The sequence below is a fragment of the Aphelocoma coerulescens genome, chromosome 1 (assembly GCF_041296385.1).
Source record: "Aphelocoma coerulescens isolate FSJ_1873_10779 chromosome 1, UR_Acoe_1.0, whole genome shotgun sequence".
In the NCBI taxonomy this organism is placed as follows: Eukaryota; Metazoa; Chordata; class Aves; order Passeriformes; family Corvidae; genus Aphelocoma; species Aphelocoma coerulescens.
This window is the reverse complement of record NC_091013.1, coordinates 34003289-34126784: the sequence shown is the minus strand read 5'-3', so window position 1 is coordinate 34126784 and position 123496 is coordinate 34003289. Positions and strand designations below refer to the sequence as shown.

Below are 123496 nucleotides of genomic sequence, written 5' to 3'. Positions count from 1 at the left end.
GTCGTCCAGTGAATTTCAACAACAACACTAAAAAGTACTTTTTTTATACTGCATCTGCTATCACTGATCAGATGCCAGAGAAGCAAAAGACAAGAATGTCACAGAGGAGTAGTCAGGGGAAATGAAGCATTGGAAAGGCCTCGTAAGTTAATTCAAGCCCCTTACCTCCAAGTCTTTGTAGCATTCCCAGCCTGCACATAGAAGCCTCCCATGGCCAGCGATTCTAGTTGACTCTGATAAAAGAAATACACAGATACCAAAGTCTGGTATACCACTTTTCTTTGAAATGCATAGATGCTGCATAAAACTCCATCAGCAGAGCAGATACCATTGATGAAACCTTGATACAATGTCCTTGAAACCAGAGCAAGCATTGGCAGTTACTGGCAAGAGACAGAAAAGCTTAATGCCTTTATTTTCCTTTCACAGTGAGCAAAATTATTGAACCATAAAGCACAAACACGCACCTGCAAACGAGAGCATTAATTATGACTGTGGAGAAACTTTCATTCTTGTGTGAAAAAAATGCAAAGCAGAATCTCAAATAAGGATGGCTAGCCATCTTTAAACCCTTGTGACTAAAAATGTTTCTGATACTCAGTAGTAGAAATAGAAGCAAAGAACACTCAGAGCTTCAAAAGGTAGTCTTTAAACACTGAATCCAATCCTTTAGCACTTGTTGGGGCAGCTATCAAAAGATGCCCTCAGGTCATAGTACAGCCCTTCCATTTTATCTCCAGGACCCTATAAAAAAAGGCCCCTGAAGTGTTTTTTTTTTTATGGAGGGACTTCAGAAATGGGGGGGGAAGATCTCCCTCATAAAAAGATCAGCACGTTCAGACCAAAAAAAAAAAAAAAAATGAACCATTTACTCTCTTAAGAGCAAAATGTGCCCGCTTCACTTCCCAGGCTCTGACAAGTTCAAAGTTTTGTGCTTAGGGAGATCTTTGATTCATCTTTCTCCTTCTAAGACAGTAGCACAGAATGGAGAGGGCTGCCAGTAGCTTTCAAAACCGATTAGTATTATAGCTCTGTACCTTAAATGCATGGAAGTAAGTACCTAACAATAAAAGAATCAAAGAATACATCTTACGCTTGTATTACTGAGGAAATAAAGTTGCCTGAAAGACCTGAAAAGTTAGCTGCCTCTCTGCTTATGTATTTGCAGTTAGGGGGAAATCTCACCACAGCAGACAGCATCCATGTAAGTAGGGGAGAGTAGGGCTGCTGCTCCCTTCAGTGCTCAGAAATTACAGCTCTGTGGTCACTCCACCTTTCCACATCCCCCAAAAGGATTAATTTTTATTTTTATTTTTGAGACACGTGAGTTTAATGGCTTAAACAGAAAAAAAAAAAAAAAAGACAAACCAAAATAAAAATACAAACCCAAGCTTTCCAAGTTTTCTTCCCTATGACAAAAGGTTCCTACAAATAAAAGTGTGGATTCCCACATGACTCTATGAACTGTGACTTCACTACCACAATACTTGTGATAAAATGAAGTTGGAAAAGCAGAGAAATACATACACTGTCATCTAGACACAGAGTCCTTTGAGCTCCCAGTACTGCAGAGGTGCTTTGCCTTAAATTTAGCCTCATCATTTGGATAGAACCTATAATAGCACATTGCTTTCAGCCTTTGCAGTTTGGGAACATCAGGCACTCATTTAAACACAGTTCAAGAGCCTTTTACCTCACCGTAATTTCCTATCTATCAATTTTACCTGTTGTTTGAAGGACAAACTTTCTACAGCTGTTTCAGCAAAAGGATACGAGTGAAATCCACATGTATTTGAAAGATCCCCTAGACCCTTGCAGCACTGGCACTTTTAAAGCCTTGAGCAACTGGAAAGAGGATGACTTGTACTTGACAGATGCTGGTCACATTGCTTAATATACGTTCTGGGAAAGTACTCTGATACTCTGGCCATGAAATTGTATATAGCTGGGGATTCTCACTAGATGCATTAAAAAAAAAAAAAAAGAAAAAGGAATGAGCAGTTGCACATTTTTCTTTATGTACTCAGAAAAAACTTCAGAGCTTTTTTAAAAGCTTCTCTCACTTCCCCCTCCTTTTCTTTTCTCTTACTCAGAAGCAGCGATGACTACATGTGCATCAGGAAGGTTCTGTGACCACAAACATTACCAGCAACAGTCTTACGGCAACTGGGCATTCTGAAGAGATGAAAACAGTAAAAAGCATTTTTCTATCCAACTGGACACCAAGATATTAATGTCTGGACTGTTAACGCTCCATGACTCCCAAGCTTTCAGTTAATTCTCCTGCACATTCTACTTCTACCACTTTTGATGTTTGCTAAGTTTTGCCATACGTAGATGGTTGTGTTGAGAGACAGAGTTCAGACTAGATAGCTTTAAAGAAAAACCTCCAGGCTGGCAAAATAGCAAATTATTATTTTTCAGAAATTGTCCTCAGCAAATTATTATAGCTCATCCTGCAAGCTCTGCAATCAGTGCCCAGGGAATGGGGTAGACTCCCAGAGCTAGCTGCCTTCCAACATACACTGCAGCAAAATGCAGTACTACAACACACAACTTCAGGAAGTGCTACAGCCAGTTGCACCATCCCACTCAAATCCACGGATGCTAGAGACAATACTTACAATCAGCACTTATCCATAGCTTTTGAAACTGTTGGACTAGAATTTACATATTTTAGATCAAGTTTAAACATGCCTTAGAAGAGCTGTTCCTGCAGACCTCCAAAAACCTACGTCACCCCTGTGGATTCAGAAGGCTTACTCAATAATTCAAAAAAGAAATGGCACAAAGGTCCCAATGAGTCAACAAGGAACTTGATAGCAAAAGACGTAGAGTTCAGGAACTAATCAGGCAGGCAACTGGACTACTCCTAGGTATTGAAAGATTCATTTCACTATGTCCTGCATTAAATTTTTAGGAAAATTAGCCTGTGAAATCAATATATTTTAGAGGATATTATGATTGCTGATTTAAATTTGTGCAGAATGCTGAATTTTGTATGAATAAAGCCTAAATACTTAAAAGCCAGCATTTAAGTAAGAAAATATTCAGCTACAGAGTTCTTACTCATGCCTAAGTCAGTAAAATTTTTTCTCCCCTTATTAGTCAGAATTACTTAAGCATATATTTTGTAATAAAAGGGTAAGGCTGCTTTATGGATTGAAAAAAATCCAAGTTTTGTAAGTGCAGCCTGGTATGTGGATTAAAGTCATGCAAAAAATGCATGTATATTAGATATGACAAAAGAAAGTGGGTGATCTTCTGGCAACTGGGGCACAGATACTTCTTCATGTTAGTATTTGAGGATGTGATTGGTAAAAATGGTGAAAATACTTAAGGGCAGCTTTGCTATGACTTAGACACTACATAAAAAAAGATTATTAGGCAACTTGAATCCAGCTGGGGTAACAAGATGGTTTTAAAACCGTATAATTGTACAATAATAGCTAAGGGTAAACCAAAAGCTTTGATACTTCAAAACTTCACAATTTTACTCAATATATTCGAAAGACAATTATACTGATACAGTACTTTATGTTCTTTCCAAGCATTTATGCTTAGTGAGAGTTACCCTAGACTATCTCTACTTGGAAGAGTCACATTTCTGACCACTTTAAAGCCGTGTTTGGAGATTTACTAAATGTTTACCTATTTTCAGGAGGTTTTTACCGGTTTTCAGATATTACATGGACCTGCTTTCTAAACTAACAATTTTACTACTATAACAACCACAATCTCTGATTGAGGAAAAATCCCTGCTGTCAAAAAATACCACCTTTTTCAGAGGATGAATGACTAGAGAGTTAATGCTTATTTTTGATGAGCTATGAGTATCTATTTCAAGATTTACCCCCGTTTAAACATGGAAATCAGTTTTTATACCTAATATAATGTAATTATGTTTTTCAATATACTGTAAGTTTAAAAAGTCTTCAGAATCCAGAGTTTAAATACTTCAAATGTTTATTATGAATCACATTCACAGTGTAATACAAATTACATTAAAAGCTACACAACAAATGTACAAAGAATACATGAAACACGTACCATTCTGTAATGCAAAGGATTCCTGACTCTTAAGCCAGAAGTGTTTTTAACACCTGTTAGCAAGAAATTGAAATCAAAAGATAATTAATTGGATTGAGAAACTCCTTCATTAGTTAGGGATTTTTTATTAGAAGTTCTTGATGTCGGTAAACAGACTGTCCATGTTAAAAAAAAAAAAAAAAGCAACACTGCTCTTCCCAGCATGTAGAAAAGTTATTCCACTGTTTCAAGCCTAGATTAATTTTCAATTAATCATCCTGTCCTCCAGCAAAAGTAGTCACAAAAGCCCATTTAGCACTTTGTTTCCAGAGCAAGTTGATGATACAAAAAATAAGCTATAAACATACACATAATCATGTGTCAGCAGGTAACTTTGGAAATATTATATGTAAAAGTTTAGAGACCAAGGTGGTCCAGTATATGCACTGCTGATATAAATCACACACGGACAGCTCTGAAGTACATTATACAATTTCAATGTACTGTCCCATACCAAAATAATACATTTACTGTACATGTCTAGATTAATTCCTGTACATGTTGACTGATGAGTTGTGCTAGTACTTTGGAGAGCAAGATAAAATTTCTAACTCTTTTCACAGCCTCACCTCACACTTATTAAAAAAAAATAATCCTGGCTGGCTAAGTGCAAGTAAGTGGTAATTTCTGCTAGCAGTTGGATTCTGGTGGTGGCTTGATTTTCTTTCACTTTATCAAATAAAAACATTTCAGATTATCTTCAGATTAAGGCAATTATCTTACCTTCAGTACACCAATGGTTTATTCAGGAGATATTCTTCCTTATTTAATCTATGCATAACTAACAAGAGGTCCTAAGGACATATTCTCTAGTTTAAACTAATGGCAAGCATTTGCCCAGTAGCAACAAAATGACAGTTCACAACCTCTCTTGGGCATTACAGAATTATGAATTTCAGAAGAACAGATTCTTTCATGTGCTAATTCAAAAAAATTAGAGATGTGTTTTTAGCCACCCACTGTGGAGCTCCAGAGCTGTGAAACTGATGAGTCAAGACTCATTTTCAGTTAAGATTTGCAAGATCTTCCCTTTTGACAGATGACCATAATGAGGAAATAGCTTTAGCACCTCAACACAGCCCCAACCCATTCAATGAATTGTAAAGGCTATGCAAACTGGCAAGCCACTGTTTTAATTACGAAATTTGGTTTTGTGTGTCTGCATGCACAATTGGTTCAAGTATTACAGAGGGCTTGTAAACCCAGACATAAGCTTTAAGTTCATGTAGAAAAATCAGTAAGGATGTAATATGCAAAAATAAATCAATCATGCATTTAATACCCATATAGACTGCCATTCTAATATGCAATATTTAGCAATAAGCATTATTACTGAACACCATTCAAATGCATCTCACAAAATGCTGGTAGCACTTCTTCAGCCTGTCTTTAGAATTAGCACAAAATAAATCGTATGGCAGTGCGTAGCACTTTCTGTACTACTTCTGAATGTAAAAGCCTTCTCCTAGGGTCTAGCAAGGAAGAAGGGGTTTTTAATGCCATCAAAGTCCTTCTCTGACTACTGGCTACTGTATGTCCCTTCTAGGAAACAACAGTGTGCCAGAGGTTTATTGCTCCACATGCAAAGAAACCTCATGTATATCCCATGTGTCAGCTAGGAATACCAGAGGCAGCTGTATTGCCAAAGAACCTCAGCAGACCTTCGAGTAGCTTCAGCAGAGCACTCACACTCAGGATTCACCTCAAAGCAGAAAAGCCTGGCAAGTGCTCACTGACCAGAATGCTGTTGTGACAACTCTCACCATAAATGCTGCTGCAAACAACTTTATTCAAAAAACGTGCTGAAGCAGAGTAAGCCAAAGTCACAAACTGCTTTTGAAAGCATTCTACAAGGACAATTCATTTCAGGCTAAGCTTTCAGAAAAAGTCAATGACTACAGCTTCCTTCCTAAACCCCCAGTGAAGACAAATTTGCATGTGGGAAAGTTTTGAAGGTCAAGTTTCACAAAAATACACTTTCTAAACAGTGTATCTGAGTTAAAGATAACAATTACTACTGCATCAAACTTGGATCAGCATTGCACTTTTAAGATAAGTATAACCATTAGATGTTGTCAAGAAACATTCAAGTGCCGATAGATGTTTAGAAATCACTGTAAAAAAGTTAGTAGAAAAGCTCAATTGTTTTTTGAAGTTAAACTTAAGTTTCAAACACAATGGACATGGAGAGCTATGCCATTTACTCCAGTTCAGATAATATGGTATTAAAACCACCAGTGGCTTTATAAAAGGGATATATGAGAAAGACAAAACTAAATGACAAAATTACTGCAATATTCAAGCCAAGTGACATCCAAGTGCTGAGACAAACCGTACGTGAGCACCTTCACGCTAAACTTCACATTCCCATCTGCATGTCAGCGAAGTTGTAGAAATTGTCTACATCTTGAGATGCTGATGCTTTGCTTTCTGATACAAAAACCTGTTTTGTTAAACAAGAAAAGTTATGCAGCAGTTAAACCAGTCTTTGCCCATTTGGAATCAGTAATGCTTATTTTTAGTTTTGCATTTCAAGAGAGACAACTCTGTTGGTTCCCACTGCATGACAGAACAAATCCTAGAATTCTCTCAGCCCTGATGCACCCACCATTTGTTATCGTCACCCCTTCCTAGCACACATGGTAGCTGCATTAACCCTTGCCTTCAGGATCAGGAGTTTAGGGCTTCATTATTCAGGGGTCACAGCTTCAGCTAGTGTCTATTTAGATGTATTTTGATTGGTAAAGTCAACTCTCTCCAGGAGAGTGGGGGAAAAATAAATACACAAAATCCTTAGACTACTACTCTCCTTTAACAGAAAGGGAGAGTTTGTAATAAAGACTTTCTTGTGCTATATTACCCTCAAAAAAACTTTGTTGCTTCTCCAGCAGATGACCATTTAAAAAAAAATAACTGTAATTACATTTGCATTTTTCAAAATGTATCAATGTATGTGAAAGTCCAAGCTCTAGGACAATCACCTTTGAAAGCTTTCAGCAGATCAACAACAATTGTTTTAGGCAATACTCAAACAGTTGAGTGTAACAGAGAGCATTGTGGCTGTTCACCAACCTCAACATGCAAGCAACAGCCTCAATCATAAAATTAAATGCTATGACTTTTTACAAGATGACTGGTTTCCAGAAACCAGGCAGCCTAGTTCCAAGTAACTCTTTTGAAAGGAACTGGAAGACTACAAGGAGCTATATGGATGCTATGTCTCAAAGACATTCTAGTTTTCTTTGAACAGCTGCCTGAAAGCAAAGGGTTTGTCACTTTCCTGTTACCAGGAGTGCTCTGAATGTTTCCAGAAACTTTCTCAAAACCATTGCCATTCAGAGAGGGGGAGCAGCAAGGAAAGAGGAGGTGTGGTGTAAGGAAGCTAAAGCGAAACAAGCTGACAGAAGAAAAAAGAGCACTGCCTTTGAAGGAAGGCATTCTGTTGTATCCAGCACAGCAAAAGTAAACACAGAAAAAGTTGAAATCCCATCATATTATCTTTGTCATGGTTTAATAGACAGGACACCACAAAGCTAAGTGACTAAATCCAAGACTTGAAGTGGAACTTTTTTGTACTATATTTATAGAACTTGATTTTGCTATTACATGAAATAACAGTTTTAAGTGGAAATCTTGTGTTCTTCAGTGGATATGGGGATTCAGAACTCTCTTTCCTAGGACAATTTTCTTGTCACTAACAAGCAATTTGGGTTTTGAAGACAAAAAAACAAAACCACAACAAAATGATATTCCAATTTTACTACCCATGAATCTAAAAAGATTGTGTACTACGTCAACACTATATCTTGACCATGAAATAGCTCAGACATTCTGTAATATTTTCGGTGAATAAAGCAATATACCAGCTTACCTTCGTCCCACTAAAAACTTCATTTATAGTGCTTCGACACTGTTCCACAGCACCATCTCCATTGAACTCCAAAGCAACCACTGGACCTGGAAAATAGTTTAATCTAAAATCAATACTACTTTTAAGGTTTGCATTGAAACAGTAGATTTCTCAATCCATAGGGAATTGTGAAGCTTGCAAGAAGTATTTTATTTTTTTGCTTGAGTAGCCCCATAACAGCAGATAAAGAATTAAAAACACTTTAATGTTAAAAAAAAAAGTACAGTGTTATCTGCAATTCCATGCTTTTTTTTTTTTTTTTTTTTGGCAGAGATTTGGGCAGGATTCCAGTTTTACTTCTTGAAAGGCAGCAATAGCACAAAAATGCTAAGGAGTGCAAGGCATCATGGAAGTGAGTCAGACTATACTGCTCAAATAGTGAGCCATTTCACAGACATCTGGAGTGGGACTGAGTCATTCAGGCATTTTTGCCTCAGTCCCAAGATAGCGAATTGCCTGATTTTTAGACTTGTTCTCACCCTCTATTTGCAGATCTGCTTTCTCTGGTTTCATTCTGAACATGGTATTTCTTCCCATATGACTGCAATATAGCCCAGAAACTAGACTATCATCTTGTAAGTGCAATGACTTTTGTCCTGTTCTTGCAATGAACATCACAAACCTCTCATGTCACCATGAATAAACCTGCATGTTGCTACCAAGCCTGGGAGTGTGTAGTGATCTTTAGCATGTAACAGATAACAAGATGTCAGTACTTCTGCAAGAAGAGACAAAACCCAACTGCAGTCATATCAATAGAAAGGCTTTAGAAATACTCTGACAGTACACCAGTTATAAACAAGAATTTTAAATGCTTATCTGCTTTATGTACATCTATACCAATTTGCTTAAATATTTATACTGAAATGCTGAACAGCTCAGTGGTTGAGCAGCATTGCTGACAAGTTCAAAATAGGCTAAAGGCATGAGCTGCTTTTGACCATTCCAGGTAGGTCTGCATGTGCCACTGCTCCTGAGCTACGCTGTTGGACCACTAGAGGGGGAGCAGAGACACAAAATACATGTGAAATAACTAATTTCTGATGCCTTCAGGAATTTTGGCTGGTTTAGGGCCTCGCTGAGGCTTCCAAAATTAATCTCAACAGGTTTTACAGTATGCCCTTGAAACACAAATTTCTCCTTCTTTTTCTTTCTTCTCCAGAACTCTCTAGTGACAGATTTCTATATCAAGAGAAGAAAGAAAACATAAACTCACCTTTTTCCAGCAGTGAAGTGAATTCTGATGCACTCTGCTGGAAAACTCTGTGAGCATCCTCTGCCTTCATTACGACTTCTTTAGTCTGTACCAGCTGAAAGCCTTTATTTGTCATCTGTTAACAGAGAAAGGATTCATGTTAAAAATGCTTCTATGGCAGAGTTCAACTTGAGTATCCAGGTTACACTGTAATAGACCCATTTTTCTCCCACACATTAAGTCACAGAGCAAAGGGACCCTTTTTGCTCTTTTCAGAGACCATTTCCTTTTTCTACACTTCTGTTTATTTTCATTCCACTCATCCAGATTTTCTCCTCCGCCCTAGTGCACCTAGAGGAATAAATGTGAATATTTTTGTTTTATATATTAGGGCCCAGCGTTATGTGTTTTTCCCCACAATCCCTCACAAGCAGAAACTAATGGGAGTTAAAGGCAGTCAGCATCTGGAAACAAGCAGTCAGTTCTCTTTAGTCTGCAATAGTTCAGTCAAGCATTAGCTCAAACACTCATCTATCCACTGCTGAAGTTTTCAGTTTTGGAACAGTAGTTAACAATGTTTGAAAACACATATACACATCCCAGCCCACCCCCTCATTTTCACTCCAAATCTAATATGAAACTAAAAGCATGTTGGAAAGGAGCAAATACATTTTTACTTCCAAAACATCCATTCATCTACAGAGCAGTTGGATTTCTACAGAAACTCACTAACTAGTCTCTTAGCATCTTCTTAACTCTAATATCTAAATAACTGCTAACAGAGGAGAACACATCTATTACCTTCTTTTCTGTAGCTATTCCTTTGCCAGAAAAAAATCCAACCCATAAGTATCATTATCTGCCTTCACTCAGTAGCTCAGTTCCACAAAAGTCCAACTGGGCAGTGGGAAGGCAAGGAGACACACTACAGCTTTCTTGCCTTGCAGATAAACACCCAAGGGAAAGAGCTCCACCAGATGTTTAGTTGATCATACAACACTGTGATCAGCAGCTTTTGCAGACACCACTGTCAGATGCTGTAGCCCATGGTTACTGGCTCTGCTCTGTGACATCCTTGGCACTTCAGGATGATGAAAGCAGCCAGCCACTCCCAGGTTTTAGCCCCAGGAAAGTACAAACTCAGCCAAGCTTGGAAGCTGCTGCCTCACAGAAAAAAAAAAAAAAAAAAAAAAAAAGAGACCAAAAAAGAAAGAAAGAAAAAACCAAGACCAACAAAAAAGCTATTTAAGTCATTGAAGACAGCTGACCAGCCGTGACAAACACTCACTGCCCCTTTCAGAAAAAAGTTCCAACACTGGATGACACATGGGATGCATTTTAACACCGTTTTTTTTTTTAGACTCTGTTAGTACTGGAAAAACTTTCAGGACAGACTTTGGTTAGCTGACACTTTCAGGGCAATAAGCTAACAAGTTAATCAGCTACATCCCTTTCACAAGCACTGTCAATCACTTACTCTGTATTTGACCAAGTTCATCAAATCAACTACACATGTTCTTCAGAGCATCATTTTCCTGTGCCATGATGGAAAACTACACCAGAACTGTTAGAGGATAGATTTGCCACCCAGCATGTCAGCTGCAGAGCAACTGACTGATCAAATGAGATTCAGTCTTTATCTTGCTTTAAGGTTTTAAACAGTGCAGTTGATCAGTATGGTCAGTAGGCAAACAGAGCCTCTATATTCCCCCTCTAGGGAGCACCAGAGGCTGTCCAGAGGAAAATTTAATTAGGAATCAAAAAACCTGAATGAAGACAAAGGTTGCTTACCTCATCAATTAACTTCCTGGCATTTGCAGTTGTGTAGTCACCAGCAAAAAACACAGCCAAACACGATTCATCGCTGCTTTTCTGTCTCTGCCCTCGAGTTATTGGTATTATGCTCTTTGTAGCATCAGTAGAAATCCTGACGGCTTTCAGCTCCTCAGAGCTGGGCAAAGGAACATAATCTTGGACTACAGCAGTTTCAGGCAAAAGGCCCCAGTTATTTTCTCCAGACCCAGGGGTAAAGTCATGGATGTTGCTCCATGTGTTATTGAAGATACTCAGACCAGCATCTTTAAATTGTAAAGCAAGCTCAGGATAATAGTACTGGAAACATCCAAATTTCATACCTGTGGAGGACTCTATAATGGGCTGGGTGGCACAGCACAAGAACACCTCCAGCTTTCTGCAGTCCCGCGTGCGGAACTGTTGGCAGGCAACCACGCACTTACAATCTTTGCAGTCACGGAAAAACACGCTGCCTTTTATCGGTCCTAAAAAGATTTGGCAATTTACACAGTCATCAACAGTGATTGTAGCAGAATGGTCAAATATGTAGATTTTACAGTTCTCGCAGTCCTGAATGACAAATTGTTGCCCTGCTACTTTTCCAGGCAGTCGACCCACAGTTTCATCTTTAAGTCCGGAAAAAGTGTAATCTTTGGGGTCAATCTGAAGGAGGAAGAAAAAAAAAAGAATGTTAAAGTCTTCAAATACAGACAATATTATAATGCTAAATGCCAATTGACTTGCACTGACTGAAGTGCCACTGAATTGTACAGGATAAACTGCCACAAGGGGCTTCAGTGAGTGATGAAACATCAGAAGCAACTCTTTTAGTTAAACTACTGGAATACACAGTACTGAGGTACAACTAAAAAGTGAAACTACACTTACAAGATGCTCCAGGGGGAAAAAACACAACAGCTCAGTTTGTCCTTTAATACAGGAAGGGGGCAAGGGGAGCCAGTTTTATCTGTGGACTCTAAACTGTTTCAACGAGGATGATGGTTCTGGGTATTAGAGTCGTAACTGTAATAAATAAATTGTCCAACATACTTACAGATTCATAAAGCTGGAGATACACAGTATTTCCTTTTCAAGTAGCTTTCTTGGTCCTATTTTACCACACCTCAACACATTGCAAGGAAACCTTGTTGCAGTCAAGCAGTATCTTCTCTATTATGTTTGCAAACTACAGAAAGCTCATTAATCTGTGCCACAGCATTATCTTGTGCTAACAATGACAAGATTTTTGTGCTAAAAAAAACATATGAGATTGTTTTAGCTATGTGAAAGAAGCAAAAAGTGGCAGTGGTGGTACAGGGGGCATGTTTGCAGATCTCCTCCACACTCCAGCATCCCTCTCACTGGCACAGAACACTTGAGAGAGGCTGTGGGACTGGGACTCTCCTTTAGGGAGCAACAACTCAGAAGCCACACAGCACCTAGGATTAATGCAATACAGGTGGAAAGCATAAATAATACAGCCCATGCTGTCCTAAAACCAGAAGAACCTGAGCTGGCTTATTTCTAGATCTAAGTTAAGTCTCAAGTCAACTGCAATTCCTGGAGCAAATTCTACTCTGCCCTCTTGTGAAAGCTCATTAAAATAGCACTCAGAAGTGTCCAAGTACCTGAAAGAGCCTACCACAAGACCACTTCACAAACTTGCTATTTGATTATCAGCCTGAGGCTCCTAAAATTTGCTGTACCATAATCAGTTTTGGTGTAGCCCAATTTCTAAGAAACTTCTCCTTCCTAGCATGTCAAACATTGACACGATATTTAGAGACCAGCAAAAGGCATAAACCAGAATGGGCTAGCACCCATTCACTAAACCAGCTTTGGTAGCTTTTGACTGGAACAGCCCAAGGAAGCTAAAAATCTCTACCAACTGATAAAATGTACTTCATTCTATGCAACATATGTGACCTTCAGGCAGGAAAGGAGCTTTGCAACCGATAATCTTCCAAATAAATTGCAAATTGAGACAATGAAGATGGCTTCCTAGAATTATCTCCTCAATCATATTTAGTACCACTAGTATATATCCAGGAAAGTTAGTTGGAAGTGTTAAAAATAAAATTGTGAGACTCAAAAGATAAGGGACACTGCATGGAGACTCAGTCACATGGCATGCTTTGGATTCAAACTCTCCAAAGTCTTTAGTCTCAAGTAATGTTATATATTTGATCCATATGCAAGTTATTTACACTCATATTCCCTCTTACTTGAGAATATAAGTATTGAAACTGCTTTTGGACATATTCTTCCCAGGCATCTCCTAGAACATTTATGTATGTGTATATTTGTATGTTGGGTGTTGTTTTTTTTAAATAACCATGGCAGACAGACTTCCCGCCTTCAAAAGAGGCACAGAGGAACAGTTACTTCTCTTAGGAATGAGAAGTTCAGTGTTTCCAGAACTTACAGCTTTTTTGAAACTTGGCACCTAAGCACATCCTACTGAATTACTCTGCTCTACAAAGCCTCTGAAGCAGCACTAGCTCATCCTACACAGCGGCCTTTGTAGGGATGTGTGAAACTTCACATTGCAATTTTATTTAGGCCTAGGTGAAAAACACTGGTTAGTCAGCAAACTCACAGCTTACAGACAGTCTCAAATGAGAGTTTTTGAGTAAGAACAGTAGTCAAGATAAAAATTCACCTTATTAGCAGATTCAGGAGCTCCTCTTTATTTCCCTGTTTTCCAGAACTAAGACTGCTGCCCTGACACAGCTTTTACTTCTCAGTTTGTTGACCATGCTATGGAGTTTGCCCATTTCCCTTAATTTTGCTTTGCAGTTATCCTTTTAAAGACCAAGAGTATTTATTGATTAACATGCAGTACAGACTGAAGGGACTGCATGAAATAGATTTAATACTCTCTCCCCACACGGGGTTACTGCCCCTGAGAGGAGGGGTAACCTAAGAGACCATAGCAGATAGAAATATTTCACTTCTCCTGGGTAAAAGAAACCTGCCAGAGAAACACGCATGAAGGCAGAACTGTGATTTGGAGGAAGCATCCAACAGCTCCTCATATGCTCCTAGGATTATAGAATAGTTTAAATTGGAAAAGACCTCTAAGACCATCAAGTGCAACCACTAACCTAACATTGCCAAGTCCACCACTAAACCATGTCCCCAACTGCCACATCTACACATCTTTTTTAAATACCTCCAGGGATGGTGACTCAATCAATTCCCTGGGATGCCTGTTCCAACTCTTTCCACGAATAAATTTTTCTTAATGTCCAATCTATGCCTCCCCTGGAGTAACTTGAGGCCTTTTCATCTTGTTCTGTCACTGGGTGCTTGGGAGAAGAGACCAACCCTGACCTCCTACAGCCTCCTTTCAGGTGGATGTAGAGAGCCTCCTTTTCTTCCAACTAAACAGCCCCAGCTCCCTCAGATGCTTCTCATCAGACCTGTGCTCCAGACCCTTCACCAGCTCCATTGCCCTTCTCTGGACACACTCCAGCACGTCGGTGTCTTTCTTGAAGTGAGGAATCCAGAACTGAATACAGGATTTGAGATGCAACCTCACCAATGCCAAGTACAGGCCATGGTCCTAGTCCTGCTGGCCACACTATTTTTGACACAAGCCAGGATGCCATCGGCCCTCTTGATTTGTGTTCACCATCTCTGAAATCTTCAGGTTAATATTAAATCACTGCAACCACCTTCCTTCCCCTGACAGTCAACATCAACTGCTTCTTAAGCTCTGTCTTGGCAACAAAGAAAAAAAAGGAGGCTAGGAAAGCCAAAAGAAACAGAAGAAAGTAACATCTGCAGCCTCATACAACCACAACCAGGGCTATGCACATTTCTCTGCCCATTTGTCTGGTGCTCCATTGGCTATAAAATCTTAAGCATGTGGCAGGTCAGCAAAACTCAATTATTTGATAACTCATATATTTGTCCTTTGTGTTTGGATAAAGTTTCAAAAAACTTCGTCCAAATCCACCCATCTCACTCAAAGAGACACTTTACTTTCCAGCCCTTAACAGATTTTTTTAAATGTCTTTTTTCCCCCCCAGGCTGATATAAGTTCAAAAGATGACTATTCATAGAGATAACTTTTAATATTTTCAGCTGAATGTAAAGAGTTCTTAGAGTAGATAAGAGTCATACATTAATAGGTATTGGCACAGCTCAGGATTTGAAACCTTCTAGCATAAGTGGCTATGCACAGGTTCAGGGATTACTCCACAGAATGACCTAAAATAACCAGATGTGACGATGAGAAAGTTAGCCCTGTTTACAGGGCTAATATTCTTCCTTCTCAAAACAGGCACAGAAGTTTAATCTTTGGTTATCAGTAATTACAATGGTGAGAAGTCTGTTACAAAGGGCTAGAGGACAAATTGTAAGGAGCAAGGATTTTAAAGAACAAAAAGAAGGAGAGAAGTGAGGGCAAATGAGTTTGTCATGGCTGCTTACAACTCTAGGACATCCTGTTACAAGTGCAAGGTGCGTTAAGCAGCTTTCCTTCCTGCAAACACTTGTCTTGCAAGAAGGTCAGAGGCTATGTGAAAGCTGCACATGACATACATCTCTTCAGCCACCATTATCCAGTTTACTGGAACCAAGACTGGGCAGCTCCCGTTTGGAAGAAGACTTAGAAGTACTAGACCTTCAGAGTTGTTAGTGGTTAACTGTGCCTAGAATCACAAAGGATCTCAACATCTTGAACTCTTTCTGGGATGAGTTCACGTCTTAGCAAGACTTTTTCACAGGGTCCATCAGGGAAGGAGTTTCAGTCAACAGTGATACACCCCCACAGATATGAGAAGTTCTTAACAGGTTACAGCTCTCCCCTAGCTACCCGTGCCTAGGCTGATGAGCAAACAGTTTGTAAAGTATTTCTAAACCACTTACACTAAGGTCTTCTCTTTTAAATATAATTCTCAAAAAATCATCCTCTATCTCTCTAACTCAGTACAGACGGCAGTTCAGAGATTAATTATATACAGCTGATGACATACAAAAGTTGGCTGCTGACCCAGTGACATTAAAAGCTGCACCTATAGGGTAGGCACACCAACTTAAGAAGCTTTAAGCGCTATTTTTGTCAGCAGGGGAATTAACATAAGGGAAATAAGAAAGAAAAGTGCATTCCCAGGCCTAGACACTTCTGCATACTCATACTTGCAGGGGTTTGGTGCCCTTAAGTAATGAGTTGCAACATCCTCTGGAGACTGCCTGTTGAAGTTTCTCACCCACTGGCAGATTTCAAGATTCTTGCACAACAAGAAAAAGTGCAAAGAGTAGCACAGGTTTCTGTTACTAGCAAACAGTTTTTCATTTTGGAGCCCTGACTTTAAAAGTGGCCAATACAACAGTATGAATGCTCATTTCCTTCCATTCTTGGTAATATTCACGCTTTTCCATAATGCCCATAACAGCATAAAATGGTAATTCATATAGCAAACCACTGCCAAATACTGCGTACAGAAAAAGTGAAAGAAGAAAGGAAGCTACTACAGGCTTTGATCTAACTGGCAATACTGCTTAATATGAACCTTCTGACTGCTTCTCAGCTGATCTCATCACATTCTGAGAAACATAGCAGTACTTCTTCTGGTGCTCTGGGAAGCATAAGGGAGATACCTTGGATTTAAGGACAAAATATTTCATTGTTTAGAGGAAAAAAAAAGTTATTTTATTAATATTCCAAAATAAAATACAAAATGGCTACCTAAACAAGTTCTAGACAGTTCAAGATACCCGAGTCAGTTCAGACCATTCACGAAGAATCCTCAAATGTAAGGTAAGTAACAAAGGACTACCTATGATTTAGGCAAAAAAGTTAAACCTCTTAGTTTTTTTAATTGTTTAACTACAGCTACACAGCACAGTAACAATGATAGCTGCATGTTTCTTATCAACTAAACCAGTTAAATTGCAAGTCAGTTGACATAAAACAAAACTTCACTTGTTCCTTCTAAAAGTAAAAAAAACATCTGGGAAGGAAAGTTCCTCTAAGCTCTAAATGCCCCTGTGATCATAATTAATCTAATCCTACTTCTTTGAGCATGAGACAACAGCAAAAAAGACGATGCAGCTATTTGTGTTTCTTCTCCTGTGGAGAAGGTCATGAGTGTATCTGCCATCACAAGACACAAACGCCCAGTTCTTGTCTGTACATACCCATACTCAGTTACTGCTGTTGGTCACACAGTGGGAAAGGAGAACAACCCAGGTGGAAAGCTAGCTGAAGAAGGCTGAGAAGGGCTGAGCACCACCAAGTTCCTCTTCTACGCTTGGTCAGAAGGAGACTCTCATGACAGCCCAAAGCCATCAAGAGACATAAGTCCTCAGGATTCAATGCAGTAATAACAGACTCTGGAATAAACTGTGCACTACTTATACTTGTGGACTCAGAATCCCAGAGCACCAAGAAACTGAATACTCATCCTTGTCCCTTCTGTTTTCAAGATAATCTGATCCTTTGGTTCTTCTACTGCACTATAAGTAATCTTCATACAGTTCTCTGAACCCAAGGCTCAGTAAGCATTAGAGACTCCAGCAGATTTACAATGCTATCTAAATTTGATTAAATTTTGCATACCTTAAAACTTCTGTCCTCACTTAAAGTCACAAAGAAATCTGAAAAGGCCACTCAAATTCATATACTTTCCTTAATTTCAATTAAACTACCAGCACCTTATAGTATTTTCTATTTAGATTTTTCTACCACGTGGTCCATTTTTGGGACTATTACACAAGAGTTACATAGTCAGTGGAATATCATCATATTACTCTTTTTCTAGGGCTACACTAGCAGACAGTATCAATAGTAACCATCTTTTGCCATCAGAACATGATTAAAATAGGCTCAATTAGCAATGATGTCCTTCAGAAGCAGAAGAAATAGTTTTTTTGGAGGAAACCCCCCGGTTCAGTCACTCCTCTACATATCCCTAATCACACAAACATGCTCACAAGTGTGCCTACATTCTTCTGCCATGTCAGAATGGCATTAGTTTAAAGGAAGACAGCTGGAGTGTCTGAGCAGCAAGACATACCCACCTGTAAGAATATACAGAGCATAGTTTACAAAAACTACAGACAATTGCCAAACCTGCTTCCAAAACTACACTATATAACCACAACTGCACCACTGAGTAGGAGAACCTAAAATCAGAAACACATCCCCAAATGGTGGAAATAAACATCAAAAGACCACTTAGCACATCTGTTGATAGAGTTGAGGTTTTCAAGGTTTAGAATACAATTCAATGCACTTGATGAACAAAAAGGAGTCTTGATGCCACAGGTTTTCCAACTGGCCTCAATATAACTTTGTGTACAAACACAAACTGTGAAATAAATAAATATATGTGTTGCATCAGAAATGAGAAAGCAACAGACAACAGGACAACATTTAAAGCTACTACATTAACACGGACATGGTATCACTTAATACAAACTGGGGTCAACAAGTTTAGTGCACCAAGTGCTCAGTACTCCTTCACCTAAGATAAGGTGACTCCAGTGCTTTCCTGATTTAATGTATTAATCTTAAACCCAAAAAGCTCAATGAAAAATAAGGCAGCAAAGAGCAAGAGAAGTGGACTTAAACATTAAATAGCCATTCTTAGGCTGTACAGTATAAAATCAAGCAGCTAATTTGATGGCTTACACAGTTCACTAGCACAGCCCATATTCACTGATTCTTCTGGTTTTTAAGAGTCTTTTATAGAAAAGGAGGAAGTTTTACATGCAATACCTGACAGCTTTTTTTTTACTCGACAGAGGTAGATTGTTGGTGCTGTAACAGCTTCATATGTTAGCTTGAGCCTACTTCCAGCGAGTTAACAACAATCATCTCCTTAGCAACAAGGCCGTCTATTCTCTGAATCAAGTCTTTCTATATCCTGACTTTCTTTCTTTTAGTTTTCAAAGTTAGCTGTGTATAAGTAGATGGGGTAAAAATTCTCATACTGTCATAGGTTAGCAAGCATAGTCCCAGAAGGGATGTCCTTGCTAAGGGGTGCTTACAGCTTCCTCTGGGACCTGTCAGAACCTATCAGTGGCCAGTTTGAATATGGACAATTCTTTAAGCCACTTAAAGTTGTGACCGCCTCTGTGATACACACTTAAGAATAGACAAACTCCCCCCCCCCAGCTCTCTCTCGTTTCCGGCGCTGGCACAGGTGGCTGCAGGCCCCGTGCGGGGGCCAGCGGGCCCAGCCCAGGCCCTGCTTGGGCCAGGCCGGGCCGGGCCACGGCTCCAGGATGACCCCCCCAGCAGGGCTGTGGGCAGCCAGAGCGGCTCGGAACCTCTTCCCCCCGCCACTGCAGCCAAGATTTCAGCAAAGCGGCACCTCTGTCCGGCAGAGGTCAGGTGACCAACAGCGATAAGCCACACTCCAGCTGCAAGGCCGAGGTGAGATTAACCCTTTTAGTGCTGTGAAGAGCTGAAAACCTGAGGGAAGAGAAAGAGGAGATGCTTAAAGCTGAAATTCTGTTGTGAAGCTATGATATATCAGAGTATCCCGTTGTAATTTCATGAAGATATGGGGGGGTGGAGTGTTCAACTCGCAAGCAAAAACACCTGCGCTGAGATAGGCAGATGCTGACACAGCTGTAATTTCTTGAGAAGTTTGGACAGGGAGAGATGGAAGTGATGAGGACTTTTGCTCCACACGGGAAAGGAGAAAACCTCTGTTCCTAGAGATGCTCCCAGAGATAGTCCTAAAGATGAAGATGAGGAAGACCCTTTGCTCCCAGGGAAGAAGAAGGGCCTCTGTTCTTAGAGATGAAATGCTCCCAGAGATGGGTGAAGAAAACTTTTGTTTCTGAACGGCTCAACCTTAAAATTGTACCCCAAAAATCTTCAAGAGTGGACCCTCAAAAGCAGTTGCGGAAAAGCTGCAAGTCGGGGGAAGGGACTCACATGCGAGCAGAGAGACTCCTCTTCCTAAATGGACTGAACAATATTTGGAAGTGGGCGGCTGTCTCGGTGTGATACTGTTTTCATAGCATGAGCAAGAAGAGACTTCTCTTTCTAAATGGACTGAACAAGGTTATTATGGAAGTGGTAAACAGACTGAGCATCTCAAGGGTTGTCTTTTTACATTGTCAGTGGGAGAAGGGAGGAAGGTGGGGGGAGGAGGAGAGTTCTGAAGGTGGTATAATTTTTTTTCCCTCTTTTAGGTCTGTTAATAAACTTCTTTATATTCCTTCAAGTTTGGTGCCTGCTTTGCGTTTCTCCTAATTCTTATCTCACAGAAGATAAACAGTAATGAGTATTTTGGACCCAAACCACTACACTAAATTGGTGTTTCTGCCCGGTTACAAACCCAACCCGCTACACATACCTGTTGCACTTAAGCTGGTGAATTTGCTCTAAAATTAAAAAATATTATTCCAAAGGTTGATCTAGTAATTTACTTTTAGACAGACTAAGTTTTGTTCTGCCACTCTAAAATATGGCTTCAGTACAGCCCCTCCCCCAGTAAGAACAGTCCATACAAGTGACAGGCTGCTATCCTCCCCTTCTCTGTCTGCTCTGTAAATATCCACTATCCAGTCAAAGCAACAAGCCCAACACAGATTGCTCATCTTTATCCTCAAGGAACCGATTCCTCCAGGCCACACGCACACTCTAACTCATCTCCATCTAAGCTTGTCTTAATCTACTTGGAAGACTTAAGGGACACCCTAGAGCACCTGGCCAAGTCTAAAAAACAAGCAAGCTAAACATTCAAATAAGTTCACACATTTTCTTTTCCATATGCGTAAAATATGGCCTAAAGGTTTGAGGATTTTGTTGAAACCGCATCAATTAAGTTTATCGTCTGCCCCAGTTTCTGCTTCCCCCACCCGAAGGCAGCTGGAGAGGAAAGGAAGGGAGGCCTAGCAGGGCTATAATGTCATGATATATTTAGGAAGTGAAACCTGAAATGAGGCTAGGAAGAAATACATTTAATCCGGCATTTAAATGCTTTCCTATTCGAGTCTTCATGACTGTCTCCAGGAGCTCTGGAAACAGCATGGGGAAGGATTTGTCTTCATCTGTCATTTTAGGGGCTGATAAGTTAGTTCTACTTCCTCTAGCCAAAAAAAAAAACAACCAAAAAAAAAAAAAAAAAAAAAAAAAAAAAAAAACCAAACAAACCAACAGCGCAAACACCCTAGCAGGAGGAATCAATACAGACAGTCAGGACACACGGCACGAGTTCTGTACTTCCGCCGCAATGCCAGGTGCGGGGACTCGCCCGGGCACCAGCAGCTCCTCAGCCTTTAATCCCGGTGTGCTCGGGTGAAGCACGCACCGGGGGCACTTCGCGCTGTATGAGGAATCCCGAAGGCAGGCAGACACCCGTGGGGACTGCCAAAGCCAAGCTGCGTGCCTACACCCCCTGTCCCACGGGAGGCAGCGCCAGCCCCTATCCGGAGCAGCCCCGCACCGGGGACCGATGCTCGCACCGCCGGCAGCCGCGGCATCCAGCGCGCCGCCCTCTCTACTTGCACAATTTGAGACTGCCTAAACACTTTTTAGTGTTTAGTGGCTAAACACTTTTTAATTGTTCAAATAACCGCACTGAACTGCGCGGACCGAGCCGTAACAGCGGGACCGGGAAGGCGTGCTCCCTGCCGGAGCACACACCCCGCCGCAAACGCCGGGCGGCAGGAGAGGGCGAGGCGGTGCCCACCGAGAGAGGCGATACTCCCCAGCCCCAGCCCGCGGCCGGCGGCAGCAGCCGGGGCGGTACCTTGGCTCGCAGGTCCCAGCTGTACTGCGGTGCCTTCTGCTCGCCGGGCGCCACGTCCTGCCCGGCTCCCGCTGGCTGCTGCTGCTGCTGCTGCTGCTGCTGCTGCTGCTGCTGCTGCTGGCCGCCCAGGGCCAGCTTCCTGCGGCGGGAGAAGAAACACCCCATGGCGCTGCTGCCGCCGCCGCCACCCGGCGGGGAGAGGCTGGGAGCAGGGAAGGGCTCGCCAGCGCCGCGCCGCCCCGCCCCGCCGGCTTCCGGTTTTCCCCCGTCTCCCGTAGCGACCGCGACATTTCCCCCCGCCTTCGCCTTCCGCGCTCCGTCCCGCTCCAACCATCGCCGCCGGCCCGCGGAGGCGCCTGGACGGGGCGGTGACTGGCAGAGGGCGGGGTGTCGCCGGAGGCAGCGCAGCCGCGGGGCGGAGAAGGCCGGGGGCAAGCGGCGAAGTGCGGTTTGTCAGTGATCGTCATCGCTCCCTCGCCCCGGCCAGGGTTCCCCCACGCCCGTCCCGCGGGAGCGGCTCGGAGGAGGTGACGGCTGCTCCTGCACCCAGCGCTCTGCCGGGGTGAAACCTGTGTCCCGCCTGGAGCCGTGTGCGGCTTCAGCTGTGGAAGTCGAAGGCAAAACGCCCGGTGCGGCGTGTAAATATAAACCGAGTAATCCTGCATCACGTCATTTTCTTATGGATACACCGGCGCGGTCCCCACGGGGCCGGTGACACCACCGTACTCTCCCCTCTGAAAGGGCTGCCCCAGGAGACCCGGCTTGTTGCAAGTGGTTCAGAGCAGCAGAAGCAGCAAGTGGCGGCATGAGAACCCCCAGCGTTCTGCTGCGTTGTGCCTCCCTTTGCAAATAGTCGGGCTTCCTCTGTTGGGCTGTGGTTTGTGAGTTTGTTGTTTGGCTTGGTTTTCTTTGGCTGTTTTTTTTTTTTCCCCAGAGGAAAAGCCCACACATTTTTTTTATCAGACTGACTAACCAGTCAAAGACATTTTCCCCAAGATTTTACAGATTTGATTCCTGCAGTAGAGGCGAAAGACTTCAAAATTGTCCCTGATGCTTTGTTCAGTTCCTTCAGAAAATATCCACCTGTTCTGTTGTGGGGTCCATCATGGGCCCCACTGTGGACATTTGCATCTCTGTGGTCCTTTTCTTAGGCTTCAGGGAAATCCTTGCTCCAGCAGCTGCAGCACCTCCATCCCCTCCTTTTTTGACCTTGCTGTTCACAATGGTATTCCCCACATTTTTCTCTTCACTCCTCTCTCACTCACTGGTACGTAGTTGTTCTGCCCTTCCTCAAATACGTTCTCCCAGAGGTAACAGTGGTGTTACCGGTGGGGCTCAGCCATTCCCCACGGTGGGGCTGTTGGACTTGTCTGGAAGTGGCTGTGTCCGGCATGGGACAGCCCTGTTTCCTCACAGAGACCACCCCTGCTCCCAGCACCTGGCCACCTACACGCAGTCCATACCCACTAACAAAACTTCAGAGACATTTTGTGTTAAAGGATGACATTCCTGCTGTAGGAGCGGAAATGTGGCCAGGAAATGTGGCAGAGCAGTGCTCTGCCAGTTGAGCAGGCGGAAAGGCTTGTCCAGCTCAGGGCCCCGACGGCAGCGGAAAGGAGGAAGTGAAACCAATTGCTCAGAAATGGTTGCTAAGGGAGAGGGGTGACTGACACGCTTTTTGGCATCAGCTGTACTGCGAAACCGTGTGCCTGCGCAGTAGTGAAGCCTACTCTGAGCTTTTGAAGCTACAGTTCAAGTCAATAGCTACCCTCAATACCACTAAGCACAATTTTACATCTCAGTAGAAAAATGCATTTGCTCTATGAACCATTTTTCTGGGTTTCTTGAGCACTGGCTTGCTGATCTTCATTGAATCCTCTGTGCACCAGCTCTATCGACAGTGTGTCCAGCTAGGACTGTTTGAGACAGTTTGCAGGTTCAGGACTCTGATACACCCTCACCTCTTCTAGCTCACCCTCTGGAAGTCTAACAATCTTCCCAGACCCCTGTGTATTTCATACAGATTAGCAAAGTTCTGCAGTCTTTTGGCAACCAGGCTCTTCTTTCTGTGCATTCATTAAAAAAAAAAAAAAATCAATAGAAGGAATAAAAAGCAACATTTGATACATTTTTGTCAAAAACTAAAATACCATTTAGTAAATCTAAAACTAACAAAACTTAAAACTACGTTATCAGAACATTGTTATCTCACACCAGTTATTGGATTATCTGCTGTAACAGAAAATTTTATAGTCTGTGTGTGTAAAGAGAATTCTTTCCCTGCTGAGATGCACTCTGGTCTATAATGGAAATATCTCATCCCTGCTGTAGTAATGCTTCACGAAGGTATTTAAATGCAAGAAAAATAAAGTTACTTTTATATTACGAATGAGAAGATGCAAGGCAAATGCAAGTTTCTGAGTTGGGATATTCCCATGTTGCCATGACCAATATACTTGTCCTGCAAAATTATCAGTCCTATAAAAATACAGGATTTTTGTATGACTACAGCTGATCAGGAGAGGCCGTAGGTTTTATTTCTCTGGCATAACACAACCTCTCAAGCTCTAGGGTGTTTTCTGACACCAAAGCCCCAGAGTACGTACTCCTGAGCAAATTAATATGACTTGTGATTCATGAGCACATAACTTATTAAGAAATTGCAAGTGCGTAGTTCAGTTCTTCATTCTCTATTCATCTGCCAGCCAGACCCAACCCTCTTGGCTTTGAGATTTGATACAATCATAGCCTGAAGTGTAGTAATACAAGATTGCAATAGTATCATAGTCACTACCAACCATGACTACACTTACCTTAATTTCAACAAACTGCTGTAATTAGTGATTTCCCTCTTGGGGATGTCATGAAATTTGTCTAATTACAGTCTAATACAAAGTTTTGTGATCTCCAGAAGTGGTAGCTAGGTAACTGGAAAGTAAAACATTTTCTTTGTAAAGGTTATATTCTAAAGTGTTTGGTGAAAGAGACTTGCTGTATTAATACCTTCTGGGCACATGCAGCTCGCAAGGAGCCTTTCAGATCTCTGCTGTCCTTCCCAGGGGGACAGTGGTGCTGTGCTCAGGCAGATGGGCAAAGCACATGCATGTCTCTTTATGGACTGCTCTTATCTCCACATTGCTTGGTAGTGCTTGCATGCCTACAGATAAGATCCTAATTTCTTTTCCTCCTTTTGATTGACACTCCTCTGCATTGCCCCAAAAACATAGTGAGGGAGTTCTCAGTAAACATCAGGATCTGGAAACCTGCCTAGATCTTGAGCAAGTATTGTGAGGAAGCAAGAGCTCAGTGTGTGCACATCTGCACTTCTATCATGGCTTAGAATCTGTTTGTCTTGGTGGTGTTGGAAACTTGACAAAATGCACAAAGCCAAACTTTCACAGCCTTCTTAATGAGACTCATTGTATTCTCTGTGTGTCTCTTAAATCTCTTGTAGTAGTACCTTTGTGACAAAATTGAAGTGTGTCTTGTTTAAAGCAGGTTTTTAATCCTGTTGGTCATAGGGAAGACATTGAAATTATCGTTTCTAAGACATGAAAATAAAGAGAACAAAATAACTTAAATACTATTACTTTCTAAAAGCTTATTTCACGTTTTTTTACCAGCAAAGATTATAAATCCTGTGTTTGAGATCCTAGCAACTTATCTAAAATTGGTATAAAGCTTTGAAAAGAATTTCTAGTTAAGATTAGATTAACCTATACTCATACAAAATTGTGAATTATGGATGAGACAAATCCTTCCATAGTATTCAATTCCTTCCATAGTATTCAACAGAAAGGAAGGGAGGGATAATTTACTGCTGGGTTCACTCTCTGAGGCTGTGTTCTGATACACGTTTAAGACAGAGCTGTCACAGAAAGCACCTGTTGCCTCCAGCAGCTTATTTAAATCCCCAACCACCTATGCAGTAGGACAGCAAAAATGTTTGCGCAGACTTGGTAAAAAACCGTGTTGGGAAACAGATGAATGTGTAAAACAACCATTTCAATGAGACATCTGTGCATTTCAGTCTCATACACTTTTTTCTCTTTTTTTTTTTTCTTTTTCAAAAGCAGATGATGAATATACAGACTAGGATTTTCACACAGAGTCATTGCATACTGTGAGATCATATTGGCCTTTTTTGGTCTCTTTAGTAGATCCTCTACTGCTGGAGATTCTTGCCAGTCTGAACACCAAGAGAAGCTGGTCTGCAACTTGAGATTGGGTAGAAAAATAATATGGCTAATTTTGTGACAAGATGTACTAGAATCTATTTTGCATTGCTAACGGTGATTTTGGACTAATGTCCTCCCCATTTTCAAGCATAATATGGCTTTTCAGCATCTCCTTGCATACAGAAATTAGCCCTGGTCACCAGTAACTATGCTGAATCACATCACTGCTGGTCAACAAGGAAATGCACTTTTTTTGGTAGCTTTTTGGGTAGCTGTCCCTAGCATAGAATCTGTGATTCACAGCTTTAGTGCTGGGGTTCTTTAAGTGAGAACAATGGATAGGTGTGCCTGTGTCCCAGGTTACTGAGAACTTACCTGATAGGACAAGGAAAAGCACAAATATCCAAACTGAGTAGTTCATGTTTGCTAAGTTGTTTGTTCAAAAATTACCTTTCACATACTTCCAACAAACATTACCTTCCCTGTAAGAGATTACATCTTGTCAACAGATCTTTTCCTATTACTGGTGTTTGGGACGAAAGTGAGCAGTGTTCTATGGAGTACATGAGACGTAGACAGACAGCACACTATTTAAAATCATTCTTTAAAGGCACTACATAGAACTACAGGTCATTTTAGAAGTGTTTTTTACTGAAGATCCAAACAGTCAATAATTTTTAAAAGGAATAAATTAAATATTGTTGGCTGAAGGAATGAAAGACTATATCCTAATATTAGCATAAAGGAGCATGATGCGTGATACAAACTCCACACTAATTCTGAGCACTGCCTCAACCCATCTCTGAGACAGAAATTCTGCAGCTGGAAAGGTCACAATTGGCTTAAGGGCTGCTAATGTAGTCAGTGCAGTTATTCAAACAGAGCTTATTTAAGTTTTCAGCTATAAAGCATATTCTTATGCAGCACTTACAGGTCGATAGATCTCACACAAGAGTCTATATCCAAGACCCTGTTTTGTGATATGAAGAGAGCTGCCATAACCAGGGTATTGCCCAACATTCAGGTTGCCAGAAAGCCTTGTGTTCCATCTGAGCCTCTAGCTGAAGTAGACAGACCCTGCAGTTTAGTGTTAAATGAAAATGCAATGTAGTGACATTACAATTTATGAAGTGTACCTCTTCATTTTTAATAGGGCAATAATTCAGATAATAAGGTGCAGTGCTGATTCAGCAAGGCATGTATGCACATGCTAAAACCTACAGGTTCCACTGGGATTTGAGGGAGTGCAAAGAGTTAGGCACATATTTAAAACTAAGATGAGTTTTAACAGCTTGTTGCATCATAGCCCAGCAGCCCTTACATTTTTCCCAAGCTTAGAGTTCTTTTTTTTTGTAGTAAAAGTGAGAGGTGCTCTAATTCCCCATGTATCCAAGTTAAAATTGACAAGATCATCTATTACCTCATCCTGCAGCCATATGGAGAGAGGAGAGATATCCAGCAGGCAGGAATTGTGCAGCAAGATTGATTTATTTAATTATTTTACAAACTCTTTTATAGACGTTTTGCTTCATAGTCTAATTGGACAAAAGATCAGCCACCCCTTGGGGGTGATTGGCTAAAATCCTAAAACATCTATTGTCAAAATATTTTTCTACTGTACTATAAACAAAGCTCGGCAAGGTCGCAGTGTTCATGGTTTATAAACTCTGCTACTATCTTCTGTGAGACAGAAAAGTATCCCCCAGACTTAGAAAGTAGCAAGAAAAATTCTTGCTAGCAGCATTTTTGTATCCATAATCATCTGCCAGAGTATGTCTCCAGTTACATCTCTTTACCCTTTATCCAGGTCTCTGGCATCTAACATTGGGGTGCTCAGTGGAGCAGTTGCAAAGGTCAGCTCATAGAAAGTTTCCCTCTGCCACAGTCCTAATGTGGAGAAGTCAAGAAAACACTTGGTAAAGTGGCTTGCTCTTATCACTTGGCATTTTAGAGCATTTTTGACTATACATTCTATTTCTTTGGGTTTGGGGGTTTTTTGGTTTTTTTTTGGTTTTTTGGGGGGTTTTTTTGGTTGTTTTTTTTGTGTTGTTGTTGTTTGTTTTGGTGGTTTTTTTGTTTTTTGGGGTTTTTTTGTTGGTTTTGTTTTGTTTTGTTTTGGTTTTGGTGGTTTTTTTTTCTTTTTTTTTTGCTTAATGTCTGACTTAATACCAATCTTCTTTCACTGTTGGTTTCAGCTGCTGCAGTGGCACAGAAAAAGGATTGCTGAGACCTGGGGTAGAGACTGTCCTCCTAATTCTGGTGCAGCAGAACATGACAAATGGGTAATTGGAGATGGCAACATGTTAATTTGCACAGTTCATCATAATTTGTCTATCTGGAGTTTCATTTTACATTGTTGCACAGTTTATTGATGCTCTTCCAATCCGAAGCTCTTAACATTAATTTTGTGGGATGGCTTTATCTGCGGTGCCAAACTGCCGTGCATTGTTCTTGTGGGTGTGAACAGTGGCTGCCTGATGCTCCCAGTGAGACTGGGAAAAAGTGAGAAAAGTGGGTTCCTCAACAAAAATGTAAGAGGCACCACTGATCTGGACCTTGGAACCCTGCCAAAATATACTGAAGGGCTGCAGCAAGGCAGTACTCTGGCTACATTAACTTTAGGGAATAACACAGGAATCTATATGCCTGAACAACCTCGCACAGGTCAAGATTTTATAAAACTTCATCAGCATATTAATGAGCCAGTGAATCAGATCTAAACTGCACATTTAAATATTCAGTGTTAACTGTAAGAAAATCCTGCTGTTAGAGTAAACAAACACAGGATTCTATTTGTTTTGTCTTTTCTTCCCTTTCTGTCTTTCAAAAGAATGTGCAATAAACATTCTAGACTGGTTTTGGAAATAGTGCTATGTCACTGTAAGACTCTGAGGAATAAATTAGTTAAACTGTTAATGATACAAAATAGCAAGGAATACTGCAGAGACAGCAGATGGAAAGAAAATACTGAAGTAATTATTACTGGGAAGAGATTAAACTCTAGAGCTTACTTGGCTGTTAGGAAGACTCACACTAAGGCTGGTTTTCAAATAATGTTGTTTGCACTGAAGGAACACAAAAAGGAGTATAGAAATTGGTAAATAAAATGCTCAGACACAGAGGTACTGGAGTTGAATGAAAGATGTGTTCTCTTGCAAAATAGACCCATTCACTAGAGAGAAGTATGAACTAGTAAAATCTGACATGTGGAAGGACCTTCTTTTCAAGTCATACGGATTCTAATATTGTAAGGTGAAATCCCAAAGGAATCCTGTGATCATAAACAGGGGTAAGTACACTCCACATAACCTCCATGTAGTTAGGCAAATTGATCCACAGTTAAAAGTCAAAAGAGGGGAAGCACAGCCAAGTCATGAGAAACTGGTGCAGAGCTGGCCACTGAGCAATGTGAAAATGGGGAATATCTTTGATTTAAGGCAAATTAAGTCTTTTCTCATTCAACCTGCTGCTGTTTTGATGATTTTCAATCCTTCTCCTTCTAGGAGCTCAGGGGTTATTCAAACTGCAGTAACCTCTCTAAACATTTCAATCCAGAGAGGCATCAGGACAAGGCCAAGTGAACAAAAGAACCAAAATTCAATAATGATAGCTGAGTTTGGGACTCACGCTTTACTCTGTTTCAGACCTATTGAGCAGGATGTAGGTACCCAGAAAAACAGTCTAATAGTTGTCTCTAGTTTTAATCATATAAGGAAAAACCTGTCTCTCCTGTACTTTTGTTAGTGGCTGAATGTCTTCAGTTCAGGCAAGTTATCAAGAAGTACCTTTTTTTTCTTTTTCAGTTCACAGTACTCACTGGAATCCATTGTTGCCAAGCAAACTAGAGTCCAGGGTAGACTTCCCTAGCCATAGTATGGTAGGTCTTTTAGTTAGAAATAGAACTCTGAGTTTGTCACTCAAAGCAATCTTTTTGTAGGCCATGGAAAAAAATGTGGGGATGGCAATTCATCTCAGATAAGCACTTTTGGATGGTAGCTAATCAGACCTATCTCAACTTTCAATTTTTCTTTCTTAGTAAAGTAAACAAAGAGTGATGAACACAGACATAGACACCAAAACTTTAGGCAAGGCTGTTTTAGGTTAATTGCAGTTCTTATGTTCAATTGTTTGTCATTGATTATTTCCAGGAGTTCCCTACAAGTTATAGGTGCTATACATAAATGAAACCTCAGTCCATGCCAGAAATGGCTTACATCTGAAAAGCAGCTAAGCCAAATCAGCTCACACACACAATAGATGGTCAAATCAATTCACACACACATTAAAGAGGTGCCTGCTATAACAACTCAGCTTCAAACAACTGATTAAATTGTATTCACTTGCTATTTATGAAGGTGACATATCTATTTAGATAAATACAGAGAGCAAATAACCCTGGATCATACCCTGAAACAAATCCATTTAAAATCTTATTCAGGCGTACAAAAAAGATATTAGAATTTAAATGCTTTTTAAAGATACGGTAAACACAATATTAGTTTTCTGGGTTAAACCGGTTTGTGGTCTATTTTTACATTGCCTATTTAAAATTATTTCCTTTTAAAATAATTTGCTTTGAAGGTCCTCTCTCTATTTTGTAGCTATTTACGTACCAAAGGACTAAAGTGTAAATAATGGAAAACAACAAGAAAATAATTAGAAGACATCAAAATAGCCTGGTGCCATGAATGCCAAAGAAACGCACTAGAGAAAACCCCAGACACCAGACTATGAGTGAAACTGCACTTAAGAGCAAGTAAAACAAAATATGTCTTCCATAACGAGCAATTGCACTTTATCAAAATGTGAGTGCATCTCTCTCAGTTGTGGCAGAGCACTGAAATACTTTCCATGGATGGGGTGTTGGGGACTGACTCATTGCACACTCAGCATGTCTCAGAGGCCACAGAATATGATGTTTGAGAAAGGAAACAATGGGAACAAGCTCCATGGCTTTAAAGAACCCAGCTTCTCTGTCTCAAGGTGTCTGACAACCTACTGTTCTGCCCAGAGGCTGCATCAGCAACTCATGTGAGAAGGCTTCTGTGACCAGTCCTGTGGGAAAGCCTGGCTTCCTAATCACACAGTTGATGAGGTGCTCAGTATTCAGTGTCTTCTGTTGCCACACTTGTTGCCAGTTCCACCTCATCTTCGTGGCAGTATTTTCTTTCTGGCATACCTGGTCTTGTCTTTCCCTGCTGCCAAAGTCAATATCCCAGGCAGTGGATCACTTCTAGCTTCTTTTTCAAGCTGTGGGGATTCCAGACCCTCTGAGAGGATGTCAACAATGATGGCTGCACTTTTTCAAGGAAATAGAACCCAGAAAAACAGGGAATCAGAACATTATCTTTGACTTTTTGAGACACTGCAGAGAAAGCATTGCCAATTTTACCTCCTGGTTCTCATCGTCATTCCTTCTTGCACTGGTCATTCCATGTGGACACAAAAATGTTGCTAGCAAGAATTTTCTTGCTATTTTCTAAGTCCATGAGAGACTTTTCTCTCACAGAAGATAGTAGCAGAGTTCTATAAACAATGAAACATCTGCAGCCTTGAAAAGTCTTGTTTATAGTACAGTAGGAAAATATTTTGACAATGGATTTAGGATTCTAGCCAATCACCCCCAAAGGGTGGCTGATCCCTTGTCCAATTAGACTATTAAGAAAAAAGTCTATAGAAGAGTTTGTAAAATAATTAAATCAATCAATCTTGCAGCACAATTCCTGCCTGCTGGATCTTCTCTCCTCTTCCCTACAGCTGCGGGACACGGTGATATACCCTAGGGCATTTTAGTAATTCCAGGTTCCTCATTTCTCTACATGAAGACCATAGCAGGTATGCTGGTTTTGGCCAGGATAGAGTTAATTTTCTTCATAGTAGCTCATGTGGGGCTGTGTTTTGGATTTGTGCAGGAAACAGTGTTGATAGCACAGGGATATTTTCCTTATTGCTCAGCAGTTATTGCAGAGTCAAGGCCTTTTCTGCTCCTCACCCCACCAGGGAGGAGGCTTGCGGTGCACAAGGAGTGTGGCGGGGTCACAGCTGGGACAGCTGAGCCCAGCTGGCCACAAGGATATGCCACACCATAGGGTTTCATGCTTGGCATATAAAGCTGGGGGGAACTAAAAAAAGAGGGGGGACTTTCAGAGTGGTGGTATTTGTCTTCCCAAGTCATTGTTACATGTGATGGAGCCCAACTTTCCTGGAGATGACTGAATACCTGTCTTCTCCATGGGAAGCAGTGAATTAGCTCCTCGTTTTGTTTTGCATGGCCTTTGCTTTCCCTATTAAACCATCTTTGTCCCAACTAAAGAGTTTTCTCACTTTCACCCTTTTGACTTTCTTCTCCATCCCACTGTGGAGGAAGTGAGCAAGTGGCTGGCTGGAGTTATACTGTGACACCCGGAAAGATTAATGACAATGTGTTATTAGTTGACAATGAAAACATTGCTGCAAAACATTCGCTCTGCTGAGTGTTTGGAATTTTTTCTGAATTAAAAACTTTTCTCAGTCTTACCCTGGCAACAGGACAAAATTGGGGCTGGCATAAATCTGGCAGTAAGGTGCGGTACAGCAGCACAGAACTGTCACATATGTGATAGTTCCTCTCTGACCTTGGCATTTCCCCAGCAGCACAAAACTGCTATGAGTGACTTTGACAGTGCCTTGGGCTTAATACCACTAGAGGTCATGCGATGTACTTATTATCTAAGCTGCTTTTGAAAAGTGCTCTAATACCCACATCTAGTAGATGTATTTGTACTGACGGGATCTGCAGACACTGCTCTGGCCTCTAGATGTCCCAGCTTTTTATGCAAGTAGTAACTACGCCACAATAAATCCCGCCATCTGTTCTACTGCCCGAACCTGGAATTTATCTCAACTAGCACACGACAGGGGAAGCATGAGGAACTGGGAATATGCAAATAATATTAACATGGAAAACCTTCTTTATAGAATGAAGTACTCTATTTATTAAAATAAGGAAGAGACAGGCAAAGACAGTGCAGTATAACATCAAATCCTTCCTTGCAATACTGTAGGTGGTATCTGTCTTACAATACCAATAGTCTGATCTGACTATATTGATGCCGATTCGAGTAACATATCTATCTTGGATATTTCCTATAATGAGGTTGCAGCCTGCAATTATATTGATTGCACCTTGAAGCAGCTGACAACTACTCTCTGTCTTTTGATTTCAGTCTTTCGTAGCTTTCTCCTCTCTGCTTTGGCCAGCAGCCTAGCAGTCAACACCCCTATCTGCATCATCCACATGAAGGCTACATGTCCAATAGGCATATTTTAGGGAGCTATCAGACTTCTCTTTCTGTCACAATGTGGCCCAGACCTACTAGCATAATTTGTCCAATAGATGCAGATCTGTTTTGAGGGGGTTCAACTGTTGAAGGCAGTGTTTTTCCCCTTAGATCTTGCCATTGGTATTAGCCAGGGTCTCCCAGAAGCTAAAACTTGCCCAGCAGTACTGCCTTCACCAGCCCAAGTCTGCTTATTCTTGGAAAAGAACAACCAACTCCCAGTACTGGCATCACCTGGTCTTGTTCTGAACTTATGCCTGACCCTCATCTTTCAACTTGGCAGCCACTTCTGCCTCCCTGACTCAGGGTTCTCCCAAATTGTGTGGAACTGGCTGCCTGTGTAGCCTTTCGAAAAATATATCTCCAAATTTCCTACATGATTTTTCAGACTCTCAAAATGAGCCGATATTAGTTAATCAGTTCTTTAGTTTCCACAGTAATAAAGATTTACAATTAAATTTCATTTTGAAACACCACTCTCAGACTTTTGCCAGTATGAAAAGCTCTGGAGATAAATGTTGTTGCTAAATTAGATATTCACAATCTCATAGTTGATAATCTAATTTCATTTTATCATATATTGATAATCTCATCAATGTCTATAAATAATCTGAAGGGAAGGTGAAAACAAGATGGAGCCAGGCAGTGCTCAGTGGCAGGACCAGAGGAAATGGACACAAACTGAAACACAGAATGTTCCCTCTGACCATCAGAACACAGTTTTTGCTCTGAAGATGACTGAACACTGGCATAGGTTGCCCAGAGAGGTTGTGGAATCTCCATCCTTGGAATTGTTTAAAGGCTGTATGGACATGGTCCTGGTCCTGGATAACTAGCTCTAAGTGTCTCTGCTTAAGTAGGGGTGTTGGGAAAGATGGATCCCTTCCAACCTCAGCCATCCTATGCTTTCTGGCCAGTTAACTGACGCTCTGTCTCTCTCTTAGTAAGTTACTTGTAATTTGTGAAGAAAACTGCTTAGATTATACAAATTGACTGTATTAGTCTACTGTTAATAATTCAGCTCTTTCAGCAGAAATAGAGCTTGTGGCAGCCAAGTTATACCTTCTTACCGCCAGTTATACCTCAAACCTCTTTCAAAACAGCAGAGCATGTTGTCCAATATGATGGGAGTAATTTATCGCTAAAACCCACTTCTCCATGGATGTTTTAAGATCTCATATTTCTAGGAAAACTTGTTTTCCTGTAGGAGAAACTAGAAGTTTCCTGTTTGATCACTTCTTTTCAGAACAAGAGCAAAAATAAGCACCTTCAGATGTAACTTCCTAAGACAGATCTAACCTTTTTCTGTCCGATGTCTAGCCATGCCCCCGGGCTGTCTAATTCAGATGAAGCGAAGATGCTTAGCATAACTTTACTTACTAAGACTCATTTTCTAGCCTATGCAATGCTTACAGGCATACATATCGAGCATAGTTAAGATTTAATGAAGCATAATTTTGACTATCTGTTTCTCTATCAAGAAGAGAACAGCAGCTTTCTTTTGCCAAAAGGTTTGGTATAATTGTGTAAATATGGAATAGAAATATTTTACAACAAATCTGACGGCACAACACTGTACCCACATTTTTCCCGATCTTTTCTCCTTTACACTTCAGAACTACAGGGAAACCTTTTGCAGACACTGTTTCTGGTAGTGACCAACTGACAGCTGTCACCAGTAGAGCATCTCTGTACATGGTTGCAGTTTCAAGTGATGTTCGCATAGCCCCTTCTGTGCATGAGGTTAAATCATAATTCACAAGCCTCAACTGAGGCTCACTTTCTCTTTTCCAGAATGTGTTTTCAGACTCTTCTGGCACAGGTTGAATTGTGGCACTTGTTGAGTTGTGGTACTCACTTGTTTTAATATTTATGGGGAATATGGTGGGAAGTGAAGAGTGATGAGAAGAATGATTTCTTAGCTTCTTCTTCGAGTGATTACAACTTTGAAAGTCATAACCATGATGTGCACCTGCAAAGGGTAATGAACTGCCTTCTTCTGAGGAATAAGAGACAACCTGCTTTGTCCCTAAAAGAATGGCACTTGCTGATATCACATACAGCTAGAAGGGGAAATAAATCTGCTTGGGTACACAGAAGATGACAGAGCACTCTTATAGAGATAAAATTTCTAGTCATATGCCTCTCAGACAATCTGAACATTTACCATGACATAAAAGCTCTGAGATGTGGCTGTACAATGCGTGATTCTTGTACCTTGCAAATAGCACAGAGCAGCTTTTACTCTAGCTAGACTTTTGTCTATTGGAAAGCCTAATTATGATTTCTGCACTTGCATTGATAGAAAATGGCAGTTCTGACATTTTCTCAGCTATATGACACCTCTGCAGAACTGGTACAAGCAGAAAAATGTGTCACAATTGTTAGCACTTCTAACCAGCTGGAGATTTGAAAAAAAAAAAAAAAAGGTTTTCAGTAAAAATATGACATGTTCTTCAGAATTCAGCTTCAGAACACTTAGTTGTGTTTAACCTCACATCCCAATAGGGTGTGTTTTATGGGGTCCTGGGGTATGTGGATATCTGACACGGACACAGGTGAGTAGCCAACAAGACAACACCACTGGTGCCAGAAGCTGGGTATAGGTTCAAAATGAGTTGCCATTTTAAAGCACAGTGATGGGAAGGTTTGGCTTAAAAGGGAAGAAAGGAGTGTGGCTGACATGGCAGCTTCTCTACAAGGCTGACCTGCCTGCTAATCAACTTGCTACTGCATTCTGGATTAATGTGCTAGAAGATATGAGCATGCAAAGGCAGTTGCATAAACATGACACACATTAAGATAAGGATTTGTTTTGATTTTCCATTTTTTTATAAGCCCAAGCAACAGTGAGACTTTTCTCCATCAGAATCAGTCCTACAACAGCATGTTAGATCAGTGAAAATCTCAAAACTGCTGCTTTCAGCAGCACAAAGGGCCAGTCTCAACAGATTTGCATAATACAGAAAAGGTCTCAATAGAACACCAGTTCTCCAGTGTGATTGACAAGGAGTGGATGATATTACCACCAACAGTTGGAGAGAGAGAGAGAGCTTGAAAATAGGACCTTGCATTTGCCTTACATGACATTATTCAACTCTTGGAACAAGAATAAATCCAAAGTGTGTATCAATTCATGTGATAACAGTGACTTTCTTGACACAGGAAGTTACAACAGTGCTGAATGGACTCTTTGATGGTGCTTCTGGCAGAATGAACATTTTAATAAGACAAGACTGGTAAACAAAGGGTAAGCTGAACCATATCTCACTCTGCGGTGTTTTGGCCAGACTCATATGATTCAATCCTGCAAGTCAATTACCAACTATGTGCAAATGTAAATATTTATTAGCATTTAATACAAAAATCCTCCTGCATCCCTCCAAGTATGGCTGAACTCTGTTGAACAGCTATATTTTGTCCTTTGACCTATTTCACTGCCATCTTATAGCTTTAGTTTGAAGCCTCTGATACCTTTGTTGTTATCCACTTGGCCTTCCATCTCCCAAAGGACGCCTTATTGTTTCTGCCTTAAGGAGGCCCTCTCAAACAGCAAGCAGATCAAAGACCTCTGCCTGGGCCCAGATCAAAATTAACAAATGGAAAGAAAGCAGGAATAGAATCAAATGACAGTTTTGTTAAGCAGGCAGGCTGACTTCTGCAACATATGTGGTGGCTGTTGGGCAGAGGTCCCACCTGTAGAGAACATGAAGTTTTAGTTCAGAACAGCTTGGGAAGGCAGGTGGAGGCCTGCCAAAAAATGTCTGGAACACAAACTGTAACTGCAGGGTTATTATGGTGTTGGAATTACCCCTTGAGATGAGATTACTGATGGCCCTAATGGACTGAAGACAGCATGGAGACCGGGAGCTACACCACTGCGAGGAACTGAGCTATGTCAACACAGCTCTCTTACAAGGATGCAGCCTGGTTTACAGAGATGTATAAAGAAGCTCAACTTGGTACCTTTTTTCCTTAGTTGATAGCATACACTCTAGATGATGCTGTTTAAATCAGTTTAAGTATTTATGCGCCATGATACCAATCCGTGAGTGTAAGAGACAGCAAGTTTTGGCCTGTCTGAACCAAATATGCTCTGCATATCAAGTTCCCTGGCAACAACTTATTACACAGAACATTGAGCTGAAGAGAAGTGAATTACATCACTATTAAACTTTGATATCTACACTGGCAGAAACAATCATGCTCCCATCACCATTTTAGGTACAGGATTTAGATATACCCACAGAGTCCAGAGAAAGAATAAGTTGAACTCACTTTTGCACACAACAGTGGTGAACATTATATTTTTAGTTTGGTAAAAGTAATTGGGGAAAGATTCCTAGGATAAGGTGATACCTGTCCAAGGCTACAGGGGCAGGACAGCAGTGAAAAAGCCTGGGAAATGGGAATGTGAGTGTTCAAGGCTTGAGCTGATGGTAGCACTGACACGCCAAACCATGGATGAATCCTTTCCTCCATAAACAACAGAGTTCAGCTGAAAAAAAAAAAAAAAAAAAGGAAAATTTGTCTATTATCCTTAAGTATTAAAATAATTGCCTGGATAATTCTCATTGTTGCCTGGAGAGCAAGAGGCATAGTATGCAGAGAACTGTTGAAGAATAAAACACAGGTTACTGGTGGAAGGCTTTGGAGAAAGTAATTTAAGACCCTGACTGCAGCTCAGCTGAGAGGTGGATAAAATTACAATATACATGGAAATTGTCTCCTTAAAAAGAGGCATCACTTAGTGACAGACTTTGCCCAGCACTATGCAGCACATAAAATCCAGACCCAGAGGAGAGTCTGTTATTCCTAGTCAGTTTTTAATTTTACAACTTTATTAGTGTTACACATACTTTGCACAGTAGTGCAAAACTCTAGTCTGCTGTGTAGGTTGTTATATCCTAAAGGTATATGTTACATTGTATGTAGATTGTATATCCTAAAGATACACAGTAAAGATTTAGTGGTATCATGCTCTCATTGTACCAGAAATGTTAATTTTGAATGTGAGATTTAACATAAGTCAGTCTTGAGGCAGTAATTTTTAATGGTTCTCATAGGTTTAATAGCTAGGTCTTCAAGGCAAATTACTGCTTTTCATCTCTAAGAGGTTTACAAATGATGGCACTATCAAAGTAAACTTTCAGCCCTGCACAATCAAATATTAAATATAATTGCACCTAATTACACTGGATTTTAAGGTTGTTAAGAAGAGTTTGCATAAATACCATATTTAAAAGGACTACATATAAATAGAAGTGTAGATTTACATAGCTGTCATCATGAAATATATATAAAAGGGAATTCCTAAACAATAGCATATGACACAAAGGCAATTTCAGATTCATTAGCAGGAGAAAAAAGTTTCTTGTAACTAGAGCACCCTAATAAACAACCACAGAAACATGGCAATGATGTTAAGAAAGAGCATATCATTAAAGGAGAGAAGACCTAGCATGTAACTAACTAAACGTGTGGCCAAAGTAGTTGTGCTTTCTTTTTATGCAAAATAATGGCTAAATACATGTTAGATGTTGAGACTGAAAGTAACAACTCTGGGAGAAATGCCCCAGGAGCAGAAATATCACCATTGCTTACACCACCACTGGAAGCTGGGGGGTATTCCTCTGGTAGCCAAAGGCAAAGCACCCTCCTGCCGAAGGTGATAAAACAAAAAACCAAAACCAACCGACCAACCAACCCCCAAAACAAAAACAAACCCAGTTTTACAGCTGTTTGTATTTCTTTAAACCCAAACAATTTCATTACTCAGTATTTCATCTTTTAAAATTGAGAGTCATTTAAGAAAAATAAAAAACTAAAGGAGAAAGTATTGATTTGCGGTTGCTTGCAAAAGTAACTTTTCTTTCCTTCCCCTAAATTGAGATGATTTTTAAAACAGTAAACATATGTTGTTTTTTGCTGAAAAGAAAATTATTTCAAGTGAAAATTGCTGACTAGCTCTCTATTCATTTCCTCCAATTGTCTTGCCTTCTAAAAGCAAATGTCCAGTAGGATGTAGCTGGATGCAACCCCTCAAGTTGGCAAGGTGGTCTCTGGGGTGATGATTTCCAACACCGCCCCGGTGTAAGAGCCGCTCGCTCACACGTTCGCCTTGCACCGCGGGGAGGGAGAGCGGCACCGGCACCGCAGCTCTGCCCGCGCCGCCGAGGCGGCACCTGGAGCTCCCGGAGCAGAACCAGCCCCGCGGGGGCGGGGGGGAAATCCCACCCACCCCTTCACCTCCGCCGGGCGGGGCTGGCCGGGCCGGGAACTGGAGAAGCAGCGACACTGCGTCCTCACGGCGGACCAGCATTCGCTGCCCGGCCGAGGCGAGCGCCGGCGGGGCTGCGCCTTTAAGGGGCCGGGGGAGGCGGCGGCGGGCGGGCTCCTGCGCGCCGGGGTCGCCCCTCCCGCCGTCCTTCTTTCCTTCCCCCGCCGTCCTTCTTTCCTTCCCCCGCCGGCCGGGCGGGCGGGCGGTGGGCAGTGCCCGCGGGCCGCCGCCGGAGTGAGACGGGGCGCTGCGATATCCCGGTTCCCGCAGCCATGGCCGAGTCCCTGCGCCGCCGGCTCCCGCTGCTCCCGCTGCTCCTGCTGGCAGCCGGGGGGCTGCGAGCGGCGGAGCGGAGCGGCGGCAGCAGCAGCGCCATGGAGGAGCTCGCCACCGAGAAGGAGGCGGAGGAGAGCCATCGGCAGGACAGCGTGAGCCTGCTCACCTTCATCCTGCTCCTCACCCTCACCATCCTCACCATCTGGCTCTTCAAGCACCGCCGCGTCCGCTTCCTCCACGAGACCGGCCTGGCCATGATCTACGGTGAGTCCCGCCGGGGCCGCGGCATCGCCCGCGCCTCAGCCCCAGGTCTCAGCCCCGGCAGGTGCCGGGAGGGGCCGGGGGCGGCGGCGGGCCCGGTGCCGGCCGCGCCCCTCCGTGCCGCCGGAGGAGCACCGAGCCTCTGCGGCTGGCGGGCGGCAGCGCCCGGGTAGGCCAAGCCCCGGGCAGGGGGAGCCCCTCGCCGCAGAGCCCGACAGTCTCCTCCGGTGCTCCTGGGTCCCCTCCCCTCGCCGGTGCTTTTCCTGGGGCTGGGGACAGAAGGACACTGAGGGGGAACACGCGGTCCGCAGCCTCCCGTGCGGCAGCGGAGCGCTGTCCTGCGGGAAGGTGCGCCCCACCGCCGCGGCCGTGCTGCCGGGGACAGCACTCCAGTGACCCTCCCCGCCGCAGAAAGGCAGCTCGCCGGCAGTACACTTCAGCAGCATGGAGTGCGGAGCCGTGCAAGTCACCGCGGCGATGACTTTGGAAAGCGCCATCGCGCTGTCCTCGCCGTGCTGTGGCCGCACAGTGCGGAAAGGAGCGTGTTTAGCCTCCGGGTTTGGTCCCTGGCTGTCGGCGCCCTGCTGTCACTGGCGGCCCGCGTTTGCGGATCCTGGCTGACCGCAGTGACACCAGACACCCTGACACTGTTCGCGGCTCATCCCGAGCCCTCCTGGTGGAACGAGGGCTGTACTGAGTTGAGTTCGCCCGCTCCAGGCCCCTCTCCTCGGTGGATATGAGTAAAGGGACAGTAAATCCTTCAGGAGAAGTTGTCTGTCTCCCCTGCGTTTGTGGGGCTGATGGTCTAGAGGAGCTGGGCTCTGCTGGAAAATGTTAATGGTGCTGGTCTGCTCTCCCTGGTGCTGTGAATGCCTGGCGCAGAGGGCGGCAGGTGAGCCTGAACTGGGGACGCAGAGCCCTCGCTCCGCGGGGAACTCCACGGTTGTATTCGCTGCGCAGTTTGCTACGCAGAGCATAGTGGGTTGCGCTGAAGAGCAGCCATCCATTTGAAAAATTATTTGTCTGCTGGTGATTGGCTACTGCCACAAGTGCCGGGGGTACTTCTTCTCCTTCGCCAGCGGAATTTGTTCCTGCTGAACCGTGTGAAACACCTGCCCGATGTTGATCGGGATAAGCATATTGAGTGTAAACATACATGAGAAATTCAGCACTCGAGGGGAGGGGGAAAGTGAAGCGTTTCCTCCGTGATGAGTACTACTGCTCTTGAGAGCTATGTGATTGCTTACAAAGCAGTGGAATTTTCCGCTGCTGATGCTTCTCTTAAACCATCCCAATTTGCTCTTAGTCACTGATCTCCTTGCTGCATTGCTGTGTACTTTACATATGCTCATTGCTGAAAACCGACAAATTAACAACTGGGCATATAAGTAAGTTATGCGTTGGCATGATAATGCTTAGCAGCTGAAGAGTGCCCAGGAGACAGTAGATTAACTGTCTGTATTGATTGGAAAAGAGACAGGGTAAGGTGGTATTGAAGATGTTTAGGTATTACCTGAGTGTTGTCACCTTTGGAAACTTCATTTATGATGTTTTATGATCATTTCAGTGGCTTATTTTATGCTGAAAATCTTGTGTATGTGGGTGTGCTAATGCATGCAATACAAGTGTCAGGGCATCAAGGGCATTTGGGTTTGTGTTTTGATGAGCTGCGTGGGAAATGAGAAATTGTTCAACTGTTCAACTTCTGCCTCTTAAACTCAAATTAGTTTGCTTTAACACACAGTTCCTGGTCTGTGAAAGGGGTGTTAGGTTCCCAATTTGATGTACAAGTGCTGAAATTTTGTCTTAGGAAAGGCACTATGCTATATCTTTTTCAGCCCCACTGGCAGCATCAGAAAAAGTATAATTGGCTCAAACTATTGCATTTTCTAGGTGTGCCCTCACTTAATAATTTTGCTTTCATAGATCATTCCTCAGTACACTTGCCTTCTAAATGAGTCCCCTTATTATATCAAAATACATGGTGTTCTGCCCCCAAACAAACTGACTCTTGCCTTGTCATGGCAAACATCCCAGGAAACATAGCGAGTTCAGTTCCTACCTAACATGATTAGTCTCCATGCTGGTAAAGCTCTGCTGAGACCTGGCTTCACTTAAGCATTTCACAGACTTTCTCTAGAGGAAAAAGAATAACACAGCAAGTGCCATAGAAACATAGTTCTGATAACTGGGTTTAAGTCTCCTCTTCCTTCCTTGTTGCTTAAAAGACAGCAGTTAAACTGATAAATGAGTTTCTATTTTGCTGATAACTTGCTATCTAAGAAATGCACTTTTAAAAAAACTATATATGTATTTAAAGTGCATATGCTTGATTGGTCTGCCTTAAACACAAAATCATAAGGTAATATGTCAGAGTTTGTAGTCCTAAAAGCACGAGTATCTATTTAGCTTATAAAGTGCTAAATACAATTAAATTCTAGTGTTGAAACTATAACAAAGGTGCTGCTCTGTGGAAGTTAAATACTAGCAAATATCAGCTGCTCCAGCAACAGTATTGCTAATATTGCTAATGCAAGTTATTATGGAGCAATTAAAAAATCCAATACAACCCAAGCAAACACCAATCCACAAAAGAGAAATTCAGGAATTGAAACTTTGCTGACACATGTATTTCAACTTGTGATAATGATTGTGATGCTTGCTTTTCTTAGCGTTGGTCTGAGTTGGAGGATGAAGTGTTCTGAGACATGTTTGTCCTGAAGAGGTTCACTGGTGACTTTGTTTTGCAGGCTTCTCAGTTCTCTGCTGAGAAGCATCACCATATGGTAGGAGCAACAGGACATGGGCCATGCACCTGGACAGTTCAGGGTGGACTTAAGGGTGGGAAGTGGTGGTGGGCCCCTGGTACTCTTCTCCTTAGGAGGCAGCTGTGTGGATATGTAGATGTTTCCCAGAAGATCCAGTGGTATCACTGCCAGTAGGCAATTACTTTGTCTCTTTTCATAAGTGATAATTCAGGCAACTGGCCACCCATGAATCAGCGTAAGTGTCAGTCCCATCAGGTACCTGCTTGTCCGTGGGGTTTTTCTGGAATGTCTGGGGGCCACATGTGCTAGTGCTGCAGAGAAAAGTAAAAGCAAACTGAACTTGGGTACAGTGAAAGAAAAACAATCTATGAAGAGGAATATATTACCTTTTGTGGAAAACAAATGAGAGAAAAGCTGTAAATCTTCAGGATAAAAACATTATATCTGTTCTGGAATACTCTGTATCAGACTAAAGTTTCTGTATCCACAGAGTAATATCTAGAAAAGGTCTATTTTTAGCTCATCTGGCTGCAGTGCTCTCTGTTAGAATTCTAGTATCTATCTACTCATGCTAGAGATGACCTAACTCATCTCCACTGCCAGCAAAATAATGTTAGTCTTGGTTTTTAATAAGCCCCTTTGACATAAGCCTCCTAATACTAGATTTAGAATCATAACTGAGCACCCAGTTTTGAGAACATTATCCTTTCTCTGGCAACCTGCTTGTTCTTCCCAAATATTATTTTAAATCACTTTGTTACAGGCTTTTAAGGTAAGTCTTGCTCAATTTTTTTGGCTGCTCAGTATGTTTTAATTGTAATACAAATCTTTTCTATGAGCTTGCTTTATGGCCTGTGACTGGGTGGAAAAACTATAAATTCTTCTTGTGAGAGAAATTTAGAAGAAATGCTATATAGCTTTTATTAACCTACATGTATTTCAAGTTTGCTCTTCAGGCAGGGGTAGTTGGATAGCTTATAAATCGCTGGTGTTTCTGAAATATCTTTGGAGTACAATCCATCTGTAGTCCTCATGACCATGAATTTGGGTTGCTTTGTTTATGTGGGTTAGGGTTTTGTTGTCGTTACTGTGGGTTTGGGGATTTTGTTAATTTGTTTTTATAAGGGCAGTGTATTTAATTAAGATAAATTAGTTCATTTTTATGTTTGTTAACTTCATCTTCATGAGAAGTTCTATCAAACCAACACCAGAATACCATCTGATCATAGCATAAGCCAGAGAAGGGAGAAATGGCAACTTGGATTTCTTTTGTGTGAGGAAGCCTTTGGTGACATACCTGGCTGTTAAAGTTGGTACTGCTCTGAAGCACCGTGTAATTGTAGGAACCACACAGAGGCTGAAGGGGAAAGATGTTCCTCTGCATGTACTGTAATTTTCATCTGAATTAGAAAGTTATCACAAACAGATGGCAGATCTGTAATACCACAGAGCTCACACGCCTGCCTACCTTCTGCTCCTGCGTGAGTGCTCTGGTTGGGTTGGTTGTAGTGTGCTGAGCTGAGGGGAGGTCACCCATATCTGGTACACAAGCTTGTAGTCAGAGTGAGATGGTTCCATGACAGGTTAGTGTTGCACTTATCTGGGCCCTGTAGGAGCTTGAGGTTTTCCTTTTTCCACTTCAAAAGATTTCTCTTGGAACCACTTCCAGTTTTTCTTTGCTATTTTGCAATAGAAATATGTCTCTCTACAGGTCCTCCAATGATTCTCCCTGAAAGAACACAAGGACTGATCTGCTCCGTAGATGCAGAGCATCTGCAGCTACTCTAGTAATTTCTGCTCTCGGCACAAATGAGAAAATGGAAAAAGAGATGGTGAGGGAGTATATAAAAGCTATCAAGTCTAACAGGATGCCCAAAATTACTTCTCAGGTACTGATAGTGTCCCCATCTTGGTTCTTCTTTACTTAGTCTTTGGGGTCTATGTTTTTGGGAAGAGGTTGATGGGAGAGATCAGGTCTGGATTTTCACCTGTCTCCTTTTTGTTTGGTAAAGTAGGCCTTTGTTTTAAAGATGGCCATAAAAAAGTTACAGGGAAAGTTTCCTTGGCTGTGTTTAGAAAAATCTGTGTGGCAACTGGTGTGTAATCTAATTTCTGGATTTCACAATACTGCACTGTAAATTTTCTGTAATGAACTGTAATTGGTCATTCAAACAGCCTGAACAGTTCAGATACTGTTCTTTTAGATATTTAATTTAAAAGTATTGTGCTGAACAGAATTGGTTATAGCTGTGTATTCCTTTGTAGTGTATCATTAATAGTACTTTCTCACTTCCTGTGCCGTAGAAAGATTAGAACACCTGAACGCTGAAATTGCCTTCACCCAAAGCAATTATCCACACAGCAGGAAGCTGCTTCTGGGTCACCTGTACAACCAGCTCTGGGCAGCATTTAGGTGTATCTATGCAACCTTTTTTAAGTACTGTGTGTCCTGGGCTCACTAACACAGTGACTAGAGAGAACTCTAGACTTCTGCTGTGTGTGCTCCCAGTGCAACTGGAAACAGATGTCAGCCTTGCCCCTGACTTACTCAAACTCTCCCTTCTCAGGGGATTGGCCTTGACTGCAAGCTCGGATGGTTTCCTGCAGTGCACAAAGATAGCTCTGGGCTTGATTCCTTGTGACTGAAAATTGTCATGGTTCAGCTAGCTATGATCCTCTTGTATCCTCAGTCGCCACAAATCTCACTTTGTGGATGCATAGCAGCCCTTTCCCCACTTCTTCCTTCTGAAAGTTGGCCTCCCATACCAATTGGCTCTGCAGAGTAGTTCAAAATATCTTAGAGAGCTGGGTGAAACCTTTTACTTGCTTCTGGTAGGGAGCTATTACCACCCCCATCTGCTGCTATCTGAACAACCATTCTCTCCATTGGGTAGAGGTGGCGGCTTCACCCCCGACTGATTTAGAAACCAGATATGTGAAGCAGGAACCTCAGCTCCACCATAATTAGAAAAGAAAGAGGATGCAATTTGCAGTCCAGAACTACGTATCTCAGCCTGTTAGGGGCCAGAAGTAAAAATATTTTGCAGTTCCTATCTAGGTCTTTAACAGGTGTTGTGTACCATGGATGCTCTCTCCTTGCTTACATGCTAAAATGCTCTGAGTCCAGCACAGGGCTGCTGAGCTGTCCCTGTGTGTTCAAGAGACAACCTCAGTATCTAACTCAAGTCTGTTGTTTCCATGCTGACAGCCATAAATACCAGCTTGTAGACTTACTTTTTTTTTTTCCCAGCACAGAGTACTTATTTGTGACTCAGGATTAAAGCTTTATCCCCATTAAATACTGAATATAGCCTTTCTCGCCCTGCTTTAGACTAAGTGGTGTCTACTTTGAAATAATGTGATACAAGTAATTTTTTTAGAACAGTATTTATGTTGAAGGGTTTTTTACTAGTGTTGTAAAGAATACATAGTCATTCTCAGCAGTTCAGATCTTTTCTGTCTACCAGAGAGAGGTAATTTAGCTAAAATGCACTGCTTTTTTCTCCCCTGTTAAAAAGCACTTCAGCCTGCAATTAACTGTGTGAAGGGAGAAAAGCAAAATTGTAGGAAACAGTTGGTTTGTGGCTTTTTTTTTTACCATGTCCTGAAATCAGACAATTCACTTTACTTTAGAAGTACCTAAAGGGCCTTGGGAGTTATGGTGGAAGAAACTGTTGAGGGTTTTATTTTCTTTTATTGGGGAGAAGGAGTTGAAGGCTCCCTCTAAATTAAAGTTGAGGAGATGAACGGTGTTCTTAGCCAGAGGAGATGTGTGGTTTCTTGTGCTTTCTTCATGGCTTTGGTATTCCATGTTCATTTTTGAAGGCTGGGTGTAAGCTCTTAATTTCTCTTGATGCAGATATGTGTGTGAGTGATACATGGAGAAAGATCACACCCCTCTCCTGGCAGAGCTCTTGTGGATGCAGCGCTGCTGCCAGGAGTGTCTGTGGGCTTGGCTACACTGCTACCCCTGATGGCTCAGCAATGGGGTAGATCTGCTGCCACAGGAGGGTCCTGGCCCTAGTGCCACACTGGTGGGACTTGCAGGTCTGTTGTAGTCCGGGCTATTTCTCCACAGCTGCCACTTTCTCTGTTTGTAGGTTTTTTCAAAATGCCTCTTCCTTGTTGAAATAGGTCTGTAGTAGATGGTTTCAAAGGCAGCTGAAGGCACTCAGATACCTGTTGCATATTTTAAGTGCACACTATGAGCATACTACTGATTCCTCCTCTGTTACCTTGTAAGCTCCTTGAGGGGGGAGTTTGAACAGCAAAGCTGTGGGTCTTGGTGAGCTGGCTTTGTGGAAATATTTAAATAAAGTGATCTGCTTAGTCAGAATGCCATGCCTTTCCATAGCTGTCTTCACTTCTCCTTTAGACTTAAAAAAATAAGTTAGGATTGAGGAGATTTTTTAAAAATAAGTTTGACATGTTCACCTGCTCTTTTATTATGAAGTTGAGGGACTATTCTTAAAAAAAGGGGTGGAAACAAAGGAGCATGGTACAAATGTATTCTAAAATGCAATTAACTTGTCTATGCATAAGATGACAGTCTTCAATGTGCTGGCTGATTATGGAAGTGTGGTGTGTGCACCTGCATGTCTTCCCATCAGTAGCTATCTGAAGAGAAAGCTGCTTGTGTGGCTTGGTGTCACCTTTGTCTGAGAGCCTTCCCTGTGTCAGCTGTGCAGCAGGACACGCCGTGTCCATGAGCAGTGCCAACACACTGTGAATGTAGTTATTGCTTCTGAGGCTCAGAGGCTGTTCCATTAATTCAAGAATTGGATTAAATATGAAAACTGCTGTTAACCTTTGCCATTGCTTTGAATATGAGATACTAACAGAAAGATGTTATAACGGATGATAGTTTAAAAATAGCAAGTGTCCCACATGGATATGACTAACTTTTGGTTTTCACTCAGAATCCATTAGAATGAATGCTATCTGCTTCCACACCAATTCTAAGAAATTATTTCCCCCACACATACACTTCTTAGCACTTGATATCAAGTTCTTCGGTAGTGAAAGGGGGACCTGCATTTTAAATACCATATGCCTCTCTGCTGTTGTTTTACTGCTGCACAATCCTTCCTATTTCTCATTCCTTTGTGTCAGTCTTCTTTGTACTTACTTATTGTGTAATGGCCTTTCTCCTGAAAAGATTTTCCTTATCCATGAGACAACTTGACTGTTCTTAAAATGCCTTCTTAGTGAGTGAATTGTTAATGTTTAGCCACAGAATCCACCCTCTGCTGCAGTTAGAGAACTTGCTTTACAGTCTTTGCTGAAAAAAACCTCACACTTGTCCCTTCCAAAACTCTGCTGAGTATGGAAATCATGTACTTGTAAATTCCTTGTATACCCAGCACTGTTACTTGCAGTCTCAGGATCTGGCTGATTAAGTAGGTGAACTACAAACTCTACTTTTGTCTAATGTGAAGTAGTAAAAAAAAAAATTACATTTGGAGAAGTAGAGGCTTCATACGGGCATCTTTGAAAATGATCTGGATTGGCTTTTCTGTGTAATGGCAATTCACCAAAGACTTACTTAGGTTCTGCCTTGCTGATACCGTGTTTGCTTCTCTGTGTAGGAGCAATGAAGCTGATAGCTTAAAGTGGTTGAGAGAGAGAGAATACAGTTCATGCTGTATTTGTGTTTGCTACTAGATGCTATATTTAAACTGGTTATTCATGGCTTGAAATACCAACTTATTTTAATTGGCTTTTAGCTTTGCTGTGTAATTGATGCTTTCAAAGTAGCCGTTAGAAGTTAGGCTCCCTAGAAGAGTTCAAAGTAGCAAACACAGAGGGCTCCCTGGCTAGCTGGGAGGAAAGGGTATTCACAGGTGTTGGCATCACTGGCTACACTGCAGTTTTGCACTGTCTGGAAAATACAAGAATAACATGGAAGCAGAAAACTGGTGTAAAGGTTTATTTCTGTTGGGGAAGTGCCACCCAATTGTTTCTCCTGGGCTATCTTTGGTATTTTAATTTATTATTATGTAATGTTATGTATTAAGAGAAGAGGAGGCTGACTGTAAGTGACCTTCCACAGGCATGCCCGGCAGGGCTGGCTGTAGCATCCTCTCCTGGCTCACAAAATTCAAGCAGGCACTTCTGCTTGTTCAGTTTGTCTTGAAGATTTATACTTTGACAGTCATCTTTATACTGCTGCACAGCATAAAAGGTGTGGCTTTGTCATTCCTGTCTGCAATACTGGTGTCTTACAGGGAACATATTCCAACCAGACACAGGTTACAGTGAAACATTCTTGAAAGAAGATGAGTATTTTGAAGACGCGTTTTGTGTGAAATAACGTTAAATCTGGAATAGACTTTTATATAGGCAACTGAGTGCCAGGACACTGTTTCAGGCTAAGCTTTATTGCTTTTGGTCTCTGCACAGTAGTATGTCTGACTTGGCAAAAATTTGTTTATAAATTTCATTTTTATATCTGGAGACTTTTAACCTTCTTTCAACCATGTTCACTTGTGTTAAAACAATGTGTATACACACACACAATCTCTTTCTGATTATCTTTTACAGAGATATGTAGATATAAAATTAATCTTTTCCTCAGCACTGCATGACTGAAGAGTTAGTGAGTGATTTCCTAATGATGATCTGCTTGTTAAGCTGCAGTAACAAAATATAATTGCAGCATACTCTGATTATACATGTGCCTGCACGAAACAGAAAATGTCAACATAGATATCTTGGTGATACTTAGTACTTGATTATGTCCCCCATTTCCTCAGGGAGCCATAAAAAGGGTTTATTGCTTTTGCTGGCAAATGCTTGAGTATACTTATTTCAACATTTTCATTTTTTGATCCTAATGGCTTTGGGATCTCTTCCAAAGTACAAAAGATGGGACAGTGACATCTTTTTGTTCTCTGTACTTCAAACACAAATATCTAATCTCGTTGCATCAGGTGCTTATGATGTTAGATAGTGTTTTGTCAAACCTAATTATGGACAGGGGAAACTTTGCATTATTTGTTGTTCATATAAATGACATAGCCCCTCTCCTAAAGACTGAAATTTGGGGCAGGAGGTGTAAACACAATCTGCTTTGCATTTATGATCACTTTATTCTTAGCCTGTAGAAGCTAAGGCCCCCTATCAGGCTCTGAACCTTCTAGGAACTGCTTAAACTTAGAGTTATGTTCTTAAAACAAAAAACAGACAAACCCAAAATCTGTCTCTGAAGCACTAGGTTTGCTAAGCTTACTAGCCAAAGTCAGAGGTGGTCTTTACTTCTCTGTTAGCAGGCGACAATTTGTTTTTCTGCACTAGGTACCTAGTTAGGTAACTCTGCCTCAATTCTAAGAGACAGTTGAGATTCCCACAATTTTTGGAGCATGGTGTCTATACAAATTTTGTTAGCCTCCTTTTGCTCTTCTTTCTTCATTCTCATGCTGCTGGCATGTAAGTCTTGCTCTCCAGTGGTTCCTGTGGGTATTACTATTGTCATGTATTTTAGCTCTCCTAGAAATTGTATTATGCTGACTGCCTGTTTTTTTGTGGGAATCTCCTAACACTCTTTCCTTGTTACTTCACTTCTCCCCACAGTGCATCCAATAGCTTATTTTAAAGCTGACAGCCTGGATTCCTCTCCATACATCAGACTTACTTTTTCTTTTTTTTTTTTTTTTCCCCACAATCTAATCTAAAAACCTTTGCTCACTTCCCTGCCTCATGGAAATGTGAGGATTGGCTCAAGATCAGAATGGCTGAAATAGCTTGTCATTTCTATCTTCCTCCTGCAACCACAGTCTTCATCACGGTGACTGATTCCCCCGACCACGGATGAAATGATCTGTGCCTTGTCTTCACCTGTAAGCTGTGTAGGTCTAGGTAACATATGAGTAAAGTACGAATTCCTGTGTCTCTCTACACATCTACAGTCCAGGCTTTCATTTCAACATTGGCTCCTTTGATGTTCTGGTTCTCAACGCACAGGAGAATTTTGTTCAGATTAAACTTTTGCTGTTTGTGTTATAAGAAACTTTTTTCCTTAGCCTTCTCATGCTTTGTTGCTGTGTTCTCAGCTGTCCTCGGCAAAGTGAAAGATAAAGATGCCTCTCTCTCTATGACCATTTAATCATAACAAGAATCAAACTAACATTTTTTAATTTGCTAATAGACTGTGTCAGGACCAAGACCTAGTTTTTTAGTTCTTATACTTTAAAAAAATGCTTAAAATTTGACTCATGAGCAACATATGGATTTCACAGCTATGAGAAGAAAACTTGGACCACTGAGACCAGTGTTATATTGTAGAATTTTCCTTGACAGTCAGCAAGGAAATTTGAGTTAATTTGTAACATTTATATTAAGTAACAAATTTGTAACAAGTTTGTAAAAAAAACCGTCTCTCAGTAAGCTAAAGCTTCCAAGCTCTTCAGAACCCTTAATTGTAGAAAAGGGCAATGCGTAAGAAAAATAATTGGAGCTTTTATAATTATGTCAAAGTGCCAGAATCCAAGTGATGCAATACATGCATGGCATTTTTGATCCTTGAACAGATCACATTTGACCCATGTGTGTGCACCCACACACAACATGCACAGCTCAGAGTTGAATTGCTCACTTTCCAGAAGAGCCTGTTCTTGTGTAATACTCTATCTGAGCACAGAGACAGATTTCTGATGCTTCACTTGATTGGAAACAGTGTTTTCTTGCATTTGATTTAGTATAGAGAATACACCATTTTACATTTGGACATGGTACTTTTTTAATGGCACCAGAAAAACTTGTCATCTAAAACTTAGGTTCTTCTTTCTGTTCTCCTGATACATAAACTGAGTGTATGTTGTGTGGAGAATATAAAAAGTCTGTGAATCATATACTGAGATAAATATATGACTGATGGAAAGCTGATACACCTTAAGTTAATAGTTAGATGTACTCCTAAATTTAACTGTTCTTACTGTAGGTTGTTTGCCTGTTACATTGTATTTGCCTTACTGGTTGAGAGACTTGAAACAGCAGCTTGTTGACAAATGCTGATTTATGGGAAGTTCCTGCTCAAACAGGGCAGCGGTTCCGAGGCAGTGGACTGGTGCAACGAGGAGGATGTTTTGGGAAGACATTATTTATTTCTGTTATCAGCCGTTTGCCAGAGGTCCATTCCATAATGCTGGGCTTCAAAGTTAAGGAAAATTAATTTGAAAACAATACCCTATTTTTAAAATGTCTGCTATGTCTGGAACAAAGCTCATTTTCATACTGTAACTTGAACTGACCAAGTTCCTTGGAGTAGGATTTACTACTGGGATGTCACATTTGCAGGACATGTTCTGTTAGACAAGTAGTTGTATTGGCCAGGAAAATTTATCTACTTAGGGTTTCATGGGCTTGAGGATCAAGCAGTCTTGTTGTAAGCTTCAGTGAGAAGGAGGTCAGCCAGTACCAAAGAAGTCACCTAACCTGGCCAGAAGTTGCAGAATACATTCCTGCAGCAACAGGTACCCCAAGGAGAAATGCTTGGCTGAACTGTGTCTGCAGAAAGAGATGTAGCCAAGGCAAAGGCAGAGGACTCAGTCAGGCTTATTGAAATGGACTGAGATGCTGACTATGGGAAGACAGAAATATTTGCGGGGGGATATGGATTTTTTTTTTTTTTTTAGGGGTGGGAAATCAATGGCTGAAAAACTAGAAGCATCTCTGCAAAGAAGAAAAATATTCTGATTTACTAGACTAGTTTTCCTTGCTATATTTCTGTGCTATTTTTTTGACCTTTATATTTGGTCTGTGGGTCACAGTCCAGTAACCTCAAACCTTTGAGGTAATAAATAGGAAATCCTGAAAAAGAACACTTTGTCCTAGGAATTTAACTGAGGAGGGGGTTCCTGGCTGTGACTGGATTTAGGCTATTGAGATAAATAATGGCAAAGGTCTTCAGAAGCCAATGTCAGTTGCACCATCTCTGAACCACCACAAGTAAATTGTTCAGCCCTCAAAAATATTTTTAGTCACCTGTTTATGCTGCTGCTTTTTTTCTTTGTACTCCTTGCTTGGTACACCTACAGGAACAGTGTGATAGCAGGGAGTAGGGGAACAGTTAGGCTACTGATGTTCATCAGCCTGAAGTTAGAACCCAGTTTTTATCACTGCCTGTTTATATGGGATGGAAAAACAGTTCCTGTGTGTATTTACAGCTCCATGAAATACGAAATATCCAAGCATTGTAAAACCTTTTGATTTTAATTTTTGCCTTTTAAGGATGGAAAATTATACTAGATCTGAAGTGCAACAGGAAAGGTTTGCTCAAGACTGCTTGGGAAACTCACGGCTGATTCAGATCGTGAGCTGTGATTCTGTCTTTACTCAGTGATTTCCATCAGCGTTGTCTTTACAGTTCCAGGAAAAGCGGAACCTCTACTCTGAAGCAGTCAATGCTGTGCATGCTCTTTGCTCTTAAGGATCACACAGGGCCCCAGCTAAACACGATCTGACTTTGCAGATCTACCTGTGCCTGCAACACACCCATACTCTTTTCTTTATGGTTGTGATGCAAAGCGGGTAGGCTGCCATGTCTCTTAGGGGACAAGTGTGAATTAGAGAGCATGAGGTTGCTGGAGTGCCCTTCTCTGTGGCTGGATCTTAACCTGGCACAGAGGAGAGGAGTGACTTCTTGTGGCCTTTTTTTCTAGTCAACAGTTATAAAAAGAGCTGACTTAATTTTTTTTCTTTTCAAGGGTGTCTGAGAATTGGTAAAACAATTAATGGGGGATTTCCTGGGTGACGTGTGGGGTTTTTGGTGTTTGCCACAAGTGTCTTAATATTGGGCATCGTGTGCATTACTCATGTTGCAAGATCCTCGTAGTCCTTTATTTCCATTTGATTTGGTGCAAATTTTTAGTTACTGTTATGGCAGAAGAATTGTGGCCCACCTTGTTAACTTTCAGTTGAATTTAATGGTGAATTTTCCACTTAGACTGCTGGAAAATATGATCTTTTACTCAGAGAGTAATCAAAACTGATTCCAGCCCTCAAAGGAAATATTTTAGTACTGACCAGTCATTATGCAGGATAATGAATATGTGGATTTTATATATGTAGTGATATTGTCTGCCATTTTTTTTTAATTGTTATGTTTGTGGTCTGAAACTTGGCAGCCTGACACCCCTGAGTGTTTTCCCAAGGATCTGGCAGTTCAGTCTGTCAGTATTTAGCATGAGCAATTGGGCGCACCTTTTGTCAATGCTTTGCTATTATAACAAATGTGGCACTTTCTCCTGCACCCATCTGGATCTCATAGTCTAAAACGCTATGGTCGCAATGATAATGCTGTGCTCATCCCCAAAGTTCTATTGTTCCTTTTGAAATATTACAGCCATTTATTCCAGAAGAATATGGTAGGCTGAAGAGTCTATTTGCTTTCTCAGGATAACTATCTCCTATCCCAAAACTGGTTCTCTATACTTTCGTCTAATAGCTAGGTAACACTTCGCTGTAAGGAGCAGTTATCCAATTTGATCTCCCATTTATTGTTGCTTAACCTGCTCATATTTCATAACAATTCCTCTTGCTTAAATTGATACAGCTTGTTAAAAGCTTTGCAAAAAAAATATGTCTTTTTACTTGGTTGCATTTGCAATTGTTTAATATATTTTTAGAATTTGAGAGAAATTTTTTTGTTTGTGTTGGGTTCTAGTAAAAGCACAGTGAAGCTGGTTTTGCCTGCTGTTGAGGAAAGGCTCACTGAAGCAGTAATTCTCTTGAGGTCCGTGGCATGAATAGGCATTGCAGCAATAATTTTTCTTTTCTGAAGAACTATTTTAATTGCTGCAGCTTCAGAACACATCATTGTCAGGACCTGACATGAACATACTTTTGTACAGAAGCAACAGAAAGCTCTGCAATACCTGCACCAATGTTTCAGCATATCTGTAACCTCTTTTATATTTTTGTCATTCCTTCTTTCTGTGAGTTACTGATGCCTAAATAAAAAGGAGTGGGGAATGGTACCCTTTCTCTGTATTTGGGAGGGAAGGTACGGTGAAACAACTTTATTCATATAGAAGCACATGTGTTTTTTTAAATACAGCATTTAAATGCTGCAGTGCTTCATAAACCATTTTGACTCAATTTCCACCATTTTCCTGTTTTGTTTGTAATGTGTATGCTTTCTAGCTGACAATTGTACAGATCAGCAAATCTTCAGCGCATGCTCTGAAAGCTTGGATTTGCTTTGGATGGATTCTCATTATGGCCCTATTGCCATTCTTTACAATCTGAAGAAAGCCTGCATTCATAAGGATTACTGCATCTGCAAAGGATGAAGAATAAGTAGGAATGATGAACTCCAGCGGTCATGAATGGGCAGATTGTCCCAGGCATTTATTCAGTTGTCAGTATATTGTGGAGTATTTGGGCTGAAAAAAATGTTAGCATTGGGTAACATACTCATTTTATTAAAAGCACAGTAGAGTACTCAGAGAAGGTGTATAATCCAAGACACACTAGTACAGCACATGCTGTCTCTCTTCCTAAGTGTGATTGATTTGTTTATTTCTCACTGAAAGCTTGTAATTTTAGATTTTAATTCTACTTTCCATTGCTAGCTGTGCTTGTCTTATCAGACAAGTCTTATCAAAAAGGTGCTTGCAATTCTGAGGGGGATGCTGCACTGTGTTATGCCAGGAGCACTGAACAAGAAACACTTTGCTGTGCTGGCTGAAGATCAGAGTTGATTCTGGAGTCTGAAATGTTCCCTGTGTTTCTCAAATATAAATAGTACTGTGACCAAGAGCTGCATGCCTTCAGATTCCAATTTGCCCTTGATGTTGTAGGTGTTGGTAAATGCAGATTTTTTTCCATCATGTTTGGATAAAGAACTTTAGCAATTTTATCCTCAGTAATAAAAGTCTCTTCTGCATAAGATATTAATCAGGAGTAAATGGTCACTGGGCAGTTGCTGTACTCTTAGGTGGCATGCAGCACTTCCCAGTGCTCCATTACTGGAGCAATTTAAGGAATATCTCATGTTAACAGTCTGGTTCAACTACAACCAGCACTTCAAATAAATAAAGCATAGGAAGATATTTAAAATAGAGAATTAAAGTGAAATTGTTTGGTAAATGTTTTGGAGAGTATGTGTGAGTAGTGTGTCTGGCACAGACGTCTTGACTGCCTGGGGCTTCCGATTCCATTGGCAGTAGCTGGTTTAGCAACTGCACAAACCAAATATAACACCTGTTAATGCTGTAGAAAAATACAGCATTTCAGTGAGTGTCATTTATTACATACAGTATTAATATTCTGGTCTGAAAAAGGTTTCCTTGCCTTTGAGATTTCACTGTGGAATCTCATCTGGTTGAGTCAACAAGTAAATATAGGGACTTTGATACAGCTACTGAAGTTGTCAACGTTAGTGGTGCTTTTTGAAGACAATCTTCTCTGAACAGTATTTTGCTACTGGTAGTTTGTTACTGACAACTCTTGCGTGAAGGCCTTTGAATAGCAAACTAAGAGCTTGAAAACAGCAGCTGTTTCAGAGAGAGAGGGAGAGAGAGGAAAGGAAGCAAGCCAGCAAGAGAGAAAAGATTTTCCCTTGATGAAGACACAGTATTAGATGAGACACCTAGGTGAATATTTTGAATACAGTTTTCTTCAGATTTTCAGAGAAATTATTTTGTATGCACTTGCCATCCTTAGGATTTGAGCACACAGTGGTGTGCTTTTTTGCAGTTCTCTGCTAATGTACGTGTGTTCCCTGGTTTGACAGGAATTGGTGTGACTGCATTTCCTGACATCAGGACATCTGTGATTATTGCTCATAGATGTTGTTAATTGAATATTTGCACTTCTGTAGACATCAGTTGCCCAGCTGTTACCTGTCAGGCTGGATTTGTATTACTATAGCCATGTCACAGATAACATTTTTTTTCATGTTACTACTTGATGATTTTGACAGATCACACTGAAGGACTGGACTGTATAGTATGTGTGCATCAACCAGCTTCCGTGCTACTTCTGTCACAGAAAACTGAATGACAATGTCCAATATTACTATATCCCATGTTCATGTGGACTCCTAGGATATTTCACCAGGTCTTTGAATACTGTAAAAATAATGACTGTCCTACTCGCACTCTGAAAGTGTACCAGATCAACCTGCGCACTGCTTCCGTCCATTCTGAGAAAATGCATCACTGTCTTTGTGCCACTGTGCCTCACCCATGCTTCAGCTGCACTAGTCTAACTTGTGCTTTATCTTGGACTCAAGGGTATTGTGTTTCTAGCAGCAGTGAGGATCAGTTCCTAGATACTGTTGGAGATAGTGTATCCAAAATAGCAAATTACCTTGAAATTACCAGCTGACTTGAAAGGTCTGCTTTACTCCTGGAGGTGTCTGTCAGCTTCTGGAAGAGAGTTTCAATGTGGTGTATATCAAGCTGTAATCATGTAACATGTTTCTGTAAAGTTTTCTTCCTTCCTTCTCCTATTCTTTGGGAATGTGATGGCTACTCCCGAGGTACACATGAACATTAAAACCTACAATGTGTTTCCAGGGCAGTGCTATGACCTCACCTTGCAGGTGAGGTATTGTGGCAAGGAACAAGATCTAAAGGATTCACTGCATCTTTCAGTTGTTCCTTTCTTGATGCCTGCAATTGGGATTTTCTTTTCTTATGCTCCCACATATGCTCTCATGTATCAGTGAAACTTGGAAAGCCCACTGCTCTTCTAAACCAAACCCCTAAATACTTATTTCTTCAAGAATGCCAAGTCATGTCCCCTGGTGAAAAGGGACTTGTGGTTGTTGGCCTTACCTGGTAGCGCCTATGGGTTCAAGTTAGGAATCTAACTCTGCAGAGAGCATGGTTTTGCTTTAAGGCTTTGTCACTCCTGGAAGAGACCCACCTTGCTTATATCCTTAACAATTTTTAACAAACTGCACTAGGATCAAACAAATGATCCTAGTGCACAGAACCTTCTGTGAGGTGTAGCAAGGCTAATCTTAGAGCAAATCCAAGGCATGTGTTGGAATGAGGCTGGGTTTTATGTTTGAGCTGTCTGCAATGTTCTCATGTTCTGCCTGCTGATTCTGGGAGTGGAGAGCAAGCGTTTTTATCTTTGCTTTGTTATCAGTCAGTTTGCCATCCCCCCCTTTTCCTCCCTCTCTGAGCTAGATCACAGTGCCATCCCTGCTCCAGCATCCATGTGTTTCCTGGTGTCCCTTGAGTCAGTGCTGTAGTTTTGATCAAGGTAAATGTGGAAGCCTAAGTATACAGAGCTGTTTCTATTCTTTCATAACCAATGGCAGAATTGTGATAGAAGCCTCTTTGGAAATACTCATAATTTTGTTTGGATTTTTCTTCCTAGCATTGTAAGTGATTCTTTTAACAGCTAAAATATCTGCTCTCACTATTGCCACTTTTTGGTTTGTTTTTTAAAGAAGTCTTGACTTTCTTTTTTAAATCTCCTTTTAAAAATCTTTTATAGAGCTCTCTAGTTAAACCTTTACAGTTAATTTATTTTAAATCACAGGCATCAGTGAGGATAGGACTAGAAGATAGTCCTAGCAAGGCAGAATTATATAAATTTTATTTGACAGAACTTGCCTTGCTTTTATGAGACATTTCCTCAGAAACTGGAACTGTGAAATGTTGTTCTGACAGAAATATTTTTTACTCCTTGTCTGAAAAAAAATCAAGTTACTTTTTGTGCAGTCATGCCTTTTGCAAAATCTACAGCAATATTAGATGAAGATACCACAGTGACTGCTCAGCCTGTCAGTATTGGATTGCAAAGTCTTGAGTCTTGTTGACATCTTTGCAATTTGTCTGGCCTTAATATTTAATAAGCCTCATACTCTGCAACCTCAGAGTGAGGGCAGTTCTTTTAAAAACCACCTTTTGCTTTTGCCAGAGTTCTCACCAGACTCTAAAGTTAGGGGTGTGCTCGCAGCGCCATTTCTCATGGGTAGAGCAGTAATCAATTTCATGGCTCCATGCTCCTGTTGTATTAAACTTTCAAGGAGTTTGCAGAATGAATACTTTGTATAGCACATCAAGACCTTGGGTTTGCTCCTGATCACTGGGGACTATGGCAAGGCTCAGGCTGCCATTTTACGAGGATGAGTATTAGGAGTGTCCAGGTTGTGCTGCAGCCTGTGTGTTCTGGTTATCCTCTTGTTGCTGAGTGGCTCACTGGGACCTAGACTTTTCCAGAGGGAACACAGGAGATGAATGAGAGGGGCAACCTGTATCTCAGACAAATGGCAACAGTGAAAGCAGCAGATAAAGGTCTGCTAATGTACTAGGAAAAAGCAGCTGAGCCTGCTCCATAAAGACAAATTTTTGTATTTGTCTCCAGTAAAAAGCCATGGGGAATCTTGGAGAAATACAATCTGAATAAACTTGTTTAGGCAGCATCTGTGAACATAGGGGTTCTTTCATTCCAAACTTCTGATTTGAGCTCTGTTTTTGTCTTTGTATACACAGGAGTCAATTTTTAGGACTGTTAATCATCAGCAGGTTCGCACCAGTTGGACTTACTTGTCACAGTAGAAAGTGTTCATCCTTTGCATTATGAATGTAAATTTGCTAGCTTGACTTGGAGGCTGTTGTTGAAACTGTTGGTTCTTCTGGTTTTTGGGCAGTCTAAGTAAATAATCTGACTTCCTCTGTTCTGCAAAGCCTTAGCCAGTAGAAAGTAATGCACAAATTAGAAGTATTTGTCATTACATTGGCATATTTTACCAAGGAAATCTGTGCTATAGTTGATAACATTTTGAGTTACTTTTGTGTAAGAAGCTGGGTAACTGAAATGGAAAAGCTCTTTATGTGGTTTGGGAGTTTTCTAAAACTCTTCCAAAACATTTCAGTCTTTAAACCCATGGAAGTGGCTTCTTTTAGGTCTCAAAAGGTTTTTTAGGTTTTAGCAAGTAACATTCAGCAGACATCTAAAGTACAAAAAAAAAGTAATTTTTCCTTTTATTTTTTTTCTTTTTTCCCCGGAGTCTTGAGTAAATTTTTGGTCATTTCTTTTCCTCTGAAGTTATAACAGTTGCAAGTTGCAGATGCTTTGTCCTAATAGGTCTTTAAATTTTGAATATGCGCTTGAACTTTTAGATTTGTTTGTCAGACTTAAGTCTGTACTAACTCTTCAACACTGTAATTTGTTTTGTTTGCAGCTGCATACTCTTCTTTTTCCCCCATCCAGCATGATGAACAGCCTGAAAGAGAAATGTGTGGGAGCTCTTACAAACTGCTAATGGCTTTTAAAAGGCAAATTGTTAAATCAGAACTCTCTTCAAGTGCACCAGGGATTTTGTGTCTGAAAAAAATGAACTTCATTTATTGCACATCTGTGGCTTTTTAAACATGAATTCCACAAAAGAGATTCAGTGTCTGCCTATGAGGTGTATGTGAACTCAACTGTAATACTTTGAGACATATTAAAACATATCTTCTGAGGTGTAAAAAGTGTCATGTGCTGAAAATGTTCTGTTGAACTGGAAGCCTCAAGCAGAAGGCTGAAAGGAAAAGTTATTTCTCTTCTGACTTGGTGCTTTGAGTGGCAATGGGAGAAATGGGAAATCCGAGGCTGACTTATCTTTATTTTAACACTTGGCTGCTTGAAAGAGGAAGAGATGACAGCTGTTACTTGCTGGCTCTGGGCAAGAGCCATTCACCACTTCTAGTGGCTTCCCTAAATGTCAAGGTATACGGGGTGCTGGTACCAAAACTAAGCTTGGTGAAGGCAAAATAGAAGCTTGCAATGAGTTGCCCTAGGTACTTTACCTCCACTGAAGTAAATCTGGGGTCTTTATGTGTTAGCTACTGGTCCAGCTTTTGTGCTGTGAGGATATTAGTAAGTGCACATACACTGCCATTTAACTGCAAATTCACATGGTAAAAAATCTTGTAGTAAGTACTTTTTAAAGTTTCAAGAGGAGTTTCTCCAAGTATCTAATTAGTCTTCTATCTCTTAACCATGTTTTCCAAAAGCAGTAGTACTAGCACGTAATTTTTAAAAACAAAAATCCAGTTGCATGTTCTCTGAGGTAGCTCTCTCCATGAGCAGTGTTGATGGATGTAGAATGTCTCAGCACTTAGGGGAGGGTGGAATAACCTTTTATCTATACATACCATTGTTTTGTGGTTTGTTTTTTTTTTCTTCTGTCAGTTTCAACTACTTATCTGATACCAGGGCCCTAACAGGCACGTTGCTATTAAATGAGGTACTTTTTCTGTGGTTTGGGATGGCCGTTGCAGGCTGGGTAAAATGCATTATAAGGTATTACATGTTGCTGTCACTGGCTCTTGTATTATTCTGTGATGCATTTTCTTAGTCTAAGAAAAGAGTCTCTTTAGAGAAGTGAAATTGAATAGAAGCCAGAATTAGCTGATACTGTATTTTACTTGAAAAATCTAAATGGAAAAGTGGAAAGAAAAGACTGTGAAGGTTACATCTGATCAGTGATGTGGCACATTACTTAAACTCATGTATGCAAAAAAAGGTGAAGGATGTGCATGGTGGGCAGCCGTGCTTGGTTTCCTGGCCTGCTACTCTCTGTGCTACCTCTTGAGTGTGGGTGCAAGTCCTCTAGTTTTATGTGCTGTAGTTTTCCCTGTCCTCTAGTTTTATGTCAGGTGGGAGTTGTTCATACTTCTAGTGGCAAATATATAAATTCACAGGTTTTTGTAATTATCATGTGCAGTTAATTATCTAAAGAGAAAGTTGACTGAAGCAATTTTCCAATTGAACTGGTTAAACATAGTTTTATTGATGAAAATGGATATTTTTGAATTCATATAATCATGTCACAAGAAAAACTTAGGGAATTTTGGAGGGTATTTTGGTGAGGCTTATCTGAAACAGCCCTGAAAGTGCTATGGTATGAAAAAAGTGAAATGAATATCCTTCTTCTGGCTTGGTATCTTCCTGACAGGACGCTCATCTACCTTGGGATGCAAGAATTGCTTTATAGTGATTATTTTGCACATGTCCAAACCCAAAATTTTAGTATAGGGCTGAGAGCTGTTGTGTTGAAACTGTGTGAGAAAACCTGCTGTCTCAACATGAGAATTTCTTATGTTTGATCTTGAGGTTCTTGATCTTGTTCAAGAGAATATGCAGGGGAGAGGAATGAATGGCCAAAAGGCAGCATAGATTAAAAAAATATGCTTTATGCACTTGAAATGGTTTGTTTAAGAGGAAGCTCATGGGATCAGTCTTTGGAATGGAGTTTTACTCCCTACCTTTTTCTGTCCTGCTGAGGGGTCTTGCACCAAATCCCTGTGGTGTCAGTGGCAGCCCTGGATGTCTGTGGGTCACATTATTCTAAGTAGCAGCAAGTGGCTGCTCTTCACCTCTAGTAACTCTGATTTTATTAGCACTCATCTGACACCTTTGACCTGGAGGAGACATGAAATCATAGGTTCCCATCCTCTTCTGTGCCACTAGTGAGTCATGCTGGAGTTAGAGTTGAGGTGGAGTGCAGAGAAGAGATGAAATGGATATGATTGCTTGGGCACCATGTTGCCACCACTGGTGATAAAAAAGGTGTAAGGCATGGCAGAAATGTCAGGCTGCAGCAGCACCTGGGATCTGTTGGGAGCAGGCAAGGAGGCATCAGTGTACAGTGGGAGCAGAAGAAGTTAGTGGCTAGGAACTGTAGGGTGAGCTCAGATGGAAAAAGGTAAAGCTTGTGCCAATTTAGGAGGAAAGAAGGAAGGTGGTAACAGGCTGTGTAGGAGGTTGGGAATTGCAGCTGTGGGACCTCTGGACAATGTGCTGCTTCTAAGCAGGCTGAGCTTTTGGATGGCTTTTTTGTTACAGCTCAAAGTGCATTCTTTCTTCCTCTCCAACTCATGTGAACCAGTCAGGAAGACAGAAGTGTCATGAAACTGCTCATGCACTGCAGGCCATGGCAGAAGTCATTTGCTGGCTTCTGCAGTTAGTACTAAAACAACTGTTTAAATTTCAAACTACATAGGAAAACAAGTAATAGTAGATTTCTTTGCTCCTCTGGACAGCTGTCCATAAGGTCCTAGAGGAGCATTTGCCAGCTTTTTTTTGGTTCAAAGCACATATAGTGGGATGGATGTTAGAACAGCTGTACAGTGGGATTAAGAATTGTGATGTGGTTGTGGGAAGGCCATGGTCAATGAAGTGCCTGTGCTCAGAGCAGTCACCCAGAAAGGAGAAATAGGGGGAACATGTGGCTTGTTGGCTCTGCTTTGGGAGATGTCTGTAAGGGGCAGGTTGCTCCTATGTGACAGGATAGCTCTTCTGTTGGATTGTATATGTTTGGATGTTGTAATAACAGGGCTTCTATGGTCAGACATAATGATCACAGAAAGCCAGAGTCATCATCTTGCTGCTCTTTCTGTCTTTTGGGTCAGTGCATTTCCCTGTAAGCCACAAACCATTTTATCTATAAGTGCTGGTTGGTTTTCTGCCCACAGTTACGGAACATGGAGCTTGCCTCAGCAAAAAATTATTTTCCTTGAAAATTCTGTCAGCTTGAAACCTTTGTCTCTTCTACATGTAGAAGGCTATGTAACTAGAAAGGGCTTGGTGCAAAAAGATCTTTGGGAAGAGAGAAGTATTGGAATGTTTTCAGTTGTCTCAAGGAGAACTTTCCTGATACAAGTTTTATTTTGTTCACCTTGCTCAAATTTCTTCTTGTTCTTTTCTTCCTAAGACTTTGTTTTGGCCCCTGTCTTAATCAGAAGTTGCCAGAAATGGTTTTTAGGATGAAGGCCTCCCTACATATCTATTACTTTCTTCAAATGAGTGAGGGCCTGAGGCTGGGATGTCAAAATATTCCTAGTGAGAAAACAGACTTAGCTGCACTCCTTGTAGCTATTGTGGGATCTCTGAACCCAAACCTGTACCAAGATGGATGTATTTCCTGCCCCTTCCCCCTTCCTCCTCTCCTTAAGTCAAACCTTCAAAATTAAATGACAGCATCAGCAAAGAGATTGTTGCTGCTTAATGAGTTTCAATTGGGTTACAGATTGAAGCCTGACTCCTTGCAATGACAGATTAATAACTCCTTCTGCTGAAGCTTTAGGAGGGGGGATAATTATTTTCTGGGCTCTTTTTTTTTTTTAGACTGGAAAGCTCATTTCTTGCTAGTGCCTGAGCCAGGTGCTATTACTCTAAATCTTTTTGTAACAAAAGATTTGACAGTAATATTTTTCAGACTCTGAGGAACTTGTGGCCTTCTGTTTGAGATCTGCTGAGTGTTCTAACATGCAAATGGGAGAAAAAGCAGTAACAGAACACAAGGATTAAACAGAAAGCTTTCTGTTATACACCATAAAACTCCTGCTGGTCCTGCTGTTAGTTCTTCTTGGTGCCTGCCAGCATGGTCACTGATGAGCCTGGGGGAAAGAATCTCAGTGTTTGGGGTTTTACTCATCAGGTTTAGAAGTCTGTATTGAAAGAAATGCTTCAGCTCTGCTGCTGCTGCAAGGGATTGGGACCAGTTGCAGTTGGCACTCTGTTAGGGAGTCACTCCTGTGTGAGGGAAGGAAAGGGAGCCACAGTGGGGCAGAGAGGTTGGTGTCTTTGTGGTGGCCCATTGCTGCTCACGCCTCTAGGAACATATGTGGTATTAGTACATGTATGGCTTTCACTACTTGTGTTTTATAAATAAGGAGGGAAACTTATATTTTTAAAAGTATAAAGGAGATTTAAAAATGTCATTTATAAAGTATTTAACAGCAAATGCTTTGTTAAATCTGTGTTGCATGAAACAATGGTTATGTGGTAACTAAACTTGCCAACACCTGAGTTGAGATTAGTTGCAGACTGTAATCTCTGACAAATACCTGTGCCCTTTATAACTGTGGTATTTTATTTCTAAGTTGAGACTGTCTCTTTAAATTGTCTTCTCTGGCCTGTCCAAGGTCTTTCACTGAGTCATTACTGAGGCTGGGATTTGGCTCAGGAGACTTGACTCATAGTCCCGGGCTTGGACCAGAGGCCACATGTGATTACCACAGGACAGCAGCTTCTTCTGGGGCCAACTGTCAGTTCAGGCTGTTTGACAGATTGTTGTTGGGTTGGGATGTGTGTTTTTTGTGGGTTTAGGGGTTTTTCAATGCTTTTAAACTTTTTTTGGTTTTTTTTTCTGGATTTTAGGGTCTAGGGGAGAATACAAGGAGCAATTTTTCCTACTAGCTATCATTTTGCCACATATTTGTGGTCATATTTCTGTGGTTGCCCTATTGCTAATATGGTCTACTTGTCCTTCCAAATTATTTGGAAAAAAAAAATTCTGGGGTTATAGCTCTCCTGTGCAAATGTAAAGCTGTATGTGAAACTTAATAGTTCTTCAGAAACTAGCTTTTGAAATGCCAAAGCAATCTTCTGTTTAAATCTCTTGATAGTTGTATTTTTAAGTCACTCTTTTTCTGCCTTGAACCTGTTCTTTAACCCCACCATCAGTAAGAATGTGCATTACAGAATAAAGCATACCTGCCTGCCCCTGTAGTTCATAATTTTTTTTACCATTTTGCTATACATGTAAGTATGTAAATCACACTAACATGACACAACATGAAAAAGAGCTAGATCCCTACACTCCTGTGAGTTCTTTGGAACCAAAGGCTTGCGATGAGGCATGAGTGCACAGTGCACACATGTCTGGCAGCACAGAGCCAGCAAGTTAATTTGACATTTGGTTCTGCACAGTGTGCCAATAACTTTTTTGTGTAATCTGTTTATTTAAATTCAAAACTATGCTTAGTTTGGCTTATTTTAAAAGTGAATAAAATGCTTACTACGAAGATGCCCTTGATAGCATACTGCTATGTCTGCCTACAATGAGGAAGAACTACCCGCTTGTTTACTGTCTTTTAACTTCCTTATCTAAAATAGCCCTGAGGCAATGACAAAGCATGACCTTGAATCTATTATTCAGAGTTTTAGGGTTTGGATAGCCTCAAAATTTCTTCCAGACTTCAAGAATTGGCATCCTCTGCTTTCCTTCCCTGTTGAAAAATGCTGGTTTTAATTTTTTTTTTACTGAAACGTAGTGAGGATTTGTCATGTGCTTACACTGCTGAACATAAACTGCTTCCCATTTTCCAAGTTTGCATCTTCTGCAGTGATGTGACAAGCTGGTGAATGTCACACTGGCAACACTGCACCATAGAGAAAGTAGATAATAGATTGGCCATGCTGAGTGCAAGACAGAATCACAGAATCACAATTAGGTTGGAAAAGACCTCTGAGATTGAATCCAATTCAGGACCAAACACCACGTTGTCAAGAGACCATGGCACTGAGTGGCAGTTTTATCTTAAACACCTCCAGGGATGGTGACTCCAGCACCTCCCTGGGAAGTCTGTTCCAATGTCTAATCAACCTTTCTATGAACAAATTCCTCCTAATGTCCAGTTTGAACCTTCCTCGGCACAGCTTGAGGCCATTGCCTCTTGTCCTGCTGGTTGCCTGGGAGAAGAGGCCGACCCCCACCAGCTACAGCCTCCTTTCAGGTGGTTGTAGAGAGTGATAACATCTCCCTTAAGCCTCCTCTTCTCCAGGCTGAACATCCCCAGCTCCTTCAGCCGCTCCTCACAGAACGTGTGTTCCAGACCCTTCACCACCTCCATTGCCCTTCTCTGGACTTGCTCCAGCACCTCAATAGTCTTCTTGAATTGAGGTGCCCAGAACTGGACACAGTACTCGAGGTGTGGCCTCACCAAGGCTGAGTACAGGGGAAGTGCAGATGCTATCAGAGGCCTGGAGCTCTGCAAACACTTAACCCTTCCTCAAGGGATTGTATAGTGGTGTTCCTCTGCCCTTCTGTACAGGGTAGTACAGTGAATGGCAAGCAAATGGTTGAGAGAGTGAGTTGCTAGTGCTTCTGGAGGTGGTATGTAACATGTGATCTTTTTTTTTTTTTTTTAGTATGCAACATTATTGGCTCAGTTCTGGATCAGAAAAAAATGCTTGAATTATTTTGTACAAGTGTTGAAACTTCCTCATAAATCACTGTGAAATTTGAAGGTGTGGACTGTGAGGTTCAAAGGCTGATGCTGTAATAGGAAAAATACTTTATCTGTTGGTGTTCAGGCTATTTAAAGTAAAGCGTTCCAAGTGTGGTATCTTAATTCACACAAACATCCAGTAGAAAAGTGATCTATGTGATAAACACTGTGTATCGTTATTAGTCTTTCACCTTGAAAATACATACAGGGCTTTCTTTCATCCTTCTTGCCAAGTTTTTTTTTTAACTTTGTTTCTTTGTCCTCAAGCTGGTAAAAAGTTCAGTTTGGAAGTAGGGAAGAAAAATCTAGACTTTTAAATATAAGAAATCCTTTTTTTCCCTCCCATATTCTTTGTGTGTATTTTCAAAAGCAAACAGTATTTTACTCTCTATCACCAAAGAAGCTGGTGTCCAGGTGCCTAAAATGTGCTATTCTTCCTCTGTGTGGGCTGCACTAAGGGAAGACAAACCTCTGCCAACCGAAGACTGGCTTTCACCACTAAGAGTGTTGCCCAGCTTCACAAACCTGTCAGCAGTTTGCTGTAGTGTCCCTTCCAAAATATACTATTATTGCACTAAAAAAAAAGAGAGAAGTATTAGTAACAAATGCTTTATGTGATATATCACAATAGCTGCTTTCCTGTACTTATGTGGAATTAGCTGAATATCTCCTGGTGACCCTTTTTGCCTGCTTTTGATAAGGTCAGTCGAAGCCCAAGGCAGGTGGCAAGTCAGGGTGGACTGAGGAATTAAAAGCAGCCCCTTCCTAGTCTGCTGTATATTTTTGGCTTTTATGATAAGACTCATCGCTATTTCTTCTGCTCTGACTTAATGAGTTAGGAGTGTAGTCTGTCATTTAAACAAAATAAAAACTCAGCTCCAAAGCAACAGAAAACCCCATGACCTGATCTAGAAAGCAATTAAGGTGATTTTAAAGAGACTTTTGCAGTATAAAGTATCTGTCTGAGGGGTCCAAATGTTCATGGGAAAGACCTTGGGAGGTAGTCTTGTCCAGCCCTTTGCTCACAGCAGGCCCCCGCAGCTTGGGTTGCTCATGGCCGTACTCAAGGGAGTTTTGGCTATATGCAAGGAAGGAGATGATGCAGCCTTTGTGGCAGCCTGTTCTGGTGCTTGGCCACTTCACTGTTTTAAAAAACAAACCTTGCCTAATTTTTTTCTCCTGCGCTGCAACAAGTTTGTTGCCTTCAGTCCTAATCACTGTGAGCTTTCCAGAAGATTCTGTCCCTCTCTTCTCTGCCTCCCCAGAGAGTAGCTGCAAACAGCAGTAAAATCTCTACCCAGTCTCCTTCAGCTTGAAGATTGAAAGGGGAGGACCCTCAATATTCAGTGCCTGGCCCTTTACCAGAAGCGTATGAAAGAAACTGTATCTAAACAGGTTTGAGCTCACAGATTGATCCAGTCCACTGATTCACAGATCAGATTGAATTCACTGATCAAACTGTGTGATGTGAAGGGTGAATGCCTCTGGTTCCTGCAGCCAGGCCAGCTGGCGCTCCCTGAAACCTCAGGGCTACTTCCACAGAGAACTGGGCTGGAAATCACACAGACCACAGCTCTCACAAGGTAAAGGTACTCGTGGCTGTGTGTGTCTTTCTAAACTCATGTTCTCACTTCAGTGACTTCTGTACTCAAACAAAACCAAAAGTAAAGATGACATTTTAAATGGTGTATTGTTAGATTGGTGTTGCCCAATCCAGTTGCATCAAAGGAGGTTTGGATTGAATATTAAGATTGTTTTATTCACTGAAAGGGTGGTCAAGCATTGGAATTGCCCAGGAAGGTGGATGAATAACTATCCCTGGAGGTGTTTATAAGATACGTAGGTGTGGCACTTAGGGACATGGTTTAGTGGTAGACTTGGCCATGCCAGATTAACAGCTGGACTCAGTGATTTTAGGTATTTTCCAACCTAATTGATTCTATGACTATGTCTGAAATCTAATATTTTTCATTATCAATAGTGATTTGTTTCAGAAGGGACAAAATATTCCCAGGTTTTAATGCTTCATTTCTAGTAAGATATTCTTTGTGTACAACCTGCATGACCAGCATTGTACAGGCAAGCTGCTGGCATAAATATTCTCTCTTTTAAAAGTGAGAACGCAAGTCATGCATACAGGGTATTAAGAATTAGTTTTTGAGATTATCCTTCCTAAGAGTCCTTGAGCAATGATGTAAACTTGCCCTTGCAATAGTTACCGTAACCCAAAACTTAGAAAGTAAGGCGCTCCTCAAATTTTGAAGTATTTGTATCCATTTATAGTTTTTCCTCCCTTGTGACAGTCTTCCAATAAAAGGCAGTGCTGGATTTATTTGGCCTAGAGGTTTTCTTTTTGAAGAGGTAGAGTGCTCTGAAGCAGTCAGAAAAATATTTGCGTTCTTGATCCAAGTTCTCCATAAACTCTTCAGCAGTGACCCCTCAGGCAGGAGTAATACAGAGTTTATGTACTGATTCTTCTATATCCGTCCCTAGATTCCAGCAACCGTTCCTTGCTTCCAAATAAACAACAGAGCTATACTGAATTTATGCTTATGTTAACAGCCTAGAAGTAAGTCTTAGTATAGGCTTGTTCACTGAAAAATTCCAGGTATCTCTCTTTCTATTCTGTTTTTTTCCTCTCAGCTGCAACTCTGATGTTTCAGAAATGGTTGAAATCAAGTATCCAGAGAGAATTACAGAGGATGCCCTGGCCCTAGAAGGACTTTCTGAGGCTATAAATCAGGCAGTTTGTTCTGCCTGAAAAGCATTTGGGGTTTTAGTTTTTTGTGATCTTGGAGGGCTGACTGAGCTGTCTGAGCTTTGTTAGTGTTAATGTTTTATCAAGTGAGATGGGATGTAGAAAATCACATAACAAGTCCACTAACTTTTTATCATGTAAAAGTTGTGCTGTTCATTGGAAAACTGAAAATCCTTCTATATAGTTTTCCACAAAGACTTCAAATTTATTTTTTGAAAACCACTAATAACTTCTGCCAAACATGTGCTTTAATGTTTCTATTTAATGTTTAAAACCTGTTGGTTTGGAACTATATGGTGTATATATATATAGCAGTATGCCTATACCTTTGTAAAGTCAGGGAGATTTCCATTCTTCTAATTCATCTTTTGAACTAACAAATGTCCAATATTTTGCTAATGAAGCTGGCCATGAAATTTGTGTCTTCCTTGGGCCCCTTTTATTTACATACTTATTTCCTTTAATGACAGAGCTGTGGGTAGCTTTACCCACTTGACTGCTTCTGACAGCCTTTTGCCTCAACAAAGGCACCTGCTCCAGGTGCACCTGCTGCAAGACAGCACCCTGACTGCAGGGTCCACATGTTCCTAAACTGCATGGTGCTCAGTGCAAAAAACTAATCAATTTTGGTGTTTTATCAATAGGAGGTATATGAAAATTCTCTGTACCTGTGTTACTGGCCGTGGGATAGTGAGGATATGGGGTAGAATGTTTCATTTCAAATGCTAAGTACTAGTTATAAATATAATTGGTATATTTTATTATGGAGGAAAATGTATAAGTGGATTATATCCAGTTATACAGTGCAAACCCCTCCTGCTCTCAGGTTTCTCTTCGTAATGCAATAGTAATGGGGTTTCCATCTGCTTTTGCAATTTATTCACTAAGGACAGTCTCTGACCCTAAGAATCTATTACATCTACCAGTGTCCCCCTCTCTATCCTCAGATGAGTAGCAATATAGAATTGGCTTTGTGCCACAGCTGTGTATAAGCTCATCTGTGCAGTTTTCTTTCTGCATTCTGATTTACTACAGATTTTCTGGCTGATGCTGGTTAGATCAGCTTTTACCACAATCAGTCTTCCTGATGTATTCTGTGACCATAGCTCTTCCTAGCTGTGAGCAGTGTGAGAGCAGCAGAAAGCTTAGGCTGCTTGCTGGGTTGGTGAAGGTGTCTGTAGCCATAACTGGTAGTGCAAGTGGCTTGGAGGTGACTGGCTGTAACCTGTCACTTTGTACAGGGCTGTGTTTCTGCCTCATCCATAATACGTAGCTGTAAAATGCTCCAGTGGTGCTAGGAGATGCTTCTATAAATCTTGTTTTTAAATCATCAGCATTTGAAATTTCAGTAGATTTGTCTTGCTTAGGGCATTTCTTCCCCTGTGTTCTGAGTATGTGCTTCCCTTTTCTAAATAAAACGTATCTTAATATTCCAGTTATTTTGGAATGATCTTGTTGCTGCTCTCTTCTCTTGATATTAGAGAAGGAAGGCTGGAAATGAACCTCTCACTAGTGCCACAGCTGCTACCTGCTGTGGCAGGTACCTTGCACTAAAACAGTTTTGTCACTATGGACTTGAAGAGAATGGGGTGTGTTCCTTTGGTTGGCTTTTGGGGGGCACACTTTGCTTACTCTTTGTACTATGTCATAACAAAAAGTCTATTTGGCTTCTTTGTTGTGTGTGGTAGATTTTTTTGTTTTGTTTTGTTTTACCTCATTCATTTTCTGGTTATTACCTGTCAGCTTCATTTACCATCGGGGGAAACTGTGGGTGCAGAGGTGGGGTTTACAGGGAGCAAAACCAACATTGACTACTGACTTGTCAACAAAAGCATCAAATATTCATCTTGCAGTTCTCTGGAACAAGGATTAAATTGCCCATCATCCTAAGGCAACAGGGGAGCCTTTAGTAAGTGGGTATCAATTTGTTTACCTGCCAGACCAAAACCTGTTTTGGCTGTTCTTATATATTCTCTCTGCAGAAGTTCTTTCCTTAGTACATTGTGACAGGAATGGTTCTCAATTAAAACTTTGTGTTCCTCCAGCCCCCTGGCATTAAGTTACAAATTATTTTTGTCACTGTCTCTGATGCATTTGTTATTGATAGTGTCTTCTGGTTGGATTCTTTCTGCTGGCTAAGTATTATGTTCCTGAATCCTGGATCTCTTAGGATTGCTCATTTATACCTTATTGTATTTTTTTTAATGTGAAATGTGGAAAATGTTTGCAAATGACATGTAGTGGCTTCTTTGTGCATGTCATCTGACCTTTAGTTTTAAAGGTTGTGGAGTACACAGAAGATTGTGCAATAGGCATTGTTTACTTACCTAGAATTGTGAGACTAAAAACTGCATCCTTGCTGCATGCATAAAATAATATGGCAAACGTTACTATTCCAGATCAGTTATGGTCACATGTTTCCAGCAGTCATTTCTTTCTGGCAATAGTGTGTTTTCCCAGTTCTGTCCTAAGGCAGGTGAAATGTATTTGATGTGTCCTAATGTTCAGTGTCTCATGTGACTGGGGGTTTAAACTTTTGAGATGTGAATGAGGGTGAGGAAGACGAAAACTGAAATGGAACCTTTTGTTTGTCACTTCAGTCAGGTACCAGATTCTTCAAATTCATTGGTGGTTTTGATGTCCTCAGGGCCTCTATTCCTCTGCAGAAAACTGATAGTAACAATTCACTTCAACGTGTTTATGATGCACATATGCTTGTAAAGTCCATCCATGATCCCTTGGATGTTGTTTGAAAATTGTAAAGGTGCAGGAGTAGCAAATCAGCCTCCTGGATTTTTACCTCTCTTCCAGGACTCATAGTTGGGGTGATCTTGAGATACGGGACTCCCTCCACGAGTGGCCATGACAAACCATTCAGCTGCTCGCAGGAGGACAGGCCCTTCACCACCCTGCTGGTCAATGTCAGCGGCAAGTTCTTCGAGTATACACTCAAAGGGGAAATAAGTCCTGGGAAGATCCACAACGTGGAGCAAAATGACATGTTGAGAAAGGTGAGGCTACACCATTTTTTGTGCTTGGCTGAGTGTTTCTCCTTCATCTCTGCTTCCCTCCCTCCCCCCCTCTCTATCCCATTTGAACATTAGGTAGTGTCAAGTGTCAGTATTCCTGATAGTAACAGCACTTCAATGCTTAATTCAAAAGCACCTTATGAACTATATCACTGCTGGAGAAACTCTGCTCTGTTACATGTATGTAGTGCTTCCCTAAAGGCCTTGGTTTGAAGACTTAATGTCTGTTTCTAACATCTGTAGAATTCACAGAGACCAGCTGAACTGAAAAAAAAGCCTAGTGCTGTCTTGTATAAACGCAATATAAGGAAAAGGATAATTTCTTAGTGAAAAGTGATTGCTCCTTGTTGTTTTGGGGTTTTTTCCCCCTAAGGTTTTAAAATCTGTTTGTTGTCAGGAAATAGTTACTACTTCCACCCTCTAAACCACCAAATGAGATAGTCTGGTATTGGAAGTGAAATTCACCCATCAGCAGCTCTTCAGATGTGTTATTTGCCTTTTTATTCAGTGTCAGGAATTAATCACCTTTTGTGTGTATCAAAGCTAGGTTTTGAAGTATAGGATTGTGATCTAAAAATACTTCTTTCTGCAGACTATGAAGAGAGCTTAGCTGTCTATGTGTATCTGTCTGCTGTAGGTATCTCGAGTTAGCTGAAATGAGCCATACTCTAGGAGGGCACAGTTGTAGTGTTTGTCTTCTAACCTGTGCTTAGGCAGAGAGTGAAGAGAGCCTAGTTAGTCTTACATGTATGAAGGTCTTCTGTTTGCATTTTAACTGTTGTTTTTTGTTCTTTAGTGTAGTGTAGTCCTTGGATATCTGGAACTCCTACTGAAATACATGGAAGAGGTGTATGATGCAAATTTCTGAAAAACAGTCTTGTATCTGACTCGATTGTCTCACAATAACTATTCAGTGGCTAAACTTGCACAAAAAAGTAAACTAAAATAGCAGCTGTACCAATATCAGGTATCACAATAGGAGAGATCTTCTCCAGTATAATTTCTACTAGAAATTTGTAATTTAAAATAGAGGACTGTGCTTGGGACTGCTGCCAGATTATCACAGGTAATGGATGTAATGCCTGTTCTTTCTAGATGTTATTTACCAACAAGAATTATAACTTTCTTCTGCTCTGTACAAATGGAGCTGGCCAATGTTTTAGAGGGTCAACTTATCTATATCAACAACCAAAAATAAGGGTTGTCAGAAAATGAGCAAGGAAAAAGACTTAACAATTTGTGTATGTCTGTTTCTAATTGAAATTTCATATTTTATTTTTTAGGTAACATTTGACCCAGAAGTTTTTTTCAACATTCTATTGCCTCCTATAATTTTTCATGCTGGTTATAGCCTGAAGAAAGTAAGTGCAATAACTTCTGAGGAGAATAGGTCCTTTATTTTTCATGTGAGATTGCTGATTTGTTCAGGACTGTCTCCTTTCAGACATTTACTTACAGTAAGAAAAATCTTATTTCCTCCAGAGATGGTTAGGTCATATTGTTTTAAGAGAAAATACGTATATTTTTGAGTATAAATGTATTAAACTCTAGTTAATTTTGCTGATTTGTTTTCCTTTGAACCTAGCCAGACATTAATGTCAGTTTCATTTAAAGTAAAAGATGTTTTATTATGAATTGTTTTGGTCCTTCTCAAATGTCCAAAATGCAGTAAATTATGCTGAGAAGCAGACCTAACCCTGAATCCCAGTGGAACTGTGCCAGACCCTTAATGGCAGAAGGGCCCAGATTCTGATCTTGCTTGAAGGCACCATGAATCGGTGCTGCTTTCTGTCAAAAAGCTTTCTGTCAATAAGTTACATGTAGGATCTAATGCATGGCACAGATCTGGTTTATTCAATTTCTTGAAGTTGGATTGAATTTACATAGCAGTAATTGAAATGTTTCTCTGGAATGGAGGTGTGTTTCTGTTTATCGATGCAGGTGAAGTAGTGTGCTATATGGTTCTGAATGGGTGTTATAAATTTTCTGAAAAAAGTATATAAACCTCTTTTTCCTATGCAGAGACACTTCTTCAGGAATTTGGGGTCCATTTTGGCTTATGCCTTTTTAGGAACAGCAGTCTCTTGTTTTATTATTGGGTAAGTGAACTCTGATATAAGTTCTTCTCGACAGTAAAAGTTTAAGTTGATAAAGCATGCTTTCTCTTTGCCTGTATGTATATATTTTATGTATATATATACACACACAATTAGTTCCAGATAGCTGGTCATGTTGGTTTGCTTGTCTACAATCTCTTATGCTGCTCATATTACTGTGTTTTTAATATGGATATTCTGAATAACAGAAATCCTGAATTGTATTAGTGACCTTGGCTTGTCTCTCAAAGAATTTCACTAGAGAAATAATCTGAAGACTATTCTTACCTCAGAGCTTTTGGCCTGTGTATTGTGTTGGGTGAAATAATACTGAGGGGAATTTTGAGCAGGGAAAATTTAGTGGAAAATGGAAGAAACATGTAGACTCTGTGCTAATTGTGTGAATTTCAGAATTTGCCTACTGGTTTTACATGATGTCTTCTGAATCACATATTGCTTTCCCTTGGCCTGTCTGAAATGCACCAGCTTGTTTGACTTGGAATGTTTTATCTTCTTTCTCTGCAGGAATCTCATGTATGGGGTTGTGAAACTAATGAAGTTGGTGGGTCAGCTGTCTGATAAATTCTATTACACAGACTGCCTCCTCTTTGGAGCCATAATATCTGCCACTGATCCAGGTAGCTTGATGAACATTTTTTAATAACCTTCTAAAATAACCCTATTGTTAGCATTTTCGGCTGCATATTAACAGGACTCTATTTTCAGTTATGCTTTATTAGTATATCTGAGCCTCTTCTGTGAAATGCATGCAAATTCTGAGCATTTTGAAAGCTGTTCTCTGCTGATTCGTGGCTGAACTGGTATGACATCATGGTATATTTGGAGAAAAGTGTAACTCTTCTGCTCAGATACTTAAATATGTTTTTGCCCAGTGGTTTCTTGTTAAGTGTGCATCAAGTTTAAGACTGCAAATAGATGAAATTATTACATTTTCTGGATAGCAGGACTTCCTTCTTCAGCCACATTGCTTGGGGCTGGGTAATTTAAGAGCAATATTTGAGGCTTTTAGGCTCCTTAGGTGGGGGATTTTTTTTTCCTCTTTCAAATGAACTTCATATTTTATGAGTTTAAGCAGAAGAATGCTTTTCTGGCCAAGTAATTTCAGCTTTGCCCAAATAATGTTGCCTTCCTTCAGAGTTAAGCAGGCTCACATTGGTATCTCCTCTTGATCGGTTTGTAGGGCTGTCAAAGGTCAGGGACCAGGGTAGGGAGTGCTGAAGTATGAAGCTTGACATTTAAAGCACTTTATTTGAGGTGCTTAGTGGTGCTTAGTGTGAAAACGGGAAGTAGCTCCTGTGATTGAGATGAGCTCTGAACAGCTGGTGGTTGCATACAATTTATGCAAAAAATCACCATGTGATTTCTGAAGTATTTATATGGGAACATGTTCAAGATCATGGTCTTTCATCTCAGACTGAATTTCCTTGAAAGAATGGTTATAAATATTTAGCACTCTTGCCCTTTTTAAATTACGTGGAAATTCACACCTGTGGCATAGTGTATACTTTGGGGAACATTTAGGATTATTTGTACTGTTTTACAGTGGCTGAAATAATAAAACTGTGTCAACAGTCCATACAGCTTTTAAAAGCAGGAAGAGCTGCACAATGTTTTGTTGATTGTCTTACATGGAACATGTTCTGAAATATTATCAGGGCTTTGGTAGAAGGGCTTTGTCTGTCCCATGCCCCTTGATCATGGGGGCCTTGCTGTGAGCACTGTGCAGATTGGAGGACAACAGACCCACCTCCTAATGGAGCTGCCCTAAAACTGATGGAGGAATTGCTTACCTGTAGGTAAACATGACTACTGTTTCCCATTTTAGTTCTGATCCTGTACTTCAGTTCCTGGGTTTTGTTGCTTTAGCTGAACTGGAAAGTCTTCTCCACAGCTCATGCAGTCATTCCAGTGTTGTTTTTCTCTTTTCTTGCTGTAGTTACCGTGCTAGCAATATTTAATGAGCTGCATGCTGATGTTGATCTCTACGCCCTTCTGTTTGGAGAGAGCGTGTTGAATGATGCTGTTGCCATTGTATTATCCTCGTAAGTAACTATGTGAATTTCTACTCTGAAATTACTAAATTGCTTTTGGCATTTGTCTAAAATAAATGTTTTTTTCTGAGAAACATTCTTTTGAGTTTAAATGGATTACCTTTAACTGAATTGATAACCATTTGCCAAGACCCCTAATGCATACATAGGCCAGAATGACATATATGCCTTCAGTATGGGATTGTCTCCCTGTAGCTCAGGTAGTGTTGTTACAGAAAAAAATCTTTTCTGATGCCACTTCTAACTTCTCATTGTGTTCTCTCTTCCTAGATCTATAGTTGCTTACCAGCCAACAGGTGAAAATACCCATGCTTTTGATGCTGCAGCATTTTTCAAGTCTGTTGGTGTTTTCCTGGGAATATTCAGTGGTTCTTTCATGATGGGAGCAGTGACAGGGGTTGTGACAGCTCTGATATCCTTTTTCATGTTTAGTTATTCCATCTGAGATGGCACATGTGGGTATTACCAGAGCTTTCCTGTTTCCAGTTATAGCAAAATTGACTCTAGCTTGTTTAATTCTGAGTGTGAAGATTCATGTGATTTTTTTTTTTGAAGTATTCATGTGATATTTTTTCTATAGAAAGACATTATAGGTACCCACAAAAATCAGCTCTTTCCAATAAAATTGAGGCCATACCAGAAGTTTTGCTGATGTTGCTGCAACAAGCCAAGGGAGGGACTTAAACAGGCACATCCTAATAATATTTAGTTTCTTTTTATGAAATTAGAAAACCTAGGTTTTATTATTAGTCTTGAAAGACATCCCCTATGATAATTGGTATTTGATTCTGTCTTCAGTAAAAGCTCTCAGTTATTTCTGACCCCAACAGCACTCTTTGAGTCCTGCATTTAAACTTTTTGCCAGAAATCTGATGTCATACATCTGGGATAAGATTGTATCTCTATGAGAGTTAACTTAATAACATTTTGTGCCTTGCATGAGCTATTCTGTTCTCTTGATGTTTTTTCCTGGTATTTGGTTAGATCTCTGAGGTGCTCAGCAAGCAATTTGTGTGGGTTTTGTTTTAGGCTCAGGCAGGAGACCTTCACCCTGAGCTGCTCCAGGACTCATGACGGTTCTTCAGGAAAAAAATTCAGTCTTTGCTTTCCGACTTGCTAGAATAACCATATCTGTACATATCCCAGGCAGCTTTGATCTGCTTAGACTTCTGAATGCTGACCTGAAAGGGGTAAAACCTGATGTTTTATACAATGATCAGGAACCTGTGACTCTTAAGCAGTAATGTCTCAACTGTATCTTATATACACACTGTGCAGATTTTCCTGGCATGTCCGCATAATGGAAACCTTTAAGTGTAACGGGGAAGATGTGCTGTTGATGCTTTAATGTTCAGTCTCAGGTCCACTGATCTTCAATTGATGTGACCCAGAACCACGATTCTTACTCTGGCTTTTAGGCTACAAGCAATCCACAGCTCTCACTGCTTCAATGCAGTTGCTGTGGGTTTTGGCTTGCTGGTTGGCTACTAATTTTGGCTGAAACGCATTCAGGTCCACTTTGTAAAATTATGCTTCTGAAGCAGCAACCGGTGCTTGCTTTTTCTAATGGTTGTGCTCAGGAAGGTGATGTGAGGCTGTTCAGAACAAAGCCTCTGTGGTGGCATTTTCTGCATGGGGTGGGTTGTTTTTTTTTGTTGTTTTTTTTTTGTTGTTGTTGTTGTTGTTGTTTTCTGTTTTGGTTTTAGGTTTTGGTGTTGTTCTTTTTCTTTGGTTGTTTAATTATACAACTATTTTCTTTTGGAAACATCCCTAATGTCATGCAATGTTGTAGAGGTAAACTAAATTTGCATTTTACTCTTCATAGCTGATTAGAGCCTGTAAGTTATGGATTAAGTTAATAGATTGTTGTTCCTATAGTGTGAAGTACCTATACCTGTACCTCTCTGAGTAAGGGGTTTCATGCAGTCAGGCACTGTCCTTTGAGAATAGATAGAATATTTGGTTCCAAATGATGCAGATAATATGCAAGGACTTATTCTGGCTTTCAGCAAGCTGTCTGTGGTTTTTTAAAAACAGTTAAGGTATAATACCACATTGTATATTCTTTCTAAATTGCAGAATCTGACTGGTTGAAAAGATGTGAAACACAAGGCCATGTCTAAAAATAAAGAAAAGAGTTAAGAAAAAAGAAAAAATAATTTAGCTTCAGTTAACATTTCAATTTGATCGATTATATGGAATAAGAAAATGTTTTTCTTTTCTTGTCTTTCTCTCACCTTCATCTTCCTCCAAAATGATGAGCACAGGTTTTAATTTCAGATTTAATGAAATATTTTGGTATGGTTACTTACAATAACAGCAAGGAGAATAAACAGTTTGATTCACAAAACTGCCAGAAAAGACCAGAAATAAGGAATTGGTTCTCACAAGAGCCCTTGCCTAACTTCAGGGGAACAGGGTTCAGCCTCTTCCTCTCCCATGGAGTGACTGTGGCTATCCAGTTTTCTTAGGCATCCATGAAAGTCCCTTGAGCCAGGCACTGGGATTATCTGAGTACTCTGTGGGGAAATGGATTCCAGTTTTTGTAATGGTGGATGATGCTGCTTCAGAAGCATGATCTTAGAAAATAGATCTGTTTGGGTGAAGTGGTGGGAATGAATTCAGCTGAGCTCAAAGGTTTTTAGAGGTGGTTTCTGTGCAGAATTAACAGCTGCTTAAAAAGTATGCTGCGTTTTATATTTGGTGTAATGCCAACATGGAGGTTTTTGGTTGTTTTTTTTTTAATGATGCTCTAGGCTTTGTTTTGAGGGCAACCTTCTGAAAAAGTAAGGTTATGGCTGAAGGTGTGTCTGGAGTATATGCTTCCCCTGTCCAAGTCAGCAGAAAATGTCAGCAAGAAGTAGGTGTGAGTGGGGGGTTGGTACTGATTGCGTTCAAATGAACTGTGCATAGCTGTTTGCACCTCAGATACAGTGTGCTATTCAGTGTTCACCTGCTGCCAGAGTAGGGCTTAGGAAAAAAAACACCAAAAGAATTCTATAAATATGTGAACAACTTTTTTTGGTAGTGTGCGAAGAGCTAAATTTAACACTACTGATATCTGTTCTACTTCCTCAGTAGCTGTATGAATTGTTAATTCAGTGTGTGCTTTGATGTTCCTCAGGTTTTGCTCTCCTCTGCAAGATGAACTTGCTTTTTCTTTCCATTGAAAGACTGAGTTGCTCTGAGTTGGATTTTTCTCTAAAACAGATCAGTACAAGGAGAGGAAACACATTTTGTAGGCGGCAATTGTTTTGCCTTACAAGTACTGAAGTAGCCACGCTTGCTGGAAAGGACTTATTAACAAAGCTGAGCAGAAAAATTCTTGTAAATATTACTGATCTTACGGGTTGCTGTAGTCAAGAACAGCTCTGTGAATTAAATGCTTCTGAATGCATTTTATGCTTTATTTGAAGGTGGGAGTAGGAGTTGTAATTGAGGTGGCAGGGGGAACAAAACATCATTCCCCCACCAATCCCCTGAAAAACCAAGGCACATACAGTCTAAAAGGAACACCAGGTATATACCCCTTCCTTGCTAACACTTCAAAGGGAAACATAAAATAAAATATTAAGAGATGGAGCCACACTTATGCTATGGATACGCAACAAAAATATCCAAAACTGATTGTTGCAAGTTGATTCTGAAGTTTGCCTTTGTGTGTTGGAACTCGCATTTTTCAGCATCAGAAGTGTTTTGCTTTCCAACAAGCACTGGCTGTTAGTACATAAAAGTGTTTTTCATAAACACTGGGAACAGAGAAGCCGAAGGATTTCTTTTTGATGCCTTAACAAGTGACTTAACGTGACAAAGTTTACCAAGTTGCACTGCTTCCCCCTGCTGGAAACGGCTCTCTTCTTCTTGATGTCCTGGAGCACTTTCTTGCTTGCAGAAGCTTGTGGATTTACTGGTGAGTTGTTGGGATTCAAGCACATAGAAGTCCTGTCCATCTCAGCAGCCATTTTTCCCCTTTTTCACTAAAGCTTTTCAATGAGAAACACGTTTGTGCTTAAAGTTGGGGTTTTTGTTTTGTGTCCTGTTCAGCGCCGAAGCTGCAGCTCACTGTGTAACAAAGGCTTTTCAGAGCAGTGCTTTGGTTCAGACACCATCTCCCTAACCTGGTGTCTCACTGACTTGAATGGAAGGTTCATAAAATCCCAAGCTTAAGAAAGATGTATAAATTTAAGGGAGCTTGTAAAGGGAAAGTGTGGTGAGCTGGCAGTAAACAGGCTGACTTTACATGTGGCTCTGTTCACAGGTGTGGTGGCTGTCCTCTTCTGTGGAATTACCCAGGCACATTATACATACAATAACTTGTCAGTTGAATCAAGAAGTCGCACTAAGCAGGCAAGGATGTCTTTTACATTTTTTATAGTGCATTGCTGTAGTAGTCCATGTACTTTTGTTTTTACAGCATCTTTTTTACTTGGCCTTTAACATGTGATGGTTTTCTTCCTAGCTCTTTGAGGTATTGCACTTCCTGGCTGAGAACTTCATATTTTCTTACATGGGCTTGGCACTGTTTACTTTCCAGAAGCACATATTCAGCCCAGTTTTCATTATTGGAGCTTTTGTATCCTTTTTCACATTGTGTGAGGTTTCTCTGTTGTCTTATGTGCCCGAAAACTTGTGATATCTTTTGGCTTTACCAAACAGAGAATGGTGACTGGCCTAAGTTTCCCTTATGTCTTTCAGGCACAATAATTTTGAGAACAACCTTTGGTTACACCTTACATCAAAGCTAAAAGGCCTCTGTGCCACACAGTTGTTGGGTCTGTACCTCAATGTTAGAAGTCATATAATTTCACTAGATAAATAAATGAATATGCTTTACTGTGTGTTTTGGCCATGGACAGCCCACACCGTTTGTGTTGTTCTTGTATTTGAACTTTGGAGACCTAGAAAAGGATCCATTTTTCTCTTCTTCCAGTGGCCCCTTGAGAAAGTAAGGGGCAAACTTAAAATACATAAAAAGGAATGTGGGGGAATAGATCACCTTTGAACAATGGCCCAGAGGTCAGCATCTTGGGTGATGGGAGGAGAAAAGAACTGAGCTGGGGTGCAGACCATGACATGAAGGGCACACAGTTAAAGGTTCTGCCATTGTCCCTGGCTGACCTGGTACCTGACTCTCAAATTCCCCAGAACTGACACTTTGTAGTAGTTGCACTCATGTAAGCTCTACATCCTGCTATTGTTGCAATGGATTGTGATCTCTTCACTATATTCCTGGATGCTTGAAGATTCAGCACAATTGAAAGTGTGCATGAAGAAATATGAACTAGTCTTCCTGTCTTGATTTCCCTCAGCCTGCTGTACGAGTAGAGCTACTGGCAGTGGAGGCAAAACCCAGTAAAAGGGCATATAAAGATGGCCTTCTATGAGATGTACTTATTTTCTCTTCTTTCTACTTTTTTCTGGACTACTTCTCAGGATTTATCGCATTTGTTTTTATTTTCCTTCAGCCATTTACTTTTTTTGAAATAGTAATACATTTTCTCCTGTGTCACCTCACATCCACTTTTCTGACCTAAGAAATGCTCCAGAGCCCTGTGGACATTGGATAAAGACATGAACAGAATAGTTGCAGCTGGTATACTAAGCAGTGCAATTTTTCATGCTTGGTGGGGCCTTCCATCTCCTCTCAAGTTGTGCTGTCTGCCCTGGGTTTGTTTTCAGCAGTTGTTTCTCTTCCTACTTGTCTTTTAATACATTTTCCACTTTTTTTCTACCACTGCACTTAACCTCTGTTGCCTGAGTATTTTTCTACCTTTGTGAGGAGGGCAACTAGTACTAGCACCCATGTTTTCCCTCAACACCTGTGGGTTCCCATTGAGTTAACAACTTGCAGGGGTGAAATGTAGAGGCATCACCAGTTGTTGAAAGTGAAAGGCTGGACTGCAAAGGCAGAGCTAGAGCCTCAGCATCCTTGGCAAAATCTTAGCTATTATTCCTACATACATTAGTTTTGATGGCTTCTGATGTCTGATTTCTGCAGCCCTCAAAAAGACTGGTTTTAAAGTTGCTTGGAATAGTTACTTGAGGGTTATTGTACAAAGTACTAATCAAAATATGATTTTCCTAGAAACATTCCCTGCTGACAGAATTGCTTTACTTTAGCTATGGCAACAACCCAGTGCTGTCTAGAGCTCTTATATGGTTTTATTTCTTTTCCTTGGGAGATGCATTATTCTTCTAATGTTCCCATCCCAGCAGCAAATGATCAGTGTTTGTTGGGCTTCTGGCTGTGCTGGTGTTTTACAGGATTTCAGCCCACCACTCTAGTTTTTCCTGAAGTGTTCCTTATGCAGTGGAGAGTGTTTTCAGCTTTCTGCTTCTTCACAGGAACCACGGGATGTTTTGCACCACAGTAAGGGTGCTTGCCACCTGCTGTCATAAATTTCTGCAATACCCTTTCACTATTCTTTTTTGACTTAATTCTAGTGCTGAAAAATGGCTTTTGGATTTATACCCTTAGTAACTCTGTACTGTTAAGTGTTAGCTAGCCAACAGGAGATTTTGCCTCTGCAGGAGCCATAATGGGGTGGCCACTTGCTGGTGTTAAGTTGCTTTCCCCTCTGTATACAGCACTGTGTTTCTGTTGTTCCAAAACCTCAAAGTGGAATGGTGGTTGCCATAGTTGTTTAAAGCATTAATTTTCAAAGAAAAGTCCTCATTTGTACAATTGGTCATTTTAATACTACGTATAATTTCACTGTGCATTTAAAACGTTACTTGTATTAGTAAAAATTTGTATTTTGTGCAATGACTTCTCTATGCACAAGTTGCATAAAATGGGGAAAGTCTGCTTTAGATACACAGATGTAGGAAGAACACTGGATATCATGATGTAAACCTCTCACTAAAACAAAAGCTTCATGTTAAAGCCAGGTACCTAAGACTGCACACCTCAGGAAAAAGAAATCCTTAACCCTCAGCCGTAAACAGGTTGCAATCTTTTTGGGCAGAGCTGCACATATCTACCCCCTCTCCTTCTTGTTGAATTTGGGCAGAAGGCATAAGATCAGCTGGAGCTTTCAGCACATGATGATGTTTTCAGGTAAGAGCAAAAATGCTGGGCAATGCAAAAATTCTTAATTTTAACTCATACGCAATTGACAGAGCTTCCTCCTGCTTTTATGATCCACGTTCGTGCATCCTAAAGGGATGGCTTACTGATTATTGCAGTATGCCATCATGTATCTTTCAGCCTTTACAGAAAGTGCCTGGGGTGAGTGAGATCTTGAAATGCTACCTGCTCGCAGCAGGCAGCACCTCATGTTGGGAATAGAGCATTTTCATTTGAAGTGCTTGTGAAGGGCATGGGAGATTTGGGATGTACCTCTTCCAAAAGGTTATTTGTAGCTGAGATGAGGCTCATGTTGTGCAGAAACAGACACCTGCTGAGAAAATTGAGGTGTATTTATGGGTGCCTTTTCCCATTTAGTTGGACAAAGGTATTTGACTTAAGCTGCCTTATAATTTCTGTCACACAGATGACTGTTTAAGTTTGTCATTTAAGGCAAATTATGTATTGTGTGTCTAAACATGTGCATCCTCAAGAAGTTCCAGGGAATCCTCTGTACACAAGAGGGTGTAAAGAGGATGGAGCCAGGCTATTTTCGGTGGTGCCCTGTGCCAGGCCCAGAGCTAATAGGCACAAACTGGAACATGTAAAGTTTTCTGTTTGAATATTGAAACTTTTTTTACTATGTCCAAGCATTGTCCAAGTTGTCCAGAAGGGTTGTGGCATCTCCATCCATGGAGATATTCAAAAGCCATCTGGATGTGGTCCTGTGCAACCTACTGCAGGTTGAGCACGGGTTGTTCAAACAGGGGAATTGGACCAGATGAACTCCAGGGGTTCCTTAAAACCTTAACCATCCTGTGATTCCTCTACATAAGAAGTCTGCAGATGGCCCCATGCCATGTCTCGTTCTTGCTAGTGAAGTCTCATAACTGGGAGCAAGGGAGACGAGGAAATACATAGTCTGCCTGTGATCATGTTATTAACTAGAATATTTTTATAGCTGATAAAAATGTCATATCAAGAACTCACATTTCAATTATGGATTCAACTGGAAAAGTGACTTTTCATCTGGATTCAGGGAGCTGCTTGAGTTACATAATGTTTTGCTGTTGTCCACAACTTGCTTGTTTCTGTCTTCCTTTTCTGTTAGTTTCTGGAAGCATTTGCACCTTTTCATAGCACTTGTGGATTCTGTAAGTTACAGAAAACCAGGAGGGCACATTCTGTTGTAAATCATCCCAGGGCATAATTTATCAGGGTATCTAAGGAATTTAAAACTTCCTGGAGCCCAGTACTTTCTGCCTGACACTTTGTGGCATGGAGGGAGCAAGGAAAGATGCTGTGCTATCCACTGCCACAGCTGCACTTCTGAAGCTCTGTTATTTCATTCTTTTTGATAGGTCTCAGGGGAGCCATGGCATTTGCTCTGGCTATACGAGATACTGCTACCTACTCTCACCAAATGATGTTCTCAACAACTCTGCTCATCGTGTTTTTCACTGTGTGGATTGTTGGTGGAGGTACAACCCCCATGCTGTCATGGCTGAACATCAGGTTGGTATGCAGCTGTGTGCTGGGAAAACTTCACTTTTCAAGAGGCAGCTATGCTAATTTGGCATAGTTCTACAGAATTTGTTTGATGTTTGCTAGAAGCATTTAGAACATGGTATTTTTAATATATGCGTGTAGGTATTTAGAACATGATATTTTATAAAGGAAGATGCTAGTGCAGTCTGGTGAAGAAAATGTACTGATGCTGCTGGGATTCAGCCTAAAGGTGCTCTGGTGCTCTGCAAGTAGGTATCTAGGTCCTTGTCAGTCCAGTAGGATATGGAATAGTGTTGTCTGATAAAGCAGCTCTATATTGAAAAGAAAGAATTAATCTAGTCCCCTATAAATTTCATATTATATTAAGACCATTCCCTGTCCTTTGGCTCTTTGTAATGGGCCTGTTAAGGTTTTTAACTTCAGTGGATTCTTTAATGGGTGGTGCTAAGCCAAATACTTTAAACAAAATCTGATGCTATCTAAGCAACTGGGATAAATGGGGTCCTGCTGGTCTTCTGGGTGTATTTCCTCCTGTTTTGAGGAGATCTGTGAAAATGGTAAGTTGCATGATTATAGATGTTTGACTATAAATCCTGCCTAATACTTAGTACTTTTGACTGCATGTATTTTCATACTTGAGAATACATATCAAGAGATGTGCTAGAGAATCACAAATCAATCATTGTTAAAGATGATATATATTAAAATTCTGGAAGTTTTGGCAGTTTGGGAGACGAAGATGTTGCACAAGCCCTTTAGTGCAATTTTTATATGTAAACTATTCGTGCTCTTTGGCACTTGAAAATTTTCTTATTTTCTAATTGTGTTAATCAGAATGTGAAGCCCACTCTTGTGATAGGATAGGAAAAAACCATCCTAGGTAAAACTGGTTTCAGTCTTTAGAATTGATCATTCTCAGGGGCTGGTAACTGCTTTTGGAAAACTTTAGTGAGCTGCTTGCAATAGGTAGCAGGTGCTTTCCAGTTGGGCAAATAAAAAGGGTAGGATTCCCATAAATGCTTATGAACTCTTCTCATGGAAGATAGCATACTTCCAACTGTACATGGATGCTTCAGTATCTTGTCTCTGACTAACAGCAAACGTTGGGAAATCGGGTTTTTCACCAGAAAGAAGCAACACTTCATGCAGTCAGGCTCTCTGCAGGTCATAACATTAATGATAGGTAATGCAACATCTGGTGTGAAGTCAGAAATAAAGCCAGTGTCAGCATAGTTGTGTCATTAAAGGCTGTGAGATACCACACCCTGATGATGTGATAGTTATAACAGCTAGCATCCTTCAAGCTTTTTGTTCTGTTGCCTGTACCTCTTTTGTTGAGGAAGCATGGCTGGGTAGTTCCTTCAAACCTTGTCACCCAGCAAGGGACAGATGTGCTGCTGACCAGCTAAGTGAAGAGGAATTGTGTTCAGTGGGCCTGTATCAGAAGGCAGCTTCTGAGTGCAATCGACCATTACCTCTGCCACAGGGCTCTTTCAGTCCTCAGCAGTAGGACAGGACTGAATTCTTCCATATGGCCCAGCTGTTGGCCAACTGCAAAATGGTTCTGAGGTCACAGCCTTTTTTCCTCCTATCCTCGTCCATCAAAACCAGGAAGCATCCAGGATTATGCACTTACTCCTTTAGCTAATCTAGTTCAGAAGTGAGGCTCCACAAGCCTGGCTGATGAGCTGGTCCTGCAGGCAGAGAGGACTAACACCATATCCATTCTAGGCTTATCCCTCAAGGTGGCTAGACTTGCAAAAGTCATTAGTGTGACCAACAGGGCAGAACATCTGCAAAGGCTATTGATTAATTAAATCCCAATATCCACGGGCAAAAGACCCTCTAACTAATTAAAGTTAGAAAGCAGTAGGTTTATTCAGGCACTGGCGGGTGGCACGGGAGTAGCCTCCCAAAGACATGCCAGCAAAGTGCAAGGTTCTTCGTTCTCTATTTATTACACAAAGTTTACATCTTCTACATATGTATGACCCCAGCACCTCCCATCCTCCGCTTTGTATTAAAATGAAATCCTTGGTCTTTCACGCGTGCGCAGCTTCTCTCTTGAATTGGGTCGGTGGTCTCGAATTGGGTCAGTGGTCCTGAAAGATGAAGTCAGGAATGTCTTCCTCACGGTAACCTGTTTACCTTCTTGCTGTTGGCAGGCCTTCATGACCTCTTGGCACAGCCCAAGATCTCCTCCTTTTGATTAATTACTATGAAACCCAGGTGCTGTTCTTAGTTCTATTGGTTTCAATTGGTTTCAATTTATTTTGATGACAGTTCATTTATTCTGTTTCCTTCTACAAACAAAACTTAAAACAAAATATAATGGCAAATAATACAGCACTTAACTCTAGCTTAAGCATCTACTGATCATTAACTTATCTTTTGTTTCTTTACTCTGTATCTTAATTAATACAAATTTCTTCTAACTCTTAGCTAAAATTTTAACCTTTTAGAACCTTGACTCATTTCCCCACTTCTTCTTTAGGATTAGTAAATTCTTTTACTTATATATAGATTCTTCTTCATCCATCCAAGTTGTACAGTAGGTGTCTTTTAAAATTATACCATATGCCTTTGATGCTGAAGTCAAGGTTGCTATTTGTTGTAGCACTCTCCAATTCCAAACAAATATTACAACAGACAAAATTAAACTTATACTAACTAAAGTAAGTAAAACAATAATTGGGTGAACTAGGGCATTAAGTAAACCGGTTGCTGTTGGTAGCCATCCAAAAAGCACATCCCACCAGTGATGAGATGAGTCTTTTTCTAATCTTTTAAGTACTCTCTGTATGGTCTCTGTGTCATGATGTATTGTAATTAGAGTTTTCTTTCCTGCATTTTTAGCTTCTTCAAGAATTTCTTTTAATTCATTATGTTTCAATAATTACGTGACTAAAGTTAAGTTCATTCCTATAGGCACGGGCAATATTTCTTGCACAGCAATCAAATTCGCTTTTATCTGTTGGTGCAATATAACAGCTGCTTGGTAGGAAAAGTCACAACCCTCAATAAAATTACAAATGCACAGGTTAAATTGAGTTTCATTCACAGTGATTTCATTCACCATTAGAGTAGGACATGCTGTTCTAAGGCATACACAACCTTGCCCTGCATATACAAGCAGGGTTGTTTGGTTAACAGAATGCATTTGAAAGTGACAAATGCTCTGCTCTGTACCTAAACAAATATCTTTGTCATCATTTAAACTTCTTTCACATAGAAATCCTAATTCTTCTTTTGTGGAACAGGATTTTAAGTTAATAGTTTTCCACTTCCCTTCAACTTCTTGTGCCCACATCCTGTGTTCAGAAGGATATAATACACTCCCCTCATGATTTAACCCTAGAGCAACAATTGGATGTATCAAGCTTACTGATGCATTGTGTATAGTCAAAACAAAAGCTGTTACCATGCTTGTCACAGGGTTATAGGTAAAATTGACTAAAACCCACCAGGATTGGAGCTCCTTTTCTAAATCTGAGGCGTTATCCCAAACAATTCTGTGAATTTTGGCAGGGAATGTGCTTTCTCCTCCTTCTCGAATGACTGAAGCAGCTACTGATTGCATCCACAAATGTGCTTTTGTGCATCTAAGGGCTAAGGAAATGTTTTCACTAGCTGTGCCTAGGGCATTAATGATTAATTCGTGGTGATGCTCTTCTATGTCCTCCCACTCTGGCAATATTTTGGATAATTTCCATTGGCTAGTGCCCAGTGCTAATAAGGAGGATTGTAAAGGTTGTTGTAATTTAACCATATTGCTCCCAATTGCTGTCAATTTGTTCATTAATATTTCTGAATCTATTGTGTTTAAAACTCCCAATCCTGTTCCCAGTAATCCGGTAAGATCTCCCTTTTTTCTATACATGTGGGGCATATGTTTTTGCAGCCAGGTGGTCCAATCCATAAAAGAGGTTTTAAGAAATGGGGTACACTCTGATCGAATGGCGGAGGCGTTTACTTGCATTGCTACTTCTAGCCGCTTCAATGACCATTCTGGATTAACTAACAACTTTTGAATCCATGTTTTTTTAACAGCATAAGGCCCAATATTGGTAATTATGGGAACTATGGGTCTTAAAGCAATTTGAATTGAAGCAGTTGTGGTTTCTCTTAATTTGGTGGTGCTGGTTTATTTGCTTTATCTTCAGCCTTTTGAGAAGCAGTGCAAACTTGGGTTATGTTAAAGTCAATTTTAAAATCTTTAACTGCACATCCCTCTATTTTAAGTCTGAACTCAGAACAGCTACTTAAACATTTGTCACAGCATTCTGGGCCTATTTGGATAAATTTCATGGGTTCTTGGTGAGCTTCATGGAATCCGTCTTGAACGAATGCATATTCACATCCCCAAACGTTATTTCCTTCCCAAACAGTTGCATTTGTAACTCTTAACATCTGACCCAGAGACTGACGGGAGTGAGGGTCATAAGCCTTCCCTTGGCACTTATACACACCAGTCACCTTATATGTACGTGGTATTGCACTACCTACAACAGTGGTTATAGCAATAATCACAAAAACTATAACCCCCCAAATTGTACCTATTTGATTATTCATTTTAAAATGGTAAGCTATTCTAACACTTTACCCACACACACTATTTACTTTCCCAAGTAAGTTTTAATTTCAGTTCGTTGTCACCAGGGTTGACTTTCCAGAATTCTTCAGGAGCTTTCTTTACTTGGGTGTGATGAATCCAGGCACTCTCTTCCTTGATCTTGATTGAAGTGAAGGTGGTGAGGAGCACCTGGAATGGTCCTTCCCACTGCGGTTCCAGAGTTTTTTCTGCAAAAGACTTGACATACACATAATCCCCAGGTTGTATATCATGTACTGGCCCATCCAATTCTCTGCTTTGAGCCCCAGCCACGTTTCTCAATTTCTCTAAGTTGTGTGTTTAAGGCCACCATATATCTGTGTAGGGTTTCTTCTCCTACTTGAATGGGAGTTGTCCCCTCTTGGACCCCGTATGGTCTTCCATACAATATTTCAAAAGGACTTAGTTTTTCTTTTGTTCTTGATTTGATCTGAATTCATAATAGTGCTAATGGAAGAGCCTGAGGCCAAGGTAATTTTGCCTCTTGTCCTAATCTAGTAATTTGTTGTTTAATCAAATGATTCATTTTCCCCACATGGCCACTAGACTGAGGATGATATGGAGTGTGAAGTTCTCAGTCTATGCCTAGGTGACAGCTAATTTGCTGCACAATTCTCAAAATAAAGTGTGGCCCTCTATCTGCGGACATTGTGGCTGGGAGCCCAAAACACGGTGTTATTTCCTGTAACAATACTTTTGTTGCTTCTCGTGCTCTGGCAGTTCTGGTAGGGAAAGCTTCTGGCCATCCTGAAAAAGTATCTGTTAACACCAATAGGTATCGATACCCTTCTTTCCTGGGCAGCTCTGAGAAATCAATTTGCTATTGCTGCCCAGGCCCATAGCCTTTCCCAATCTGTCCAAACTTTGGTTTAGGAATATTCTTGGGGTTAGTTTGGAGGCAAAGACTACACTGACAGGTTACTTGAATTACAGTAGCTTGCAAATTTCTGGCTACAATTGTGTCTTTTAAGTAGTTTTACAAAGCGTCTATTCCCCACTGTGTTTTCTCATGTTCTTTCACTAATGACCATAACATGTAAGAGGGGATTACGAGCCTTCCTTTCTCTTCATCTGTGATAGCCCACCTTTCCTGGTTATAACTTCCATTTTCCTGTGCAATAAGTTTTTTATCTTTTTTATTATACCTCACCTTACCTTCAATGGAAGTTTGTCCATCTGGGATTAAGGCTGCTTCTACTGCCTCAATAGTTACCTCACTTTTAGCTGCTTCTTTTGCCTTTCTGTCCGCCAGCTCATTTCCTTCTTCCAATTCAGAGCTCACTTTCTGGTGTGCTTTGATGTGCATGATGGCCACTTTTTCAGGTAGTTGAACTGCCTCCAATAATTTTATTATTTCTTGTGCATGTTCAATGCTTTTCCCTTGTGAGTTTAGCAGTCTTCTTTCTTTTCAAATGGCCCCATGTGCATGAACCACCCCAAATGCATACCTTGAGTCTGTATAAATATTGATTTTCTTTCCTTTTGCTAGTTCTAAAGCTCAGGTTAAGGCAATTATTTCAGCTATCTGTGCAGAGGCGTTGGTTGGTAATGGTCCAGACTCTATTACTTCTCTGTTTGTGGTAACTGCATACCCAGCACGTCTTTTCCTACTGATAACATAACTGCTTCCATCAGTGAACCAGGTCTCAGTGTCCTCGAGAGGAGTGTCCTTCAGATCCAGGCGGCTGGAGTAGGTGGCTTTGATGGTCTCCAGGCAATCATGGATCACTGGTTCTCCCAGACTACCACTGAGGCTTAAGCTGGGTTCACAATATTAGTTACCACAATTTCTACATCATCTTGTTCTACCATTATGGCCTGGTACTTCAGGAATCTCTGTGGGGAAAGCCAGTGTCTGCCTTTCACCTCCAGGACTGCTGACACTGTGTGGGACACTAGCACAGTCATCTTCTGGCCCGGGGTGAATTTGCGTGCTTCCTGGATGTTCACAGCCACTGCCACAACAGCTCTGAGGCACCCTGGCCATCCCTTAGCTGCTGCATCCAGCTCTTTAGAAAGGTAGGCGACTGCTCTGCGATATGGGCCCAGGTCTTGTGCTAGTATTCCTAATGCAATCCCCTGCTTTTTGTGGGGAAAAAAAAGAATGGCTTACTCACATCTGGAAGTCCCAGGGCTGGAGCTGACATGAGGGCCTTCTTTAGTTGGTCGAAGGCTCATGTAGCTTCTTTCGTCCATTGTAGGTCTCTGTTTCCTTCCGCAACCAAGCATATAAGGGTTTAACCAACAACCCATAATTATAAATCTACAGTCTACACCACCCCATCATGCCCAAAAAGGTTCTCAGTTCCTTTACTGTTTGGGGTTTTGGGGTCCTTGTGATCCTTGCTTCCTTGTGATCCTGTCCTAAGGTTCTTTGTCCAGCACTTATCATAGCCCAAGTACACAACTGTTTGCCTCACCATCTGGGCTTTCTTCTGGGATACTCGATATCCCTGTAGACCCAAAAAGTTTAAGAGGCTTACCATCCACTCCACACAAGCCTCTTGAGTTTTAGTAGCTATCAGGAGGTCGTCCACATATTGTAACAGCTGTCCTTCTCCCAATGGGGTTTCCCAGCATTCCAGATCTCTTGCAAGTTGCTCCCCAAATATTGTGGGGGAGTTTTTAAATCCTTGGGGTAGCACAGACCATGTGAGCTGGGCTTTGCATCCAGTCTTGGGATTTTCCCATTCAAATGCAAAGATTTTCTGGCTAGCCTCATGGAGAGGAAGGCAAAAGAAAGCATCCTTCAAATCTAAAATGGTAAACCAGGTTAGTTCAGGTGTTAAACAGGTTAATAAAGTATAGGGGTTGGCAACCATTGGGTATAAGTCCTCAGTTATTTTATTAACACCTCTTAAATCTTGTACTATTCAGTATGATCCATCAGGCTTTTTGACAGGTAAAATGGGAGTATTGAATTCAGATTTGCACTCTTTTGAAAGTCTTATCTGCAAAAAGTTTTCAATTATTTTAATTGAATAATTAAATATTAAAAATAATTATTTTAATAGAAGTTTTCAGGCTAATTCCTTCCCTGTCTTCCTTTTTCAAAGGATATTGTTTAATTCTAACTGGTTGTTTTCCTTCTTTAAGCTTAACTTGTACAGGGAGTGCATTCTTTGCTCTCTCTGGTATGTTAGAAGCCCATACCCCAGGGAATACTTGATCTATTATTTTCTTGTTAGTCTCTTCTTAGTTTTCAATTTTGGTTTCATTTGCTATCAACATCAAACTTAACAATTTTATGTATGGTTGATCTTTAACCTCCAAAGTAACTTCCCCATTTTTAAATACTATTTTTGCCTCTAGTTGCTCCAGTAAATCTTTTTCCAAAAGTGCTGATGGAGCATTAGGCATGTATAAAAACTTACGAATTCCCCATTGTCTCCCAAGTTTATATTTCAATGGTTTGCAAGAGTATGATCTTTCAGATTGACCAGTTGCTCCCCTCACTACAACCTAATCATCTGTTATTGGCATTAAAGCTTTATTTAGCACTGAGTATATTGCCCCTGTGTCTATTAAAAATTCAATATCTTTTTCTTGGTTCCCCAGTTTAATTATAACCAGAGGGTCCCCTAGGGTGGGAACCTCCAGTCCCCTTCAGTGTTCTTTAGCACGAGCAGCCACCCCCTCCCTCTTTTGGTCTTCTCTTCTTTGATGATCGCCTTTTCTTCATTCTGGGCATTGGTTCTTCCAAGTTCCAATTTTCCTGCAAAACGTGGGCTGATTTCTCCCTAACCAGCGTGGTCCTTGCCCATGTCCCCCTCCTTCTTTTTCTTTTACTATTGCTATTAATTTCCTCATCCTTTCCCTTATGTCCTTCTTCTTTATTGCTAAAAACTCTCCATGCTTCTTCTAGCAAAGTCTCTAAATCTCGTGCTGTTGGGCCCCGTATTTTCTGAAGTTTGTGTCAAACGTCCCCTGCAGATTGTCCTAAAAATAAGCTCACCAGGTGCTGCGTCCCTTCCTCATGTTCGGGGTCTCATGTTGTATGATGACACAGTGCATCTCGGAAATGTTCTAAAAACTCAGAGGGTGTTTCAGAGGGACCTCGCTTAACTGCATATAGGGCTGACCAGTTTATGGTTTTAGGAATTGCCCTCTCCATCCCTTTGCTATGAAATCTTGGTAATCCTCTAATCTTTCCATGTCACTGTCATCATTAGGATCCCAATGCGGATCTTAGAGAGGAAAAACATCCTTAACTCTCATTTGTGTTATTTTGCAAGCATCCTCTGCTAAGCCCTCTGCTGCTTTCAAAACGAATCATCTTTCTGTCTCTGTAAGGGCATCTAACAACAGTTGAAGATCTAACCAGTCAGGTCTATGTTGCTTAACCATAAATCTAAATTTCTTTGCAACGCCTGTTGGGTCGCTCCGATAACGTTTAGCAATCTTTTCCCAAGCCTCCAGATCTACTGTCACAAAAGGGATTTTCACTAACATTGTTTTTCCCTCAGAACTTACTGCCTCTCTCAAAGGTGCTTGTATGATTTCTTTAGCTTGTTTCTGCGTCCGGGACACTACAAGGCTCTCTGGGGAAAGCAGCTCTTCCCCTTCACTGTCACTGCTGGGCAATAGTAAAGCTTTAGGGGTCTTTTTCCAAGAGGGTATGGGTGAAGTGGAAAATAAAGCAGAAGCTGAAGTTGGGACTGGAATTGATTCAGCTGTACCTGGAGCTGGAGTTGAAATGGTAATAGCTTTAATTGGAGTAGGGGATGGAACATAAGCTGGAGTTGGGATCGAGATCAAAGTTGGGGGGTGAGATAGGAGCTGGTCCCCTGGGAAATGAGGTGGAGGGTGATGTAGGAGTCAATTCCTCTCTTTTAGGAGGTGGTTTAAACAAATCCCCCAGCTCTTGCTCCAGTGGGTCAGCTGGATACACTTTATCAGGGTGTGTGCAGCATTGGTTTATTGAACAGGTACTGCAACACTGTTTAGGCTTTCTCTCATTAATTTCATTATCCTTTTCTAGGGCCAATACTAAGGGATTGAAAGGGGGCTTAATTCCACAGTCCCCCCGCCACTTGGGGTGGTTTCAGAGGGAGAAAAATAAATCAGTGTAGGTTGCCTCTTCCCATCTCTGCTCTTGTTTCAAAAAAAGCATAAGCTGTAATAGGGTCTCATAATCTACAGTTCCAGCTGGTGGCCATCTAACACCTTCTTTGAGCTTATAAAGTGGACACCATTGTGTGCAAAACTTGATAAGAGTCTTTCTGTTTTTTGTGCCACCACAACCCACTAATTCTTTCCAGTGTGTCAGAATACATCCTAAAGGACTAGTTTGAGGGATTTCTTTACTCTGGCTAGTTCCCATTACTTTCTCTTACAGCCCTTTCTGCACGGTCCACACCTCAGGTTAAAATCAACTTAAAGGGCTGTCAGTACTGGCTACACTTTCTGCACTGGGTTACAAAACAATAATAACGTCTGGTACAAAACTCACACTGCCATAATGTCCACACACAAGGCTGGCTTCTAAATGCACTAAAAATTACAGAAATTTCTACAAACACAAGCTATTCCACTCACTTTTCAAATTCCTATATTTTGCTACCAGTTGCTCCCATTCCAAAGCTACCAAGTTACCTCTCGGGGTTTGATATAGCTTTTAAATGGAAAATTTTCCATTCTCGAATTCTTAGGGGTCTAACTCAAACCGATGAGGTAAACGAAGTTTTATTTATCTAGTCAGCCGAAGAGGAATTTAAACTTACTTTTGCTTAGGCTGCAATTATAACTTTTGACATAGGATGGCGGTATTATCTTTAAAATACACCTCAGACTGCAAATGCTGTCTATCGCTTCTTAGGGTCCGAGCCCTTTTAGCGTGAACACCGGGTGTTACAGCCCCTACCGTCGCCTCGTAATCAAATATACACCCCACAATTACAATAAAAATAAAATAAAAACACAGCACACAGCGTTCACTTTCAAACATTCACCATACACGCTTTGTCTTTCTCCAGCCGCCTCGCTGCGGGTCCAAACTCCTCTCTTGCTCCATGCTAAGCACGTCTCAAGAAACCCTCACACAGCCGCTCACACAATTAAAACACACCCACAACAACATAAACAACCGTGCCCTTTACGCCATAACACACAAGGATTTGCCTTTAACACTGCTAGCCCCGAATTGCTAGCAGACCAAAACCAAGCTCTCCACGGCACAGCCAGCGGCACAATCCGCTCTGCCGACAGGCACCGCCTGAGCCTCCCCGGGCCGGCACCGCAGCTCCGCAGCCTTCTGCCGGCCGCTAGACACGGCTGCAGCTTGCGAGCACACCACACAGGCACCAGCTGTGCGTGGGACGTCTCCCTCCGACTTTCCGACGGCCTTCTGTGACCACGCGTACGCCTTACAGGTTCCACTGCTCCAGTATTTCCTTTAAACATACCGTGTTGTCTGGAGTTTTAGTAGTCCGGAGTCCTTGTCTCTTGCTGGATGAACAATCCGGGCAGCAGAGCCCTCTCTCCAGGAATATTCCGGGGGCGCCCCGAGGGATCCACCGGCCAGGGCTGGTCTCACAGCCAAGCAGAACTTTCTCCGGCCTGGCTCACCAGAATGATTCGTTAAATCCCAATATCCACGGGCAAAAGACCCTCTAACTAATTAAAGTTAGAAAGCAGTAGGTTTATTCAGGCACCGGCGGGCAGCATGGGAGTAGCCTCCCAAAGACATGCCAGCAAAGTGCAAGGTTCTTCGTTCTCTATTTATTACACAAAGTTTACATCTTCTACATATGTATGACCCCAGCACCTCCCATCCTCCGCTTTGTATTAAAATGAAATCCTTGGTCTTTCACGCGTGCGCAGCTTCTCTCTTGAATTGGGTCGGTGGTCTCGAATTGGGTCAGTGGTCCTGAAAGATGAAGTCAGGAATGTCTTCCTCACGGTAACCTGTTTACCTTCTTGCTGTTGGCAGGCCTTCATGACCTCTTGGCACAGCCCAAGATCTCCTCCTTTTGATTAATTACTATGAAACCCAGGTGCTGTTCTTAGTTCTATTGGTTTCAATTGGTTTCAATTTATTTTGATGACAGTTCATTTATTCTGTTTCCTTCTACAAACAAAACTTGAAACAAAATATAATGGCAAATAATACATCACTTAACTCTAGCTTAAGCATCTACTAATCATTAACTTATCTTTTGTTTCTTTACTCTGTATCTTAATTAATACAAATTTCTTCTAACTCTTAGCTAAAATTTTAACCTTTTAGAACCTTGACTCACTATGGTACCATTCATAGAGAAGTAACTGCCCAAAGGCAACTATTGAAGCAGTTTTGAGTGTTTAGCTGTAGTTTTGGGGGGATATTTACCCACCCTTATGAGTAAGCAGTAATTTTAACTGTCACTTGTTTGGCATGGTTAACAGCTAATTAAGGGGTAAATTTCCTGTTAAGGGAAGGATAACAAATATAATAAGGGAGCTCTACATAGGAAGCATTTTAGAGAGCTGCGTGGGTCTGCCTACAGCTGCCGACGCTGACTTGCCAGAGATGGAGTCTGCACCTTCTGGGCCTACGTGAAATCAGATTTGTGCCAGGAGGTGGAGGCCGTGTGCAGCTGTAGAGAATTAGAAACTCCGTGCTGGTGAGGTACCCTCAGTGGTTAGAACGTTTTCTACTGGAAAGAAAAGTCCTGATTTTACAGTTGGTTTGTTTTTGGTTTTGGGTTTTTTTTTAGGGAAAAATTAGTTTCCAGATGAATTTTAAAGTTATGCTAATTATCTGTTTTCCATCCCCTTCTACCCAGTGGAAGAGGTGAACAGGAGGAGATGACGATGAGATAATGTCCCAGTGCCTCGCTCAGCAGCAGAGTGTATAGTGCTGATGCAGCCCTGAGGCTGTGCAGTAGGTAACTTGTCCCTAGGATGCCTTCTGAGCCTTGGTACTTGCCCATTAAGTTCCATTGCCAGAGGCTGGAAATAAGTAAGGGTCGCATACAGGATTATTTAGCAGAAAAGAGATTATAAAATAAAAGGTGGTTTGCTTCCTAGATAAAGCGAAGGGGTGTAGAAAATTAATGCCATGTGTATGTTGGACTTAAATGTCAGGATTTGTGGGGACTCCTAAGAGTCCAGTTCTGATGTGAAGGTCATACCAGCTGTATCCTGGTTGATGGAAGGAAGGAAGGAAGCAAGGCAGGCAGGCAGGCTGACTAGTCAGCCATTACCAAGTCCTCATGAGGTAGTTGGCTTTTTTTTCACTGGATTTAAATAGAAGGCCCATGTCTGGGTAAGTCAGAGGAGCCAGGACAGACATCAAACCCAAAGGGGCTTATTTAAGGTGGTACCTGCATGATTTAAGTAGAACTGTACCAGGGAGCTGACTCCAGCCAGGACTGTCAGCCTGGCCTGATACCACTGAGTTCATGGGGAAGCAGCTGTGTGCATGCAAGGGGTATACCTCGTAAGAGACGGTCCAAATATCCCTCATCTGCCTCACGATCATTGCCAAGGACAGAGACTGAACACAGGAGTCCTGGCCTGGCTGAGGTGGGATGTCTGCCAAGTGTTGCCTGCAGGTGTGCCCACTGGGAACTGGTACGCATTCCTGAGGAAACTAATGCAGGTCACAATGGACTGTGCTGTTCTTGCTGCCCAGGCGGGAAGGACTGCGCTGAAGCGGAAAGGAATGACCTGTCCCATATGACCTGTCTTGTACCCATTTCCCAAAGCAATGGGGCTCATAACAATGGCTGTAGATTTCCCCACCTCTTGGCCAGTTGCCCCTCGCTGTTGAAAAGGACTATAAAGGGACTTTCTAAAATAACTGAGACGAGATCTCCCCACGGAAAGAAGACGAATCTATTGGCAGAAGACCACGAGGACTTTGTCTCATCCATTGGTAGCTATTCGCCCCTTTTCTTCCTCTTTACCCTTTTACTTTGTTTTCTTTATCTGTCTCTTTTTCTCTCCTCTATCACATTACCATGTTGTGGGCACTTAATAAAGGTGCACTGCTCTGATTAAAACTGAAATCCCCTGTGTCCTTTTGCACTCTGAGATCTATAAACGAACCATCAGGACCCTCACTTGTATTAGCGGATTGTGACACGCCTGCACAAGGATCCAGAGTTGCTTTGCTTAGTGGCTTAGAGGAAGAGGCACATGCCTTCTGGCCACACTGTTAATTGTGTAGAATTTGGGATGCATGCTTGGTTCTTTTCTTACTGTAGGTCCCTTCCCTCCCATGAAATGGAATATTAAAAGTAGGTAAAGGGTGAAGGGGTAACATGAAAATTAAGTTTTGGTAAAGTAAAAAGCAGTATAAGGAAGAAAATAGGCAAAAATACTCTTTGCCTCCTTCTGCTGGTCTAAAAATTTCAGATATTTGGATGAGCAGGTATCTTTGCAGATAGAGTGGGTTACCAGGGACCACTGACCAGGCTTTCACGTACATCTAAGCAAAGGACCTGTGGTTTGTAGCAGAGGCTTAACTTCAGTTTACTGCTCAACTGGTTGGAAAAGTGAGGTCACAACTTCAAAATCTGAGTAAAAAAATAACGGGATCTTTAGATGCTTTTGATTTCTGCCACTTCACGCTGAGAAAATTAAAAATTAACCGCAGAAACTGGAGTTAAAGCCATGATATAATGTGTTAGAGTTCCTTGGCTGACTATCAGTGAGACGCTTACAAGCATTTGGGTGGTAAACAGCCATATTTTCTTAGTAGCAGATTTTTTTTCCTTAGAAACTAAAGCATGACTTGGATATTAAAAATAATAGTCTCATCCTTTAAGACCTAAACAAAGAAACAATTTCCTGGCTGAAACTTTAACAGTCTCAGCAAACTTGAGAGCCATGTAAATCAAAACCACTGGCAAAATTCCTCTTTTCAAAAAAATAGCTGACTTCTTGTTTCATTTATCTGTCACAGGAAAAAAAGGAACTCCTAGCATTTGTATTGCAAAACAATGTGTTTTCCATTTTTCATTAGAGGTTAGCGACCTGGTTCTTTTCATGTTGAATGAAACAACACATAGATTAATGCCTTCCTCTCCTCCATAACCTGCAGCAAATGCAGAAGTTATTGCTTATTCTGAGGAAGTAATTTTAGTTATACTTGGCAACCTTTTTATAAATCTCAAAGCATTATACCTTACACTTTAAAATATTTTAGGTTTCTTTTTACCATAAAAGCTAAAGGTTGCACAGAAAATGTCAGCTTAGATATTTAGTGCCTTATGTCTGATTTGCATACACAATCTTTCAAAGATCTTTCTATTTAGTGATCTTTTTTTTCTGTAAAACAGAAAATTGTAAAAGAAATCTGGAGGCATTAACTCTTAGCCAGTTGTTGTGTGAACTACCTATCTGGGATGGTGGTAAAACTGTTGGTGTGGTGGCAGGCTCAGGTTATACTCCACTCTCTTACCCAGGGTGGTCCAGTGATAAAATGTGCATTTCTTACATAGCACGCCTTGGTGTGCTGGGTTGGCAGGAGGCGAGTGTTGATGCTGGGATCCAGCCTCATGCTGTGTTCCAGAGTGGTGTGGGGGATGTCTGATAGGAGGTTATATTCTCCTGTTTTGCAGCCTGTTTTCATTATTGTATTACTTAGATCCTTCACTGCCTTTAGCCACTCTCTGCTGCCCTTGAAGGCAGATGCACAGACACAGGGGCTGTCCCTTGCTCTCTGTTCCGAGCTTTTTCCTTGCCTATCTCTTTCTGTACTGCTTCTTCCAGTTGTCTTTCCCTATCTAGTTTTTCTATTCTTCCTCCTTTCCCAGTCTCTAGTTTTTCATAATCAGTCTTGAATCTCCCTTAAGAGTGGGGCAGTGCAGCCTCCGAGACCCAGCCTCACTCCTCTGGGCCTTTCCCTTAGTAGGAAAGAGATTACCTCTTCATCTGGAAGTCTGGAAATAAGCATGGGAGATATTTCCTGTTCTCTGTTCTTGTTCTCTGAAACACAGCAATTCACACTAGAGAGAAAAAGTGTGGGGAAGACACTGTAGGAGTTGGGTTGAGACACATCTAGAGCACATGGATGATATGAGTTGAACTGCCAAGTTCTGGCAAGCCTCAGCCAGCAGTTTCAGAAGTCATTGTCTTGGTTAGGTAAAATAAACAAATACCCAAAGACATCCTAAAAACAACCTGAGACAACTTTTTCTGATTCCAACGGGTTTTAGTGATTGAGTTTTAATTTTTTAAAAACATGGTGGTGGGAGTTCTCTTCTTTCTCAGTCATCTTCTGAGAAAAAACGGAACTCTTCCAAAATAGCTAAAATTTTCCAAAAATGCTGCACTCATTACAGACATCTGGGAAAACTTTAGTATACTAACTTGGCAAAGATACAGCAAAGAGAAAGGAGTCATAGAAGGGAAGTTATTGGGTAGTTCTTAGTTTTAGTTTTTGCTGTACATGCAGAACCACCTCAGTGATGGCCTTGGGGACCAGAGTACTCTGACCTGGAGTGTATGTTGGCATGGGAAAAGAGCTATTGAACCTGGAATCCAAAACAAAGCTATCTAAAGTCTGCTATTTGCCTTGACATTCAAGGATTAGATGAGTACATGCTCTTCATATCACAAGATATGGCCTTATATATTTGGTTAGTCAAGATGTCAGCTTTCAACCAGGGTGTGTACACCTGCTTTTTCTAAAGTGAGGCCTCTGTGGATTTCTGATCATCTGGGCTTTTATTTCACATAAGCAATATATAGTTCTTGACACATGCCTTCGTGGAAAAATATTGGCGAAAAAACCCCACCAGCTGCTAAGGAATGTATGTGAAAAATACTGGAAGCCAAAATGCTTTCATTTGTACCTAAAACCCCTCCACAAACACAACTAAAAAAGGCAAAGCAAGGAATAAAAACAGCTGTGACTAGAGATTAAATCAAATATTGATAGTCAATTGTGAGTTAAACCAGTGGAGTGATTTAGTTCTTGTTACCAGCTGGTTTGGAGTGCTCTGAAACCGGGCAGTACTGGTGACCCCTCTCATACCTGTATCACTTCCCATGGCTACTTCCTCTGATGATTTTCTTTTTCAGACCACATGCAGGTCTGAAGTGGTAGGAATTGTCTTAGATGGGCTCAGTCTGTGTGCAGCACCAAAGAGAGCTACTGAATGGGGTTTTCTGGGGGATGTAGTCTGTCATTAATACAGATGCTCTGCCAGTTGGGATCTGAATGAATGAAGAATATTACTGGATATGATTATGCCAATCACAAATTGCTGCTGTTGCTAATTTTGTTTTTTTGGTCACTTTGTCATTGCTCTGCCATTGTTGTTCATGTATCTTTTGTCTTTTTTTGATTGGGTAGGAGGTTTTTTTTTTGTTGGTTTGCTTTGTTTTGCTGAAGAGCTCTGTAGAGCCCCTATCCCATGAGCATTTTGTTACTCACATTGCATTCTTGTACTGTACCAGAGTTGGTGACCATATTCCATCGGTGGAAGAGATGAGTGAAAGCCACTGGCTGTATTTCAGGTGACACTGTGCTTTCCTTGATACCACATTAACCTGGTGCTTGGCTTTTTTTCATCTTTGTAACACTGAGTGTGTGCTCTTTTTCTATACTGTGGCATGCTGCTGCTGCTTCTTTGCTGAGAGTGCTGTACATGTTCCTCAACTCTGAGTCTATTCACTTATTCTGAGCTGTGGACATCATGTCCTTAGTCTAAAAAAACCGAAACTATAAAACACCACCTTCTTTAACTCTGTCTGTAGATATTTAATAAAGCAAAACTAGAACCTCTGGCCTTGGAAGACTTGAGAGCTGAAAATCATGGATTTGATCTCATGATTGTTAATCACAAAGGTATTATTAAGCACTGCTTGAGGTTATTTCCTATAACTCTTCAGGTTGGAAGGAACTTCATAGATCATTTAGCCCGGCCTCTTTGGGGATGTATTTTTAAAAACAGAGAGATATCAACAAGAAAACATCAGGATTCTGGGTTTTTTTAGAACAGATAACATGGTTAGAGAGAGAATTTAAAGTAAGATAAATCTCTAACTGACATCTATAGGGGGATGTATGTATATATATGTGTGTGTATGTACATATATAAAAACATACAGAATATTCATGTAAAGAAAGCTCTTTGGGATGGGGCAATGAAAAGTTTTTCATGTACCTTGTCATATTTGAAGGTTTCCAGCAAACTGCTAGATTTTCCAGAGATATAATGTGTTAGTTTGTACAGACAATCTGAGAACTATTATCTATTATACTCGTTCTTGGCTGTTGCCATAGTAATTACATATGCTAAATGCAATAATGCCTGGTATTTTGGTAACTTGCCATCTATGTGTTGTAGGGCCTTGGAAAAGCTTCTGAAGTATCAGAAGAAATGATGCCACACATTTTAAAATGATGTCGTAGAGAACTTGATGTAGTTCAATATGCCTTTTTACCATTCATTTCCATCCACTTAGTTCAGTTTTGTGTGTCAGCCACTTTCTCCCACACTGTTTAAATTACTGAATTATACATAAGCCTAATGTTTGAGAGATCAAATCTAAGTAGCTGCTCTCCTACATGTGATGCTGGAGTTGTAGTTGTGGGAGAAGGACCAAGAAGGCCAGGAGGCAGTTACGGGCAGAAATGCTGTGCTTTGGTGTTGGGTATTAGGAGCTCCAGACTAGTCCCTTTGCTATTACAGAGATATTAAAGCATGAAAAGCCTTTTTTTGCCTTAAAAATATATTTTCATTAGGGAGGAGTGAAGAAATACACTTAAGTTGGATTAATTTTTACTATAGCATACTCTCATCTACAGATTCCAATGACCTTCCCAAGGCTGAAATAAAGGTGTCTGAATTTTACATACTAGTAATTGTCTGTACTGAAGGAATAAGGTGTCTATCAGATACTGAAGTGATTCAAATGGGTGAAATAAATGGATTTTTCACCAATTTTGAAACATATATGCACTGTTACTCTGAAAACACTGCTCATCTTCTTCATCTGAAATCTTCTTTTTATTACCGTACTTATTTGGACACCCTTGGGGAATCCCCACACAGCTGCTGCAAAGGGCTCTCAGAAAGGGTGGAAGGGAAAACAAAGGTACTTGCTGGCATCTGCACTACCTTGGCCTTGGTTTTGCCACAGCTGCTGTGCCCCTCAGTCCTCATCACAGAGGTTGTGCCTCTTCAGTAAAACACGGTTTTCACCTAGCACTTGCTCACCTGCCTTTCTGCTATGGGGTTTGAGTAAAACAGCCCAGCCTTTAGCGAGGCTGCCCTCTCTGTGCCACTGACCTCTGGGAGGGGATCTGTGTAAATCCATCCAGTAACAGTTAAATTTTTAAAACAGGTTAAATAAATGAGAGCTGATACTGACCTGTACCGCACATTTAAATTACAGGAAGCTTTTAAAATATATTGAGCATGTGAAATGGATTTTTTTCTCTTCACCATAAGAAGAATATCAATGTTGAAGACATACATGCATCAGCTTTACTCATACTTTTAATTATTGAAGTAGTTAAGCAAGGATGAAGTAACTTAAGTGTTTTGGGTGCTTCTCTTCACTGTAAAGGAGGTTGGGAGAGACTTGCCTGGGTTTTGGTACTGTTTTTTTTTCAGGTGAGATAGGTGAGACTTCCGTAGAATTCTGGAGGCTGGGCCTGCAAAAAACTGTGATGCTTGTCATGACATCAGGGTATATAAACCTGGAAACTTAAACAGGCAGTCTTGCTGCCAAAAAATAAAACTTCCTATACAATTGATGCCAGAGTAGAGGATAAGAGCATATTGTTTGAAAGATACAAAAAGTAGTTGTGAGAATTCAAAATGGAAATGTATTTGGTGTTAATCTCTGAACTGAGGAACAGGCTTTGAGAGCAAAATTTTTAAAAAGTGATTTATGGAAAAGAGTGAATTATAAATATTCAAAACATAAATTCATCTGAATAATAACTTTGAAAAAAATTTAAATGGACAGCTCTGTGGACATACTATTTCAATACTGAAAAGTACATCTGTAGTAAAAGGTTTTTCCTAAAACTTGAGCTATTTTAATATAGAAAAGTGCTCTTTTCCTCTTCAGCACAACAGCAAACCCAAATACCTGGCCTGAGATACACTGTGACTTTGCACTGAACAGTGTGGTTATCCTGCTTTGGTCCTCCATTAAGCCCCATTCCCCTGCCTAAGGGCAGTTAAAATCCTCAAAACAAATGCACAGCCTTGTAAGTTGAGATGCTGAATTGTTTGGTGTTCTTATGTAGTGTGAAGTGAATAGGTAACCCAGGGAGTAAAAACTATTTGGGGAATGCAAGCTATGTTCATCGTTTGGAATGAGCTTCTTGATCTCCCTATTCACACGGTCAGCTACACAACCAACATGAGCCTGGCTGCTATGCACAGCACATTGAACCTTCCCCCATGTGCAGCTGGAGTTTGGAAAGCCACAAATATTTTTCTGTTATTTTCATGTGTACTTATAAAGGAATGTGAAATCTTATATATATGTGTGTATATATAGATATATATTTTGCCATACTGGGTCGGTTTTCTGGTGTTGCTTGTCAGCTTTCTGCATTAGATAACCAGTTTCCCTACCCAAAACCCCTTCTCATGTAGTGATAGCCAAAGCAGTAACATCTCAGCCCTTGTAACCTCTCAGAGCTCTTGTGTGTGGTGTTTTCTTTTAGCGTGTGTTACAATGCAGTACTCAATCCATCTAACCAGTGTTCCCTTAAACTGGTGAATATTTCAGTTCTGAGGCTGGTCAGCGCCAATGAATTTCCAGGCTAAATGTGACTAAAGTTCAAGATGATTGTATATAGAAAAAGGAAGTGATGAGGAAAGAACAAGAAGCTCAGAAAAAAAGAAAAAAAAAAAATCCAAGCAAAGGACTGGGTCAGCACTAGTTTTATATGAGGCTGCAGAGCACCCTTCTGGATTTTTTCCCTGAACTACAGTAACTAATGTGAGGCCTTGAGCTAGCTGTGAGTTCACAAGGATGAAACTTCTCTTCTTCTATTGTACCAAAAAATGCTGCCCTGGAAGCTATTTGAAAGTGTTGTCTTTTTATTTGATCCAAGCATGGTGTCCCTGGGACACACAAATGATATGGTCTGGCCAGCAAGGTTCCCTTGGTCTCTGGTGATCCTTAGGGCTGTTGCATAAACACCATGGCTATAATTAGCTGACAAAAAATCTAAGTAACAAGGAAATTGCATTAAACCAGCTCAGTCCCTTCTAAGAGAGGAGAAGTGACGACGTTAACAAAATCTTATTGTCTGAAATGGCTGTTGCAGGTGTTTTCCCAAACTTATGATGTAACATGGTGGAACTGAAACACAACACATTTGAGACGGAGAATCTTATCTAACTTTTGAGGTTGGAGGTTTAAGTTCTACAAGAGGTGACAGAGATCAAGACATGAATAGGATATAAGATAGACAAGTCCAGTCTTAACAAATAGCTACCCCCAAAACAGACCAGAAAAACCTGAACATAATTACAAGGATTAAATGCCAATCTTGGATAGGAGCCCTATGTGCAAGGATGGTTCAGTAATAAGATGCTTTCTAACTAAGCAAAAGTGAGTAGACAGTTTCTTCTTAACATATTATTCTGTCAACATCCACCATCTCATTGCACAAACCCTGCCTCACTCAGATGGAAGGCTGCACTACAGGCCAATTGTTAGTCTGCTGTGGCTGTGCTGTGTTAGGTGAATGAAACTTGCAGAAAATTAATGTTGTGATTCTTTATAAAATATTTTCTGTGCTTCACATAGTGCATTAAAACTTGGAGTGTGCGTGTCTTTCCAAAATAATGTATTTCAGCCATTCTCAGGTTTATCTGGAAGTTATTTTCTGTGGGAGATATTTAGGCTGGACTTTATCCTTGGTTTCTGGTTTCTTCCCGCGGGACATGAGTGATACCCTCCACTGAAGAGGATGTCATCCACTTTTAAAGGCAAAAATAGTATTTTCCAGTGTTCTAAAAAAATTGGCAGCAAAGGTAAGCAGTTAAAGTTGGTGCTGAGATGGAGTTAAAGCAGTTTCTTGAGTGAAAAAGTATCTTGTTTATAGCTGTGTAGCTACAGGGGAGTAATAGACAGCTCTTCCTCAATCTATTCTTATAACCTCTCTGATGCAGCTTTGCCGGGTGCTTAAAGTGCTTTTAAAATGCATTCTGCCAAACTTGCAGCATTTGCAACCCTCAGTAACACCACTTGCTTTGTTTTCCTAATGTTTCTGTAGGGTTGGGGTTGACCCAGATCAGGATCCTCCACCTACTAATGACAGCTTTCAAGTCTTACAAGGAGTAAGTAATTATATAACTTCTCTATTAGGCTGATCTTATTTTATAACTAAGACAATAGAGAACTGCATGTATGCATGGATAAAACTTTTCTCTCCTAGCTGGCAAGTTAATAGGGGATTTTGCTTTATAATATTGAAAGCCCACTGAAAAACATTCAGTGATGTTAGCTGTAATGCTGTCATGTTCACGCTTTTGTGTATACTTAAGGCATCACAAACCTTCCCAAATCTACTAATACACTCTATATAACAGTGTGCTCTCCTCTTCCCCCACCTACCCAACATGCTTGCTTTTAGCGTGCTACTGCGTAGATAGTTCCTCTCAGTTCAGAGGTAATACTCTTGGCTCCTCTTCCTTAACTGATACCAAATTTTGGCCCTTGGACTTGCTTAGAATCCAAGATTAAGTTTGTTAATCTGATCTCGACTCTTGCATACCAAACCACAAGCCAGCTGGATCCTGCCTCGACTACCTATCACGAGTGAAGCAGAAGAAGCACTGGAAAATTGCCATTTGTATTCAGCAAACTGTTGCTGTGAATCTCTAGCGAAGCTTTCCGTGCATCAGTAACAACCCAAGAGTTGACTTTTTTTCCCTAAAATATGCTATTGGCAAACAAGATCATTGGAAAAATGTTGTTCATAGCAGAATTTTCAGTTTTGCTCATCTATAAACTGAGTTGATTCACAGGAGGAGTGAAAGATCTGGAAAAAACAAAACAGCTCAAAAATTCCTCAGGCTTAAATTGGAGTTTCCTCTGTCCAGACCTTGGTTTGCACTCTTCCAGAGTTCTGCTTGACACTGATTGCTCAGCAGCAGAGCTGGTTGCTTATGTAGGAACCTACAAGTCGCAGTTGAATGACAGGTGACTTTGGATCTAGGGGATGTTTAAGGAGTAAGTGCTGTATGATGATAATGGTGTTCAGGCTGATTAGAGATAGATTCATGTATTTGGGGTTAGCTTTCTTAGTGGTTTCTCCTGCTTTTTGGTTTTTTTATCCTTTCTTTTTCTTTCCCTGTTACATGTTGTAGAGGTAAGAGTTATTTGCTCAGGAAGCATCTCTTTCATTGAAGAAACTGCACTTTGGCATCTCTGTGTTCTTTGTAAAAGCCTGTGTCCAGCACAAAAAATAGATGCTGAAATGGTGGAGCTGGCTACCAGTAAGGGTGAATTTTGTTTTGGAACTATCTGGAAGCAACCAGAAGTCCAGGTCTCAAAACACCTTTCACAGTGAAGGCCACAATTATTGCATAAAACCAAGGTTAGGAAGTAGTATTGTGGTAAGATGGCTTTGGTCAGTTCAGACTGAGCTTGTCAGTAACTGAGGAATTGCTTTAACGGGAAACAGAGCATGGGTATTCTGTTCTCTCTCAGTGTCTGCTGTGGAAATACCTTGTTTGCTTTTTTCCCATGTAAACATAAAGAACTTACCCATTTGTTTCCCTCTTTAGCTGTGCATTGCATTGCTAATATAGTCCATTAGTCAGTTCCCTCTGGATTCATCTTCCTTTCACCAAGCCAAGATCAGCAGTATGTCACAGTTAAAGAAAATATATCATTTGGGATGGGGAGGGAGTGAAAATGTACTAAGTTTTAACTCTTGGTGGATCATGGATTTTTTGCAGGTCAGAAGTACACAGTGTAATCCTTCTTGTTCTTTTCTAGTAGTTTGGAAGATGATTCATACAAGGCATTCTTCTGTTTTCCTGTGTTTAACTCTGGCCTCTGGCCACAAACATCCCCCCACCTGAACAACAAACAACAAAACAAAAACAGAAAGCAAAGAATTCAAACCCTAAACAGTAACAAAAGTAAAAACAAATGCAGCTGCACACCAGCTGGTGTGATGATTTGCAGCACAGCTAGTTAAGAGATTATGTTTAGCACTATTAGCCCTTTCAAGGTTGATCCAGCATTTCTGAGATTTGCATGACCTCCCTCAATTATGATCTTTATATGGATTCTCTGTTAAGCACGTTTCTTTTAAATGTGATATATTTCACCAAGTTTCTGAGAATTTATCAGATATTGTAATTTCCCTTGTTCTTCCAAGGAAGCATCAGGCTTCAGAAAAAAACATCAAACCTAGAGTTAGAGTTAAGGAAGCAAACCAAGCAATGAATAGGAATTAGTCTTGGAATATCAATGAGGCTTATTTGTCAGTTTGGAAGTTATTTCTATATCCATTCCTATACTAACAGTGAGATAAGGTTTAGGCTCCAGGGAACTTGGTGGTAGAGGACTTGGTAACTTGAGGTAACTTGAGTGCAATGAAGACAGCCCGGTTTGCTGCAGTTGTTTCTGGTCTTTCTAAGGAAAGTAAACTCAGTATAAAGCAAATCTCCAAACAGCTTTCTTCTGCATTCCAAGTACAGTATTGAAGTAATTTGTTTTGGGTTTTTTTTTTTGACAGGACATTATAATATGAATTATTGGAGTGTATAATTTTTGGTTTTTCTGCCTGAAGTAATTGAATATGTTTTTATCTTACTTTTAGGATGGCCAAGATTCTGCGCGAAGGAACAGGACGAAGCAGGAAAGTGCTTGGCTTTTCAGGCTGTGGTATAGCTTTGACCACAAGTATCCTTTTGAAAACACAGCTTAGTTTCAAGGCATGAAGTGTTCACTTTTTTCCTTTCTATGTACCCATGTGTAGCCTTAAGCACTTGATCTTTCTGCTGTTTGACTCTCTCAAGTATTTGACAGGCTCAAGGCACAGAACCAAAGCTTGAACTCACTGTTTCAGCAGTCAGACCTTCCCTTTCCCTAATGCATGGTGTGTGACACTTGCTGGAGGACAGAAATCAGTCAGTTCCAGGAGATGAAGTACCTTCCTAAACAATAAGACAGACAATTAACTATTTCAGGTCCTCTGATTTGTTCTATTTATTTGTTCTCATTTTCACTGGTGCTCATAGCACAAACTAGTTTTCCAGTTCATTGTATATGTCTAAGCCTCGACTCATTGCTCTGCAGAGCCATCTGCTTTTGTGATGAAGCCCCAAAATCTATGGTTGATTTCTAAAGAGGAAGCTCTGGAACTAAAAAACTACATGAGATCCAGCTCATCTCCTTAAGTATATCCAGAAATTACTATAGGTGTTAAAGCAGAGTGTCTCTGAGTGTATATAGTACTGTACAACCTTGCTGAAGATATTATTGTCGTATTTAGACCACCTTGTTTAAGATTCTAAGCAATTTTTGTGTAGCTGTCCTGTATTTCCTGCTTGTGGATTTGGGTTTTTTTTTAATCTACTTAATCAATATGTCATACAGCTGCTCCTCCGCAACAGCTTACAGTCACTTAGCAGAAAATGGCAAAGAAAATCTTGTGGCCACAGCAAGTCACTTATACCTATCAACTCAAAGAAATTTCAATACTGAATTCCTAGTAAATTCTGGGGCAGCTAAATATATGCAATGACCTGTGATAGGTGCCTAATGTTCTTGCAGCTTGCATATGAGTCTTTTCACTGGAGCCTTGGCCTTTGATTGATGAGAGACTGCCGGGCTGGTTGGAGCACAGTAGTTTCTTTCCATGCCTTGTGCATGAGGCTTTCCCACCCAGGCAAACCCAGGTAGCATGTTGAAAACATTTGGATCCTAATAGCCCTTGCATTTTTGGGATAAAATCTATTTGTGACCAATGCTTTCAGATGCAGTAGTACTGACCCAAAGCCCAGAAGGGAGTGTATGTGCTACTTGAAATATTCATTAATGTTCATAATTCCAAGCTAACTCTTTGAGTTCTAGTGACTGGCCTTAAAGTGCCTCAAGGTAAATTTTTATTATTAAAAAAAAAAAAAAAAAAAAAAAAAGAGAAAGACTTTGGTGTTAGAAGCATGAAAGGACCTGACTGTGGCTGACTGCTTCTTTTTTGCCTTTTTAAGAAGGAAGCAGAGCTGTCCTCTTCCCCTTGCCTTTACAAAAGGGATGTGCCTGATGAAAGGAGTAGTTGGCAATGCTGACTTCCCTCAGCTGATGCTTGCAGAGAACAGTCCCTCTCTAGCAGCTGCAGCAAGGACAGGGGGAGTGCTTGGAGAAAATTACAGCCTAACTACCTGTTTTACAGAAACTTAAAGGATCCTGATAGTGCATTCCTTTTCTTTTTTTCCCAGTGGTAACTAGCAATATTTAGGAAAAGTTTCTGTGAAGTTTTTGCCAAGGAAATTAAGAGGCAGAACTGTCTTACTGTATGTTAGAGATAAAAGCCTGCTCCTTCTCCTAGAAGAAGGCATTCAGATAAGCACTGGCTGGGTGGGCTTAAATTGCACAGGTTGGATTATCTTTAGAATTGCAACCTCTATATCCATGGCTAAATGTCAAAATATTTTTTGCCAATGCATCCACTTGGTTTCTGGGTAGAAAGGCAGACTGTCTCAAAATTCACTCTTTGCAAGAGAGCTTAACTTGAAGAAGATGCGAGTAAGTGATGGAAAATTGTGTTCCAAAGCTCACTATTGCCTGCAGACCTCTGTACACGTGGATAAGTGGGAACTTCATTCCTGTGGAATGCAGAGTTCATTTAATGTTGTGGGCTGTTCCCTGGGTTCACCCACAACTGTTAAAACATGGAGAAAACTGCAACTGTGATGAAGTAGCAGATATCTTTAACTGGGTTTGCTTTTTCATGGCTGAGTTGCTGCCTGTCTGGCACAGGACAGCGTGGAGCCTGGGTTAGTGCAAGGGCGAAGGGCCCGTTTCTTTCCAGGAATGGGTGTAACCGCACCCTTAGTGAAGGAGGAAAGGAGGAAGCATAGCTCTGCTCGAGTAAACAGCTATGCCAGGCTCTGCTACGGGGAAGGGATAGCTCTCTGCTAAAACAGCCCCCTTTTTAACCCCCTCTTTGCCCTAAGCATCTTAATGGGTTGGGAGGGAAACTGTTCCATTTGCAAATGGACCTGATTCTCTGTGTGCTTAGAGGCCTAAGAAAGTAACTAGAATGCCTGCAACTTACTTATTTGTATTTAAAATAATCAGATTGATTCATGTGCTAGTCAAGATCAACATGCTGCTCTTTAACACCCTGCCAGTGGGTATTTTTTTCAGGCATATCATTAGTGTGGAGTACTCATGAAAAGTATGGATTTACCGGAGAGCAGACCTGTAAAAGGGGTGTAAAGACACTTTCCTTTCCCACCCCCATGTCCCCTCAGTGTAATCTAGGTAGCACTGCTTTCCTTCCACACTGTGGTACATGGTTCTTGCATACAGTTTTCCCTTTGCTCTTCTGAGACTCTATGTGGTACATGTATGTGCACTGCAGAAATGTCTGTGAGCGTTACCAGGGTGATATCTCTGGTCACACCTCTGTGGCTCAGTAACCAGCAGATCAAGTGGCTATACTGCTTTGAGGATGTTGAATGAACAGAATTTTTTTATTTCCCTATGTTGAGCCACACAGGAATGTCACGTTGCTACCTCTAGCTTGTAACCTTGACACCATGCTCCATTCTTCAGAGCAGAAATACCCTTGGACCTTTCAACACTAAACCACCTTTGCTTACTCCTTTTTACTTGACAGCACAGAAGCTGGAAAAATTGCAACTGTTTGAAACTCCTAAGAAGAAAGTTAGATAGTTGTCCTTGCAGAAAATGAGTGAGTAAAGAAACTGCTCTTGAAACAATCAAGGGGGAAAATGTTAGGAGGGTGCTTTATGCATACACTTATTGTATATCACAGTTCAAAGGCAGAATCCCATTTATGTACAATTGTCTCTATTTTCAATAGCGGTTTTTGAACACTGGTGTGTTTTCCTTAACTACTTAAGTTATTTAAAGCCAATTCTCACTCACAGTGGCCCTCCGTTGACCACAACGCTACCCAGCTGGTGTGGCCTGATAGCCCGCTGTCTGACAAGTCCCCAGGTTTATGATGTAAGTAGAACAATTCAATACTGCTTTGTTTTGTTTTTTATTTGTTAAACTTCAGCAAATGAGTGGTTTTTCTTTTTAGGTAATATCCTGGTTTCAGCTGGTCTGATAGACACACTGCAAGAAAGTGCTGGTTTTCCTAGGCAGAAAAGATTTAAGATGCTCTCCCCTGAGGCAAAAGCTTCTGTTGTTTGAGATCAGGAATTATCTTACTGTTCAAGTATTACATTAGAAAAATAACATTTAAGAATATGGGGAAATTACAGGCCTAGTCAATAACCCAGTTCAGTGAATCTCTTCAAAATATTCAATCCCTTCTCAAGAATTTGGACAAGATTCTTTGCCTGTAACTGCTAAACTTCGAGGTCTCCTTAGAGATGTCATTGACACATTTACCCAGCTGGAAAAAAGCCTGGTAGCACTTCCCTTCATTGTTTCCACTGTGAAATTTAAGATCAGATTTCAGAAACTGTTAATCAGTCACTTATCTCAGTCTAGCAGGTCACTACAGTGTCTTTACAGCCATGTCTTGCAATAATTAATGCTAATTCTCCTATTACTCTTGCAGGATCCTGATACTTGTCATTCCTATCTGTACAGTGCTTCTGAAATCTACAACTTTTCATGAGCTGCTTGTAAATAAAACCATAGTACTATGTGGGATATCTCAAATTTGCAGGTTCTCTGGGATATTAATATCTCTATGCTCAAGTTGTCTTGGACCAGTTGTCTATTAATCCTTTCCTAGAGAGTTGTGAATTCTAATTGCAGTTTTGAAATCTTTCCCTACATTTCTTTGTGGGTATCATTAGCATCTTACTTGTACCTGATAGAAAAATTCCAAAGAACTTTGAGATACCTGTTGCCCACTAGTAATGCAAGAAATTGGCCTTGTTCCCATCTTTGCAATGGCACTGGAGGTCTTAAAACATGTCTAGATTAGAAGGCATCCTAGACCAATTATCCTACTTGTGCATTACCCATATGTCTGTCTATGTATGATTTAGGAGAGCAATTGTCCAGTAACTGAGGATCTAACCAGAATGAACATGCAAGCTTTGACTTTCATTTTCTCTAATAGTTGAGCTCTTTGTTTTCTCCCCCCCACCATTACTCATCATTTTTGGCTACTACCAGATGTGGAAACTTAGTATTTAATGGATTGGCTCAGTGATACACACACGACATTAACTTCATTAAAAATGCTTGTAAGGTTGTATACTTTGTTAAGGTGTATTGTGGAGCCTTCCTATTGTTCTCTTTGCTGTTCCTATTTCAGTGCGGTGCTGCATTTGTCTTAGGAAAGAATATAATTTTGAAGTTTAATTTGTAGCTTCTTTTCAGGATTTCTGAACCCTGCAGTTGCTTTGTGTCTTTTTGTTTCTTCACATGGCTGGCTTTGCTACAACACCTGGTTATCACATTTCATTACTGGTTAAAAAGCTGTGGAATATTTTTGCCTTTCTATTAAATGCAGGTGAAGCAACAGAGGCAGCCATGTCTTTGTGGGGACAGAAACTGATTAGAATAGTGCTTTTGTGAGGTATTTCCAGGAAAATTAAATGGTACACCTGACTGAAGATTTTCAGTTAAACAAGCAAAAAACAAAAAAGTCTGTAAATACTTAATAAAGTATAACATAGCTGTAAAATATATTTCCCAAACAAGTATTAAATCCTGGATCTCATTCTAGGTGCATGTGTGAGCTATGCTATCTATATAGAGAAGAAAGCAATAAGTATGTGGCTATGCTAACTGTATATTTGTATATTGTTTTTAGCTTTTGTTGTTTTGTTTTTCTCCTCTGACTTTATCACAACCTTACTTAGAATTCACTCTCACTTCCACAAGTGGGAGTAGGTCTTTTTAATTAAATGCCAAAGGGCAGTTCGAAAGTCTGAAAGTCAAATAATCCTGCAATGTAGCCCACCCACCACTTACTCTTTAGCATGAGATCGTGTCCTCTAAGCTTCAGTTTGCATGGAGTATGTGTGAGGCTCTGAGTCAGCCCACAGGGGTGAGGTGCAGTGGATTTTTTCCAGAGATGATGTTACTGTTCATCGCTGATGTTCTCCTACTGCTTTTAAGGCTGTGCCATAGTCTGTTTCCAACCCAGACAGACAAGTTGGAATTTAAAGCATGAAAAGTTGCTGCAGTTAGCAGTTGAATTTTGAAAATTATCGTTTTAAACACCAGTTTCTCTTCTGGTGTTATCTTCAGTGCACGACCAGTTGGCAGGGCTTTCCAGCTTATCCTAAACTGATGTAGGTCAGTTATTTTGCCTTTCCTTTTAAAATGTCCTTTAAAACTTTTAGTAATTCTCTGTTCTATCAGTCACTTATTCCAACTGAAAGAAGCACTTCTGGGGATGCTTTTTTGTTGTTGGTAGTTTTGAGGTGCGTTTTGTCTTCCACACTTAAAAAAGGTATATATCTTGCACATACATGGTATGACAACTTGGTATGAAACTAGAAGGAATTGAAGTAATTTATAAATCTGCAAGCCCAGTGAAGAAACTTAATTTGCAATCTTTGGAGGACATAACTCTCAAAATGGATATGAAAACTCTTCAGCCAGGCTTCCCTCTTCCCCCTCCTTAATGGTTCTAGCTTCATAGCAAAAATTGCTTAATTTCCTTGGTGAATTTAAATTTACCTGAGAAAGAGAGAAACTAAATGGAGCATCAGATTTAAGTTGGAATATATTTTGCGTGCATGGTACTTGATGCTTTCATTTTGGAACCATGAGATAAGTAACTTCTGATGCAAGTTTTGTTATCTGTGGTGCCTGTGTTGTGTTCAGCACCAGCATTCGTGACGACTGCCAGCACTTCACACATGCATTGTACTTTGCTTGTGTTTCTTTTTACATTGTCTTAGAAGGCAATAAAGACTGGCTTTGTAAGCAGTAACTCATTTTAAATAAGCTTTAATAATAAAAAAACATCTCCAGCATGCATTCTTAGGAGCATGAACAGCTTTTACCACAAACAGGATAGACTGCAGGGAGGTCCCTCAAGGTTATGATCAGCACATCAAAGCAGAATTCAGGCTTTTGCAGAGTTTTGGATTCAGGTCTTTAGCCATTCCAGTGTGTCAGTTTAAGCAGTGAAGTTCAGACCTGTGTTATTCTGAGTGAATTGCAGCTTTTCCTACAGAACCGTAGGGGATTGCAGAGGCCTGTTTAGGGTTATTCTTGGGAGTACTTCAAGTCTCTGTGGATCTATTTGGATACATTTCCTGTCTTTCTTGAAAGAATTGTTCACGCTGCATGAAGCACGATAGGTTTACTCACCATCCTCTTTGTTTGCAAACACAGTAAATCTGTATAGTACATAAGATTTTTTGTGGGTGTTCTCTGGGGAAATATATGAAATAAAATGCATGCTCCTTGCAATACTATTCAGAATGGAAAAAATTAAGTGGAACTTGGCTTGTACAAGGCAATGTTTGTTCACTACCTTGAGAGAAAGCTCAATGTTTCTCTCAAACTGATCGTGTTTATGTAAATGTAAATGTAGCCTGGGACAAACCAGCAAAGACTGAGTTAGGACTTGCCATGCATAAAGCCTGTGACCCTCTCTCTCAGTATCATACTTCCAAGAGCTTCTCAGCCTTTTGGGGAAGCTCAAGTGTAGTGTGTTCTTACCAGTTTCTTATCTGATAGGTGGCTGCAAGGATTCGCTGTTCTATAGCATTGTGGAGACAGGAGGTGCTTTGGGAGCTTGCTGCAGCCACTTCACAAGCAATACCTTCTGGTGCTCTGTTAGCCCTGCCTTCCCCTTGGTGCTTCTCCAAGGGCAAATACCATGAAAGGGAACCTGTGATAGACCTTTGCAGCTTCTTCGACTTTAAAAAACATAATCAGTCAACAGTCACAAACTGCTTGCTTCTTGCTCATTTTTCTGATTTTCATCCCTATTTGAATGTCTCTTCTTCAAAGCAATATATATCCAGGTACCAGAATTTCTTAAACTCATTATTTTGTGACCCTTTTAATCATTTTGGTCTTGTACCTCAGTCTTTTACTTTTTTTTTCAACTAAAAGACTGCAAAGGCTGTTTCTGCCAATTATAGCTGAAACCTTTAATTTCTGCCCCTTTTTTCTATTTAAGATGGTGCCAGTAGTTCAGTGTTTTCTTTGCAAACAAAGAAAGCAAGTGTCCTAAGCTGTATTGCTCTTTGAGAACAGTGTCTCTATCAGACTAACCCTGTCACAAAAAAGCAATGATAAATTTGGATGCCATGAAGGTTCTGAGGAATTAGCATTCCTTCGAAGTAGGGCTTGTCTTGCACCCTACACTGAACTGCACCCTTTATTTCGTTGATTTTGGCAAACTCCTGACACCTCTTCTACTCCTTGTTAGTTAAATATTCTGTATCATCTAGAGCTTCTGCTGCTTTATTTTGTCTGATTATCTTCTGACATAATGACAGGAAGCTTCCCCAGGAAGTTTTATTTAGCCAGGAGCTGCATTTTTCATCATGGGCAGGTTAATCAGCATTTTCAATCTCCAGTGCCCTGGACTCCTGTTCTGCAGTAGAGGCAGGGCTTTCTGCTCACACTGATCACAGACATCCCATCTCACATGGCCCGTGCCCCCCTTCCTTTGCTGGAGTGGAAGAAAATAATGCATTTTGAGAACTTAGCCTGATTGGTGTCCAGCCTACCAAGGGAACAGCAATACACACACATTTCAGCTCCTGCTAAGTCATTCACGTGGGGAAATAATTGCTTTCAGTTGCAAGAAAGCAAGCTTATAGTACTGATTTGAATTTCCTTCCAATATGAAGAAAGCCCATTTTCTGACCAACTCAGCTATTTTGACTTTTACCATGTTAAACAGCAGTGGAACACAGTACAATTGCTTGTTGTTGTATTATGCTGTGATAGAGAAATTGTTTCATTACACTTCAGCAATTTATATTCTCTGACTATATATTTCGTTCCATCTCTGCCAAAAAAAATCACAGGGTTTTGTGAGCCACTTTCTTAAATGATTTTGAAAAGAAAACACATCGGAACTAGTTACAAAACTATGAAGCAAGCACTTTCTTGTATCCATCCTTTATGGCTCAGGAGTATTCCCAAGAACTAGGTCACGTAATTCTTTATTTAGTAACAGGTAAAATTAAGGGGATATTTTGAAGGAATATTGTTAGTTCTTGATGTACAACAAAAGAATGTTGAGGAATCCTTGAATATAGAGATTTTGGGCCTTATGAGTTCTAATCAGTTTGCATGAAAAGTTTACTAATGACTTTGACTAATTAGCAACAGATGCAACTCTATCTGGAGTGACTCAACTGTTCTTGATCTCCAGTCTTTGTCCTGTACTGCCTTCTAAATTGTCATGCAAAACCCAGTATGTACCACTCATCTCTTGTACTTTTGGTGTACTTACAATGCTACTAAATCCCGGGTTACCCGTTCCATAACCTAGTTCTTGGCTTCAGCTTCCTCTCATCTCTCCCCATTAGCAGTTGTTATACAGGGAACAGTAAGCTGATTTGCAAACACTGGGTTCAAGGTTATTTTTAACATTTCTTAAGGTGGAACCTTATCTCTTCTGTATTGACATGTAGGTAAATTCTTCAGTTATATTCTGGGCAAATAAAGGTGCTGTCTAAAGATTTTTCTTTTATTTTTTTTTTCAGAATCAGGAACAGCTTAGAGAAGAGGATTCTGATTTTATTCTGAATGATGGTGACCTTACCGTGACATATGGTGATACAACAATAACTGCAAATGGTTCTTCTGGGCCCCATACAGCTACCACTAACCTTGACAGCAGGAGAACAAAAAGTAGTTCAGAGGAAGCACTGGAACGTGATTTGGGAGCAGCAGATCATGAAGTTACAAGCAGGGGTACCCGGCTAGTATTTCCTCTGGAATACAATGCATGATTACTGACTCAGTAAAAATAACTCTTGCTCTGTGAATGGATCAAGGAAGACTGCAGGCCACTGTGTCACTTGAGGTGGGGGTGTTTATTTCAACAAGTTAACATGCATAAGTGGTTTTACTAGGGTCTGAAGATGTCACCTATTTTTTACTCAAGATGCTGACAGTGGGGTTTTCTATATGTCTGAAAATAGAAAAATGAGAAAACTGGTTATTCTCCTCTTTCCAACTGCTTATCAAATCCAAGTATAACTAGCATGCTGCAATTGTCTTGTTCAGCTGCAGCAGCTCTCTCTCTGAAGAGAGGTACATGAAAACGTTGTCATAGAACTGAGCTTGTCTTGGCTTAGCTTGAGAATGTGAAAGGACAACTATAAACTTGATAATAATTAAGAGACAAAGAAGATTGTGTGTATATCTGAATGTGGAGAGATCCATTGTTAACTTCTCTTGTGAGGCTGAGGAAACTCAAGTGAAATGGGACAGTAAACATTAGGACTACAGATGCATGAATGAAAACCTGGGGAATCTGTTACTGCAAATTGTACTTAATCTATTTCAGGGAAAAAAAAGGGAAAAGAAGATTTCTTCACTGGCCAGCTGTTTAAATAGGAAGGCAATGAGAGCTACTTGTCCCTTGAGCTTTGGGCAACTTGACTATTACTCTTAGCCTAACTTCTAGTGCCTCAAAAGAAAAGCATCCAGCTTCCTGTGGTCTAAGATGTACCTGAAGCCGACACGAGCCTGGAGCCAGGCTCTCTCGGGTAGCAGTGAGGAAGTAAAACTTTCTTTCATATGAAGATATTTGGAAACTTGGGCTGGGGAAAACAGCAGATAGGAGAAGGGGAGAAAAAAGAGAGACAGAGGCAGTATTGAACTTGCATGGAACCAAGAGGTTTCATATTGCTCAGAAGAATCCATGGACTCTGCTTACAGTTCTTGTGTGTGATAAACAGCAAACATCTAATTAAACAAACAAATACTACTGTTTTTACCATTTGTGACCATCCTAAAAGAAAGCTGTTTACCCTTGTTCTCTTTCGCAGAGTAGATGTGAAACTTCAGTGGGGCATTGCACAACAGCACATAAGCTACAGAAGTGATGAACTGTAGTATCATCCTAAATGTGAAAAGGGAAAAATCTCTGACTAGTATTTAGCCCACTTACACGTAGGCTAGCTTTAACTTATTGCTAAATGCTTTTTAATTTCCAGATGAGAAGATAATCATTGTCTTTGCCAATAGCTGAAAATGTATGCTTTGAAGAGCCTTTCAGCTATTTAAAGCATGCTAAAATGTGATTTCATTCTCATGTCTCAAAAGATTTATTTTTTTAAAGACTTCTGTGGCCCACTAATGTGATGTAATATCAGTTTGTCCAAAAATGTGTTTTTCTTGCTGCCATTTCAGTTGTTCCTCTCATAAAATTATGTGTGAGTAAATACCCACTCTGTTTTTCCTTAACTATTAAACTTATTGGGCTAACCTCAGTACAAGAACTTCCTGCTGCAGAGAAACTTTGCAGTTGTGTCTGCTTTCTTTCAAATGTGTTCTCTAATGAGTGCTCTACCTCCCTGTCTGTCCCTCCAAGGTAAATTTATAAAGGGTATTGATCTGTAATGACTGTCTCACATTATTAAGAAATGAGACACGAGGAAATCAAGAGTCTTTTTGTGGAAAAATTGTAAGACCAATATAGAATCGCAGAATATTCACAGTTGGAAGAGACCCACAAGGATCATCAAAGTCCAACTCCTGGCCCTGCACAGCACCATCCCCAGGTGTCACACCATGTGCCCAAGAGCATTGTCCAAACACTTCTTGAACTCTGTCAGGCTGGTGCTGTGATCACTTCCCTGGGGAGCTGTTCCAGTGCCCAACCACCCTCTGGGGCAAGAACCTTTTTCTAATATCCAACCTAAACTTCCCCTCACACAATTTCAGGCCATTCCTTGGGCCCTGTCAGTGGTCACTACAGAGAAGAGATCAGTGCTCCTCCTGTTCCCTTCATGGCGAAGTCACAGACTTTGACGAGGGAGCTTTGTTTGTAAATGATGCAGAGTAACAAACCCTGATGAGTATTGCTGAGCAGAACAACTCCTTTTCAGGTCTGCACGTGTTTTGCACAAAAATGCCAATTCTCTTCACTTCCCTGGGAGCACAGGCAGTTTATCAGTTAAAGCTGAGGGGCCATGTGCAGATCCTGTGACTGCCAAGAGCACTGTTACAAACAGGGGCACGACACTGGAATTTTCAGGGTGCTTTCCATGAGAGGTGTTCCAAGCACTGCTGACGCTGGCTCCAGGAGTAGCTCTGCTGCTCTATCTCCAGTTATTGGGAAGGAGGAACACTATGACAAGTGTGTTTACACTGTGTGTTACATGTCTACTATGCACTGTAAGCTGGCTTTTCTGATAAGCCTGAGCAAGGGTGAAGTATCACATACTTGGTACTTGACCAATTCTACCCCTATTCCAAGGATGCATGTTTTCTGGCCTATGAAAAGACAAAAAAAATATTGTATTTACTTTTACAATGAAGGAATTGCCTTTGGGGAAAGGACTGCAGGAATTTTAACTGGAGGAGAGAAAAAAATTCTTTTTTGGCTGAACTTCCGAAGAGCTGATCTGAAGCAAGCAAATAGCAAAGGTTAAAATTACATCTATTATTAATGAAATTATGGCTACTATGTTTTACTCCTGGGGGGGAGGGAAAGATCTCACAGTAGGGATTCTAGCAACCTTAACAGATATTGTGAGCTGCTCATGCTACTTAGGAGGCCAGATTCTGTGATTTTTGTCTTTGTTAATCAGATTGGCATGGTCCTTCTTGTATAATATCAACTTAACTCTAATTGCAGTCTTTGTTTAGACAGTATTGGTCAGAAGAGTGTCTTTTAGCCTTATTCTGGACAGTAAACCCCTAGGAACTAATATGCTTCACATGCCTTTCAATGAAAGGTTCAGTGTTTCTTTTAACTCCGAAGCAGCTCCCTGGAATAACATGCTTGACCTCAGCCTTGGCAGACATGGTGTCTGCTTCTGCACAAGTGTGGGAATGGAATTTGGATACTCTCAAGCCTCAACTTCATATGCTTTTCTTTAACATTTGGGGGAGGACCTTTTTGGGGGAGAAACCAGAGAAGTTACAGATGCATCAGCAGGGAGTATTCCTCTCCAAAATTACTGAACTCATAACCCACTGAAACTTTAGAAGAAAGGGAAGACAACCCATGACCAGGAGACACAGACCATCCAGGAGGAAAGCAGCCAGTAACTACCCTGGACTAGCTATGAACAATCTTGGTCATAACTGGACTTGCAGAAAGTAGGACAAAGCTGCTGAATAGGTTGGACACATTACTCAGTCGAAATCATGTAGATTAACAAATTCAAATATCCCTGTATTGGAAAATGCTTTTTGTAAGAAGCAGCCCATGCTAACCTTATTTTCAATGCAGAAGCAGAGTCTTGCTTCCCAAGGTTCAGGGGGAAATCTTAATATGGTGCAGTGAAAAACCACAGATACTTCTTGGTCTGGAATTTTGGGGAGTACCATTCTAAAAAATAACTTCCAGGAGAAATAAGCCTGCAAAGTGAAAGAGGAGGAAAGTGTGGAGGAAACAGTGAATTACAAAGCCAGGAAATGGTTTAAACAGGCAGCTCTACTGTGGGAACAGCACTGTAAACAATTGCTATTCTTAATCTTGCAGTCCTAAATGCTGAGAAGTTATGTTGGCTTCTGCATAACTTATTTAAAACAAGGGCAGTGGGATAATGCAAAAGCAACAAAACCACCCCATCTTAACTGATCACAAAATCAAAGGCTTTTACAGGGCAGCACTGACTTGCTTCTACTCCAGAGCAAGGAAAGTAACTTGGAACAATTTTTTTAAAGTAACCTTGTTTCATTACTATGTTTTCTTGATTCTAAAATGCCTTTAGTAATTTCGAGAGCAGTTCTATGGTAACATTAGTGTGATAAACATGGATGTGCCTTATGAAACATGCACACATACAAACAGGATGCAAATGCTTGTCTAATATTTGAATCTGTGTTGCAGACTCAAATGACATTTCGTATCTTCATTTGATGCTTACAACTTACCTAAGTTTTTGTTATGGAAATTAAACAGTTGCAATGAAGCAACTGAATATTAGAATCAGTTCAGATTTTCAGGTAATAAAATGATCTATCTGGTTTGGCTGCTGTATTCACTCTTCCTCTGGTATTTTCTTGATAATAATTTATTTTGCACTGCCCCACATGGACTTGCTGACATCCAAAATGCCAGTGGGTTTGAAGCTTTATCTAGGGACTGAATGTTAACTGGGAGAGACAGCTCATTATAACTTATATTGGAATATAAGGCTTTATTTGTTGCCTGCACTGTCTCTGTCAGGGAATTTGCTGGTGGAGAAAGGTATCTGCAGGGAGGGAGAGAAGCCCTGGCTTATTGAACACCTGCCTAAGCTGCCATGGATAAAGCCAGTTCTCCTCTCAGGTTCTTCTGCAGTAGTACAGAGCCAGAAAGGATTTCTATTGGTGCATGCA

At 40.8% G+C, this 123496-nt stretch overlaps 2 protein-coding genes and 2 long non-coding RNA genes across 5 annotated transcripts; 1 reads left to right on the top strand and 3 right to left on the bottom strand.

Moving 5' to 3' along the window:
- Window positions 1-3948: 3948 nt before the first annotated feature.
- Window positions 3949-21943, bottom strand: RP2 (RP2 activator of ARL3 GTPase). The gene is made up of 5 exons (XM_069006472.1): window positions 21713-21943; window positions 10986-11651; window positions 9216-9330; window positions 7961-8046; window positions 3949-6532 (listed from the first exon to the last, which is right to left on the bottom strand). The coding sequence occupies exons 1-5, from the start codon at window positions 21875-21877 to the stop codon at window positions 6449-6451; spliced, it is 1116 nt and encodes a 371-aa protein (XP_068862573.1). The 5' UTR covers window positions 21878-21943; the 3' UTR covers window positions 3949-6448.
- A 454-nt stretch (window positions 21944-22397) lies between these two features.
- Window positions 22398-27365, bottom strand: LOC138106241 (uncharacterized). The gene is made up of 3 exons (XR_011148948.1): window positions 27311-27365; window positions 25852-25929; window positions 22398-23778 (listed from the first exon to the last, which is right to left on the bottom strand). It is a non-coding gene; the product is annotated as an uncharacterized lncRNA (long non-coding RNA).
- Window positions 27366-36103: 8738 nt separating this feature from the next.
- LOC138106232 (uncharacterized) lies at window positions 36104-39582 on the bottom strand. The gene is made up of 2 exons (XR_011148943.1): window positions 39207-39582; window positions 36104-37707 (listed from the first exon to the last, which is right to left on the bottom strand). It is a non-coding gene; the product is annotated as an uncharacterized lncRNA (long non-coding RNA).
- Window positions 39583-39621: 39 nt separating this feature from the next.
- Window positions 39622-123155, top strand: SLC9A7 (solute carrier family 9 member A7). Of its 2 annotated transcripts, XM_069006444.1 has the most exons (17): window positions 39622-40029; window positions 72333-72532; window positions 73834-73911; window positions 74573-74649; window positions 75172-75284; window positions 76604-76709; window positions 76989-77130; window positions 80523-80628; window positions 80977-81065; window positions 81178-81291; window positions 83667-83778; window positions 85149-85302; window positions 102302-102361; window positions 107100-107163; window positions 109662-109744; window positions 112936-113041; window positions 118696-123155. In XM_069006444.1, exons 1-17 carry the CDS (start codon window positions 39762-39764, stop codon window positions 118942-118944), a joined length of 2121 nt encoding a protein of 706 aa, XP_068862545.1. In that variant the 5' UTR covers window positions 39622-39761; the 3' UTR covers window positions 118945-123155. The 2 variants fall into 2 exon arrangements, with proteins under 2 accessions (XP_068862545.1, XP_068862552.1); XM_069006451.1 differs by lacking the exon at window positions 102302-102361.
- Window positions 123156-123496: the final 341 nt, after the last annotated feature.

Excerpts from the sequence above, each read along its gene's own strand:
- SLC9A7 (XM_069006444.1), top strand. The coding sequence starts at position 39,762 with ATGGCCGAGTCCCTGCGCCGCCGGCTCCCGCTGCTCCCGCTGCTCCTG. Across the intron at positions 73,912-74,572 it reads CTGGTTATAGCCTGAAGAAA|AGACACTTCTTCAGGAATTT; the intron begins GTAAGTGCAATA and ends TTTCCTATGCAG. Across the intron at positions 113,042-118,695 it reads CAAGTCCCCAGGTTTATGAT|AATCAGGAACAGCTTAGAGA; the intron begins GTAAGTAGAACA and ends TTTTTTTTTCAG.
- RP2 (XM_069006472.1), bottom strand. The coding sequence starts at position 21,877 with ATGGGGTGTTTCTTCTCCCGCCGCAGGAAGCTGGCCCTGGGCGGCCAG. Across the intron at positions 11,652-21,712 it reads GCTGGGACCTGCGAGCCAAG|ATTGACCCCAAAGATTACAC; the intron begins GTACCGCCCCGG and ends TTCCTCCTTCAG. Across the intron at positions 8,047-9,215 it reads CACTTCACTGCTGGAAAAAG|GTCCAGTGGTTGCTTTGGAG; the intron begins GTGAGTTTATGT and ends ACTATTTTCCAG.